The sequence below is a fragment of the Strigops habroptila genome, chromosome 7 (assembly GCF_004027225.2).
Source record: "Strigops habroptila isolate Jane chromosome 7, bStrHab1.2.pri, whole genome shotgun sequence".
NCBI classification, from domain to species: domain Eukaryota; kingdom Metazoa; phylum Chordata; class Aves; order Psittaciformes; family Psittacidae; genus Strigops; species Strigops habroptila.
In genome coordinates, this window is record NC_044283.2 from 63,711,206 (window position 1) to 63,855,384 (window position 144,179).

Genomic DNA, 144,179 nt, shown 5'->3' on the forward strand with positions numbered 1-144,179 from the left:
ACTAAAGACAGAGCAGAATTTGGCTCCTCAGGTTTAGGATGCCATTAGATGCTTTAGGTAGAATTACAGTCTTGCTGTACGCAGCTGAGCGTATATAATGCTTTAAGTAAAATTCATGTCTTACATGTTATAAAATAAATGAAAGGTAGCTGTTAATTCCAAGGCTTATAAATATGTCAGTGGGTTTTCATAATGTCTTAATAAATTACAAGAACAAACTCAGTGACTCATGGTGTCACCAGAGCCACATGCTGCACTGTATTTATTGTCATTATGTACTAGACCTCACAGAACTTTTCCTTTCATGAATATATAGGTCTCCCTAAAAAATCAAAACAATCCTCATCGATGTCTTCATTCTGTTTGCTCTTTTAGCTGTTTTCTTGTTCTGAGCCCTTCTTCAAATGAGCATTTTTAAGAAAATGTATTTAAACGAACATTCCTGCAATTGCTATATTTATTCATTGAAAAACTGAAGTAAAATACAGTTTCCAAATATCCTCAATTTGGGTGAAGTTCAAATTTTGCTTGGATCCTAGTCATCTGGCTGGCCACCAGCCCATATCACTAATGGTATAACTAGCTGAAAAATGGAAAAACAATTTCGTGAAAATTTCAAGATTATTTTGGCTTAGATGTGAAATGTAGAGATAGCATCAATATAGTAGTGTCAGTAATGCTTCATTCTTTAGTCTAAAAAATAAACACAGGACAGGCTAAACACTTAAGTTAAATGCGTAAGACTAATTCAACAGCATTTCAAAACCACTAAGGTAAACTTAGTGTGTGAAGAAGCCCTTGGCTCTTCAGGGCTCCCTGTCCAAACTGGTTTTTTCTCTCACAGATGGAAGCTGCAAGTGTAGTTTGCATTTATGTGTCATGATTAAATGTTCTTTAGTATTAAAACCCACACTGAGTTGATATATTGAGTTGGCCCTGCTCCCATGTATATGGCTAGGTGTTGATTTCCGTGGAACAGAACCTGTTACTTAAGATGGGGAGAAATGGAAAGAATTCCATACTGCATCCTTTTTTATGGCCCTTATTTAAATCACTTCCAATGGTACATCTGAATTTAACAGACGCTGATTTGATGACATGCTTCTCTGAAGATATTAAATGAACTAAACAAAGAAATGACCCCCAATGTTTTTCCCATTGTTACCGAACTGATTCTCCAAGCTATTTATACTTGAAATGCCTGTACATGAAATCCCCTCGTTCAAGCTGTGTTGCACTCCTGTGTTGCTTGCAATGAAACAGTATCTTTTCAATATGGAGGTCTGAATTTTCACTCTCACTTATCCAGAAGCAAACAGGAAACCCCATTCCAAACTTCCCGTTCCAAAAATAATAGCAGTGTTCAGTCACATTTTATGAAAGCATCTTAGAATTTATATAAATAAAACTAGTGTACATTTCAAAGAATATATAAAATGCTGGCATTTTGCTTTGACTGCAAAGATCAAAGAGCCGATAAAAATTAAAATTTCATGATTTTTAAATTATGCATTTAGTCATAACAAAAATATTTTAAAAAATTTAAAGCAGCAGGTGTACCTTATATAGCAAGATAAAGTTTAATATATTTTATTAGCTTAAGGGACACAGAATAGCTATCTATCCAGAACTTCAGGCATGCATTTACATAAATATATTAAATTAAGAAAAGCAATTATACACTTAAACATCCTTTTGTCTAAAAAATCATTAAATCCACAGATTAACAATAAATCCAACTCTATGCATTTATCACTTCCAGATACAACTGTTCCATTTCTCAGATATTACACAAATACATTTGTTAGAATTTATATGCATTATACATATATTATATATTACATAATAGTGTGTATACATACATGGTCTTCAATAATATAATAATAATTTGTAGTTTTTATAGCACTTTTCATTTGAAGAGCTCAAAGCGCTTTACAAGGATTGACTTCACTAATTTTCAGATGGAAAGTGGAGGCACAAAGATGCAATTATTTCAGGTTATATAGAATTTGTGACAGGCCCTAACTGAATTCTCTTGTTTTGAACTTCAGCCATGTCTCCCTAAAAAGAAATACACATATAGCATGTGTAGTCTACGTAGGCAGACTTGCAAAGACTTGTAAGGTCTCAAACCAAGAAAGCATTTATATTAATAACATTAAGCACATGACTTCAGTGAGGCTCATATGCTTAAAGTTACTTGTATGCTCCAGTACTCTGCTAGATTGGTGCCTGTATATGCTTAGTAGTATAATACAGTTTATAGAAGATACTTAAACATAGTTTGAATGATATTTTCTAAGCTATTTCCCCACATTTCAAATGTACATACAGTACCTGACAGCTACTATAAAATAAAACTAATTGAATAGAGGAATATCACAACAGTAATGTTCTCAAGTGACAGAACTCTGTTGTTTCCTTTTCTTTTTCTGCTTGGCTTCCATTACAATCTAATTGTTCTCAAAGGGGAATTCTCAAATTTCTCAAAAGGGAATAAGTTTTAATTCTGCAGTATATTTTGTGGGGGATAGCTAATAGCATTTCTGGGTAATTCACAGGGTAGGGTTACTGCTTCTGGTATTAATGAAGATCATTACAAGATACATCTGGTGACTTAATACCAGATGGTTTCTGATCTCGGTATATCTTGATAGGAATTAAGTTCATTGTGTTCACCAGTTGTGACTCTGCCTAGAACATTTTCCTTTTAGCTGCTCCTCTTAGGAACATTCAGAAAGTAAGACGTGTTTGTTACTGCCTTGTTATGCAAACCACCGTTTTGTCCTACAGCAAAGTACATCCTACATTAAAAAAAACCACAAACAACAAAACCACAAAAACACCTCCTTCCAAAACAGCCAGCTCTCTGCCTTCTTTCCACCCAAGAATATTGCGAACCCAGCCACTGCATATATTCACGTGCTTTAGCTAGTGCCTTCTTTCTGAAATTTCCTGGGAATTTCAGCATCTTTTCACTTTTTGCTTTTGTTTTCATTGCAAAAAGAAAATAAATGGAAAAATCTCACAGACTGTAAAATTAACTTAACTATACAGGATATGTGGGACCCTATTGATTACTTATAACAATGGAAAAGGTTTTTTTTATCAGTAGAAATAAAACTCTTCTCCAAGAATGCAGCTTGCTGTTTGTGAACATTCTTTCTGACATTTTTGATTATGGAAGCCTGATATTTTGGATCGTGTGTGTACAGTAGGCAATAGGTAAAGGCACACATTAAATGTATATAACACAGAATATTGCTTTCTGGTGAATTCCTGTAACGTGAAATGATCACTAGAATGATATATTTTCAGCGCCGAGAGCTCTGGTGGCAAGTGTGTCACTTGGCTTTTAAATCAGTGTAATGTCAAGAATTTTTTTTTCGTGGAAGCCCATGGGTGTTTTATTTGGGGTATGGGACAGCATGGTAGTCATTTGCTGATACACAGACCAAATTAGTAATTATTAACAAGCTCATGAGTGAACTGAAGGAAAAAGGTTGATGTGTCTGTCAGATGAACCGCTTTGTGCAGTGCTATAAAATAGTAATGTTTGTTTTTTCCCAGATAAGGCATTAGTCATACTGTCTGATTAGTCAGTCTGCCCAGCGTAAGTCTATGCAGAATTAATTGCTGTGCTAAGATTGGATGTTGTGCATTTTATAGCACGACAAATTCTGTGTGCAGAGTCATAACTGAAATCAATGAGTGCAAACAGATATCCCTTTGCCTAACGTGTGTCTGTAAAATGCCTGCTCATGTCCCACCCCATAATAACTTAAGCCTGTCATTTTACTACTAAGGAGTCTCATTGCTTTCAGTCTTACTAGTCTTATTAGTAAGGGTGACAACAACATTTTTGGATTAGGATATAGTCTTGATTGAAATATTACACCATCCTTATTAAATAAAGACACATCAACCTTTTTCCTTCAGTTCACTCATGAGTTTGTTAATAATTACTAATTTGGTCTATGTATCAGCAAATGACTACCATGCTGTCCCATACCCTAAATAAAGGTTTTGAAAATGTGCCTAACGGCTGACATCAGCCTTTGTAATACTGGACTCGGAACAGTTGAGGGAACCCTTCTGCGGATGTTTGTGAGCATCTGTAGGGGCAACTTGGGTGCTGTCGTACTATGGCTATTTCAGAATATGGGACAACTGACTTGGTATTTTAATTACTTTCCTGCTTAGTGGCATATGCTTACATGTTTGAAATAAGCATATATAGGTGTGAAAGAGAAAAATGTGAGCTAATTCCTCAGTGTTGAAGAAGTATCAAGAAGTCTGGCTGAGTTAATAGAGCCCTCATACAACTGTTGGCAATACTATAAGGTAACCCAAGAGGACTGGATATGCTCTGTACATCTTTAAGTAGGATATGCTCTATAAGGCTTTATGCAGGGCTGAATCTGCAGTCTTATTCCAGAAACCCTTGGCGTGTCTAATGACTGCAGATGCAGACACAGAGAGGTCATGTGTGCACTGATGTCTGAAGTTAAGATCTTCTGCCAGCTAAGTGGATATCTTTTAAGGACTTAATCCTATAACTAATGAAGTCAAGAGGAGATTTTCAGTTGACATCAATGGACTTGGAGTCAAGCCCTCAAAGATTAAAGTAATCCTGTACTAAGCTTTCAGGTGGCTTCTGCTGTCTCACACCTATAACCTAAAAAGTACGTGTGTCTTATTCCACTGAATAACTCTGCTGTTGAAAACAATGAACGTTTTAGCAAAACAGGCTTAACTTTTTTCAATGTTTCTACAACATTTGCCCTGAAATTGCTTATGAAAATATTTATCAGGTTTTTTTTTGTAGCCAGAATCCAGATTATTTGGTACATGCTTTCTGCAAATTTGGATTAGAATACATTTAAAGTGTTGGTTACCCTTTTGGTGAGATTCTTACTTTTTTTTTTTTCTTTCTTTTTTTTAATTGCAAAAATAAAATGTTGGTCAATTTTAATATTGGAAAATGGGAAAAATTAGTTTTTTATTTACTTAGTGACTTCTTTCGGGTTTTTCTGAGACAAAAATCACCTTTTTAAGTTGGACAGAAGATCAAATGGTATCATTCCTAATTAAAGTGATACACAGTTAAACTTAGTTTATCTGTGTATCAGGATAGTAAATTAAAATGCATTAATGTCTTTTAAAGGATTTACATAATTAAGGAAAAATAAGCAGAGCAGGATGTCCTTGAAGTTGTTTTTTCCTTGTGGATCAAATCTTGTAACTGTCTGTTTCATGGATGCAAGTAGAATGACATGTACGAATATTTATTTTCACCTTAATGGGACTTTACACCTGTGAAAAATCACTTGTTCAGAAGTGTTTTCAGAATTTCCATTTTGCATATTTATACCTGAAATGTCCTCATGTCTAACCCTAAATTAGAGAAAGTGTACACTGAAACATTTTATCATCCTAGGAATATTGTTCTGCTTTTTGCTTGAGACATCTGATTATTGGATTGAAATTGGTAACTTTCTGACAAGCACAGTGACTGTATAGTGACCGAGTGCTTTCTCCCTTCCTCCAGCTTTAGTCTGAGCTTCACATCCTGAGGCAGAGCGGTTTGAGGCTGTAAACTCCTGATCTGTAAATGTCCAGACTAAGATACAATCTTAGAAGTCACTATAAAATAACAAAGCTCTGTGGAATGATCAAGAGATAAAAACCTCAGCCTGCTGGGAAGCCTATTTGATGCACAAGTCTATTAAGCAGTTTCAAAATTAATAAGCATCACCTGCAGCAACCAGGGATTATTGGCATTTGCTGTGGTTCTAGAAAGGAAGGAGCTGCAAAGCCAAAATGTGAGGAAGTGAATGAAAGGAGATAAACAGAAGTGTCATGTTGGTGATACAGTTATTTATACCTAACTTGGACTTTGTTTGCATGAAATATAATAACCTGTGAGGATTTAAAGGTACAAAGGGCTTGCATCTGTGCCCCTGACTGTTAACGAAAGGAATTTATTTCCTCGAGGGGGAGAGTTTGAGTTAATATTTCTTATTGGACTCATTAGAAAAATGACTTTACTGTTTTTCTGAAATGGAGTGAAACAATTTGGAGCTGATTTTACAGAGCATTTTTTGTCTCCCTACTTATTTATGGAGTAAAAACATTTCTTCTTATGTTCTAATAGTATGCCTTCTTTCTGATCCGTGGCATTTAAAAAGAGAAAGATGAAGGTTTTACTTCTCAAAATGATAACATGAGAGTTGAAAACTAGCAGGCATCAGGAATAGAGTTATGTTTCTTGCAACAGGTATGTTTGTTCTCTTTTAACAGTAAAAAGCCTCAAAGAATGCTTGAAATGTACAATGTGTTGGGAACAGAGAGGCAGTATTTCCGAATAAAGGAAGAAATGAATGGAATAAAAGATTAGGGGAGAGAGAGACAGAGACAGAGACAACTTGAACACATACATAAAATCCCTTCTGGAGGCCCTTATCTAATTGCCTCATTTATCTAGTTTCATTTATAAGCTCAGTTTTATTCTGGGACACTCTCGGAGGTTGTGTGAGAATGGCTGCAGAATGACCTAACTGGCAACAGGCTTTCTACAGACCTTTTTTTTTTTTTGTATGCCAATTCTCAGGGCAATTACTGCAGTTGCCCTTTTTATATCAGCATCTTGGGTGGCTGGGCCGGGGGTTTACTCGCTCTTTTTAATAGTATAATTTCTTTTGATAAATAAGCAGCTAGGATTTTTTGTGTCTTTTTTTTTTTTTTTTTTGAGAATACTTCTTTTCCATTGGGACTTCCTACGTACCCATGTGGGCTTACTGCAGATGCTTGCTTTCACATGATATAAAAGATGATTTAAAAATGAAGCAAAACACTTTCCGCAAACTATCTCCCTTCTCCCTCTAATCTTCACTCAGATTACTTCCTATTTTTGAAGTTTTGGTGGAATGACTCAAACATAAATTCTTTTTTTAACAAAGTAAACTGAAGTATTTTGCTTAAAAGGTATTTTCTGAGTGCAGCACAGCCAATATGAGTTTTTTCCCATTGATATAAATGAAGCCTGGATTTAATTCTTAGCTTTTACTGGAGTTCTATTTTCTGATTTCTCTAGTAAACTAAATTGTATTTATTAGTAAGATCAAAGCTCTAAGATCATGGTTATCCCTTCTCTACATGACTATGGCATATATATTCCTGGGGATCTTCAATTTAGGTACCACCCATTTTTAATTTTTAAGTCTCTAGGAACTAAGCAGTGAGAAAAGAACTATCACATCTCCCCAGCTGTTGAAAATAATGCATCACAGTGGAGGTAAAGTTGGGTTTATTTTAAAACGTATTTCATTAAAGAAAGTGTTAAAGATTTTATCTCTGTCAGATATTTAAACGTTGCTAAAATACTTCAGTGACTTTCTTGCTTTGCCGATTATGAAGAGTGTAATAAAACTGCTATGTGACAGATTTAGACAGCTGGCTCATTCATGAGAAGTTCACATTTTTGTCACCCACGTTGAATAAGGAAAGATTAGATGCTAAGGTCAATTTACAAAAATGGTTGTCAGGACATTTTTTAATTGTAAAACTTTTTGTGATGGAATTCAGGGAAAAGACTAAAGGCAGAAAGCAGCGGAGACAAAGAGCTGCTATTAACCTACAGATGCTACTGCGGGGTTCATTTTAAGATTGGTCACACTGCTTAGCCAATGAAGTGTTCGTGTGACTATAAGGGACCACCCTTTTCTGGGGTGAGAGGGCAATTTGGTCTTCATGCTCATTTAATCCCAAGACGTCTTTCAATGGACTGTCAGTTGAATCTACATTGTGCAAAATTATGCATGCACTTTTTAATGCAGGCCATTGTTCACTGAGCACTTAACCAAGATTTCTCAACCAATTTCCATTTGGCATGAGGTCACTCGAAACCCAGGCAAACATATATGGAAGGCAAATGTAATTTTCTGTTTGTCTGAGCTGGAATGCCTAAGACAGGGAAATGCAACTTTCTGTTATGCTGTAATTTCAGATTTAATACATACTAAATGAAGTCTGACAACTTTCTGTAAAGGAAAATGCATTGCATGTCACTGCCCTGGAGAGGTAACTTTGCTCCTGGAGAGTAATATGGCTAAAGCCTTTTAGGTCTTATTGCCTAAAGTGTTATAAATCATTGACGCATGAGCAGCTGCTTATAAGAACCATAGGATGTGCACACTGTGGCTACTCTGCTTTCTTTTCATAGGCAAGATTTTATAACAGCCAGGTAGTGCAAAGAAAATCTGTTAGTCAGTAAGTAGTGAGCAAAGAGACTGCCTGTAACGCCCTAGAGCTGTAGGTAAGAGGGCACCAGTTCTGAAGATACATCTACTTAGGCTGGTAATACTTTAGAAAACCTGACTATACATGTACACCGTATTTATTGATACATTTACGAAGACTCAATTTCACGTTAGCTCTTCAAGGAACATTTACATTTAAAGCTGCATTTGGTGAGACTCATTATACGTTTCGTACAAGTGACATCTTACACAGCCAACGTGTGCTCATGTGAGCTCTCGTCCAGGGATGCTCCATTCAATGTGAAATCGGCTGCAGTCTACTCGTGTATAATCTGGCCTGTCTTGTTACAGTGGAAATCACTTTATGAACACTTTTAACATATGCTGGAATTTTATTATGATTGGTTGGCAGTTGTTTTTTTTTTCATCCATCGTAAATGAGTACAAGTTGACACAAGGATACATTTCTAGATTAGATCCACAACACATTAAAGAGTGTGATTGCTCTCTCTTTCCCCGTCTTTCCAATTAAGTTGGTGAAAAATGTAACTTTAGTATTTTACAGGACATGGTAAAGCTGTCTCATCTAGGTGATGTCTATATTATAAAAATAAAATAAAATAATATAAATATGTAACATGAACCCAGTGCCCATCGTTAAATAAAATATATGATAAAAAGCAGACCTTCTAGGATGACTGGTTTTGAAATATGCGAATATAATTTAATTATTAAACACTTGAAACAATCTTGATATTAAGCTGCGATAACCAGATTTTTGCATCTATGCTAGATAAAGAAATGCGTAACATTCTGTAGTAGAGTTACATTGATGAAGGTGAAGGTTACAGTCTTACAATGAATTGCCTAGATAGGAATGCATCAAGGAGTTCTCAAATATTGTCTCGTGATGGAGTTCAGTTCACCTTAGAAACCGTTACAACTGGATTTTATTAAGCAGCAGTTTATACAGCGGTGTTTGAAAACTGCTCTCTCATCGCCATAATCAGCTAGGTACAGACATTCTGGGATGTCAAAGAATCCATTAAGACATCACGAAAAGTCCTTTGACAAAAATGTGATTTACAGTGGAATTACTTCGTAAACTATTTCTCATGAAGAAATAAATATTAAAAAAAATTCCACTAGCCATAAAACCTCATTTGTGATAGTGCGTGCCTGTGTATGTGTGCACGTATTGGCAGTCGGTACGCCTGGGGAGACGTACAGAAATATTGACACACACACAAAGAATTTACCTGCACATTTGTGGATATTATACTTAAATTAATAAAGTAAATCAAATCACCGGTATTTGTTGCAGGACAACAGTCTTTTAAAAATGACAGGATTCAAAACAAATGCCCGTTGAAAGTGTAGTTTCCAAATAGTCCCAGAAACTATACAATATAGCTGGTTAGATCCAGCAAATAGGATGTCATGTCTAGGATCTGATCAAGAATACCTGCCCTTGTCACTCTTCGGATGTTTCTATCCACTTGTTCGCACTGGGGGCCGAGATAGCCTTTTTTACATAAGCATTTATTAGGCCTTACACAGACACCTCCATGTCGACAGGCTGGGTCGCATTTTGCTGTGGGTAAAAAACAGTGATTTTCCAATTTGTTTAGAACATCACAAACCAAAAATATACAGTACACGTTCATTAAAGCTTTTCTAAACTTAGAATGATAAAGCACATAAATTAAAAACAGAATGGAAAGGATGAAATATTACAAGCTTTGAAAACATATTTTTTTAAGTTTAGAATATTAGAGGGAGGAAGTAATTTTGTATGTCTGAGAGGACGTCACCCAGGAGAGACTGTGATACTCAAATAGATTTTTGAAAAAGTCCAATTCCTATACTCATGCTTGATTTTGGAGTGCATGGAAGATCCATCTCAAAAGTCTTTGGGCTCCAAATGTTTTATCATTAAAAAAGAAAGACATGCAGCACATCTACATCTTTAAACAGTGGTTGTCTACCACATTCCATTTCTTATGCTAGCAACACAAAAAGCCCTGAAGTTGGTGAGACACTTTAGCACCTGACCATCTCCAGCCTAACAAGTACTAAATCTCAGGTCAACTCCTTTGTACACATAGAGCTCTGCACTACACACTGTGCTTTGCAGAGCAGACTACAATTGACCACAAAGATACACTCCTTTGGCTCTTGAATCACTTACGCATGGAACAGAATTGAATTTCCTTTAGGAAGAAAAGAACCAGAGTATTTTTAGAGATTTACATTAGACATTCTTTACTATGAGGGTGGTGAAACAGTGGAACAAGCTGCTCAGGGAAGTTGTGGCTGCCCCATCCCTGTAAGTGTTGCGTGGGATACTGTCTACACATTTTCTGTAGCTTTCTTGTACATTGCATTTATTAAATCATCTATCATAGAGCTGTAATTTTTTAAACAAACCAGATTATTCAAGACCCATTTATGTTCACACTGGAGATCTTTTTTACTTTTAAGTTCCACTTGGACAGGGGCTGTAGAATGGGCCTCATTCTCTAAACGTAGGAAACCTCTGACTGACAAGTGAGGACAACCAAAGTTGCACTATTTAGCCAGATTACCTCATCCATTGCTCCAACCTGCTTTTGTTGCACGGTTGTATGACGGTCAACTCATGAATCTTGCCAGTAAGATATATCATCAGTGATTTAATTAATTTCATTTAATTTCATTACAAACAAAGTCATTCCTGCTCATCACTAGAAACCAGGAGGTTGCTGAAATTTAAACTCCAGGCTATAAGGACCTTATAGCTGATTCTGCTTCAGCAGGGTTCTCCTGAGTGCCCTTCCAACCTGAATTATTCCTGGTCCATCATTTGATCCTTGCTTTATCTTACTCTGTGATTCTTTTACTCTTGAGTTCTACTGCCACTGCGTTAACCTTATCTCTTTGGGTAGGCATCGGCTCAAACTCACTGAGCAAACATGCTCAGTCAGAAGACTGCACTGGTGCACTAATAACACCTTCTGGTACCCAGGCTTGCTCTGGAAGATCTGCATAGTCCAGAATTGTACAGCTCAGACATAATCACAGTCTCTGTGACAAAGTGATAGGACAGCTGTGGCACTGCATGTTCATTCATCTCACCCCTTCGGTGTCATATCCAACACCTAGTTTGATTACAGTCACTTTTTCAAGTAAGTGACTTTTTAAAGTTACACTATGGCAACAAGATAGGACTTAATAAAAGCACTGTGATTAATAATAGATTACAGTAATGTTCTGGTTGTTAGCTGCTTTGTGATGATTTGTACATAGAATTCTCTTTAACAAACCAGAGCGATTTTATTCTGTAGGATCAAAAGTAAGAATGTACCAAAACTGAAGTATTTGCATTAAATTAGCAAAGTGCAAAATATGCAATAGTGACCTGAAGATCTGATTTATCACTTTTTCCTGACAAGGTGCTCCTGTTTGACACTGACGATAAAACTGCAGGTGAAAGCTTAATGTCCAAACAGGGAACATGTACTGATTGTATTTCCTTTTGTTTTATAGTCTTGGTGAAAAAAAAATAATACTTTTGTCTGTCATATTTATGCTATTAATTGCATTCTATAATGGTTCACAATGCATTAGATGTTTTAACTGTTGCACTTATCCAAACTTACTGTTCTCCTACAACTCATGAGATCAATATTTCTTTACCATTGTCTTAGAACTGATGGTCAATGACATACATTGAAAATTTCCCTCAGCAAATAATTAGAAGCAAATTATAACATATCACTGCTTTTAACTACTGCTATGAATCTATATACAAACCAGTTCTGCAGAATTCTCCTTCCCAGCCTTGATTACAGCAGCATTTTCCTGTGGGAGTGCAGTGCCCGTTCCGACAATGCCTTGAGCATTCAGATGTCAGTATCTGTGCAGGCTGAGCTGTTCTTTTGCATTCTTCAGGGACTAAAGGCCTGAATAAAAATATATGAACCAAACAGATAGTTAAAAGTTGGGGTCAACAAGAAAAACTTTGGGGTTGTTATTACAGGCCTGATTCTCTTTTATGGTATTATCAGTGGGAGAAATCTCTTCTAAGGGGATTGCTTTTTTTCTCAAAAACACCAATAAACATAGAGATATGTTACATTAAAGAACAATACAGTGTGATTTTCTCTTCTTTCATGTAACTGCCTTCAGAGGTCTACAAGATGAAATAACAGTCCTTGAGAATTCTTACAGCATAAACCTGGCAAACAAGCTTCCTGAAGAGCTTATCATAGGCAGCATATATCTCTAGATAATGTCATTATCAGACGTGCTAAATTCTACTGATTGCGTGGCGTTTCTTCAGAGAGCACAAATAGTCATATAATTCAGTCCAGAATCTGATAGTGTCTTTTTGCTTTCCTTGCTGATTTATATTTCTGTTTGTATGCTGGGAAGAGTAATCTGAACAGCAAGTTTTATGTCACACATAATGGCATACATAATAATTTTGCAAAAGTGTTGCCTCTGTCTGTGAATTGGATTCGACACGGCAGATAGTTTATTTCTATATTGTCATGAAATCATATTTGGATTATGCATTGTGGATGCTTACTGAAGCATCTGAACATCAGGAAAGACTTTTTCACTGCTGGCACAGGTTGCCCAGAAAGGTTGTGGAGTCTCCATCCTTGGAGATATTCAGAAGCTCTCTGGACATGGTCCTGGGCAACTGGCTTTAGGTAGCCCTGCTTGAGCAGGGGGTTTGGACCAGGTACTCCCCAGAGGTCCCTTCCAGCCTCAACCATTCTGTGGGTGCTTCTGTGAAATGCATGTATGAAGGAAACTGTAGGTCAGTTGACAAAATATTTCTGATACTTTTTTTTTTTCTGGGCTTTTTGGTGTCAAGTCTTACGTAATGCAGTTTTTTTCTGTCGATGTCCACAAAATATTTTGAATGTCCAGTAGCCTTTTTTATTTACAAAAGCACAACATTATCTTCCTTAACAAAGTAGGAACTGTAGTGTTCCTTCTGTAGCATTAAGTGTGTAAAACACCTAAGTGTTTTGACTTAAGCATGCCCTAACTGTTTATAAGACTATCAATGCTTTTTGGATGTTAATTGTTTGGGGTTTTTTTTGTTTGTTTTTAATCTAGCTGTGTATCATCATATTGGCCATTTATTTGCTGTCTGAGTTCAGCAGCTAGAGACTGATAGCATCACCACAAGGCTACAGTAGAGGTGCCATGTTTTGTCTCTGCTGTGGGTTTGATTGCACAGAAGTAAGTTTCGAAAAGAATGTCAGGATCTCCTAAGAGATCTAAACAAGTAATTGAATGGGAGAATCATGGCAAATGAAGTTAATTAGTGACAAATACAAAATTTCTCATTCTCATGCAAATAATCTGAACTACTGCCATACATTCCTAAGCTTGAAATTTGCAGGACAAAGATTCTAATAGTTTTGTGGAGAGCTCAGAGAAAGCATGGCTAAGTGTCCAGCTAGAATCCAAACAAACCAAAGCAAAATTATATGAGATAGAATAGAATAGAAAATAACATTGTTCATTATGCTGACATCAGTATTAAACCCCCAATTATATGCAAATAGCTGATATAGCAACTGATGCACTGATCATCCTGTCAGATAGTAAAATCCTAGATTGATAATCCTATGTGGAGAAAAGGATAGTCTTTGAAGTCTGAAGAAGGGGTATGATGGAGGTGTGGAAAACAGTGACAGAAAAAGACAAGGGAAATCGGGCATTCTTGCTTATCTCCCATTTCAACATCAGAAGAAATATAGAGGGAAAAAATTAAGCTAAAGAAAACAAAATTAACTAGTTGAACTCATGGCTTCTAAGATACCAGTGAAGCCCATGTTCTAGTAGGGTTTTACAAAGATTTTTCTATGCACAATGGGGCCATTCAAAGTAATATTAGATAGAGTAAAAATAATTTTAAAGAAAAAGAAGCACTCGTACCTAATGTCACTGAAGTCCCTAAGTAGCTGACTGGGCTTATATTCTCCCCCACCCACCCATTTTGGCATGCAGCTTGTTAATGGTACATTACAGAGTTTCTTGCATTTGTCTTTGAAAGAGAGTAATAGAGTACAGGCTCACTGGTTTGTTTCACTGTAGCACTTTCTCTGCTCAGTCTTAATTGCTACCATGATTATTTAAACATCCATACAGAATAACTGGTTCCCCAAAGATGTTAAGGACAGAAAGAATGTGTAGATGCACCTTTAGTGTAGCAAAATTTCAAAAGCGCTTCTGAAAATCAGACTTAAGGTCCTATATTATTTAAGGGCTTTGAAATATTTTGACACCTTTCATGCAGCATATTTGAAACCCTTTCAGGTTTTCTGTTTACATATTTCCACAGCTGTCTTTTAAATATAATGCATTAGGTTTTTGACCTTTAAGGAATTCCAGTTCTGTAGTAATGGTTGAGAAAGTTCCTACACTTAAAAACTGTGAGATTCACAGGCAATTCTCTTTTGGAAACAGTTCTACAAAATGATATGATTTTCAGTGGAGACTTGTTCAGATTTAAAAATATCTGTCTTCTCATTCCTACCTCTGGAAAAAAGAAGAATTTAAATTTGACCTGATTTCTTTATAGCCAACTGCATAGGAGATGACCTTCTTTCTTCATCTGTCTCTGTTAAAGCCCATTTCTTTCAAGTTATTTTAAATGGGAGTCTTTTTCTTGCTCAAAACCAAGTACAGTACTGTGTTTAGCAGGAAGCATAACCTCAGGGTGCTGAAGCATCTCTTGGAAGAGAGCTCCAGTGGCATATCTTTAGCAAAGAGTGACCTCATATGTCACATAGATATTTTATTTGTAAAGATAATAATTTATTTTATGAATAGTGGTATAGTATTTATCTATTATGGTGTTGGAATATATGGTTCTTTTTTTAATTTGTATTCAATTAGGGAGGCAGAAATCATACTTTTTTGTATCCAGCCAAGCATGGCCGGTCACTTTCATGATTTAAAGTTTTCTAGTGCTCTTGGTACTTGTGAATATAACCTTGCCCCTTTTATTCTACCATCAATCAATAATTTGCTCTAATCAGCCTCGGATAATATTTATTAATGGTGGGATGGAGTAGATACAAAGATGGAGAAAGTTCTGGTTGGCAGAGCGCCTTAGGAGAAGAGGAATAGAAATGCAGCTGCAGCAAAATCCTTCTTGTGTGTGAGAAGAATTACTGGCTTTCCTTGATTGTACTATGGGAAAAACCACACTTCTTTTTCAGGATTTGAATGCTGTTATGGTACCAACGTGTATCAAGAGAAAGTCTCTGCCCCACAATACTTACTTACACTTTGCATTCTTAAGGCTTTAAAGGGATGGAAATTTTCAGGCTTAGAGTAAGTTGAAGTGAATTTCACAAAGTCTTCAAACTGACTGTTGGGACCTGATCTTTCCAGCAATTAGACAAGCCTATGGTTTTGTTTATATAAGTAGTGCTTCGCTGTGTCTCCTGATGTGGAAAATGGAGGGGAATAGATGGAGCCATGCTGAGGGCTGGAGAGAATTTTTTTCCTTGTCTCCCTCAATCTATAAAACTCAAAAGGGTACTGCTTGATTACTCTTACAGTAAGCACTACTTGGTCCGCAGAAAGTCAGCCAAAAATGTAGCTGATAATGACTATTTATACGGTCTGTACAATTCTAGTTATCTTAAAGAGCTGTTCATATATACAGTACAGTACAGTATATCTTGCTTGTTAAAACATGCTTTCATGAAACTGTATAACAACTCGAAATGTATGGAACATGGAGGAAAAGTTGTACTGGGGGCTGGGGCCCTCGCTGGGTCCCTTTGCTGACAAGTGAGCTGGGAATTCTTGGCTGTGGGATGTGTAAAATATTTTTTGCTGCATTACTGTAGCTAGTGTAAGAAAGTAGCTTCTGCTGCTAGTTTAGAGGCACATAAAAGTCTAACATGCTTTAATAGATTAAAACTCATCCTGGAACTGCTTAGGCTTTCATGCTTGCTTTAGCGCATCTCTTCACAGTTCCACTAAAGGCACAGAGTGATTCAGTTGCTATATGCGCTTGCCTGTAACTCAGACATACATAAATCAATGCAAAGGGAGGGTCAAATTCAGCAGTAATACAATGGTACTGAAAAGAAAACAATTCCTCCTTCATGCCTTTGACACAATATCAAAAATCTCCTTTTCTCCCACTAAAGTGAGAAAAAACACAAAACTCCTGGATGTTCACAATCAAAGAAGGGGTATGGCCATAGAAATCCTGATTATGATAAAAATATAAGGAAAAAATGTTGTGCTCCAATTAACTGCACACAGGATATTAGGTATGAGAATGATGCTTAAGTATATCACCAAAATTTGTGCACTAGTTGTTTGGGTTTTTCCTTTATAAGGGAAAATGTCAAGAAAAAATAATTTTGTTTCACTACTTGTCACAGGCTAAATTTACTACTTGTCATAGAATAAATACAGCATCTCTTCAGGTACAGCTTCTAAAATTAAAAAGTATACCTTTAGTCCTGGGAGAGATGCCAAAAGCTCGTTACTTGTCTCCAGATTTACTACATGGGAATAATGTGGAAAAAACTCATGGCTTTTAAGATTTAAACTCAGCAGCATATCAAATTTATTCTTATATGGTATACTTGTTCATGACCTCTAGTCTTAAGAAATTCTGTCATGTTTGAAAACTAGTCCCTAGTGAAGCCTGTATCAATGTTAATAGCTAAGAGGTCAATGCAACTGCTAAACAGTTTGTATTACTGTCAGGGTGGTCATGAAAACAACACCTGCTGCATGAGCACTTGGCAGCTGGGTCAACAGGCACTGTGGGAATTTATCAATTTAGGGGGCCACTTGCATAACACTTTGACTGATGAATTGGGAAAGACTGGCTTACTGGGCTAAAGCTGCTCTATTATGTGTGACTTTCTTTAGGATGGCAGAGGCTTCCTGCAGGCTCCAGAAAATAAGCAAAAGATAAACTGAGCTGTTTTTTCCTTATAAAGCGATAAAAAGTGAGAACTCCTTAATAGCCAATGCTAGAAAGACTTAAAAAAAAAAAAAGGAAAAAAATCCCAAACCAAAACAAAAACTTTTACAGTCAGTGAGCTGTGATGTGATTGAAAAAAATCCTTAGGTTTTTCCATCGTAGTTACAAAGGAGTTTTTGTGAAGTACTTCTGTAAAGTGAAACTCTCTAGACTGGTATTCGCAAAAAGCTCTAATTTCTCTTTAGTGTCTCTTATGGGAATAGTAACTGCATGTGGGTAGGTAAATGAGATAAGAATTTTGCATGCTCCGGCTAAACTAAACATCATTAGACATTAATTCTGGCTTTCCATTCCCTCAAATGACTTAAGGGATAGTAACTTTCTGAACAGAAAGAAATCATATGGCCCACCTGGGTTGGTGAGAGCATTCACCAACAAAATTGGCTCACTCTACAGAGAGTTTCCAGTAGTAGCTTCAGAGTATATCTATAACCCATCAGACCTGAGTATCTTGATGCAGATTAGTCTAATACCATATGTTTCTGTGTTTCCATTTCCATAGTAATTAAAGCCTTCAAGAGGGCTACGCTTTCATAAATGCTATTATTCTATCATACCACCAAACGCTCTAGACTCATAGTAAAAAATAAAACCAGCAGTGTTTTTGTAGAGAGCCCGAATGATGTCAAAATGAGGTATGACCTAGATATTGTCCTTTAGTGTCTGAAATCAGTCTGTTTGGAAATAGTCTTCCATCGGAAATCCCAGAAGGTGATGATGGAAAGGATGATAAGTGGAATTACATACTCTGGAGAGGCATGAAAGAGGAGTGAGGTGGTTTGAATCAAGTTGAAGTTTCAATCCAATGGAAAGCAGCTATTCTGGCTGATGATATGAAACACATTGAAATCCAGATCTGTAAGGTGTTAGGAGAGGAAGAGGAAATCTGAAGTGTGCAAGGACACTTACTTAAGCTCTGCCCTCTTCCATAAAAATCACCTGCTGGCTTCAGTAAGCCACCTTGAGCAGAAGAATTATTCATCCGCTTTGGAATCACCATATCAACAGTGGCAAACACTTAAAACTTCATAGGGGATACAGCACTATAAGCGTTTCTAAGTTTCAACTGTTAAATGGAAATCTTTTGCATTGTCCATCAGTTTGAATACTCCTCTCTGACTCTTTAATTTTTTCTAGAATTTGGAGATAAAAGTGATAATAATATAAGTATTCTAAAAGAAGACTTACAAAGCCACATTATGACTGTTCTGCCACTTTCCAAAGTTTATTTTCTTACTTCTTGGTCTGCCCCCATCTATGGTTTTCCAAGAACAGGTGGTAATAATGTTTAAAGTACAGCTGATATGAACCTATCAACAGATCTTTCTTATTTAAATACACATTTTTAATACTGTCGACAGCTGATTTTCTCCTCTCGTCATGCTAGAAAATGATGAGGTTTTGTTTTCTAATGGGTTTGCCTTCTATTTTCTCTGTTACTGACTAACTGTAATATTCGGACCTATACACATTTTCTACACCGCTGTTTACCTGGTTATTTTTCCTATGCATTCATCGATGTCTTTTTGATTTATATTATTATGTATTTGTAGAAACAGAAAGCAAGATAGAAAAACTATAAACTAGAAAATAGAATTATAGAAAATAAAAAGGTTTTCTTTTTTGGTCACAAAGACAATTTATAAGTGCTAGTATTTGCACTGATCTTTATGACATCTGAGTAGCCCCACCTTTTAGTTGAGAAGTACATAAGTCTTTCTCCCTGTGTTTTCTCCCGAGTTCCTAACCCTGGAAAGCAGTTTACTTTTAATAACATTTTTTTTTGTAATCATCAAAGAATAGATATATTTTTCAGAGACACAGTTTTTAACTTAAGAAATTCTTCTTTTGTCTGCTGGTTTAACTAATTTACCTAAAGCTGGCCTTAAGTGTTTGTAATTCTTAGGGTTTCTCACATCTTCTCCAATCTCAAGCCAACTATGCCATTACCTATCCTCTTCACTCTACCTGATTTTGGTAAGAGGTAGGAAATGTGCATTTTGCAGCACCTCACATACTTGGTTTTTACATTCAATTTAACTTTCATGTTTCTGATTTATCAATTCATTGCCTAAAAGCTCCAAAATTCTAATGTAACATTTTAAGATCCTTGTTACAATGAGGATTATTTAATTCTGTGCTTTTGATGGGAAGCTATTAAGTTATTGACATGAACTATTCGAAGGAACTGAACAAAAGTTTCCTGTGGTAACTTGAATTCTATGTTTCATTCAAATTACCTTGATAATGGAGGGATTCAGAACCTCTTGTTGATCATGTTTATCAATTTGTTATACATCACCTCAGCTTAACACTTCATTTTTGTTACATGTGAAGGATTGTTTTAGGATAGGACTTTCCCATTGCTGAAGATTGAAGACTAATGCCAAGGGTTCTCTGGACTATTCTCATCCTCTGATCTTTTAATGTTTTAACCTGCCCACTTCTTTTGATTTTTTTACTGCTAGCAATATCCAAGTAGTAGGTTTCTTTCTTTAGCTATATTTGAGACAAGGAAATCAGAGTCATAATTATGTTTGAAAACAACTTTGGTTATGCTATAGTTTTCTACAAAGATCAAAAGAAATCAAATCCTGCATCTTCGTGTAACATTTATTATTTAGGATAAAAGAATAATTTCATAAGCTTGCAGCAGCTTATGAATGACCACTAGCAGAAAAAGACTGGTTGTTGCATGAAGATTTTAATTTCCAGCAAGGGGCTACCACAAGGGATGATTTCGTTGTTTTACAGTGCCCCATGCATGGAAGGCTCTCTCCAAACTGATGAATCTGCCAGGGGCCATCTCTCACAGGTATTTCTTAGTAAGCAATGAATTTCTAAGATGTGACAAATCAATACCTTGATGACTTTATTTATATCTGATGCTCATAGCACACCTGTAGCATCTTGATTTTGTGTTCTAGAAAGCTCACTAGGGTTTATACCTATATTTGATGTATTTGTATGGAGCATACCATGAGGAAGTCATGAAGGAGCAACAATACTAGCATGCAAAAAATATCAGCGCATGAATAACAATATTTTGTTAACAAAGCATTACATGAACATTTGCCAATGACATGGAATTTTAAAATTGTTTACATGTGTAATGTGAAATTAGCATGAAATGGTAAATAGAGCTGCAATGCTCTTCTGTGGAAGTAACTCACTATCTTTCTCTTAAAAGCCTGCATTGGTGTGAGATTGAAAAACAACAAAACTCAAAACTTTGCCTGAATGAAAATTATCCCATGTTTCTAAAAAGTGTTACCAAAACCTGTGTTCCTTTGCCACAGTCTGTTTAATTTCAACTGTGTGCCAATTTACAAAAGTATTTTACAGTTTTCTGGTTACTTTCACCAGTAACCAAACACAGTCTTGACCCTTTTCCGTGCATGAAAACAGCCAACCGTGAGCGCAGCAATGGGAGGTCTGGCCTTTCAGGTATGTCAGCTGAAGACCACCCTACTGGAAGAGGTAACAAGAACAAAAAGCCGAGGTCAAACAAGGCAGCCCCATGTAATTAGATACTAATAGTGGATTTAGGGTGTAAAATTCACTTTAAAACCATACACCAACAGACTAAACAATCCCAGAAAGAATGGCAAGTTTTGTTCTAGAAAAATGTTTTTAATACCAGAAAGCATAAATAAAACATACGTAATAACTTTGACTGACAGACTGCACTAACCTGCAGTAACATCTGCTTCCAAATGACTTGCTATAGGTTTGGGATAGTATAATTATAAAACACTGAAACTCTACTGTAACTTATAATAGAGTGTGCATCCTGTTTCACAAATATATTATTGACTTCACTTGTCCCAATAACAATTTTTAGAATTTAAATTCTGTCAGTAAAATAAATTCCTCTCTGAAACAGTCAATAGCAAAACCAAAAATGTGAGTGTAACTGTATCTGATGCTAATGGGGAAACATCCTGATGTAGATGCTGCACAAACAGGAAATTGCTTTTTCAGGGTATGATGAGGTTAAAGTAACTAATATGACAAACTTCATTCCTGTAGGCCACTTCATTTTGTGTTAATTTCTGATGCTTTTGCAGGATGGATGTGGTACTTTTACATGCTACAGAATTGGTCTGATGGAGCTGCAAGATCCGTCATGAAGAAAATGGTATTCCTCCAGCTAAAGTGAGTATCTACTCGTCATCTGCTCTTACTGTTGCTGGGACCCCTGGGTCATGTTGGAAACTGGCTTTTTGCAGTCTTTCCAGATCCCCTAATATTTTAGTAGCTCTAGCTGCTCTGCAAAGATCATATCTCAAGAAAGTCTGGTTTGATAATTTTCTTTTATCCTCATTTTACAAGTAGTAAATTAGTCTAAATAATTAAACTAATCATATTAATTCCATGTCTCATAAGTCACTTGAATGGGATTTATAAGCCTTTTGGAAACAGTGCTTTAAGAACTGTTAAAGAATTTAATATATTTTTGGCACACAGTCCAAGAGAAGAAGGTTTCCTTCCTTGGTGCTCCAAACCTCTCCAGGGAAAGACAGGTAAATGCAGGGATATGGAAAGACGCTGAAAACTTGTAAGCAGTGACAATTCACACTCACTGAGGACTGAGTCCTCTGTATTATTCTCCATTGGTGGTATCTCCTATACAACAAAAGAGATGTTTGGAAAAGACTGAATTTGTCCCTTAGCAATGTCCCTATGGCAAAACTGAAATTGAGGAAGTGAGAGTAGCACTGGCCGGGGACGGCTTTTCTGCTGTCTAGTACCGTGAAATTATTTTCTGTAGTAGCTTTTCAGTACACAGAGTAGGTACTGTTGGCCAATACTAACCTTTTGAGCCAGCTCCCGTTGTGCACCGTCCTACCACAGTGGCAGGTAAGGAAGCAGTAGCGCTGGGGACAATTCCAGCATCTGCCTTCCACTGATGCTGCTTAACCTCTGTGGTACCTGCTTCATCTGTTTCATCTGTACCTGAAATCATCTGCTTCAGAACTACCAGGAGCATGTTTTACCTGTAGTGGTTCCACAATAAATATGTCTACACTTCTATGAAAGCATGCAAAGAATGTGAATCTAGGTGGGAAACTGGGCAGCATTGAGCATAATGATGAAGTAAAAATTTCCAGAAGTTAGTGTTGGTTACAGCTCTGTTCTGACATTCACTTTCTATGAGACAGGGATTACTTTTATTGAATCTATTCTGCTTGCTGGTGATAGTACATTTGCTTTTAGGAAGCTCCCCGCATTGAGCATTTCCTTTCTTATTGAATGTCAGTATTGCACAGTTCAGCTACGTGAAAACGACGACATTTACCTTTTGTTTTCTAACGTGTTGAAGGAAAGGCTAATCTTAGTGATGCTCACCTTTTTGGGTCAATGATCTTGTAGAGTTTCCCGCTGTGAGGCTGCGTCATACTTTTACTGCTTGATAATATGTAAATCTCACCTGTTAAAGAAACCAATGCAACAAATTAGTTCTTTCCTAAGATGTCAAATACAAGACTTTTGTGATCTAGCTGTATTTGCAAGATGAGATTAAAAAAAACTTCAGAAGAAACAGTCATCACTGAAATATACAACAGAATCTTGCTATTTGGAAATTCAAATAAGCACTTTCCCAAATTGATGCTAAAATGTGAGAGACATTTTATCATGAATGTGTTTTGTTTCATATTTATAGAATTGGTTAAAAAAATAAAATTAGGAAGGGACAAGCGGGGGATCGGTCTGCTCATGCAGTATCTTTGCCTCTTAAATTGGTAATGTTGGGAATAAAAGCCAGTATATGACACATTGTGTCACAGTGAGGGACACAGTTCACAGAATGTGAGAGACACTAAGGACCGTTGCCCCTTCCAACAACCCATTCTCTTCTTGGTTCTTCTTACAAGGCTGCAAAGGGGTAGCCGAAAGCAGCGCAGACATCTTTGGCAAAGGAAAGACGGCCTTTAGATTTCTTCAGTTTAAACATTGACTATACTTTTGAACAGTTCAGCAGGCATTACCAATAAAGCTTATAATTTAGTAACATTTTTTTATTATTTATTTTATTTACCTGATTCATCTTCACCAAATCCCAAGACAGGGCCTGAAAAGAAACCTCTACATGAACCAGTGTTGCCAAGGCAGAGGGGTTTCTCTTGCCACTGTTTGGTTGCCGGACTCTGTTGCAGTGTTAAAAAATTTCTATATTCAAAAATACATAAAGCAAATTGTTATATTACATTTTGAATAGCACATTTTCACGGTCCAGATAAATAAGTAAACAGTTGCTGCAAGTAGCTCTATAGATACATCTGTGCAGTTCATCACCTTATGATTTCCTGCCTGTTGTTTTTCAGATGCTTAAAAAGCATAGCATTTCCCTTCCTGTCATTCAAACATTGCAAAATTGTGTTCAAGCAACACTATATAGCCATTTGTGACTACTGGGCTATTTGGCATGGGAAAACTATGCCCATTCACTTTGCTCCGTCAGTGATGTTTCCATAACACCCAAAAGTTTTCAATGTCTTAACAGTTAGACCTGTTTGGGAAACTGTTCCACAATTAACATTTATTCCCATCACAATGTAAATGATGCATCTAAGTGTTTGTAGAACTAAAATCTGAAAAGTGCTGTGATGTGTCTTTGTCTGTGCTTTTTTCCAAGGATCAGATACATTACCTGTGTCACTGTCGTGGTTTAAACGACATGGGAATACTGTGCTATTTTATTTCCAAATCTAGTCTTTAATCTGCACTGTCACAGCACTAAACTGGCAAAGTGACACAATATACAAGACTGTTGGTGTTCCTTTATACAGGAAGCTCAATGACTAAATATACCTTATGCGCATTTTTGTTGAAGACTAAGTTATAAGAAACCTACCCGTTGCGGTCTCCAAATACGTAACTTCCATAGAGTCTTTCAGACTGGCAACCCCGATAGACAAATCCACCAACCAAGGATCCACTGCTGAATGGTTTGAATTCTAAAAGCGAAGGCTCACTTTCTAAAAAGGAACTACCATAGCATTAGATCATATGCGGAATCACATTTTGATTCACATTTATTAACATGTTATTACTTCAAAAAAAGAGGTTAATTCCATTTAAACATTCCTCAAAATTCAATGTGTGTTGCTGCAAACAAAGCATGAAAAAAATCAGAAAATTACAACAAAGGCTGTTTGTGAAACAGTCAGTTAGGGATATAGATAGGAGAGGCTGTAATTGCTTTCTTCCGTGTGTACAGGCTGGGGGAATAAAACTATGTAAGGATTAGGTCGGACTTTCATTGAAGTTGATGTAATTACTGCTGTTAACCTTTATGTTACAATACAGTCAGCATAATGGATCTCCTGAACTTCAGGAATACAGTTAAACCCCCTTCACTGTAGAGTCCTTCCAGTATTCTAAGAGCAGAAGTTCCAGTGACTTTCAGCAGAATTTGTTTTCAAAGCCTTTCAGTGGTTTGAGAAACTTTTTCAAGATCAGTTTCAAATGTGGTGTGTGTGTTACATCCCCTAAAACACTAGTATTGCTGGCCATAGCTTCTCATGGTAATTTATTTTATGCTGCTCTTGTAGTTGCTAGTTCCTACACATTTTATTTTTCTTTTCTTATTCTTTTTTTTTTTTACAAAACTGCAAAGTTTAGCCATATCAAATAATGTCTCCAAGGAAGTTTCAGTGGAAATGTTCTTATTCACGCAATCAAATACCGCTTAGGGTAAAAGTAGGCTCAACTTGACATGCTAACTGCATCATTTTAAGTTAAAGCCACAGCCAATAGATCTTTTTGTTTTATAGGAACATTTTGTACTTGGAGGGCTATCTGCAAGTCTTTGATAAATGAATTTTCCTGACTACTTTGCAAGAGTAAGAGCTGAAATTTTATGTGGGAGAAAAGGATGCTGAGTTCTTTCTATTGAAGCAATTGACGCAGAGCCTAGTATTAATATTGGCAAGCTGTTCCAGATAGACAGAATATTGCTTAGTTTACTCTGCAAAAAGATGCCGTCAAAATTCCACTGGAGTAGTGGTTTACCAAATATTACTCTTTGGTTTGGCTTTTATAAAATGAATGCAGAAAATACATGCAACAACTAAAGTAGAACAATTGCATTACACTATTGTGTACTACTGTACTAGCCAGCACAGCTGCTTTGCTTTTAAGTAAAGTACAGGTGGGAGGACTAGGGATGTGAATAAACCTAGAAAATGCTACACTTCAGGAGACAGACCAGTTCTTGATGCCTTTACACACCTTTGGCACTTATCACTTTTTACCACCATGAATTTACAAGCTGCTAAACAGTCAACGAAGGTAGATGATAGCTCAGAGTAACTGTCACGTGGATTGCCTCAGCAAGCAATCTTAGTGAGTATCAGAGTTAAACATTAAACTAAAATTGCGGCTGACAATCATATTGAGTCAGAGAGAACATGAAACACTTTAAAATTTTAAGTCCCTAATTGAGTATGTTGATCTTTTTGCCATCCAGTCTAAACAAGTCATTCATTATGAAGTAGCAGCATCATGCATTTTTCTAAGGTTTTCATTTTTAAACAGAGCTCAATCATTTCCCTGTTTGGTTGTGGTCTGTTGTTGTATAGCTCACTTTTTCCATTATAGGAAATGCATTACATGAGGTTTCCATTCTGTATCTTAAAAGGTTATTTGTGAATGGCTGAGAATACATTTTCATCACTTCCTGATATTCCAAAGTCTTTATGAGCCATCATATGACAGACTAGCAACTGTCATATTTCTTAAGGCTTGTTTATGTGATATCCTACACCAACAAGGAAAATTTGAGTCATTTAAATTTTGTTTTGTCTTGCATCTTTATCTGCTTGTACCATGCTTTTCATAAGTTCTCTCTCTTTTACATTACCTATCCTGTCTATGCTGGAAGCTACCTATCCTGGATATACAGTCCTGTATCTATTTTCTTCTGCTTTTTATTTATGATTCCATGGGCATAGAAACTGTCTGTTCCCACTAGCTTTACCCTGGATGGAACTTACCATAGTCTTTACCCTTTATTATTTGTAAGATTCTTGCTGAAGATCTGTTCTTTCCATTTGAATCTGAGCAAAGTATAGTTAAATTGATGTTTACATCTGTTGGGTGGCGGTCCACAGCACATCTGTAAAACAAAAAATATAACAAAATCCATGAGATAGGTGAGTTTATAATGTATAATTATCAATATGATCACATCATATTTTGAAGGATTATTGTTTCTTTGTGGTGCTTTCTCATTTGAGGGACCTAATTCATACTGAGCCAAAGTATCTCAGAACTGCATCAGATTTGTATACAAGAGAGAACATACCTTTCTCATCCCTGCACCATTTTTTATGTAATGTGAAGTAAAACTGTTTTTTCCTAGTGATAAAATGTACTCTGCTAAGTAGCACCTGAAATGAATAGAGCTGTAACCAAGCTAAATGAGTTGACTTACATGGTGTAGGAATTTTGGACTGTTAAAAAGTCCGAGAATCAAACTCCTTATCTGAACAACTTGATGTTCTGAATTTTTTCAAACCATGACTTTAAAAGTCACTTTAGTATTACCACCCACCTAATTTGCTGAATTATGTGTTGTTTAGTTAAAGCATTGTTCTCCTCCTTGTTATTGTTTAGATATCACCAGATGTTCTCATTTGTTTTCCGCGTGCTTTGTTTTCTCAATCAGGATTCCCATCTCAGCTGTACTTTACCAATTCTCTGCTTTAAGTTCTCTTCTTTCATAAAAGTAATAATTGTATTATATGTTTAAAACAAAAATCCTGTACTTTGTTTCTGTCACTTCAGTCTTGACTTGTAACAGCTGTGCACACTCTTCTCCTTCTCCTTTCCCAATGTACATTTGTTTCTAACTGTGATGTATGCATGGAGGTGAAGGAGTGGAAGTTTTAAAAAGTTCATGAGTGCCTTTAGCATTAAAATTTTGTTACCCGACTGTATAAAAGATTCCTGGTTGAAAACAGTATCTGCTCCAGAGTAATTCAGTTTAATTGAGACTTACTTACCGGCCTGGATTGTGGAGTCCATGTGCAAAAATCTCAGGAGGTTGGTTTGTGCTATTAAAATGTGGGTTGCTCCGTGGTATGGAGTAAGGGACATTGCACAGGTCAGTATTTACATCAAGGCGCAATACAGAACCTGTAAAATCACTGAGAAAGTTGGAGGATAAAACAATTGGTTTTTTAAAAGTATTTTACTAATAGATTTAATCCGTATAATGCTACAGTAAACCAGCAAAATAAACCACTCACTTTACTGAATAATCACATATAGCTTGGTTTTATGGTACATGCAAGTCCAAAGAGTAGTAGCAGAGCCTGTCAAAGATTCAGTGTGGCCAATATCTTGCACTGTTAAGTGCATACTAGAATGCCTCTGACCATGCTGTTGGGAAGCGATGTTGATAATAAGAGCAAATTTCCATACATTATTGTTATTTTATGGCTTCAAATATAAGGCTGTTAACTCCTCTACATTGTTTATCCTCTGGAGTGATTATGGGCATAATGACTATAAAGTTACATAATGCTTTTTGCTAACACTTTGAATCCTACTCTTGAATTCAACGATTTGTAGTCACAGTACAATCCAAAGATTAATTATACATGAATTAAAAAAACCAACCAAACAGAAAAAACACAAACAAAAAACACCCAACAAACAACAAGAAAGTAATTGTACTGCTTAAATGGAGATGTTGGTATTTGTTGTTACGCGAAACAGGACAGAGTTAAAATGTTTTGCCTTACAGTCATGATTGTAATGGAGGAAGGGAGAAGGACAAAAACGTAGAAGAGTGTCAAAACTCTGTTTACAAGCATGAAAAGATGTTGTATTTAAATCGATTTTGTTCTGTCTTTCTTCATCATGAGTATGTTTCAGTCTCCCCTTGCTTTACATTAATTAAAAGTCAAGTATTAGAACTGCTCTCTGGTCTTGGTTTTAAGTACATTCTCTCCGCAAAGGGCAGGAGCACCTGCTATTCTGCTGAGCCAAAGAGGCCTTTGAGCATCGCAACTCCTTTTAAGTCTGTAAAGGCCCAGTACTGCACTTTCTCTCAATTAAGGCAAACATTGCAACTCTAACAGAGCACAATGAAAAAGAGGGAGAAAGCAAGTTGAGCAAATTGTATAGGTAGAACCAAAGCAGGATTGCTTCATATGTTTTCTAGCCATTTTCCTGAGTGATATGTTGTTATTGACTCTGGTATGTCTGTAGGCACGTTTTTAGAATGTTTTCTCAATAAAGGTGTCTTGTTCATAGAATAGTAATTTGGAAAAAGGAAGTCTAATCTGTGCTTAAATACAATTGCATCTAAATACTCTAGATGCAATTAGATGGGTTGGTAGCACACAACTACAAGGAAACACATTTAAGCAGTAAGAATGTTCTGAAAATCAGCAGTTTACTAAACTCAGGCACTGAAAATAGTAGGATTATGTAGTAAAGGAAGAGGGAGTAGGATTTGCCCTGACAACTGCTGATCACTTTTGATTCTGACCCCAAATACTGTGCAAAACCTGAAGACAATAATAGAAGTCTGTCCATTGGTAGTTTTTGTACCTTAAACCATCCATCTCTTCCATATCATCTAGAGTGATCATGCCATCTCCAAGAAAAATGTATAGGAAACCATCTGGGCCAAACAGAAGCTGTCCTCCTAGGTGTTTTCGATGTAGTTCTGCTACTTCTAAAAACACTCTTGCTGTTCTCATATCAACTTGGTGTGGATTTTTCCTGCAACAGAAAGATTAACACAGTTACCATAGTTTACTATCACTGTTCTTCCTAAAAATTAGCTCAAGTCATTCGAATTATACTTTCAGATGTGGATGTTGTAACTTGGTGGAGAAATGTCAAACAGTTATTTCTGAGCATTTTAATTTTTCCAGCATTCACAGAAAAATATTTTGCTGCCTATACACAATAAGTAGGAATAAATATAATTTAAAAATGACAGAACAACAACAACGACAAGACCTTAAATAGAATAAACTAGTGTACATACTGGCATTCCAAACCTACTGTTTGAAATAAAATCAGCAATAATTTTTCTGCAAGTGCGCAAGTATACACATTGTAAATCTGATAGTTTGTTTTAGCAATGGGAAATACTAAAATGAAAAGGTTGCTGAGAAATACAGAATTAGTGAATTTTAGACTTCTAGTGATACCTGGATACTGTGTATTCTACGACCCTAAGGATGTGGTCATGAGGTCCAATAGCCCACCGTTCTTGGTTGGTGGTATAAGACACATAGAGCTTTCCATTTTTCTTGTAATTGGGATGGAATGCAAGGCTTAACAGTCCTCTTTCATCTCCTCCCTGCAGTCAAATGAAAAACACAAAGAATTGTGAAGTTAATTATGTTCTTTATTGTGTTTCAGCTGGAACCCAAAAAAAAAGTTTCTTTCTTGTGGATAATCTTTGCCCAAACTCTTTCATTTCTTTCCTGACTACTGCACAAAAACGATTATAAAACATTTCACTTTGGGGAAGTCTTTAAGAGTTAGAACAAGACAATTGTCTTACGTAGTTATCTATGCACAAGCCTCTTACGCCACTTTTGTGGAGTGATTTGTGTATGTAATCTTTGGGAAGCCATGAACACAAGTTTAAGTGCTGCAAAAGATTCTTTGCTGGGTTACTAGGTTGCTTGTAATTCGTAGAAGACAAATAAAAAGGTCTATAATCAGCAGTCACTTCTAATCCAAGTATCCAAAACCTAAAACACAGTGCTGGCTGCCAACTCCCACTGTCTTGGCAATATGTTTAGAAAACAGTTAAATTGCTTGTGTAATATGTAAACCTTTGTTTTACCCTGGAGGCAGCAACATCAGTTGTCACAACTATGGTGGTCTGTTCATCATAGCTAGTATACTGTAGGTAATAAGCAGTCTTGGTCTCTGTGCAGGGAAACCAAAGTTTTACATGTGGTCCTTCAATGGAAAGGTTTTTGTTATTTTTTAAAACAAAAATAGAAAAATCTCTAAACAACTTTATTTTGTTATTATGTTTGCCACAAAGATTAGTACAGTTATATGTTAAGCATCAAATCCATGTAATGTACTGTGACAATACAAATACCCCATGTACTGAAATAGAAGGCAATTTTCTCTTTGGCAACTAAAAATATATGTAATATTACTATGCCTAAAATTGTATAAATGAAGAATAAAACTTTGATTCATTTGATGCTCTTGAGGTAATACAGGGGAGAGAAGCTAAGGCATAGAAATAAAGAGAGTACATAGTTAGCAATTCAAATTAAATTCATATATGTGATTATTCACAAGCTGATAGTTGGAGTTTAACTCAGGGTTTGCCAGCCTTTCAAAACTAGCGACTCTGTTGTAGATTCAAGTACTCCAGCTCTGCACACATAAGGAGACAGCGTTTTGCAACTCTAACCACACCCATGATAACCAATTATGAAATTTTAAATTATAAGAGAGAATGAAGCTTTTAAAATGTATTTGCAATTCCAAGTGATGGATGGGCCCGTCCTCCTGTTGAAAGACATCCCACAAAAGGCCTACTTGGGAAAGTGCACAGTTTAATTTATCTTAATACAACATGATTGCCATACTTCCTTTTTAATCACAACCACCAAACAGAAACCTGAGTCAGAAATGGAGATGTAAATAGGTCAAGAGCTTTCCATACAAAGATATTTGTACAATGAAATCTGGATCCTGCTCATTTAGAGGCAGCCAAAATTTGCTAGTTTGTTTGCTAGAAAAGTTTAGTTTCAGGAGGTTATCAGAGAGGTTAGTTTTGAAAGTCTAGTTAGAGCTGCCAAATCAGTTGCAGTCATCATGGATGAAGGGACTGGTAATCTGGCTCTTTCTCCTTTATGAGCCAAAAATAATTCTGCAGCTGAGTCTGAACTGATTGTAGATATTATTGTGTGAGTTTCTAAGAGTTTTGACCAAGTTGCTCTGATAAAGTCTGAAGCAAAGGGGAGCAGATTAGTTGCTTTGGGAACAGTAAGGCATATTTCAAAGATTCCTGATGAATGATTCTATCTGTTGTGCCCAAAGACAGTCCTATTGCTTCTCCTGAGAGATGAGTTCAACTCATTTAAGGTCCCAGGAATGTCTATGAGTCACACTAGGCCTGCCATTCAAGGTGAGTTATTGGAAGTATTAGTGAGAAAAGATCTTTCTGTTACTGAAGATTTTATTTAGCACTTGATGTCATGGGAGCAGTCTCAGTGTGAAAGTGAAGTTGTTGAAAGAGTAAGCAGGTGAAAATTAAATTAAGAGCTTTTAATGAAGTACACATGAAGCAAGAATTTGACAAATGAATGAAACATGGGACCTGCAAGGTAGTAAGTATGGCAAGTTGTATTCATAGGATCAGGTCAGTATTTCTACTAATTGCTGTGTTGCATGATTCCATTAGACTGCAATATATTACTTTCTTTGTTTGTGGAATGTATCTATTGCTTCCTGAAAAGTCAGGCTTTCTGTTTTTCAAAGCGAGCCAGACACACTGTGTTCTAAAATGTCTATTTACTCACGCATTTAACAAAAACTTTGGAAATATCCCTCTAACATATTGAAATCAGTGCAGCATCGAGCCATTAGCTGGCTTACAGTCAACTGGAAATCCAGCTGAATTTTTCTGTAGTTATTTTTTCTTGTTTTGGAAAATTACTGTTCATGTGTACTTTCAGCTTTATCACTAACTGGCAAACCTGTTGTTTCCAACTAAATCACTGCCATAACTTCCATAGCTTTTGAAATTATCTCTATGGTGCCAGAAAGTATATAGTTTTCTGTACTGTTCTGTCTCATATGTTGTGGGGTAAATTGAGAGCTATCCAACAAAATCCCTTACAAACAGTCAATTTGGTACTGTCAAACTGAATAATTATGTGCCTAATTTCAAAATTTCCCATTTTCCGCATAGAATGACCCTCACTTTCTTTGTTGTTAATCAACAAACTTTTGATGTCTACTGTGAAACCAGCATCCCACGCTTTATAGTATTGTCTTGTAGATACTATGTGTCAAATATCTGTGTCTTTCTCTTGGCAGCTTAATAATTTATTGATGTCCTTTATGTCCTTTTCTTATTAAGTTTCCCTTGAAGATTAGACCAGCACCAACAGCCTATAGATGACAGTATCTTGTATGAGATTCTGCACTATTTAATGGAATAGCCATTAGCGCTTGCCAGTTGTATAAGGATGGGCAAGAAGAATGAGGCAAATCTGTGCACTCCATTGGGATGGTTGGCGGAAGCTATGATTAATTATCTAAACATACTCTGGTCTGGGGCCAATATGAAGTCTCTGTCGTAACTAAACCTGGAAGCTCACACTTCCTATGTCTGCCTATGCGGCTCCTTAGGTGAACGCTCCTATTGTCTACTCATAGTAATTGCATGTTTTACACTTTTTTCAAAACTGGTTTTCCTTGGGCCAGATTATAAGCTTCAACTATGGAGTTCTGTGAAAAGAAAAACATTCCTTTAAAAAACAGTTTGGTCTAGTTTAGGGCCATAATAATCAAATTATTATGAAAATAATTTGATCAGAATTATATTAAGTATAAAGCCAGGTAAAGATTAATTGTATGCATTAAACAAAGTGTTACTTTACCTTTCATTTTTAAATGGTTGGTTAGGTACATTATGTCAGTTCTGAAAGTATATTACACCAGTAAGTGTTTTCAACTGAAGTATATTTTTAACATTTCTTTTTGTATTATAATTTCTGTCATAATATATTTACACCTGTGAAAATGTGAAATAACAACATGATCCCCTTTGTATTTTGACTAACATTAAGAAGAATAATTGTTGCAAGTGAATACTGGATTTTTATAGAAAGGTGCTATTTTCACATAAGCACTCCTTAGAAGTGGGCTTACTTTCTAGCTATATGTTTCCAAACGCACTCTGGTATATCTCTTATATATACACAAGTATTATATTATCAAGGTATGATACTTCTTCTATAATACAGAAACATATGCTGCAGTTATTTTTAAGACATGCTGCCATTTCATTAGTCAGTATTTGTATTACTTCCTATAGTAAATATAGAGAAATACATGGCAATGTGTTAACTGGTATTGTTAACTATTTGATTTAAAATAGATTATATTGTAAGCATGACCCTTAATTATGTAACCTTAATTGCAATTAAATTTAGTTAGCAAAACCAGACATGACCATTTATTTCCATTACTGTGTGGCTTAATAGTAAACCATACAGGTAGCAGATTCTGAGTTTTCCTTTAAAATTGATTCCACAATTCACTCTCTTATATAATATTTATGTTAAGTATAAATGTTAAGTATTTATACTTAACAGCTTTTTCATCTGGACAATCCCACTCTCATGTTGGAAATTAGTAGCAACATTTATTAAAAGAGGTTGTGCTTAAAATATTTATATTCAATGGTAATTTGTGACTTCAAATATTAACTCTATTGTAATGTCTTTGTATAATTTGCTTTCATCTATTATTATAGAGCAAATGCTGGGTAACTTGTTGAGGTAGTTATGATCCCCCTTAATTTAGTTTATTTCCTATGTAATAAATACCATAACTAATAAGCATTACCATGTATTTGATCTTAAGGAGTTTTATTGGTAAAAAGCATGAGGGAAGAGGTCATGGAACATCTAAAGTCTCTTATCAGGCAGTACCATATGAACTCGTCAGAAAGGGATTTCTAATTAGGACATCCCAAAAGAATCTGTGCTTATTTGAACCCTCCTTTATCGGCTCTTACTGTCAGGCTGAAGATCAATGTCAGGTATTTTTCTCAGCAGGAACTGATTGCTTAATGGAAATGTTTTGGAATTTTGGCCCCAGCACAGGATAGAAACTTGACTACAGCAGAAGTAGAAGTGAGCAAAAGGTCTGCTGCAAGGGCACACCTCACCTTTCAAAGCTGCATCAACTGTTTTGAGAAACACAAGAGGGAGGTGCCTCTGACAGGTAAAAGAGGATAACAAATACAGAATGCGAAAACCAGAAATTGATTGGGCTGTAGGCATAGTATAGAAATAGAGCTCCTAGAGACCTCTTGGGTATTGAGAACTCAAGTGCTTTGTTATCTGAACATCTGTGGGGCCTGAGGCCTCTGGAAAGGGAAGAATTTGTAACATAAGACATTTACCTTAGGGAAAAATAATTGCCCTGATGTCATGGCTCAGTATAGTATATATACGAGACCCTATCTCCAAAGCATTTCCTTTTTCCTGTGTGCTGCAAAACTTCATTTTTTTTCTTCATTTATAAAGGGCTTTGCAGTTATCGAAAGTTGTTTTTTTTTTTTTTACATTTTCAATATTTTTTACTGATTTTAACAAATGCACCGTTTTAATACTTGATTTTAAAATAAGTTTAGATGCAGGAATGCTTTACAGTTAAATTTATACAGGAAAAATATTTGAGGGCCATTCTCTTACTTGGAATTTAAGCACAAATCCTACAAAGTTAGAGGTGGGTTTTGTTCAGTTAGGTGCAGGGCAGGGTTTGGTTGAAAACCATTGATGGACAAAGAGCACCCATCACCAGTTGTCTGTTCTGATAATTGCAGTGATATTTAAATGCTCTTTTATTTTTTTTAACAGAACTGAACTCACAATAAGGTAATAACATCCCACTCCTTTAGTGCTCAATGGGTCCAAAAGTCAGACCTATCAAAAGGTAGTAAGACGGTGGTAAAAAAAAAGATAGTAAGAAGTTGTAAGACCAGTTCTGCATGGATTTTGAATGGGGCTTCTCTGCACTTGGGAAAAAGTCAGAGTACCTATTCACAGGAATCATATACACGTATTTCTTATGCAGCATAGTTTTCTAGCAAAAGAACTCTGAAGTGGTCGTAATTTGAATAGAAACAAATAAAAATGCTTTGAGATCTAAGGACAGCACTGGAACTTAAAGCCTAATTCTTTCTTTCTTCTTACTTCTGTTGCAGCAAAGACAAATTTTGACATGGTGTTGATAAGTTTTTTCTTTTCCTTACCTTCATAGTCCTTTGAAGATACCAGTCACTAAATGCAGGACCTTTCACTTCTAGTCCTAGTCCTCTGTACTTATTTTTTTAATTCCTCAACTCCAGATTTTGCTGTTCTGCTGGGCAAGTCTTTAGTTTAATCCAAATGACAATCCTCGTCCCCTGATAATACAATTCTTTCTTCCCGTCCTCCTAAAGAAAGTATATGAAACTTATAAATGCAGATACCAACCCAACATAAACCCACAGCTTGCCTCCATCACACTCTTCTACTAAGACATGAATCCTGCTTTCACAACTCTCCCAATTATTGGCTAAAAGCAGCTAAAAGCCCTGAGTCTGCCAAGAGCCAGCCAATAATTGAGAGGTTTTGGGCAGAGTGACATACGACTGCGAGTGTGCTTGCAAGGAGGTGGCCATGAGCCCATGTGAGGTCTGCATCTGGACCAAGAAACTTTATGTACTGCACTACTTTAGGAGAATTGGAATAACAGAAGACAGTGGAAATCAGTCCCGGAAGAGGGAGATTCAAATAAAGACCAGATGATTATAGCATTCAGTAAAGCTGGCTCAAGAAGGTGTGAATTACACACTTTCCTGCACCACATAGGCCTCTTGAGCTCTAAGCAGCATTTATCCTCTGGGAACACAGGTGGTGATTCCACCTCTGTCCCCAGCTGGATTTATTTTCAAGGAAGCTTTACATTCCACCAGCAATTCAGTGAGTGGTTCGCCAGCGGAGGCCACTAAGGGAAGGTAAAAAATAAGCATGCTCCTTCTTATTTCCCTGGCATGCCTCCACTTTCTGGTATTTATTTATTTATTTATTTATTTAATTTATTTATTTATTTGGCCTGTCTGCTCTCCTATACTTTTCCTCTTCAGCATTCTTCCACTATAGGCTGCCTTCTCCTAACAGGTTTTCAGCTGCTTTGCTTTGAGGTCTATTGTGTTGTAGAATTTCGCCTTCTAGGAAAGCACGAAAGCTTCCTTCAAGTGAACGAGAATGCAGTAAGTGTTAAGAAATTTACTGACCATGAAAATCTTTCATTAATAGGGAGAACAGACCTGATGACCCCTGTATTTTTTCTCCTCCTTTCTGTTGCTTTTAAGCTTTACTCACCTTTCCATGCCACTTCTGTGATAAAGGCAAATTTTACAACTCTCTTTCAGTGGGCAGCCCAATAAAATTGGCTCAGATGATACCCCAAAGAGAACAGACTACACTACATTAACATTCAGAAATACATGACATGATGACAAGAGACTAAAAATACCTTTTTCATACACCAAAACCATGACTTCACCTCTTCCAATAAAGAACGATTTTTTTTTTTTAACTTGGACTCTATTTTAATGCTATCTAGCATTATTTTTCCATAAGAACACAAAACCCACAAATGAATCTTCTTAGTGATTTACTGTTCTACCAATGTTCTAACTTGACCATGGTCCTCTCAGACATCTACTCTGTTTTTCTCATGCTCTCGTTCCTTAACTATGTATATAAAACTTATCTTGATTTCTCAGTAGCAAGTTTCATGATTTTTTTCTTTTTTGGTTAAAACACAGACCTAATGGCAAAGAGCTGTGGAAACAGTTTAAGAATTATAATTCAATATATAAGTTGCTTTTATGTGGCATGACTTTTCAGCCAATCACTGCTGCTTTTGTCATTGCTGAAGACAAAAATATGCTATGGAAAAATAAAAATCATACTATGGTGCAAAGATCTTCCTGGGCTGCTAAATTAAGACTTTTCATAAATGTTCATAAAAAAGTCTACAGCAGTTTAAAATAAGCTGTAAGATGGGGGGTTTTTTTGTGGTGAGAGAGGGGAAAAGAAGAGGATGTATGGCGACACATACCAAATTTGACAGTGCTTATGTAAAATGAACCAACCTACAACAAATTCTGTACTCCAATAATCGAAAACAAATTCATGCTGCTTTACCGTGACCACTTTATATGGAAATTTAGGCATATAATTCAGAACAGAATAACAGTAATTATCATACTCTTTGCATTAAATTAAAACCAGAAATGTTGATCTGTCTAATTGTAGGCATTAAAAAATAACTAGTTTCAAAAAAGAGAGATGGAAATGGAAAGATGCCCTGATGACATTACTCTGTCTTACAAACAATTCTGCCTTTCTCCTTTGGCTCTCACTAGTGAACTGTTGTCTATTAAAGGAGATACTTGCTTTTTCTGGTTGCAAGGGGAATGTTAACATTCACATGACCTATGTACTTAAATACTGTGGGGTGGGGGGAGAAAGCAGCAAACCTTAACCAGCTTGAAGGAAAAAAGCTACAGATTTCCTCTTAGATTGGTCCCCATGTCTTTACTGTTGTCTGTGTGCTAATGGGTAATCAGTCATGTTTGCAACATAACCTACATTAAACCGTGGGCTTTATGAGCCTGCCTCTGTCACTGTTTTAAGAGTGAGTTCAGTGGCTTATCAAAATAATGCTAATCTTCACTGTAAAATATAAAGGCACTCTTCTTCACTGAAGGTTATTTCTTTAGCAGATTTCTAGCTTTGGTCATTAAAAAGTACTCTGAAAGCTCTGAAAGTACTTAGCAAAGGTTCTACAGTGTTTTCTGCAAGATATTTCAAATTGTCTTTTCTTCTTACTTTAAGAAACAGGAAAATCATATTATCTAAATAGTTTTTGCTAGGGGAGTAGGAGACAATTTGAAGGATAGAAGTTCATATGACACAAAAACACAGGACAGAGACAGAAAGTATATGAAAGGTTAACTGTAATTGATGCTTATATTCCACCTATCATCTTCTCTGGGATTCTCTCCTGAAGGCAGAGCCACCATGTAGAGTGTGAGGCTTGCCAACAGGCACAGAAAGATGGGACCACGTCACCATTTTTCAGTTGCCAAAGAATGTGTGTGCAAATTCTAAAGATAAAGCAAATGCTATTCTGTTCCCTAATATCTGAAGAACTTTTGGACTCTGAAATCTGGATGCATGGAGAGGCATATTTCAGCCTATATTTAGCATAAGCATTCAGCATAGTTTTGATAATGATGTGTCATATCTTTAAAGCAAATGCTGGTTGCATATGGTGCTGGATTTCTCAGTAAGATGATTATGCTAAATGTAATAGGCAAAGTCAGAATCTGTATTCTTAGAAGCTCTGTAAGTATTCTTCAGCATTTTACCAGTAGACATACAACAGATTTACTCGATGAAGGCTAGACAACTATGTCATGTCTATTTACTCCAATATTAAAATTGTTTCTACCTATGTTCTTTGTCCATTCAGTTGTTCCAAAAAGTAGAGAGTCTTGTCTTGCTGGCACAAATTAGAAACAGAAAATCAATTTAGAGGTCCAACTACTGAGTTTTAAGCTTCCACACGGCAGCATGAGCATTGGAAGCATATTTGTTATCCAAAATCAAACTTTCTGAAATATTAGGATTGTACTTGTTGAAGCCCTGATACGAAGGTAACTAGAAAAAACAACAGAAAATGATATTTTGGCATTTTTTTTCAACAAAATCTGTGCATGTCCATCATGTTTGTACCTGGGTCAGGAAGATATTTAAGCACTGCACCCTCACATTTCTGAAAAAGCACTGAATGGGAGCTGGGAAAAGTGTTTGAGTTCTCTGATACTGCCCAAGCTTTTTTGTCACTGGTACTCTACCAGTCCCATCAGCCTCGAGGTGCCTCAGGAGCTGTGTAGCCTGAGGGCAGAAAGGCTAGTGTGCAATTTACCTGCACTGCTGCAGGTAAGCAACAGCTTGGATTTCAAATACTGACTCAAGTAATCAAATAATTTGAGTTCTTTCAGTAAGTCTTTAAAAATATATGTAACTTGCCAGCTACCTGAAAACAAAGTGTAAATAAATCCAGAGGAATACATTTTTTTCCACAAGATGCTTTGCAAACACCAGAGGAAGCTAAAATAATCAAGCATTTTTGTGGATTACTCATATAGATCTCGTTTTTACCTCCCAACTTAAATAGTGAAAAAATATTAATAATTCGAAGAGAGACATGAATATTTTTATGAAATGTGCCAAGTGGAAAAACCAGGGTGGTGGAGGATATACGGTTTGCTCTTCATGACTAGAATCTGTATATAAGAGTAGAATGATGGCAATCCACAGCCGTGTTGACAATTCAGACATACAGGAAATACCCTTGTAGGAAACTAATACCATCTGGGTTTGGCCCAAGATGTGTGAATGAGAAATATGTTTCTTGTTGAGAATGCAAAGATAGTTTTGGACATTGCAAAGAAGGAATGTGTTAAGCATGCACAGTTATAAAAATGAAATAGGGTGAGGCATTGCATGCATATGGAATAATTAGAGGAATATGTTTGTGTGCGTCAATAGCTGATGCAGACTTAGAACTCCAGAATTCATTTGTCCTAAGACAACCAGTAAATCACTATGAAAAATTTCTTCAGTATAAATAGCCAGGAGCTTTCTGAATAAAGACAGTACTTGAAAATGATGATTTCTCTAAGCCACCGTGTTCCCTGATAGAAAGGGAGGTTTGGTGGGGACCCACGTTGTATTTTTGGGAAAAAGTAAAATAGTTTTGAAATTGTTGAAATATCCATTTCCAATATTTGTAAAACTTGGAATTTTCATTATTGCACTGAGTTGTTTTCAGTTTAGAAATTAGTTTTAGTTAAAAGAATGTCAACACTGAAATGGAATATTTCATTTGGCCCTTCCTGAGAACCTCTCAGTCCACACTTGGTGAGAGTATGTTTTCAAAATCTCAGAATATTCTCACTCCTCTCTACCCTGTTCTTGCATTAACTGTCTGAGATTTTAGTGTCTGTTCTTGGCATAGGAAGGCTCTCTGGTTTCTAATGAAGCCATTGCCAGCATTCTGAGGTTCCTGAGACTCGCTGCCTGCGGGATGGATTTTTGCCTCTCCCTTGACACCCTCATCTACTTGTGAAAGCCCCAGCAGTACTGATTTTCCTGTTATTTGTGAGGCTAATGAATGCTTTGCATGGTCAGGAAAAAGTTCCAGGTTCTCTTTTTGGTGCACATTTGACTTCTCAAGACGAGCTCTTAGTAGTATCGTCCCTTCTCTAAGTTCAGGCTCTAAATGCTCTTTTTGAAGAAAATTACTGAGAAGATAAAAGGTTTGCTGGTCTTTCATGTCTGTCAAGATCCTGGATTAACCCTGTTCCATGTTCAAAGACACTCATTATACAAATTACCTGTTCCTTAACTGAGCTATGCTCATACGATGACAATAAACTGTCTGTTATTATATCTTGGTCTTTATTTGTTTTTCAGCAGATTTTTGACATACCTGAACAGGATTATTTTTATCACTGCTAAACACTGCTGGAGACATTTATTTAACATGTATTAATTATTTTAGCACTTACCTGGAAAGCACAATGCAAAAAAAAGATGGAAAATTAAAGTGGCCATTTTGATTCTTTTATTTTCCATTCTTTTTTAGTATGCATTGAACCCTAATAGCACTTGAGATTTTTGGACAGGATGGTCAAAGTCTATTGGATTAAATATTATTAATGCACTGATGGCACACGTCTGCATATCTTTGATTGATGGATTACATTCAGGTTGACATGGGCTATCTGAAGAAGCAGACAGGCTAGAGGTATGAACAGCAGCCCATTACAGAGCCCATTGCAACTGGAAGTTTGAGCAGATCGTCAGAGTTGAGTTCTGTGCTTGCTAGCTAACAGACCATGAATATATGATTTGATGGTAAATCCGTTCCTTGTTCTTTTAAAATCAATTATTAGTACCTTTTTCAGCTTCATTATGGAATTGTGTTATATTAGTTCACCCTTTGCTAGGCTGTACACAAAAAGCACTGCTTTCATTTGCATCTACTGTGGAACATACACATCTGCCTTTCAGGTGGGTATTTACCACTGTGAAAGGCTAAAATGTTCCAAGCTGTTTATACACTTACGTGTTATGCATGTACTCACTACACAGACATATAAACATGCACATGCATCCAGCATTTAGGTGAACACAGATTTCCTTGTCCTTGGACTTTAAATTCTCATCAAATTTAATTCTTTTTTGTAGTCCTAAAAGTGGAACATGAGAAGATATAAACAGCGCACACATGCTTGATTTGCATATCTAAAGGTTTAAATAAATGGTGTTTGAACTATCTAGATGAATTTATTTTATAGTATAAAGTAAGTTAATATTGTTATGCCTACAACGTTCAATCGTAATGTCGGGGAAAAAGGGGTTTGAGAAATGTGCATTTCATGTATGTGCCTGTGTTTTTTAAAGAACTCATTAAATTATGGTTGTACTACGTATTTTAAATATTGACATTTCTGAGTGGGGTTTAATTTTTATTCTGCCAAGCGTTGTAAATTCCTGTTTTGGATCCTGAGGATTTCGGTGGAGGTGGAAAACCACTAATAATTTCTTCTTGTTCATGCAACTTATATTCACTTGCATGTTTTAACTTGAAGCAGACTTTTTCTGTTGATGCTGATAACACTGTTCTGAGTATAAACCAAACTCCTTTGGAATAGGAAAGAGTAAAATTTCCTCTAAGTAATGGCAATGATAATTACCTTATTATAAAATTTTGTTTCATAAGGCCCTAATTCAGCAAGTATTTAGGCACGTGCCCAAAATCCACTGATTTTTTTTCTAGTGCAGAACAGGATACTATGAGGCAGCCAGTTCTCTCCGCTTCAGAGTTTACACGACTTTTAGTGTCAGTAAATGAGATCTAATACAATGGTGATGAGGGAATTTATCAATCAAAAATGCTTTGTATTGGGGGCGCAGGGGTGGGGGTGGAAATTATTGGAAAGAATGGAGACTTCTCCCTTAATGAATATGACCCTGAGATTTCATAAAGATTTTTTTACAGTCTGTAGCTAATGTGGTGGTTATGCAGCTAAAGGCATTATCTTCACATCGTTATAATGAAACATAACACTGGTATCCTTGACTTTATTAGCCAGGCTTCATTGGTATCTGACATTATATATTTCCTATTATAAATCTAAATAAGAACTTACATTGACCTGCATTAGACCAAACATTAAACAATTTACTAAGATTACAACTTTGAAAGGGAATTTAAAAAAAAAAAAAGCAAGTCTTTTAGACCACCAAGAAACAACCATAAATTTAAGGAAATATGAGGTTTCCACCATGTGACTTCCCCTGCAGAGTTATGCAACAGACTGCTGTTACTTAAAGGTCATACATAAAAAATTTATGGTACATTTTTTAAGAGATTTATAGTGTTTCTATTTATACAACTTATATGTCAACAATTTAAAGGTATAGTATACTAAAATAACAAATTAAAGTCTAATCCCTTTGAATTCTTGATAAAATAGAATGCTCTAATATAAGTATTATATAAAAGAGGTTTAATAAATCTATCTATTAATCGATGTGGTATGTGTGATGTAATGACTAGCTGTTTATTATCTACTACAGATCATTTGTTCATTTTTATCTTGAAAATCATTTGCAAATGGAGTTGATTAGGGGAGAGCATTCTTTGTTGCATAGGCTCATGACATGGTGGTGTAAGTCTCTCCAGAAGAGCTCTGCAAATCAGTCTCAGAACTAACTTTCTTTCAGTGTTGAGATGAATGATGCCATTGATACTATCTAGACCTCTTGTTTCCGGATATCTTTGAACTCAAATATATGTCATTTACCCAAGATCTTGTTGGATTCTCTGGAAGTAAAAATTTGTAGCATTATATGAAGGTACCACCTCTTAGTTACATGCTGAACTTGTATTTGCTTTGCACTGAAATGAAGTGGGAGCAGTTACACAGTTACTCAGCCTTAGCTGAGGCAAGAGAATGACAAAAGAAGACCGAGAGAGGGTAATTTCTCAAATCACTAGAGCTGCTTTACCAGTAGGGTTTGAACTCAGCCATAGGAGTCACATTTACAATCTTGCCATTGCACGCTTAATACATATACTTATGTATATTTACATAGGAGTTGAGATCGCAAATACGTCATTTTATGCCAGGAGTCAGAGTTGTATACACTGTCTGGCAGTAATTATTGATGCTAAAATTTATCCCTGAACTTTGCATATTAAAATAATGCATGAATACCAAGGCTCCATTAAGGCACAATATTTAAGTACCCTAATGAGAGTAAGCACTTTGACACCATAAATACTCATTTCTCATGAAAACAAGTCTTTATAGATAAACAGAGATCCTAGTACAAGAAACACCTATGAACATGCTCAACCATAAACATTTTGATAACTTTATTGCTTTTAAGCACACTTTATGACTATTTAAAAATGTTTCACAATAGGCATGGACTCATTTTTTATTCCTTCTGCTTTGAGATGTTAAGCATTAAAGGACATTTCTAAAGTTATTCCTTGTTTTTAAGCTTTAACTTAGAACACCTGAAAAGTGCATAGGAATCATGGAAAGAGCACTTAGTATTTCCTCAAAGCACAGTACTGAATCGGACAATAGCATTTAGAGAAAGATACTAACATGGTCATGGGAATTTGTCTCTACCTGGTATTGTGGCCTGATCTTGTTGCCTCAGTAAAGTACGTCAGTAAAGAACCTAAGAATGCAGTCTGGTGGTGGTAAATTCCTAAAAATAGGGAGGGAAATTCTCCACAAGAATTTCACCTTTGGGTTGCTGTGTCACGCACCAGGTTTTGGTTACAGAGTCTCTACTGACTTGAATGGTTATACCTAGACCCTTGATGACTCTCACAGTATTCCTGTATGCATCCCCTTCGTCTGGGCTTGAAAAATGTTTCTTGCCTTGCTGTGGGAGATGCTGTTGGTTTCCTTGGCTACTGATATCTCCAGCTCTGAAGACAACACACAATGCCTGAGTGGCCCTTCAGAGCTGGAGCTGATACAGTATTTCTTAGGAAGAGGTCTTCAGCAAAATTACCCAACAGACCTTTGCAAAAAGTACTTGTGCTTGCCTGGATTACTGCGGGGTTTTTTGCTGTAAAATAGAGTTATGCTGGTTCTGCGGATTTTAGATGTTTCTAAAGGTACCCTGTGATTTGTTTTTGCTGACTGAAGAAACATATCGCTATTCGTAGGCTGGTCATCACCCCTTCATCAGCATAATTTACTTCCATAGTACGAAACTGTTGTAAAGAAATTTGGCTACAACTGTTCCAGCAGAGTTTATAGGTTCATAGGCCAACCCAAGCAGCAATTAATTTAAAAGAAGATGTGATCATTTCCTATCTTTTATGAGCATTAAATAATTTTTTTTTCCTTTCTTTTCTTTTGGACAAAAAAATAATAGACATGTCAAATGACTAGAACAAGAGCTGATAGCATCTATGGTATTTTTAAATATTAATATCTTTTACAAATAAGAAAATCACAACGTGTGAGAAAAGAATAACAGGTACAGCATTTTAAAGGCTGTTTTTCTTAGTAACTCTAAGTCTAGAGTTTCAGAGAGAAAACACTAATAAAAATTAGTCAGTCATCATTATGATGTCATTCTCATAATTTCCCTTGAAGTAAACTAGCAAGTACAAATAATATTTGTAATGTCTGACATCATCTATGTAGCTTTCCATTGCTCAGACTTTGGGTTAAATTTAGTGATGTTTCCCATTTGTTAGAGAGAACACCTTCTGGGTGGAATGGATTCGATTAAGAAAATCTCTCTGAAGTTAAGCCATTTCTGTAACTTGTTTGAAACAAAACAAAACAGAACAGAACAAAACCAAACCACCCCAAACAGGTGAGGAATAATAGCATAGCAGTAGCAGTTGGACAAATGTGATCATCTGTAAGAACCAAAGCTTCAGTCCTGAGTTGGAATGCACACATGAAAAAAAGGAAGCATGAATTTCAGTGATGCTCTCTTTAAAGAAATAAGCATCATAATAATTGTTTTACTCAGGAAACAATACTTCCTTCCATGTCACATATCCCCATTTATCATAGTTTGACCTACAAAGGCTTCTTAGCATCACTTAAACTATAAAAAATGTTTCAGGATAGCCATGGACTCAATTTTTGTTGCTTCTGCTTTGAGATGTTAAACATTAAAGGGCAATTCTAAAAATTATTCCTTGTTTTTAAGGTTTAACTTAGACTAGCTAAGAAGTGTATACAAATCACAGAAAGAGCAATCACTATTTCTTCAAAGCTAGTCTCAGATTGACCACACACACTAACTCACATTTGAAAATCTTTGTCTTATATTTTCGTTAATTAGATTACTGTCTATTAGGTGATAATTTATGCATACAGAATGGCCAGCCACTGCCTGTCATCTTCTTTTCATTCTGAAGTTTTCTACAATTTTCAAATGGTAATTTCATTTCATTCTTGCTGTCTCTTAGTGACAGGATATACGTCAGTACTGCAATGTTATCACAATATTATGCAATAGCATATGCTAGTAACATAAGTAGAAGATAAGAAAGTTTATTTAACATGAAACAAGTCTTGTTCCCCTTGTGGAAAACACAGTCTTGCTTTTTCTGTCTCTTGCCCACTGTGTCCTTTCCAAGATGTAGGCCAATGATGCCTGAGCCATCTCTCCACTCCCAGAAAGGAGTGAAGGAGCAAGAGAGAAGGTGGGGAGACATGATCCCCATTGCCTTCTCCAAACCGTCTGTGCTGTTCTGCTCCACAGCCTGACTGGCCTCTCAGCGTCTTTGTTCTTAACATACTTTTGATCTAAGCAAACATGTACTGACTGAGTTAATTTTTAATGAAATTATCAACTGGAATTATATCTTTTAATTTCTAGGCGTCTTTCAAAGATATGCAGTACACAGATGATTTGGACTAATTTAATCGTAAGACCCTTGATAACTTTTTCGATAATACATTGTATTACTTAATATAAACTTGAAATTTAAGTAATTATTATTCATTATTCCTGATTTTGTTGTTGTTGTTGTAAGACTTAGGCATCTGTTTTAAATGGGGTTGTTATTTACACATGGTGACTTCTGCATTTGATTGGACATAGCTAGATGTGACAGTAACTCAAATTCAAAGTAGAAAAAAATGACTAGAGTTGTCAGAATCTTGTGATACAGTGATTCATTATTCCTTGATAAATGCCAACATTTTCTATTACCTTCCCTCCCCCCGAAAAAGAAATAAGGAATTAATCCATTTACAATCTATACTTAAGTACTGAATTGAACATTTCCTGAAAGAAAAATGGCTAACATAAACATAATTTCTTTAGAAATATGAGGTACGTAATAATTAGCAGAGCCTCGCTGAGCCACGAAAACCATATCCCCTTAGGAGAAGAAGAACAATAACTACTGAAAAAAGTGACAGGCTATACGCAATTTGTTAGATCTGAAGAATACAAGTATAAGTGCTTAGACATATTTAAAAACTGGTAAATTCACTTCCTCTACAAATTCATAAACTCACAAATGTTTCCCTGCAATTCTTCTTGGAACTGATAGAGGAAAATCTCCCAGGGACACATGAAATGAACTAAGTAATACAAAGATTGCCCTTTCTCATACGAATATTAAAACAAAACAGATATTCTCCAGAAAACCAGCAGGTTCCCCTATTCTCTGCTCATATGGGCTCTTCCCACAGTCTCACTGCATGAAGGACTCATAAACTTCGTCAGAGCTGACTGTATGGAAGGAATGTGCACTCAGACATTTGAAGACATGCCACAGAACCTCAGCAACCCAGTCTCTTGTTAATTACAACTAATATTTCATTATGTTGTGGAATTTTCAGCTACATGGCTGTGCGTACACATCTTAGTATGTTGCGTAGCCACTGTTTGCAATTATATTACAAGCCTTGCAAAATAGAAGAGGTGTATTGAAAGCTGAAATTAGTAGAATAAAACATTGCAGTAGGTTTTCAGCTTTTTAATTTGAATTTTTTAGACTTCATGATTGCAGGAAGAAGTCTGAGAACATAAATCAAGGTAAAAAGTAAGGAGGCAGTGAATTTCCAGTCCTCTTTCCAAATGGCTTTTTTAAGCACATGGCTTTTAAGCCAATTTCACAATTTTGAAGTCTGCCTTATAAGTGTCTGAATGGACAGGATTGAAGGTACTTTATATGGCTTATTTAAAAATAACATCCTAACCCAAGCTATATATCACAATAAGTTTTTAATGCCTTATGTATATAATAAATATTCAAGTCTAAGTATCTGGTTACAGCCGTGATTAAGAGTTCTGAAAATCAACCCCTTAAAAGACGCACTTCAGTGGAAATGCTGTTAGTAGTGAGGCATCTTTCACACCCTTCTATACACTTGTCCAGTTCACAGCTATGAAGTCAACAGAGTGACAGCATCTGTTATTTCTGAAGTGCTGTGCACATCTATACACTGGCAAATCTCATCTGTTTTTTGAGAAATTTTAAAAATCCTTATGAGGGAAAGGAGCCAGCCTGATATGAAGCTCTGTAACGTACAGTGATTACAGCAACTGGATGGGTTTTATGGTGGGAAGAGGGACAGAAGACTGAGAAAGCTATGTTGGGGAAGGCACTCTCTAGATTGAAGTTTTAATGAGAAAACTTGATCTTCATTGAGCTGGAGAACAACTTCTGGCTGGATAGCTACAGTCAGAAGGAATGAATCAGAACTACAGACATAGATTACTGTGGACTTTTTCTTTTTAAAATCTTACTACGTTTGCAAAAATATAGGCAGGGGATTGACTGGCTGGGGACAGCTCTGCTGAAAGGGACTTTGGTAGACAGCAAACTGGACATGAGCCAGCAGCATGCCCTGGCAGCAGAGAAGACCAACACCATGGTGGGCTGTATGAGCAAGAGCACAGGCAGCAAAGTAAATGATCATCCTCCCTTTACTCTGCACTCACAAGGCTACATCTAGAATACTGCATCTGGTTTTACAGGCCCCTCAGTCCCAGAATGATAGTGATACACTAGAGTGAGTTCACTGAGGTGTGGCTGGGGGCTGGAGCATTTGCCCTGTGTGGAGAACCCAAGAGAGTAGGGCTTGCTCAGCCAGAAGAGAAAGCTTTGGGAGCTTGTTCAGCAAGTGGCATGGCAACGAATTGAGAATTGCATCAGTAATGCTAGCCTAAGATTTTTGGCAAAACATTTCTGTGGCAGTTATTGTTGGAAAATCTTGATCAGTAAAAAATCAGTTTCACACATCCCATGTAAAGATCTAACCTATCAAGCTACTTGTTTTGTTGTTGTAGACTTTCTTTCATTTTCTGTTTTGTTTTGTTTTTTTTTCTTTTGCTAGAATTTCTAGTCTTGACGTGAGAGGGTTTCCAAATATCAGTTTCCTTAAAATCAGAAGGGGAATTCCGCACTTGATTCATGGCAGGAACTACGTTCTGTAACTTGCATACCCTGAATAACTTGCTTAATCATTTATATAGAGCAATGAGTCTCTTTTACCAAACAATATTTAATTACACACAGTAACACAGCAGGCCTGTTTATGAGCAGGCACCACTGACTTTATATGTGCCTTTGGAGCTGCTTCTCTGATTTTCATCTGTCTTAGTGTATATTCTATCCAATATTTTGCAGTTTTATAACTGTCCCCAGAAGTATATCTTGACAACCCTTAGTCACTGTTGGAAATGCTTACTCTAGCATCCAAGCCCTGATATAAAGAAGACTTTACATGTGAGTCTGAAAGCCTAATGAGCTCCAAGTCACCTAGCTCTGCAGCATATTCAGAGTTTCAGATAAAACACAAATTTGAGATGTCTTGGTTCTGCTTCACACAGAAGATAAAGAAACAAACATTAACATTAGGATATTTCTGGACAAGGAATCTGAAGCAAAGATTAAAGGCGACAGCTGTATAGAATACACCACGAGCAGAACTAGGACCTGCCTGCACCCAGTTTTATTGACATATGACCCAATTCCCCATCAGGAAAGCTACATGGCTGCTGTAATTTTTGTGAACAATTGGATAATAAATTATAGTAGCAGGAATGCCACAGGCAAATCCGTCATTAACTGGTATTGAATCAAAAATATCAAAGCAGCAGCATGTAACATGCAAGTGATTATGTTGCCCAAATGTCATTCCTTTTATGTGTGACAATTCAATTTGTTAAACTTTTTCAGCAAAGAAAAAAGAGAATGAAAAGGCAATATTGCCTTCTCTGAAATTTTGTACTTCACCTATTTCTGCTAGATCTTATTTTTTCCAAATTAAATATATTTTTAGATGCCACCAAACAAAAACCCTTTTCAATGCTGTTTAATCTATTTGTGTCTGGCTGAACTTCTGAGGATGCTGCTGGGTTATACAGCGACAGTGTTTGTTCTCCAAAGTACTTCAAACCCTCTTTTAGATACTGCTTAATACCTGCTTTTTTATAGTTGAATAGCTACTTGGAGTTGTCACTGATGCATCTTAAATATTTTTCAGGACAGAGTAGAATAAGGTGAGAGCTCTTTGTGTGTTTAAAGATTCTTGCTGGGGTCTGTGATTTTGAATTTAGTTGTATTAAATTTGAATTACCTAGATTTAGAAAATTTCTCTAAACTTCTTACCAACTCTGACCTTGTATTGCCAGCAAATTCTGCCATGTAGTTATCATGAACTCTTCAAAGTAACAGCTGATTCTCTGGAAGAGACACTAGATTACAGATTTTAAAATTATTTTCAAGATACCAGTTATTTATTTCATCTATTAAATTTTCACCTCCTATTTTAGCAGCGTACCAGAGGCACTGGTATAGAGCTGTTTTTTCTCCATTATCCTACTAATTCTTTGACAGAATTCTGTTTGTGGCAGCAAATTAACACTTACACAAGATGCTTTTTTGACCTAATTTTACAATTCTCTATTTTTCTCACCTAGGATTTTTCTAAGTGGTCTGTAATTTGCAAGATGAGCTTCAGAGCCCTTTTATAGCCAGACTCATAGATAATAGTTGAATTTTGTGAAAATAAATAGTACAACTTCATTTTCTCAATTACTCCAATTTTCAGTTCCTTTAGAGCACTTATTTTTAGGGTAATTTATGCTGGTGCTTTCCATCATTTTTCTTCTTCCTCTTTTTTTCTCAGCCTACAGGTGGAGAAATGGAAGGTGTTAAACACCAACTACAGGGTGTGTCTTTCCCATTTTCTCTTATGCAAAGAAATCAAGCTGTTATCTTTTGCTTTTATACTCTATTAGTCTAGCTGACTGGCCTCTGCCAAAGGCCATCACCTAGCTTGAGGAAGTACATCTTTTATCACAATGAATTAAAATTTTCTCTGTATTTTTCCCTATTTGTCCTTTAAATTTCCTCTCGAACCTCAGAATGTTGTTCTACCATAAATGTTTATGGGAAACTCCTACTTACTTTGCCAGTGAAACAATGGCAGGATATAACCCTTACTCTGGTGTTCCGAATTTATATTCTGCTCTATTAGTGTCACTTGAGTTGGATTTCCATTTTATTATAGGATTATTAATTTTGGGGGCCTGAACATTCCCTCGTACCTTGCTATATTTCTCACCTTCTTGATTCCTAATTGTTTCAGTTTATATATACTTTCTCTGAGTCTAATAAGGTAATTTTAAAGAACCTCCATGCTGCTTCTACGGATTTTAATTTCCTAACTTTCCCCTTCAGGCTATTTCTAACTTCCTCAATATAAAAATCTTCCTTTTTTGAAAAGTACTGTAATATTATTACCTCATGGTAGGATCCCATGGGAGGATGTTGAACTTAATTATATTATGGTCACTTTTATTTAGTGGCTCAACCACATTAACTTCCTGAATCAACTCATATATTTCACTCAAGACCTGTATCAAGACTAGATTCTCCCTTTCAGTAGTCCAGAAACCTTGTAACATGATTGTCTTTTTGGTGTCTACACACTATTCCAGTGTTCTACTGAGAGGGCTTAAAAATACGTGCCTGTGACATACATGAAAATGTTACCAGGAAATACCTGTTTATTCAATGCACTTTTAAGAGTGCCTAAAGTCTAAAGGGCTTAATTGTCAGTGAAACCACATGGAATTTTCTAAATTCAAATATTCCTTCTCTGTGCATGAATCAAACTGTATGTTCGGAAGGTAAGTTACATATCTAACTCTGAGTGTGTTGAAATTCATGTTTATGTAGCATGAATTCTTGCAGGTTAAATATCCTACAGTTATTTAAAATCAGCAGATGCAAATTACTGGCTCTCCCATGGCTTGAGCACGTAAGCCCATTGAAACAGCAGTTGATTCCTTATGTTATAAAAAAAACCCAAACTGAAACCAAACTGTTAATTAATGATTTTGTGACCTGTAGTAAATAGAAACTGTGACTTCTTACAAATGAAGCACCTTATAATGTACACTCATGTATCTCAAATACACAGTTGTTGTTAGGCTAAGATTCAACTGAAAACAAACTGTAGTAATGAACTATATAGTTTTGAAACGCAGATTAAAATATGGTTTGTCTTTGAACTAGATGCGCTGCTTCTCTGAACTTATAAACATGACTTTGAAAGAATGTACACTGTTTTCCTGATTAGAAGTCCTTTTCTTTTTTTTTTCCATTACTCATTTATTTCAATCCCAATTTTAAAATCTGGCTCATTAGAAAAGCATTCTCAGTAACAGAAGTTGAAACAAATATAGACATGTATCCTCATTCAGCGTAGTACAAGACAGCTATTGCTATTAGTGTTCTAAGAACACTAATATTTGTCTGTACTAGACTAAATTTCTTTATTCTTTTAAATCCCAAAGTGATTACTCTTAAGTCTAACTTTTTCTTAAATTTGTCAAATGGGAAATGTTTGCTTCACTAATATTACAATTTGTGGTTCACATTTTGAAAGAACACTAGAAATAATTTCTGAAATAGTGTCTTGCTGACATAAACACAGTTAACTTATATTTTTGCAGTTTCCAGGATTTTTTCACTTGTGTAAAGCAGTGGAAGTATTCTGCTCTTTCCATTTTTCTCGTACTATAAGAACCAAGAAAGCAGGAATTTGTTTAGCTCATTGGCTCCATTTATCCTGAGCCAAGACCATGATCTTGGAAACCCTGTAACTTGGCTGAATTCAGTACAAAGTTCTTTGCAAAAAGCCAGTGCAATTAGAACAACACAGTGTATGTTCAGTCTCAAAATTAAGACGATAAAGTTTCAAACTGCTAAAACTGAAACACAGAGTTGCATGGACTCAGACCTTTCATCAGTTAAACACTCCTAATTCCACTAGGTTTTGGTCAAATGAAGAATTGTGTGGTTGAGGACAGCATTAAGAAAACACTATTCTACCTTTTTGCAAATGGGCAGAATTAAAACAGAAAATAAGGAAACATAATGGAAGTAGTGTAAGTTTTAGGCAGTTCAGTCTCGGGAGCTTCTCTACACACTCCAGACAGAGTGATACTATAGTATGAGCAGTACCCTTTGCACTTTGTATTCTATCACTGGTTACTGCTAAGTGATAATACACATTTCTAACCAAACTGGCACACTGCAGAGTCTGTTCTGAAATCCAGTGCTTCACTTTTGAAGCTGTTCTTTTTCAAAATCCTCCCCTTCACTGCATATGCAGTACATCAAACACAAGTAAGATATTCTCTTTTCTATGAAAACATCTGTAATTGGTGTTTTGATGAATTACAGCACTTAAGAAAAGCAAAGAAATCAAATTCAGTACTAAGGATTCTAGTTCATTATATTTCATTTCACTTTCTAAATTGTTCACTGGTTGTTGAAGGTACATTTTTCTTTTATTGAACAAAGGTAGGAATTCTCAGACCTTATTAAAAGCTAATTTTAGCAGTGCTCAGATTGAGAGTAGAGTACTAGTTTCTTTCATGCATTTCGTTTCGGGGATTTTTTTTTTGACCATTCACGTAAAGTTATTTCAGAAGTTACTGCTTAATAGGTAGCTAATTAATTTCATTACCCTTAGTCATTTGCCACTGTTTTTTCCTTAGAATATGTACTCCTGGAAGTTGAAATATTTATGCAGATAGTCAAGTATTATAACATTTGTACACACTTGATAAAATGTATATAAATTTTATACAAAATAAAGGATTATAAGAATTGTATTAAACTATGTTCCTTTTGATCTTTTATTTTTGCCACATACATATATAACATACTGTTTCAAAAGTGAAATTATTAAAAGGTTCATATAATTTGTAAGGAGAATGTATCTACAAGGGAAAAATGTTGCAAGTGGCAAAATACTGACTCATTAAACTACAGCAAAAACACAGTTTCAAATGCTTCTGCTTCAAGAACTGAAATTACTTTTAAATTAAGTAATTAATTGCACATTTTTTCACCAAGCATTTGTAAATACAGAGTTTGATCCAATTTATCTGTGGCCTTCCCAGCCCCACAGGCCTTTGGAGAAGCACAGATACTGTCTGTGGAATAGTTTTGATTTGCTTCAAGAGGGGCAACCTAATGGAGGGGGTAAAACCTCACAGAAGTTAGTTTCTGTTATGCAGTTCCCTAATATTCTCTGCTTTTGGATTTATCTGCTGCTTCAGACTTTTGACACAATATCTGGAACTCCACTGTATTTGGCAGGGCTATGGTCTGTAAGTAACTGTAGGGGCAAATTTGAGTAATCTCATAGGTGGCTTGTTAACTTTTATTTGATCTTACTGACCTATTTGCACACGCACACACATGCTTGTTAGATGAGACCACTGACTTGCTCTTTCCCCTCAAAAAGTCACTGTAGCAATAGTGTCCCATCATATCCTGGAGGTGGAAATTAGCAGTAATGGAAGCTGCCAAGGTTTTGCATTGCCTTTCTCCTAATCTGAAATTCTATTTATTTGCCTAGATCTTTAAAATGTTCAATGTTTAGTGCACACATTTACATACCTAAACATTGTCTGATACTTGATAAGGAGAGTCACTGGCGCATAGTCACATCTTCAACTAAGCTCCTATGAGGTAGAATATTATTTTGTGTTCATTTGTCACAATTAAGCATTTGATTTGTAATGGAAAGGCACGTGTTTTCTTTAAGAAAGAGCTTGAAATTATGTCCTGAGAGGAGCTAATTTCTTTCTAATGTGGTTCCTCATGACTTCCAAAAGATTATACAGATACTTTGAGTTTAAGTAAGCGTTTTCTTATGTAGCTTGATATATATATAAATAAAAAATCTCCTTCACACTACAGTGTCACTCAGATCCATTCATCTGCTAGCACTTCTGATATGTTGTCTCTAGGCTGTTACAGTGATTGAGAATCTAGTTGATAGAAATTCACAGAATTTTTAGGGATGTCCAAAATAGAAAAGTTTTTGGTGATTTACTCCCTCTTTTATTTCTTTGCAAGGCATTCAGTTAGCATAAAAATAATGATCATTACATAAATTAAAGTTGTTGCAATTCAGCTGTAGGGATTGCAATTCAATGCCACTGAAGATAGATCAAGGTTTTAAAAAGTATCTGCTGTAAATTAAAAACAAATGGTTGAAAGTATTTTGCAGACCTCTCTCCCACAGATTGTATATTCTATTTTCCAAATTAAATCTAAGAAAGAATATTACTTTATTGAGATTTATGGAATAATTTCTTTAAAAATTCCAGCAGTATGAGAATGCAGGCAGACACTGACACTGAACAAAAGTAAGTGTGAGCTACTAAGTGGTTTCATCTTTTGGAGTTTGGGTTTTTTCTGGTAATGGGAAAAATTAGTTCTGACTTTTTTAAAGCTAGAATTATATATAAACCATTAAATTAGGGACAGATCATTTGTTCAATTTTAACTGCAAGGGGAATAAAATGGGTGGAAAACATGATAGTATAGCTGTGCTCCGCTGGAGGAAGTGTTCCTCCCTCAATCCAACTTGCTGATCCTGTCTAAGGAATAGGACTTAAGAGCTTGTGAGAAAACGTGTGTAAGAGGATATAGGGGAAAATTGTTCTGTGGTATCTGGGGGAAGTATATATAGGCATAGCAGTTGGGCTCTGTTAACTATGGAAGTATGTATATTATTAAATTTTTCATCTCTTTCAAGACAAAGACATGACCTATTTTCTATATGGCATAGTACAAGGGATATAACACCAAAGGAAATCATATAGCTGTGATGGACAGGAAAATACAAAGAAGTGTCAAGGACATGGTACTGTTTTTGAGAGCTCCAGTACTTCATGGCTTCCCTGAAGTATTCTAGGACCTCATTACAGATTTTGGGGTGTCCAAAAGCTTAAAGGGCTGATGAATCCTGGAGCCTTAGTGGACTGCTAAACCTCCTCCCATTAAAGAAAAACATGTGGTTGAAACTGTGTTGGCTAAAAACCATGGAATTTTCTGCGTAACTTTATTCCTTCTTTGCCATTTTGTGTTGGATATCATGATCTGCCTGTTACATTTCAGCAAACGCAATAATTTCCTTTTAATTAGATAATTACCATGTTATTCATTGGTTTTGATCACTTCTAAATTCAGCTTTTGGTTTTAACAAATGCAGTTTCAGAAGATGATGGATTTTTACATTTTTAAAACCGCTAAATGTCCAGAAAGGATTTGTACACATAACAAAATTAAAGTAGGGATTATCTAGCACTGTGTGTGGGATACAGTATAATCTATACAGTGCATGGAAAAGAAACTGGCATTCTCAACTGCACTGCACACATCTAAGTAATAACAGGGTATGAGGCATACAATTTCATGGAACACCCACAATGAAAATTATTCTTTCCAAACAGAGAATTGTTTTGGAATAAGTTAGGTTAATTGGCACCATGGGATTCTTCTCAAGGAAGCACAGAACATTAAAATCTACACATGTGCATGTAAAATGATAAAGTATTATCTTCTTTCCCCTCTCAGCTCCTCAAATCTAAGACATGCTACCCAAAATCAACAGAAACGATTATGTTTTGTTGATTCAAATTTCCTTAGAATAAACTGGCAATTCTTCATCTGGTCAGCTTACAACCTGAGAGTCACTGCGCTGTTCCACAACTGCTAGCTGGGATATGGTTATCTAGTGCAATCTCTCACACAGAAAAAGATGTCTCTAGAGCTTTTGGCACATGCTTTTCCAAACTGTAAGAATCTATTTTTCTGTGCAAGAAACAGAGCTATATGGCGATAAGGTGCAGTCAAAGGACTGTTGTGCCCGTATTAGGATTAGAACCAAAATCTGCAAATGGTTAATGAGAAATCCAGGCACATTTCAATGTCATACAGTCCTCGGTTAAAACATTGATTTTTACAGTTTCTGAATACAGTTGAAGTATTATCGCTCTTTCAAAAATCATAAAGAACTTATCACTAATAAAGAAAAAAACTCTCCTTTTCACAAAGAAGGCTGAATTTCTCATGCAGGCTGTTGTGCTGTGTGCATTTCATTAAATGCTGAGTCTATTTCGTTGAAGTTTAAGGTCATTACAAACAAGGACATTCTACTTGGTTTATCTTTAAAATGCTCTGGACTTTCACATTTGACCATTTACACATCTTAACAATTATTTCTTTCCCAGTTTTCTGCCACAATTATGTCAAGATATTTAAAACCAATTAATAGTGATTCCTAGTAGGCAGGCCACAGGTGAGGTGTGGCGTCAGAAATGACATCTTCCATGCTGCAAATCTGACTGCAGCTCTTCTGGAGTCTTAAATGAGTAAGAAACCCCGTGTCCTCTGGCCCCATGTCTTCACATGTAAGTCCTGTGCTGAAGAATAGTCTTCATCACTTTCCCTCTCTGCAATCTCCAGTGGAAAGCTGAGGTATATACTGTTTGCCTTGTCATTTTTGCAACATAGACAAAACAGCATTTCAGTTTCTCACCAAAGACATTCCTAGAGTCTCCCCTTTCATTCTCTGAAAGAGGAGATCCAGGACACTAAAGAATACCCCAAAACGTATCACTGTTATAGGCCAATAATTTTATTTCCCTTGCCATTCTGCCTGGGCCTACACGCATACCTTAAATGGACTTACCATTGAATTAGTGTTAGTCAGAAGCACAGGAGCAAGACAGCAAATAGAATTTGCACTCAGCATTGGCGGAATTAATTGTAGAATAAAAAATGAAATCTTACACTGTTCATAATAGAATATATGTCATATTTATATTCTGTACTCTAACATGGTTATTTTAGAAGACTATCCCTATTGTTCATAGACAGATGGGAGCCTTGTCTGGTAGAACAAATGGGGTTCACTTTCCAGAGTTTTCACAATGTTTTTGAGTAACTCTGAAGAGTTGCAGGCCCATTGGGTTGAAGAAGGAAGAAATTTAGGTAAGATCTCCCAATTCTCTTTCCAGTCTTAAAGCTTGAGGAGAAGTACATCCTCCCACTGCTTCCCTGTCTCTCCATGCATCAAAATAATCCCCTCTTTGGGAGTAATTGGTCACAAATTTAGTAACCACTATGAATTTGGCTTTCTAGGGAGCAGAGAGCAGAAGATAACCTTTGCCAAGAATATAAACTAGTGCTTAGTGGAGAAGAGCCCAGCTTGCTTTGTGATGTCAAGGCAAAAAAGAAGTTCAAGAAAGATTCATTGATTTCATTCTCATCCATGTAAAAATCCAGAGAAAAATAAATTGAAATTACTGGACTTGGGTGGAAGGATTAGCAGGAACTGTGTGAATTGTGGGTCTTTTGTCAGCAACATAAATCCTGTGGGTATTGATGGACATTGTATGCGTTACTTACGTCTGTACATCAACATGACGCAAAACCAAATCTACTGTCAAGAGGAATATATATGAGAAGTTTTACCAGCGATAGATCCGAGCATACAATTCAGCAAATAACATAATCTGATTCTATTAACACACTAAGGTTTAAATAGATTTTTATTGCTGGTTTCTTATAGTTTTCTGCAGCAGTACTCCTCACTGCAAGGGCTGCCCCTTGAAACATGCTGTGCCAGTGCAAGGCGTAGTGGTATGTTTTCATTTTTTTAATTTGTATTTTATCTTGAATGATCTGAGCAATATGTATCCGTGTGATTAAATGTTCTGTCATGATACAAACATGAAGGCATAGCAGAAGCCTCACTACTAAGCCTGCATTCCTACAAAAAGGGTGCTTGTGATGACAAGGTGCTCATTTGACTCTGAGACACTCTGGAATAACTGCATAGCAGCATAGTTAGCATTTTTAATACCTAACAGTCTGTGTTCATAGTCTTATACTGAATGTACGAATTGCTATGTTCCACAGCACTCTTCATGGCATCACAGAAGATTCCTACCTGAATCACTGGATCACTCATGAATAAGATTTGTGCTCTGATATAAAAACTAACCAACATGCAGTATGGAATATATCTAACTTTTAACTCTTCTTAAGACTATTACTTGGAAATTTGCTGTGCATACACTTAAAATAATTGTTGTCAGATAGTTCTGTTTCTTTTTCACTGCAAAGAGAGTTGGCTGTTAAAATATTTACAAGAAATTATGTAGGAATATAGCATTTTAAATCCTTTGGGAATTAAAAAACCCACAGAAACTAGTCCTACTGATTAACTTGCAAATAAGGTGAAATAAAAAGGTGATTATGGCTTAGGATTTAGGGGAAGTTTCTGTCAGAATTTGTTTCTGGAAAGGAAAACTGTAGTCTTTAGAGTGAAGAAGCAGGTGACAGAGGTCAAGGAGTCTAACTCATATATTCTTAACAGTGATCTCCAGTACTACTTCTTTTGAGATTTTCTGTCCTTTTTCCCTTCCCTCCCCTGCCCTGCCCTTTCCTTCCTCAGAGGCTTTGCCCTTTATCACAATATTCCCATGAGATGTACTAAGAATATTTTACCACTAGCTCAAAAATCTCTACGCAAGTACAACGGTAATTCCATAACAGCAGTTTTAAGGATACTTATTTTGTAGGGAATTATACTCTGGGCACTGTGTGGGGCAAAGTGCAACAGAATGCAACCATTCTTGCTGGCTGCACAATTTATGACCCTGTAGTCAGCAGATACGCACCAGAGCCGCACCAGCGCCATACCAGAGCTTGGTCACAATCAAAAAAAGTAGCAAGAAACTGGAAATACTTTAAGGATCAGAGATGACAAGCAACAGAACATGAAGCCCAACTGCAGTTCCATACCTAATGAGCTAATTCAGTTTGTGGATTTATAAGTAGAAAACTACCATGTGACTACAGGGACTTGATTTTACCATTGGCAGTAGTAAGATGTAAATTTGGCTACTTCGTACAGTTCTGAGGTCCTTCATTTTAAAAGGATGTTGGGAAGTTGAATGATTGTAGGGAAGGACTGCAAAAATGATTTAAGGACTAATAGTTTTAGCCCCAGAGCTACTTAGTTTTTCAGAAAGAATTCTGAAAGCTGATTATAGCATTTAACTCCCAAGAGAAATGGTAGGCTCTTCCTTTTTTGTTGTTGCCAAATCATACCTATATGCCTTCCCTTCCAAACAATATATTTTGGACCAATATAATTTAGACCAATACCTGCTTTTGGACTCTGGAGACAAGAGAGTGAGTGAAAACTGATGTAATAGGTTGTGCTACATTTAATGCTGGCTGGTACTAATCTAAAGGTTTCCAAATCTTAGGAAATAATACAGTTAATAAGATAAAATACAGCCAGAGGAGTAAGGAAGTTTGGAGAACAGCTTGGCCATTCAGCATTTTTCTGTAAGTTAGATACAATCTTGTGTATAAGGTGACTGATGTAATAATAACAGATTCAGCACTGATACATCTACATGGGTACTAATATTTTCATCAAAAAAGTGTCCTTGCTACATAACTTTGAAGGAAAAACTGTAAAATATTGCTCTGTAACTAACAACTCTCTTCACCACAACATAATGGAGCAGTAAATCACCAGAACAGGGCTGCAGACTTTTAGTGGGGTTTTTTTCTAGTAAATGCTTATTCTTTTCTTCTACATACATGCCACATGTAATATTAATGGCACAGGTGATGGAATAAGTATTTTCTCCACTACAGTGGGCTATATACTCCTAAATAGTTGAGCCCAGGTGCATGTCTTACATTTGAGGTGCATGTCTCACTCATGTCTTCATGCAACTTTTGGGCAAGACTGAGGTTCACAGCTTCCTTCTTTTCACCACATTCTTGAGATACGGAAGTAAAGACTAACAGTGGCAGGAGGGACTTGGTCAAGTGCCCAAAACATCCACACATACTACAATACTTCTGTAGCCAGTGTGACACAAAATACATTGAAGAGTGCCACAGATGTTGAATTAGCAACTTCTTCATTAAAATCTATAAATGGCTTCCAACAACTAAGTTAAAACATAGAAGATGAGAAAAGCATTCCTGCTAACTGTGCTGTTGAAGAGGATGAGACATTGGGAAATGTTCAGAGAAAAACTGTTTCTTACGCTCTTCAGAGTTTTGGTTGTTTTTCGGAAATCCTGCATCTAATTTTCTCTTGAGTAGGCCTCCAGGAAGCACAGGCTACCATCATCCATTCATAGCATCTCTCTGTTATGAAATACTTCTACATGCTTGTGCTAATTCCTTCTGAGATACTGTCAACATATAAAATTGTCACTGATCTTTCATTTGAACGCCTTAAAATTAAATCACATAACTTTAAATAGATTTTACTGCAGCAACAATTTTCAAGAAGAGACCTCAGTGACTTTACTTAACATTAAAAGCCAATAGACCAATAAAACATATGCATCAGGTTGTACCACTCTTCTTAATTTCTATTTATATCCACAGACTGACAAGAAGCAACTCCAGATAATCCTGTTTATGTGCTTAGGTGATCAGGACCAGTGATGAAGCCCTATGAACTCACTCACAGCAATGTTAGGGGCTCCAAATGAATTTCATCAACACAGGGACCATTAGTTCCATCAGAGGAACAAAACAGCATCTTTTTAGGAGGATATCGTGGCTGACTGCTATATAATGCAGTCACCCCTCTTCCTCTGTTTTTGTATACTGCTTTCCTCCTTATCTGACTGCCAGTGCTGTGATGAGCAAAACGATATTAGTGAGATCAGAACTACAGCCCAGGACTATATTTTTATGAAGGAAATATGTCACTTCTGTTTCTTGGTTATAACAGCCTCAAGAAAGTTTTAAGTATATTCTTTGGAAAATCATCATGCAACTGATTGGCTGCTTTGTGACAATATAATGATTTTATCACTCCTAAATTTCCCCTTTACATATGAAAAAGAAGAGAAAATCAGCCACCACTATTTTACTCCATCTATCAGCATTAAAAATATCTTATTGGGATAGCTGCCCAAAACACTTTTCAGAGGCATCAATTTAAATTACCTTTCATTCAACCACAGCTGCATAACTATTATTTACTGGATACACCATATGTCTATAAAGTTTGAAAAAGTATTTTTACTATTGTCACTAGAGTTAAGTATTTGGTTTGTATTTCAGATACAGACAAAAAAAATAACAGAAACTGCTGTTTTCAGACACATGGTTATAAGAGAGAGTATTATTTTTAGGGAAAAATAGTTGTTTGCCTTTTCTTGCTACTATTGCTCCAAGGTCAGAAAAGAGGTGAACAGGTTTTGTTTATTTCAATTAAGAAAGCTATGTTAATTCAAGAATACCATTATATGGGTGATGTTCTACAGGAATTGACCAGATATTTGGGTTAACATCTATGAATCTGTGTAAAATGAACAGAGGACTCAAGGCAACATGTTACCTTGGCTAAACGCTTCACTGGAACATATGTTTGATCAGGGACAACTGAGTATTTATTGATTTCATTTTACTTTTTCACTTACACCGCTATATGAGAAGAATCAGGCACATTGAGCAAAAGCTATACATACAAATTCATCCACCTGACGCTACAGCATTTCTTGAGTTAGGACAGAGGACACGTTCAGCAATTCTCACATTCTGCATGTGGATGCAGTGGTTTAGATAGTGATTTGTTATAGGGTTTTTTTTAATTGCTGGCTGTACACTGACTGCACTGCCTGCTGGAAAATTGTCTATCCACACAATATTCTCCATTCTCTCTGATTTCTAATTTCAAAGTGTATACAGGTGAGTAAAACAAATACACTTTAAGTAGTCTATTTTGATGGAATAATTGCTACCATTGTCACAGTGATCTTCCATCCTTGTAGGTAAAGGACCAGGAACAATGATTACAGGAATCAGACTGCAGCAGATAAGCATAAACATGTTTAAGAACCTTTGTTTTAAAACTACCATTTGGATTCTATGGGGTTTGTTTTATTCTATTTATTTATTATTTTATATAATGTACTCATTCCTCAAATTCTTTCCCCTTTCTATTTAAGAGCTGGAGTATTGCTTCTAGGCACATTCCCTTTCTCCTTACCTGTGAAGTATATAAAGCCTCCGTTCTTGCCAGCCTGTATTAAACACTGCAATACAATTATCCAACAGTCACTGGACTGTTATCTCAGGAAATTGAATTAGACTTTCTAGCTTACAGAACATCAAATTATTTACACAAAATGTTATAGTTGAAACAGATCCAGATTAGAGTATTAAATGATGGTTAGGGTAGTAAAGACTAAAAAGATCAAGTGACTGATTTGAAACAGAACTAAAAGTCGAATCTGAATCTGAGGGTAGCTGTTGAGAGTCTTATCAAGTTGGCTATTGCCTATTCAGAAGCATGGAAAATCAGTTTTCTCTTTAGCCTTTCCTCTAAGTTCCAGCTGTAAAAGTTTCCTCAAGGAAGGTTTGTTTGGACCAATAGCAGTTCTGGGGAAAGTTTCAGTGTCGGTTTTTCACAAGTACAAACTATCAGAATTTTCAGTTAAGAAATATGAAACAGCCTTAGACTGATGTTCAAAAATCCCCTAATAAGTCCCTTCTGTTTTGGTATCTTGAACATAATGGTTACCTATGGAGGCAGAAAGGGAAGTGTTCAGCAAATCACAGAATCATATAAATTGGTTCTTTTCCTGAAAAAGGTGTAATACATTTAATTTCTCTCTCTCTTTCAACACAAACTACAAACCTCTGACATTTCCTCTCAGAAAAGACTATCTTAATTGGCTTACTGCCGTTATAGCTGAAACACAAAATAATTAGTTAGCATGTGCTATGTATTTTAAATCAATACAGTTTGTCACAATTATTATCTAAGATTACTCTGTCAAGAGTATGTCAATATATCTTTCATCCATGATGGCTTTATGTTATATAGTCCTGACTGTTCTAGACAAAACCTGATTGCAATTTAGATTTGCTTTATGTATCTGATTTTACTTGGATTACCACTCTAAAATGTGACAAGGAATCAACATGGAACAATGCTTAAGACATTTTCAAAGTAAAATATTCCCCAATAGACTTACAAGTTTTCCATTAGTACTTACCCCATGTCTAGATGTAATTTCTTACCTCCACCCTCCAATGTATTCCCATCAGTGCCCATTCACCATTCACTCCCCTGACCATTAAACTCTCAAATACATGCTGGTTTAAAGCAGCCTCCCGCCAAGGCAGCTTGTGCTACATTTGGGGTTGAGCCAAGAGGGAGAGAGCACCACTGCCCCTCTCCTGGGGGTCCCTGAGCACTTCCAGGCCCCCTCCTGTGTCCAGCTGCCAGGGCATTGATGAGCACCTGCAGATCAGGGGAGGCCCTGAGCCAAACTTGCTCCCACTGGAATCACAGCAAAACTCGGCTGAATTCAGTGGGATGGAAATGAGCTCAAAGAATGAAAATATAAAGATAATGCTGTGGGATGCTGGTGTCGGATAGTTTCTTCTGAATTTAAAATGAGGAAAAAATGAAGTGAAACAGAAAAAGGTGATGACAGGTATAAGATGCTATGTTTTCCCTCCCCAAAAAAAGGAAGTTTTCACTTCTTTGCCAGACAGAACCGTAGTGACTGTTGTCATTATTCTCCTTTCTCATTATTTAAATTTAAATAATTTCTGAAAAATGTTTCTTCCCTTTTTCCCCATATACAGGCTAAATTATAAACAGGTAGAGATAAGTATAAAATCCAACCTTTATTCCACTTTGAACAAGCTTGTGTATATCCAAAAAAGGTTCCTTGAGTATGTCTCCTTCAGGACTGAAAATCTTCACATATCCTTCTTTCTCAAGAATAAAGAGGCGATGGGATCCATCCCCACAATGTACGGCTCCAACAGGCTGCCTCAGTCCACTCACAACCTCCTGGATACAGAAGCAGTTGTGCTTGTGTTTTCTAAAAAAAAAATAAAAAAAAAAGTGAGAAATTTCTTCTTTCTTGTAACTATGACACAACAATGTCCCTTAAAAGATAAAATGATTGTTCTGCAGTGATATTAAAATCACAGTTATATGATCCACAGTAAATTATTTCCCTAAATGTATGCAAGTAGGTAATACTGAAAATCAATCTGAACTTCACTTGAGCAAAATTTGGTTTCTATACAAGAAAGAGAAAATCAATTCATCATATCTGAAACGTAGAGGAATAGGAGAGAAAAAAATTGGTAAAAAAAAGGAGAACAATTTGTAAACACAAAATTTCTACCGTACAATAAACACAGTAAATTCCAGCAATTTCATAAAATTTGGCTTCTAAACCCCATTTAAAAATAATGGCTTATGATGGGACAATCTAATTTAATTATTTTCACGACTAAAATTAATGAATGAAATAAATTGAAAGTTGTGAAATAAATATTTTATTAATAAACTTATCATAGTTGTTTAGTAATATTAAATTCAGGTAGAAATGACTTCCTAGAACTACATACGATCCCGAGGGTGGACCATAACCAAGATCCACAGGGTGGATCAGACCAGGATTCTAACACCTTTTCAGCAACGCAAATATCAAATGGTACTGAAATATTGAAGCTAACGTAACTTTCTCTTTGACGTACGCTAACGGCAGCGAAAGAAAGTAACATCTGGAAAACACAGCTGCTGAGCATAAGCACACACTGAGCTGTTTCACTGTGAAAACCACAGGCTTTGCTAGGGTTTTTTTTTCAGATTAAACAGCATTTATCTTTATGAACCTGCTGATCTCTTCCTCTTTGTCATATTCTTCCATGTGGTCCAGGGAGTTAGAAGCTGGCCCTCGCACTTGTTTTCTTGGAAAATCTGGGAAGCATACACCACCATCCTTTCTTGCATAGTAAAAGCAAAAGTCATCAGCTGTAGTTTGGAGAAAACCTTCAAAATGCAAAAGAGCATACAAATATTTAGTGTGTTGTCATGTCTGCAGTTTTGTGCCATCAAGCTAATCTTTAAATAGATTATATATTGAATGAAAAAAGGAAGTAATTTTAAACAAAGTGCTATCTGCAAAAAAGGCCTGCTCGGAATAAATACAAACTGAGTAGATTACCTTTTATAGTTTATTCATCCGTATTTGTATTAAGCCTTATTTTCAGTGTGCTTAAATAAAAATACCAATTCATTCAAAATGACACTACAGTTCACTTATTAAAATATTAAGAGACAAAGTTCAAAGTTGAGGCTGTGATACACTTTTCCCTGATTTTTAACCCTACTAAGTGTCTTATCAGCTGTAAAATAGATTGAGCAGCTTTCATTTAACCTCCTTTTTTCTAAAGTGGCTTTGAGTAGTAAAAATTTCAGTAAAGACTTCAGTAAATGACGTGCAGTAAACACTTTGTGGAATGCTGGCAGCAAAGGAAATCAGTCGGAGAGGTAAATTATTAGTTGTCTCAGAAAGTGAGAAGTACTGGTGAAAACTGCACTGTGTTGACATGCAGTTGGCCTCTGGTCGAGTCCCAGCACTAGAGTGGGTGAACACAGTGCCCCATGGCAATGTCTGCTTCCTCAGCCCCATCCCCTGAAAAGGGTGCTATGTTTCATGCTGCATTGGAGTTGGCTTTAAGCTGGCTGGATGAAAGGTGGTCTTTAGGTTTTAGGTTAAAATGGGAAGGAGTTTTGAGACCCAGGGCAACAAGAAGTTCATAAAATGAGAGCCTTTATACTGATATTACACTATGTTTAATGACAGCAGAAATACCTATTTCTGTCCACAAACTTATTTCTAGTAATTTCTATCCAGTTTTTAATTATTAGTATTAAATCTGAGAAGACAGAATTTGGCTAGTTATACATTTACTATTCTAATAAAACATTGTTAAGATAGTATGTCTTAAGTTACCTTCATTCCTCTTTGCATTATTGGCATACTGTGTTAGGATGTAGTATGGTCCAGGACATAACTCACAGGATACCCGGAATTAGCACTTAATTGGAATTAGAGGCCTAATTTATGCATGGCTTTACCACTCATGAATAAGGCAGTAATCCATAGATCTTGGCTATAAAACCTCTGGCTTACAACATACAATAAGAGCTGATCAGGGACAGCTGTGTTGCATTGAAAAATGCCAATTTCTTAAACGAAAAGCTTTTTCAGAAACATTATCAGTTTCGACAAAATTTTGGTTAACAGGATGTTTCTGGTCCAAACTCAACCTTCTGGTCTAAATGAAAAAGAGAAACAGACAGCAAACCTCATATCACTATACTCCAATGTCTTGTAATTAGGGTGTTTCATTAGGAAGAGGAATATTCAGGTCAATGTCCCTCATCTGTCAGGCAAGAGCTTGACCCTAAGTCTCCCATTTCCCAAGTAAATGTCCTAACAACGACTTTATTAGCTATCCTGGGGTGGTCTCTCTGTGGCTTTCTTCATGGAAAATTTCGAAAGAGTTCAATTTCTTCCTTATGTGGAATAGGAAAATTTTTTAGATCCCAGAATTTTTGTGGGGTGGAAAGCCTTTCCCACCCAACTATACTCCTTTTCATATGCATCTTCCTTGAAAAATGTTGGAAAAATAACATGACAAAGCCTGCCTTTGGTTTCTATAACATAATATCTGGAAACACATGGTAGTGTGTTATGGTGTAAAAGTTTAATTACCATGATTTGGAGCTTCAGTAAATATCATCTCTGAGGAGCTGGTTTTAATTTATAGTAGTTATTTGGAGAAAATGGGAGATATAATTTCAAGTGGAACAACTGGAGAGGAACTCTGATATAATCATGGAGTAGTATTCCAAGGCTTGTAGGTACAATGCCAAAGTCAAAAGTAATCTAAAATCTTACTGTTGAATTATTTGACTTAAGAACATACAGTTTTGTCCTCGAAAATTTATTTCTCTAAGCACAGTGGGTCATTCAAGAAAATGCAATAGCAAATTAGAGGTGTGCAATTTCTAATGATTTCTAGAATTTTTCAAGTATAACATCTACTATTTACTAAAGATAAACTACTCTTGGCTTGAGTGTTATCTTTAGTCAGAAAAACTGAGAGCACACTATGATTGTATTGTCTACTCAGTACATGTTAATTTCAAATAACAATCAGATGCAAACCTCACTTGACTAACGCCTTATGCAATGCCGTATCTTACATGTAAGACTAAGCCCTTTTCCTCATGAAATATTTTATCATGCACTGAAGTACATGTTGCACAGCAGTTGCCTTTTGCTATTTAGGAAACCCCTCAGCAGGTTCCAACAAAGGAGACGGCTTATGTTCATTTTCCTTAGAAATGCTCATAAAAAGTGGGGTGAAACTGTAAATACTGTAAATACAGTTTCACCTGTGTATTAGGGATGGAATTTTGTCCTATAAAAAACACAGTAATTTACCAAATAAAAATAAAACTGCTTGTGTTATATAGGCTAGATTCGACATACTAACAGCATCACCGAAGACAGAAAAACATTTGCTTCTACTTTCCTATCTGCTTGTAGCCATTTAATGTTCTCTTTATCGTGCTAAAATTCTAGGGTCTTTAGTGTAGAGTTTGCCATTTTGTTCAGGGTTTGTACAGTGTCCAGAAGAATGGTCCCTGACAAGTGCCCCTAAGCACTAGAATTGTTTGGAGAAAAAAGAAAGGCCATTTTGCTCAGTCTGAGTTTATTCAAATACAGCTCTGTCACTGTCTTCTATGAGAACTATGCCTAATAAGGACTGCAACATTTGGTCCTGTGTGAATTTCTGTATTTATTACTTTATTTTAAAAGACTCATACATATCATTACAAATTTCATGCCAGCTGTGTGTTGACAGAGCTGTGCCCGTGTTAACCAAGAAAACTGAAATCACAAAGGAAGATTAAACATGAAGTTTAATTGATTTTGCACAGGCTTGCATTTCTATGCTTTTAAAACTTTCTGTCTTGCAAAAAAGAATCAAACTACAGACTTTCCACTTAGGCAGGCTTACACTGAAGGCTTTCTGCATTCACCTTTATTAAAAACTGTCAGAATAGGTTGCATCATTTCAAGCCTTTTCAAAGGAAAACTGCTCTCAGCTGATCCTGACCTCCTCTCTCCACTCTTATTTGCAGTCAGTTATTCTTCACACTCTATCTTCCTTCCTATCCTACCTTCACCAAATTTCACTTCACTGGATTCCCTGTTTACCCACACACCCCATCCCACCCCCACCTCTTTGATACACAGCTCAAATGTGATAGCATTTGTCCCGGTCTTCACAGCAAGTCAAGTTCGTATTCACTCCCTTCCTTGTTTGCACTGCACACAGGATTGAGTATCATCTACTCATCTGAGTAGACCTACATTGGCTTAGAGAGCATCTGGAGGTCAGGCTCACCTGCCTTATTCCTGCTACAACCTTGAGCATATAGTTCAGTATTGTGTAAAAGCAGCATTTTCCTGGTTTGATTGGGTTGGGGGTTTTTTTTCCAATTTGCACTTTTGACAGCTAGATGTGAATTTTTTCACAAAACCCACATTCTCCTCACTCTTCTCAGCTCTCAGTGACAACTAAATCGAAGAGGTGGTACCAGACTGATAATTTCAAAATGTCATAAGTTCAGTGTAGTAAGCTCACATCATTTCCTACTGGTTTTCAAGTGACTAGTGGCCCTCTTCTCATACTCACCCATTGCATATACCTGCATACACACAGTGCCGGGGTTAATCCCCTCGATGCTCTTGTTAGCAGCAGCATCATTATGAGCCACTACTATATCTCTGCAGGTTGACCATGTTGTCTGTGACTATTAGTTGACTATGTTAGAACTTCTGGAAGTGTTGTGTGACTTGCAGAATTTCTTAGATTTCCAGCATTTTGGGCTGGGGTGCCTCTGGCATTTAGAAATTCTTATCAAGCATCTATTCTGGTAATGCCTGGATTCAGACCTGGGCCTGCACCTGAATTCACCCACAATCGTCTGGAACCCATTTCTTCAAATGAAAGTGATGGAGAGCACATAGTTCAAAATCTGTCCAACGTCCTTGGGTGGCAGAACGCGCTGGGACTGTGGTTAGAATATGTCACTTCCACTGACATGGATCAAGTTTCTGCTCATGCCTAAAGAGAGAATCAGCCATGCCTTTCTTTACTAGCTATATTAATAATAAAAAGTCTTCTCTTATAACCTTGGAAAACTTAAAATTCACATTGATTGAAGATATTTCATTAAGTCGCTTCACTCCAGTGTCTCCATTAGTAATCACTTAAACTGAAGCTTACAATAAAGATCAGATGAGAAGTAATGAGAACAGTCACCTGGGATGAAGCAGGGAAGTTCTAATCTCATAGACATTGTGAAATATTACACCCTTTTGCGTTAACATATCCACAGAATCTTAATTATTGTTATAATTCTGCTTGAATAAAGAATCGGGTCCGCTTTTTCTTTGAATATTCCTAAAGAAGCCAACGGAAGTTCTGATAAAAGCCAGAACTGGTGGGTAAACTGCTGTCTTCAAAAAAGTTAACCAAGGATCTGTCAGAGTTTTCAACTTTGCCAAAAGAGACCGAACAATAAATGAATTTCTGGAGCTAACTCAAGAAAAAACCCTGATGTAGAAGTCCCCAGTCTTCTTGGCTAATAGGTACCGCTGAATTTTCAATTCCAGAAAAGATGCTTGCTATCTTAAATCACTAATAATATTTCTCATCTGTGCAGGACTTTAGGGATAAAATTATTTTTGCAGTCAGTAATTTCCTTGAACTCCTTTGTATTGGCATTCAGAAACAATTAGCACTCCCTAATGGAGGAAGAGTAATTATTTCACTTTTTAACAAATGCACTCTGAATCGCTGCCAGAGACCTTGGGTTTGGGGGCCTGTTAATTTCCAACTCTTTGTTTAGTCCTCCAGGCTAAGCTGAAAACACAGCTTCCACATTTTCTGGTTTTTTCTTTCTTTTGCAGTAAATATTATTATGGCTACATGGGTCTCACAAGTAAAATAGAAAACCCAAATAAGTTGCTATTTTAATTATTTGCATTTTAGAATGTGTAAGACTATTAAACTATATTAAAATTCTACAGGCCATCTTCTCAAAAAGGGTGACCTGAATCTTAATTAATACCTTCAGGAAATCCTAGTATAGGTATCAACAACCATATGTACCAGTCGAATCACCAAATTAACCCTGTTGGTGGGTGTAAGTATACAACAACTTTTTGTTAGTACAACCTACTTTCAGAACAAGTATTTAGAATGATTATTAGCATCTGATTGATGTAGGAATAATCCTATTTTAACTGACGCTAAAGCAATGTAAGCTCTTTTCCTGCAAAGCACTGTGCTCTGCCCAGTTCTAGAGTTATGCTTTCATCTGGTTATCTTTCAAGGCAACCTGGGTGGTCACAAAAAGCACTTGACATCTTGATGCACTTCAGCAGTTTTACATATACACAAACTTTGTAGAAAAATAAATTTGTCATTCGTCACCACATATGTTGATCTGAGGAGTAAGGTTCCTGTGGCTATAGCTCCTGTGCTGCTGAGCCCTTTCTCATTCTCTCTCCCTCCCTCCACCTCCTCTTTCTTTCTCCCTTTTCCCTCTTTCACTTTTTCCAATTAAATTGTTTCTCATAAACACAGAATTTCATAAAACAACTAAGAGGGACTTGCTCTGCAGAATATGCTCATCATTTGTACCAGCTACAAACTCATGTCAAAAAAAATCTTTGTGGTGACTTCTTATATGGGCCAAACATTTAGAATATCTAATCTGTTATCGCTGTTCAGCAGGCAGTCTTGGCAACTATGATCTGTGCTGCTTTGCTTTGGGGAATGTGATAAAGAGCAAGAAACAGCTGGTTTAAGAAAGCCTTAGAAACATCACTTAGTTTATAAAGACAATAATAATATTTTCATATTTGAATGGGTTGAGATACATGTTAAACCACAGTAAAGGAAAAAGTAAGTCAATTCAAAATGTTTTCTCAAGTCAATAAAAGAACACGGCAAAAAATCTCTGCACTCTTGGGATTTCAGAGAAAACAAGTACACAGTGTACACACGCAATTAAAAAACCCTCCTCCGAATCCCATCCACTTAAACTATCCCCTTTACCCAAACATGTTTATATTACATCACAAAGCTGTGTTCATATGTCAAAAATGACTATTCACAAATTCATTTTTCATATTGCTATCAACTCTTTTTTCCAGTCTGTGTTGCTAGTGAAAAAAAAAATCTTAACCAGTTTAATTATTTTCTCCTGTGTGGCATTATTTCTAAGTAGTGTTTGGACAGGGAAAAAAGCATAGTTTAAAAATGACAGACTTAAACATATAAATAATTTACTATTGAGAATACCAAAGATGTTATTTAATAGAATAGTGTATTAAAAACAGTGTTTCTAAAAGAACCATCTTCTGTGGTTATTTTGTTGATATAGTTACAAGTGATAGTACTCGTTTGTTGATGGCCTTAGACAACACGGGTCAAATTCTGGTTTTGGTTAGGTCTAGCTAACTCTGCTGACTACAGTGAGGAAGTATCAGGTTAGTTAAGAATTTGGTTGTTAACAGCATGTTAAAAGTGATTCAAAGATCACAGAAGTCTATCGAATAGCTCCCTTTGATTTCAATGGGCTTTAAACTCTGTAGAAAAAACATCAGTTTCTAGGATAACAAAACCAGAAAAAACACTTCACTTATCAGCTTTTAGTCTACAGCAAACAGCCAGCATCCTTTATTTCTTGCATTTTAAAGCTATCTAACATTTAGTATAGCCTTTTGGATGGCCAAATGCTTGTTTACGTGATTTGAATGAACACAGCAGTAGAACATAATACAGCAGAGGTAATGGTTTCAGGTGCTTCTGACAACAAACAATCCTGTGTTTCATGGAGAGTTTAATAGGAAGGTGGCAAGAAAGTGCTCAAAATATTCATCTCACTACATAAGATCCACTGTGAAGTCCCTGAGATATTCTGTCTTTGGCTGGGCAAAATCCCCCCATGATATCAATGGGGATTTTACCTAGTGAAGAACTGGATCTATAACTGCTCAGGCCATATCAACACTTCAAAACAGACATCCTTTAACCCCATAGTTGGTTATAGGTTTTACCTGGTATGTGACCTCTGCAAGTATAATAGAATTCTTTACAATAGTCTTTGCACAGGTAGGGAAGAGTTAGTTCTCTTTCAGGCGTTTCTCCTTTCTCAGGTGAGTGGAATAAGTTCTGAGCGTGAGGTGAGCAGTGTGCACACTTGATTTCCTCCAGTAGCTTCGCACATTCTGTGTTGTTGGTAACAGAAAGTATCTGCAAGCCACAAACCAGAGACAAATAAGCATATGACCTGTTTCTCCATCTTACACAAAAAAAGATTGCACAATCTAATGTAATAAATAATGCTAGTGGAGCCAATAGAGTTAGTATAAATGCATCATGTTTCATGTCACTGTTCTGGAAGTGCAAAAATTATTACGATGAAATGTGCAATATGCCATTAGTACAGTGAGATTTTAAGTGCTTGCTTCTCTTTCTCAGATAAGAATCATAGTACTCAAGTTATTTTATGGACTCACGCCTGCAATCTCTTAATCACATAGGCAATCTCTGAGCTAGAGGAATCATTTATATAAGGAGGAGGTACATGAGCAGGCCTTTTGCCCACTTCTCTTACGAGAAATACTTAAAAACCTAACTTGTAAGGTGACCTATTCAAATATTTAGAGACTAAAAATCAAAATTCTACCATCAAAACACACCAGGAAAACCATATCTAGGTATTTGTTACATAGGTGCATCTTGCATTTTGGTTACTGAAACAACTGCTGCGGAGTTCAGCAGGTGCCTTGGGTTTTCATCTTTAAATGCTGCTCTGCTTTTTGCTCTCTCTCATGCAAACTACTTGGAGGCGGGAAAAGCTGTATGTTTTCAAATATTTCTTTTTATAAGTGAAAAAGTAGAATTTGAAACTGTAACTTTGCCCTGAAAAAAGAGCATATATTATGCATATATGCACACTTGAAGAAGCACGAAACCACGACTGGTGATGTGTTTAAGTAAACACGGTAGTGTAAGGAGCGCAATGTCATCAAATCATGAAAAATAATGGAAAACAGCATAGTTGTCTTTATTAGTCTTTGAATGCAGTGCACTTTGTTAGTCTATTGTTAACCACGTGGATTGTTTTTTGATCATTCATCCCAAAGGTGGGTAGTGGGAAATGTGTTCACGGTTGAAAGGGACAAAATCTGATCCAATGCAAAAACAAAGCTCAGGTTCTTTCTGTTGTTTGTTTTACGCAGTTATAAACAAAGTCTGTGAGACACTTGTATTAAGAAATATCAACATGGTAAATATTGATATTTTGTGAAGTTTGTAACTATTTGTAAATAGCTCATTTGAAAATATTACCACACTTTCGCTACAGTTCGTCTCTCTCAGCTGATTTGTAGAAGGACTTTCCAATGTCAGTCCCGTGCAACATAACACAGAAAGGAATTATCTAAATTACTTTTGATAAAATGTGCATGAAGACTCTTGATACATTTGAGTATGCTGTCTCATAGGTCAGTTCTCTTTTAGGATGCAGTACTTTGATAAAACAGTTCTGAACTCAGCATTTTATTTATGGATATAATTACATAAACCTCAAACACTTGAGAGAAATGCACTCTCCATCGTTTTAAGCAGATAAGTTTTCAAAATATTACACAATATATGGCCTGTACAGGTACACAAAATCCTATTTAAAGGAACCTTAATTTAAAAGACAAACTCTTACCAGTAAAATTCAGTCTTACCATATATATATTGTCAAAAGGCCGTCTGAGTTTAGTGGCGTGGTTGGACCACTGATTAGGAGAACATCATTTGGCTTCTACCCTTATTCTGGAAGTGCTGCCATCGGCTTCAAAAAGAAATCCTCCAGCTTTGCCAGGATCATTAAATGCATTAAATGTTCTGTTCTTTAGACTATCTGTTCTCAGACTGTCCTAAGCTTCATAGCACCTCCAATTAAGTAATGTCTCTAACATCTGCTGTGCATGGTTATTAGCTGTCTTCAGACCCTTCTTGGGAATGTAACTGTCTTACATCTCTTTGAAAAGGTTCATCATCTTTTTTTTCCCCCCCCCAAACCTTGAAGACAGTCATTAATTGACTGCACATTGCATGTATGGCAAAAGATTTGCATTGGCCCTGAATTCTTTCCATAGCCCCAGTCCCTTCTTTCCTGAAAAAGTTTAGATTCTTTTTGCTAGATTGCTCATTTGGGCCATAGCAGCAGAACTGTTAACCTAAGTCTTCTTTCTTCAGTTTCAGATGTTGTTCTAGATACGGTAGATCTAGGGGAAAATGCCTTGAAGCCAAGAACTAAAAATATAATGATAACTGCAATATACTATAACCAAAATACATAGTAGCTAAAACTTTGAACTTGACTTAATACTGCCTAGGATTGCAATCCAGGTAGCAGAGAACAGGCTTCATATGCTTGCAGTAATCCACACTGCTGGGTCAATCTTCTGCTTTAGCTGGACTTTCTTAAGGCATGACAGCATCCTGACCTTGGTACTTTGCATTGCTGGGGTTCTGATGGGTAGTGGCCTGTATCACCGAGTCAAGTTGTCTGTCAAACAGAACAAAGTCTGAAGCCAACAGGGGATGATCGAAAGCACTATCCATAAATGCTACTTCTTAAGAACGTTACATCACCAAGGAGCTGGGAGCTCCCCTAAAGTAAGGATGAAATGACCTATTTTGGTGTTTCCACCAAAGGAAAGTGTATCATGACTACAGACTTCAGAGTACTTGCCTATATTCAGTAGTGTCACCTGCTTTGCAAAAGCCTCAGATGTTGATCTCAGGCAGTAGGCTGTCTTGTGTATGATGGAATGTTTAGAAGTACAAGTAAATATGAGATATTACTAGGTAAATATTCAGTGTGTTTATTGAATTAACTCCACAGTGATGCAGATAGAAAACAGTTCTACTGGAAGACTCCAGGATGCATTGTGAAGAGGGAAAAAAAAACGTAAAAAAATTACAGGGTAACAAAGCTAATTTACTGTTTCTTGTGGAAAACGTAATTGACATTGCCTGGTGATACAGGAGAAGTAATGCTTGCCAACATTTCAGTCCTCAAAGTTAAGACAAAAGGATCCTAATCCCCCTGAGCAGCTGCTATCCAGGAATTAACCACAGGAATTCACCCCCTCATGTCATTTCTGGAATGAATCTTGGTCATATAATAGCTAATCGGAAGATTAAGGAATGAGAGTCAATCAATTATCTGAAAATCAAGTACAATGTTTTTTAACTTTTAGAATGCTCCAGCAAAATAGGGTGGTAACATTTGCTCTGTGTGAGGTCTGATGTATAACTCTGTCCTGGCTGGGAGATAGGACAACCGTTTTATTCTGAATTTCAGTAAATCAATAATGTATTTATCCTGGAGTTTATTAAACTAGTTCTAAGTGAAAGCTGAAATACTTATTTGAATGAAGTTTTTTTCTGTTGGATCTCTACTTTGAAAATGACCTTAAAGTTGACAATGGCTTTGGTCTTTTGAAGAAATGTAAACTAATTTCCTGCTTCAATTTTTAAAGTCGTATGTGAAACCATCAAACTGCAGTGGTTTAAACTAACTGTGCTCTGGAAAATATGTAAAACTTCCAAACATTTATTGCAACATGCCTAATAATGATTATGCCTGCTGCTGACTAATTTACAACATCTGTAAGATCATCCTTTAATCTCTAGCCACATGAAAGTAAACTGGGTAGACTAAAGGTAAGATAAATCCTGGAATGCGCAGGAAATCATAGCATACTAAATTGGTTTATCAACAAAAAGAATAGTGCAAAGAAGAAGAAACAGAAGACAAAACGATAGAAATTCTGTACATTGAATATTGTCACCAGTTTCGTGTACTCTGTCATACCTAGTTTGAGAAAGGCAGTGTAATTTTGATGTTAAGATTAAAAAAAAACCCCAACAGTGAAATAAGTAATTGCATGAGGCTGTATTTGATATAGAGGCATTTATGGCTAAAAATCATATGCTTACGAGATTGTTCAGCTGTTGGGTTGAACATATGCTTCTTCTGTATTATAGTGCTGGATTATGTCATTAAAGAGTTCGGTTTCAATTTTAGGGTAATATGTAAATAGATCATTGTACTAAGGCAGCTGTTAAAGGGACCCCAAGATGAGTTATTTGTTTAGTTGGATGTGTTCAACAATAGCCTTTGTTCGTGAAAGAGCCAGAGCAAACAAATGATTGTAAAAGGGCACACTTGAAAACAATTACTTTTCACCCATTCCTTGACAGCCTTGGCTGTGAAACCATCCAAGGTAGAGAGGACTTCTTTGCCTGTCAGGCTGTCAGGAAACTTTTAGAAAAACTGATATTACAATGTTTGACTGGGATGTAGTAGCCCTTCGTAAACAAGGCGACATTGCAGAAAACTAGAAGGCAAAGAGTTAAATGTCAACAACAGGATGCAAAAATCTTACTTGAGCCAGCGCAATGCTGTATCTGCTCATCATGGTAGCTCCAGTTTTGTTGCCCAAACCGCAGGCAATGGTAGTGTTTTCATTATAAACACAGATCAATAAGTTGGTGAGAAATTCTCAAAGAATGGTGCCTTAACTAAGAAGCTCTTATGAAAATCTCTGCTGAGCATGATCAATTCTTTTTTTTCTTTTTTTAAAGAAGTTGGCATTCAGATTTATGTCACCGCCACTCCATCCTGTAGATACAGGATGGAGTTTAAAAAACCTGGTATTGGAACTGTAGTAGAATACAGTTTCAGTAATGTGGGTTTAGCAAAGTTACATTCAAATATGTTCCATAATCGTTTGCCATGTCTTTTATGGTGGAATGACCACCTCATTGTGCCAAGTCTAAATTAACATTTTTTCTAAACATATATTGATTTGATAAAGCTGATTGGTGAGTTTCGTAAATGTTCATCTTCGGTGAAAACAGTCTGATTTTAAATCCCTGTAAAATAATGTCTGTTTAAAAGTGTAATCTCTATTTAAAAAACAGGTTCAACAGCTCAGAAGTAGCTGCTGTGACATGTATGGTCAATTCCTCACATCAATATCAGGTTTTCAGTACCCTTAGTAAAAAAACTCAAACCAAAACAAACATCAAAACAACAAAGGCAATTAAAAGATATTTTCAAGGAATAGTAAGAAGAGAATAAACCCTTCAACCGAATGTGTATAGAAAACTAACCAAAATTCAACTTCCAATTTACTGCATTCAGCCAATTACTACAAGGCTCTCCAAGCACTGAATAATCTTGGTAGCATATATGCCACCGAGACATTCAAACAGGGTGAATTAAGGACATATTTTCCAGTCCTTTTTCTTTTTTTCCCCTTTCTTTCTTTCCTTCCTTTTTTTCTTTTCCCAACTAGATCTTTCAGGTTATCTGTGTGTGGTTAGTTTATAGTTTAATTCAATTATCACACAGGAGCTTAATGACACTGTCTCTAGACAACATGAAGAAATATATCTGCCTTGAATCTCAAACTGCTGCTGCATATGGTATGAATAAAGAGAGATCTGCAGCTGAAAACCTGCAGTAAGACAGTTCTCACTCATCTGGGAATAGAGGGGGTAGGACAAATGCTCCCTCAAAAGGCATGAACATTTGGACAGAGCTGGGGACTGAAGGAGAATGATGTTCTCCAGTTTCACCCATTAGTGAACCAACTAACAAACACAATGGTGTTGTTGTTATTCTTTTGCCATAAGCAACAGGACTCTGTGTGTGGGCAGCAGTTTAGTGGGGAGGAGGATAAGTCGACCCCTTTTTGTCCTATTGATTTTTTCCTATTTGCATGACTTGAGCAAATTAAATGATGCAATATGGCTTTTTGTTACAAAACAAAGTGAGAGATACCACCCAGACACATATGTTGATTCGTAGAAGCTGTTTACATGAGAATGGAGTGAAATCTACCGTGAACTGAGCATAAAAATTCGATTCAGGCTGGGTATTTTTTTTTATTATGCTTGGGCCAGCAAGACTGAAACACAAGTTTTCCAAGAGTCTCTCAGACCTTGACAACTACAGAGTTGTAACTGAGGAATTCTTAATTAAACCTAAAACAGGATGAGGGGAAAAAGGAAAAAAGAAAAAAAAAAAGGAAAAAAAAGAGAAAAGAAAAAATAAAAAGACACCTGATTGTTTATTTCACGTGCAGTGATTCTTAATGACATTATTCAGCAACTTCCCTCCCCTGAGGGTACCCCTGGATGCAACAGTGTCCATCATAGCAGAGCTTATCAAACACGGTCCTGCGGGGTTAGGTACCAACGCCTTTGAAAATCCAAGCAACAGGCTGATAAGCAGGATTTAACTTGCTAAAGGATGCAGAGAACTGACAATTGTTAAGAAATCGGTGAGCAAAGAGGAGGTGCTTCCCTTCACATGACCGCAGCTTGAAATTGGGCAGGGAGGCTGCCAGGTGATGTGAAAAGAGACGTATGTCAAGGCACCTTGGGGGAGAGAGAGAGAACCCGCTCATCGGGGAGAGTTGTTAGACCAGGGTCCGGGAAACGAAACTTCAGGGGGCTTCTACAGCTAACGGTATGGGTACCCGCGAGAGGTGCATGGGCCCGGAGGAGGCTGCACACCACAAAGGTCTGGTACACCGGCACCATCTACTGCTACCCAAAACCCTCCCTGACCAAACATGTGGAACAAACTTGACAAGATTTGTCATCCCAGAAAAAACAAACGGAAAGCACCGCCAGTGAGTGTGCAGCCCCGCTGCTGCCGGTGCCCGGACGGCAGCCGAAGCCCCTCCAGCTCCTCCACCTTTCCCGGCACCGGTACCTGCACCCGGCCCGGCCCCCGGGACCACACCGGGACCAGCCCGGGGCCGGGGCCAGAAACTGGCGCAGCGGACAAGTAACTTCCAGGCAGAGCCGTCGGCGGCTGGCAAAGCGCTCCCCCCGCGGAGCGCCCGTCCCCTCCAGGGCAGCAGCTCTGCCGCAACCGGGCTCCCCGCGACTCCCGAGGACATGGATCAGCACCAGTGTCATGTTTCTGCTTCGACCTCACTTCCCAGGCAGAAGCGGGCGGTCGCCCCCCACCGCTGCATCCCCCCCGCCCGGGAACGCAGCAGGTTAGCGGCTGGTGCACGGGCTCCACGCGGAAAAAAATAAAACCAACCCAAACCCCCAAAACACCCAATAAGGTCCCAAATATCCCGGAAAGCCCGAGGCAGCCCCGGGGGTGCCTACCTTCGCCTCGGCGTGCAGCAGCCCCTGCGCGTCGGAGCGGGAGCAGCAGGACAGGCGCGGGTAGAGGCCGCGGCACATCGCCTCCCCGCCAGCCGGGGCCTCCGGGGACAGCACCCGCCGGTCGCGCTTCTTCAGCCGCCGCGGAGGGGTCCCGTTGAGGCACCTTCTCCTGCGGGCGCCGCTCTCCCCAAACTTGGCATCCCCCTCGAAGAAGCACAGAACCACGGCCACCAGCAGCAGCTTGAACGGCAGCATCTTGAGCATCATGCCTGAGGGAGCGTGTGAATGCACCCAAAAAAGGGGGGGTGGGGGCAGAAGGAGGGGAATCCCACGGACTTCTCTTTGCACTTCAGCTCAGGAAACCACCTCCCTCCCCCAGAAGGGGAAAAGTCTGGAGGAGAATAAGAGCGGCGGCAATTAAAAAGCACTTCGGTCACCCCCGCTTCCAAAAAGGCGGGCGCGGAGAAGGCAATGAGCGGGGGAACGAGCCCCCGCGCCCGCAGCGGGGGGATGCTCGGGGCCGGCGAAGTTGTGCAAGCGGCACAGGTTTAGCAGCTGCCGCTGCCGCGCCGAGGCGCCGAGGCTCGGGGCGGGCCGGGCAGCGGGCGGCGGCAGCCCTTCACTTGTCGTCCCATAGGAAGGGTGTCCCCGAGGCGGGACGGCGGCGGCCGTGCCGGGCGATGCCCCCTTCGCTGCGGCTGCGGCTGCTGCTGCTGCTGCTGCCGGCGGCGGCTCGCGAGGGCTCTCATGTTTCGCTCCCTCTTTTCTTCTTCTTTTTAAGCCGCGCGCGGGGAGGTGCTGCCACCGCGCGCCCTGCACGTCACCCGGCGGCACCGGCCGCGCGTGCCGCCCGCGCCGCCGCGGGGGCCCCGCGGGAAGCGGCGGCGCCGCGCGCCCCGGAGGACTCGCGCCGCGCGCGCGCACCCCCTCCCCCCCGCCCCCCCATAGAACTCCCCCCACCCCGACCCGCCCGCCCGCGCGCGCGCGCGCGCGAGCCGCAGGGGCGCGGTGAGGCGCGGGGGCACGCGGCGGCGCCCCGCCCTGTAGCGCTCCCCCGGCACCGGCCGCCCCGGGGGGTCCGGCGGTGTGGTGTCCCGTCCCGTCCCGTCCCTCTTCCCCCGGTGACACGGGAGCCGGGGCTCCCGCAGCGCCGGCGGAGGGGGCGGGAGCCTTCCCGCTCCCGGCCGGCCCTGTCTCGGCGGGAACCGGTGGAGCCGCGTCGGTGCCCTGCGGAAGGCGAGCGCTGTAGGTGGGTCCCGCTCCCCCGGCGGCTGAGGTACCCGGCCCGGGGGCAGCCGCCGTTGGGCCAGCCTGGCAGCGGGGCTGCCTCGGGTCTGCGTGGCCGCGCCCCCCCGAGGCATCCCCAAATGCCAGGGAAGGTTCCAGGCGTCGAGGGCCACAGTGGAGTGCGGCGGGACGTGCCGTCAGCTCCCGGTGGCTTTGGAGCGGAGCTTCGACATCGTTGCTTCTGCTAAAGGTGCAGCAGGTTTCTGTCAGCGCAATGGCGCTCGCTTCGTCACCCCAGCTGTGGTAACCAAGTTCAAAGCAGGACTGGTTGGTCATGGCGGCCATTGCTAATGGCAGGGAGGGAATGAGGTTTGGAGGGTGAGCGGAGCAGGAGACCTGTGTGTGGGAAGAGTGCGATGGACCAACCGAGTGTCTGGTGCTTGGTGGTAAGGAAGCACCTGGAGGACCAGGAGCCGCCAGAAAGTGAAGGGCCAACCCGGTGTGAGGCAAATTTGGGAAGGAGGAAAGTGCAAGCCCAGGGTAAAGACCGAGGTTCCTTGGGGAGGAGGTGCTACAGGGTGCTGAGGTGGGAAGAGGGACTTAGAGCTTAGCCACGAGGTGTTGGCTTCTTCCCATGAGGGAGAGGAGGGGGTGGAAATCCTCAGAGGCAGCTGTAGTGCGGGTGTAGCTACAGCTGCTGACTGGGGGGTAAAGGGCAGCTGGACAAATAGAGCCCCGAGGTGTATTTACCACAGACTTGCTGCTAATCCCTGAAATAGAGGGAAAAAATGGCTTGCTCTCCTGCATAAAGAACCCCCTTAGGAGGGAAAGAGGGAAAGAAGTATTGCATGGAGTTCCTGATGTGCAGCAGTGTTGTTTCTAAAGCAGCTAGGGCCTGTTACTGTTCGCCTCACGTTTATTTTTAACCAAAGAAAATGAGTCTCTTCAGATTTACGTTTGAGCTCTTAAACAGTCTGCACTGAACTAAATAGGAATTTGTCATGGACAAACAGTACATCAGATAAATCATTGCATAGACATAAAGACTGTTTCCTCTCCCTTTAAGTGCATTTCTTGAAGGCGAGTGGTCCCTAAACTCCTGACCACCACTTGCCCTACCACGGACTCTCATTTGGCTGGAAATGATCCCAGCCGAGGCTTGAGCTACATCAACACAGAGGAGGGAGGCCTGTGGTACAGCTTGGGCCCCGGCACTCACACTGGTGAGTGAAATAAGGATGGCAACCTTGGGGTATCAACGACACTTGTGATACAGCATCCTGCTTTGTAGTTTTAGATGAAAAATACTGCTCTGCAATACGTGAACTCGTTCCGTGGTAACCCGACTGTCAGAACTGTAGCAATGAAGTTACTCTACAACAGCTATGCCACTTTTGTTACTGTGGATTATTACATAGGTGATTCTGAAATAAAAGTAATTCTGGTATAAAGCAGAATGGCAGTATCAGAATAAAGTCACTTTTATTCCCAAGCAGACTCCTTTCAGAGGGTTACGCTGGCAGAATTGTAGTGGCACAAGGACACGGCTGGAGGGTTTGTGTCCCTCCTTCCCTGCGTAGGCAGGTGCTCATACTTTTCAAGTAGATTGCAGAGTTCTGCTCTGCACCTCCCTTACCAGAGTAGGGAAACTGAAACCCAGTGGAAAGAAGTGACCGTGGGGCAGATACCCTCTTGAAAAAACAAATGTTCAGTGAAGATTTCTGTTGAGCAATTGTGGCCCAGTCCTCTCAGTTCCTGTCTTGCTGAAGGAGAGAGGAAGTGAAGAATATAAATCTATATGATCAAAGTAGTACAGCTATTAGTAAATAACCTTTCTTCCTCCTTCAAGTGCTGCCTGCATAAATATCCGTTTCTATGTATACCTGTACCAGTTCTCAGAGGAGGTGAGTTTGAGGTGTATTAATTAAATAGAGAATGATTTCCCGAAATGGGATTTAGATCAGGTTGCCAGGCTAAGAAAGAGCTGACAGTTTGTGAAGGTCAGTTTCTACACAGAAATTTTACACAGATCTATGATGGACAACATTTCCCAGAAATTCAGTGGAATGTACTGTTGACCTTGTATAATATGAAGTGCTCAAAACTTAAAGCTGTGTAGCGATAGGGTGATATAAAGATGTATAAGCAAGACTTGAAGAAGGTTGAATGTTCTTTAAAACCTCTGAATAGAAATTGCCGATTCTTGCAGTTTTGTGCAGGAAGACCTGATTTAATCTTACGTTCCTTTCCACACTTTCAAAGTGCATGATGGCTTCTTTAATGAAGTTGGGGTTGTTTTTTTTTCCCAAGCTGGTTGATACAGGGGGAGTTTTTTATCAACCTTTTTAATAATGCAAAGTTAAGGTCAGTATTAGTACATGCTAGTTCAGAGTGTCAGCTTCAGGAGACTTCCAGCCTCTGATAAACAGAGATAAGGGAATACTTCTGAAGTAAAAACATATACATAGGAAATATGGTTAATAAACACATCAGTCTTTTAAGGCAACCTGGATTCTGTCATATAAAGCTCATTACTTAGAAACGATTAAACGTGGTAATGCCGTGAGCTGGATAAATTCTGTGATTTGTTCTCAGTATGGAGGATGTAGATGGAGAGTCTTTGGGCCACAACGCAATTATGTGTGAAAGGGTTAGAAAGTTTTTAAAAGGAAGCTATTGCTGCTACGGTGTTTGAATGTAGCTAGATTTTCTTCTAGTTTTGCCTAGGACACAAGCAGACTGTGCTTACTTATGCCATAACCTTCATTATCTGTATTATTGTCTATAGCTTGATATGTCATGGTACCTTTATTGTGTGAATTAATGTGTGAATTAAATGTGTCAGAATACCACTCCTTCTAAGAGTGTAAGGCTGATTGTAGCATGGATTTCAACTTACCATTTCTTAGATTATTTTATGTGTGTTGTCAGACAGTCATACATATTTTGCAAGGGAATTTAATTTCTTTAAGTTGTAAAGTCAGTGAATTCCTCACTAGTTCGAACAGAAAAGGAAACATGTAATTATGTGTAGCAGCTAGTGTCAGTTTTGGGAAATACAGTTATTATATGAGTTTGCAGATAGGAGCAGAAGCTGGGCAAAATGATCTCCTTGGCACCAGGTTTGATGGAAGCAAACAGTAGCATCGAGTTATTCCTAAACTCCCAACAGATGTTGTCTGACAGCACATGTTTACATGTTCCTGTGATTCACAGAAGAACTTCACGTGTGGTCACCTCACTTTCACAATGAAGCCCATGCAGTATGAGATGTGTTATCTCAGCGGTAATATCAGGGCTAAATTCCATGTGTCAACACTGATAGCAAGTACCTGGCATGGCATGAGGAGGAATGTTGCCGTGTTGAACAGGCTAGGGGACAAACCAACACTCACCTTGGTCTGCATCTGGGAAATTGTGGTATTTAAGACACTAGTGCAGGAAGATCACCCCTCTGTATCAGGGACATTTCTCTAGGTGAAGCAGGTGGGCTTCAGCTCGTGAGAGAGTGGCTTTGCTTTTGTTTTAGCCAGCATTGGAGTTGAACTTCTGAAACATGCTTTTGTCTTGCCATTTATTTTGTTTCGGACTCACTTCCTTGTCAGATGCAGGGAGGGTGGAGCCTCTCCGTATCACTACTACCCTTTTCACTGAATACATTGTACCAACAGACTTGTTATTTTGAGCTCTCTCCCTAAACTGTGGCATGTGTTGTGAAGCCAATGATTCTATTTTATTGCTTAGTTTTAGGTAGCCCTGCAAGGAGCAGGGAGTCGGACTCAGTCATCCTTATTGGTCCCTTCCAACCTGAGATACTCCATGATTCTATGATTCTTTGTATTTGTTGGGGTCATTCTATGTTGTAGACCAGCGAGAAACAGTCATAGATTCTCCACTGTAGATGCTCAAAATGAGAGCATTCTAGATTGAATCCATTTCCAGATTCAATTCTGAAAAAAAGCCTTGAATTTTGAATCTTGTATGTTTCATTTAGCAAGAAAAGAAAAATCTTTCTAAAGTAGTCAGCTCGTTTAAATTACTTTGAAACAAAACTGAGCTTCAGAGTCCAAGCGCTGAGGCTTCTGCCTCAGCTGTGGCTCCTGAAACTTAAAGGTCCCATCTCCCTGTTTTCTGTCAGCTAGATGGACAGAGGTATCTGGAAATTTGGGATGAGGGCTTGGGCAGGATTCTCAGGGTTTGGCAGTCTGGGCTCCTGTGCTTCTGGCTTTTTTTGGGTGAAAGCCCGACTGTCCTGAGAGTCCCATTAGAAGTGAAGTTGAGAGTTTTTTCTGGCGCTCTGCTGGAACACTGGGGCTAGGGTTCCTGTGGCTTCAAGGCAGAGAACTGGAGTATCAGGAAACCCTGACTCTGGGACAGTCTTTATGGCAGGAGTTCCCCACAGCTGTGAACTCTGCAAGTCCATTTGCTGTGGCAACTCCTCTGGTAATGAAGAAGGAAAACTGCTGGAATGGTTTCCTTAAAGCATCTTGTGGTTAGTCAGAAGTTTATAAAACCATTATATTTTTGCTTAGATTTCTGTTTGTGATGTAACAGACTTTTTTCAGTTTGGTCAGGACATTTCAGGTTGGTTCTATCCACCGTATACTATAGCCCACATCACTTCATGGGGTTGAGAATAACATGTTGCTTGTCTTTGCATACCACAAATACGAGGTGTGAAAGCTGGTATAACATGAATGAACAGGACTTGTTAGGATATTTTTTATGGGCAAATAGGTGCCCAGACAGTCACAGACAGGTTTTTAGGGTATGTGTCTACCACAGAGTTCCCCATGGCTCTAAGAAATGCTCTAAACCAGCTGAAGCCACCTGGACCATTTGGGACTGTAAACTAATGCTTCTGCTCTCTGAACATGACTTCAAAAAAACCTGGGTCCCGCCTGGGTACAAAAGCAGTATTGGGCTGATATTAACTCCACTTGATCGGCCCATCAGAGAACATGAACTAGAGATTATTTTAGCACATCACGCCAGCTGCTAACACAAACCTTCAATTACGTGTGTTCAGTTTTGTAACATAGGCTAGGCTGAGAAGGCAGCTAGAGCAAGCCATTTTGTGAGGGAATGAAGACTCAAGAGGCCCTCTTGCCTATGGTCTGCATACTTTCACTACCTGCTGTAATTCACCTCAACAGTGGGTCTCTATTTATGTGTGTCACAAAGAGACAAAGGCAACTGCTATGGGGAAATCTTTCTTTTCTAGCAGGGACTGTAGTAATCCCACTCCCTACTGTAGTTTACCAGCCACGTGTATGCTATCCCTTGCTCCAGTGTTTGAAGTACCCTTAGCTTGCTGTAGGAACAATTTGTATAGGGTGTCATCAAGGGAACTCTGAAACGCTTGCAATATTTCCCAGAGGAATAAAGGTCTTTTTGAATAAGATACTGTGCATGCCAGAACTGAATAATGGGCCTAAATATTTGTGCCTGGTACTCTTTGTTGCCTGCTAAGTGTGGGGGTGGGAACTGTAGCCTGACAGTGTTAAAACTAAACAGCCATGAAGCTCTACTTTTTGCTGCTGGATGATGGGGATGTCCGATAGGATTCCAAAGGTTTTCTCTGCATTGATGCAATGCATGTGCATTTCTCTATGTTACATAAATCAGCATAAGTCAATTCATATTTGATATGGAAGCTTTGGTAAGTTCTTTGTGGTAGCTTTCACATAATACATGTTAAGGTGCCACGTACAGCATGAGTGCAAACAGAGCATATGCGCTATATGAACTGGGCTATTTGAGGCTACTTTCCAGACAGTAAAAAAACTTTTTTAGGTGGAAAATAATGACAGAGTCAGCAACCATTGTCATATATTCTCCTAGAATAGCATGTGTCTAATTCATATGTGTAATGTAGCTTTCAGAAATATGTATGTAATTCAGTAGCATAATTTATCTTTCAGAAACTAAAGAGTTCATCTCAAATATATATGCTCCTCAACACATTGTTCTCAGAACTACTGAGTGCCCTGGCATATGGAGGAAAGTACCAGCGTCCCTAACAGTCATTCTCAGACACATGCTAACAGCGTGCTCAAAATCAGTCATTTTGGCCTCTTAAATGTCTTCATAATGGTGCTGAAAGCTGCCTCACATTTCTGGCATCACACATGCTTCTGCAGGCGTAATTGCACTTGTACATTGTCTTTTTTGTGCCAGTGTAATGTGTACGTAATACCATTTCTTTGAAGTGTCTGTTTAGCCTCCACTGACCTGCAGTTACAAAGTTTACCCTTACTAACTTTTCCTATCTTGCTTCCCTGAAGAGGCTTTGGGAGCATTGTGTTGGCAGCCTAAATTCTGACTGAATGAAATCAGTCTGGAGTGAATTAAAGCTATAGTCTGAGTCCCAGTCATGCGAAGAAAAAGTTGGAAGAAGCAGGTGATTTTGTAAACAGTTAATTCTTACAGAGGCTGTTCTTTGGGAACCCCTCATTGGAGTGACTGAGTTTGGCCTGCTGATCTTCCCTCACACCCCTGTGATGCACAACAAATCTCAACCATGTGGATCTTAGAGTATTTACAATAGTCAACCTTTACCTAAAAAGTGGTGCTCAACTTCACTGTAATTAAAATGGAACGTAGATGCCAGTTTGGCTGGGAGTTTAGGACGTGGCCATAAAGCTACTTTATCCACATGGAGCGCTGTCGAACCATCAGGTTTTGGGGCTCCCTGGTTCTGCAGGCTGACAGCTATTTTGCCAGCAGTGTCTTCAAAGACAGATTGGACCATGTACGTTCTTCTAAACCTTGAGCTGAAGAGTCCATTAACTTTGGTGAGAAATAAATCAAAGTAGGTGGTAGGTTCACACACAGGTGGCAATGTGTGAATAATTTCTTTCATTTGACTGAAGATGCATGAACAAAGAAGATCCTTGGATAAAGATATAAACTGATGTAGATGCCAGATGAACTTTGACTGAATTTAAGGCCGAACCATATTTGAAATAAATAAATAAAGAACCCAGGATAAGGAGACACAATAGCAGATGCTGGAACCATCTGCTCCGGGACAGCTCTAATTGAAAACTTCTTCTGGTCTATTGTATGTTTCCCCATTAGGTAGTGGTATTCTCTGTATGAATGTGGTCTGCCTGTGGTGAGGTATGAACAATAATGGCCCTGGTCTCCAGGTGAGTTGTCCCCAATCCTAGAATTTCAATATGCAGCCTGGCTTCCGCAGCAGTTGAAATTCTGTGTATAATCAGGTGATTGAGTTGAGCACTCCATCCTAACCTTAAGGCATGTATTACAATCACCATCAAATGAACTTTAAGGATGAGCCGTACTGCTCCATGTAATTTGTTACAGATGTGAGGGAATCCCTAATTTCCCAAGGAATGGTCACTGCAGACTAGATGTTGTTTGAATGAGGTAAACAGACTTCACTTAACCCTTACTGCAGAGGTTTGGTTCTGATTCTGGCAAAACCATGATTTAAAGTGGGCATGATTCCAGCATGTTGACTTTCCTTCTCCTCATATAATTTTTTAGAGTAGGACCTAAATGTTTATCTAAAAGAGGAATCATGGTGTTGCAGGGATGGTACAAGTCACAGACTATTTTCTATGTCTGGGAAAGATTAGTAGGTATAGGTCACCACTCAGGTATGATATAGCAATCAATGGATTAAGTGTTGAGTTCCGTAAAGGACAAAAATCAGGATCAATTTTTCAGACCCATCCACTGGGATAATGGTGTTTAATTATTTTTAATGTGGCAATACACTCTTTGGAGGATGACTTGTGTATCATGGACTAGGTGTTGAATTTTGCTAGCAGATCACCAAGTATGGGTGGGAGTCAAGTCAGTTTCTACTGCCATTCAGCACTTTTTGGAAACTCAAGGGTCAGTTGGTTGTTCAGGAGGAATACTTTGTTCCAGGAGTCATTTTTTCCTAATACGAAGTCTGAGATGCTAACACTGTGCTTTCAGTGGAATTGTTTATGATAAACTTCTCTGAATATATGTAATGGAGGAAGGCCCTGAGGACATTCAAACCTTATGCCTGTGGCAGCTTGAAGGAGCAGAGGGACTGTGTGGGCCGTTCTCTCTGGACCTGTGTTTTTTTATATAACCTCACACTGAACATTCAGTTCTTCTGGGAGGCTTGTGTGTCGCTCCACCAAGCATGGCTTTCCAAAGGGTTTGAACTTTTAACATCAAGGGCACGTGTGTGTCTCAGGAGTAGGTAATCTGTACAGACAAAACTTTGGGAAACACTTCTAAATGACAGCTGTATGTTCCCTGAGAGCGCTGTTGTATCAAGAAGTCAGTGAACTAGTCTGGAAGTTTGCAGAATTAAATTGTTTTGACAGAGCTGAGTGGGCAGGTAATAATCCTAAAATTTCCAGTATTTTGGGGTAGGAGACAGAATTTCAAAAAGTTTTAATAATAATTTTTAATATGATGTTAAAAATGTAATTTCAAACAGATAACATAGTAATTGTGAGTTATTTATATTTCTGGTTTCCTAGAGGAAGGGAATCAAATAGGACACTTCCAGAAGAACTTCATGGGGAAGCAGCCTGTGCTTCTCTTCTTTCTTACTGATCCTTAATTTAGAGATTTCTCACATAGGATTCCACATTGTATCTTGAGATCCACCTACTTACAGCCATCAGGATGAGATGGAATTCTGAAAAGATGTAACATTTAAATGGGTTAATTATGATTTTTACATCCTTTTGCAAAGCTGGCAGCAATTCACCCATTGATGGGTAGAGCTAAGTAAAGATCCTTTTAGTTGAAGGAAATAAAAATTTATGAATGAAAGGAAAATGAGGCTATCACTGAAAAATGGGGTGTGGGGGGGGGAATCATAGAATGGTTTAGGTTGGAAGAGACCTTAAAAATCATCTAGTTCTAACCCCGCCTGCCACGGGCAGGGACACCTTCCACTAGACCAGGTTGCTCCAAGCCCCGTCCAGCCTGGCCTTGAACACTGCCAGGGATGGGACAGCCACAGCTTCTCTGGGCACCCTGTGCCAGTTAGTGGTAAAATAGAGCAGGAAAAGTGAATAATGAAATCGAGGTTCTTTCAGATATGCTTTATCCTCTCCACTGGGCTTGATCTAGAGCCCATTGAACAGCCTCTGCTAAATTCTCTCTTGATTGTCTGCTTATGATGTAAATTCTTCTAGCCTAGGCCTGAACTTCAGCTTTGCACCACCTTGATACATTTTATCTCGTGAGCTCAAAGATGTTAGCTAGCTATGTATACAGTGTCTGTTTAGCTATACTGCTGTTTATTTTTATACTTATTAATATTACATTAGAGGTCCATTTCAGTGGCCTTACTTGTACAGTGTGCACAATACTTCCATGCTTGTTTGAGGCATATTATGAAGATGCAAAGCACTTCATAAGTTCTAAGTGCTGTTTATAATAGGATTTTTTTCTTGTATTCCCAAACTACCTAAGATCTTCTCAGTAACTTATTTAACCAGGCTGGAGCTTTCTGTGGTGTTTAAATGAGAATAATGTTTCATTGTATCATTTGTCGTGTAAGATAGAGTCATTGTGTATGGCGATCCACAAACTAGAAAAGAACTGTAGTACTGCAGTTTAGATTATTAAATTATTACATGTGATAAAAATGTATTTTTCATTGGTATCAAATGATCCGAATAACTGTTTTAACATAAAGCAACAAAAAAGGAGAGATCTTATGCTTTTTCATATGGGCTTAATGTTTTGTGAGACTGCATGTTCATAAACATTGTGGAATGTTTATTATTGACTCGATGGAGAAAACGTGAGGTTCTGTTGGATCAATATATGTCACAGGTGTGGGAATACTCAGATGGTCCTGGTCAAGTGAATGATAAAAATTCCTTCTTTTCCATAGTTATAGCTTTACATTTTCAAAATGTGTGAAATGCTCTGCAGTTGCTATTTCTTGAATTCGCTTTGCTTGTGGAAATACAGCTTTGCAAAGAGCTGTATTGGTTGATGCTATGATTTTGTTTACATGTCTTTAGAAAGGAGACAATTGGAAATGATGATATCACTGTTTTACAGGTAGCCAACACCCTTGGCTGTGTGAATTTTGGCTGAGAGGGCGAGGAGTGCTGCAACCCAAGTATGATTCTACCGCCAACTCCATCGATGTTTCATACTGAGAATGGGTAATTAGTTTTCACTAAAAAAAGTTTAGTTGACACTAAGAATTATGGGTATTGCTACAGAACACTATTTGCAGGACCCGTACTGAGTTTCTGGTAAAACGTGCATCAAAATTAATTTTATTTTCACATGGTGGCATGGGTAAAACAGTGTCTGATTCACTGAGCTTTTAGAAATATACTGATTACAGTGATAATACTCGAATGAGACACGTAATGAAACAGAAAGCTGAATACAATTATTCTAAGAACCTATAGTATTTAGATTAGTTTAATATAGCTCTGGTCTTTTAAGCTCCTTGGAAACTATTTTTCCATGTGCATTTTATATGTACTCATATACTGCCCTGCACAGTGGCAACCTACATTTGATTTTGTCGTCTAATTCATATTTCAGTAGTCTGTGGAAGAATCTAAAGAATCTATGGAAGTATAGAGGTTGTAGAAGGAACATTTATTGCAGTAGTGTTGTATATGGAGAAAATGCATGCTTCCTTCTGTTATTAAATTAAGTATCTGTAAGGTAGTAATTGAGACTTGTTGAACTCTGGTGTGAACTCTGAGCTATAGATAATATTAAGGATGGTGATGTCCTGGTCTTGTCCTGTCTATAATTCTTAGTAAATGAGTAAAGACTGTGTGTTATCAAAAAAAACCCCAACAAAACCAAACCCAGATATGTTAAATTAATAGGTTGATTCATTTACTTATTGGTTTTCTTAATGTAGATTTTAAATTTGGGAAAGGAAAACACAGCTCATTACTTCTCTAAGAGATTGAAAATTTCTAAGTTCCAGAAAAATTGAAGAATTCTAAGCTTTTGAAGAGTCCCATGCTCTAACAATTAAGTAAAAAGTAGCTGAGCTTCATTAAAACCAGTAGCACATTTGCCAAAACCTGTAGTGGAGGCAAATTTTTGTCCTTGATGTCTGAGGTATGGAAATTCTGTGATGGCCTTTTCTGGCCACCTTCAAGACTCGCTCACAAAGTAGAAGAGGAGCCTCATCAGCTGTTTGAAACTGTCATGTCTCTGTTGATTTCAGTTATGATAATTTCTACTGGCTAAGAATCTGCCCCAAGGTCTTTCAGTAAAGAACCTTCTGTTTTATTGAATTTGAGAGGCAAAAAAACATGCCCACGAAACAAAACCAAAGTGCTTTGTGCTCTATCTTGTGCATTATAGTTTTAGAATATTAAAGTGTAGTGCCACTTCTGTAGCAAAAGAAAGGAAGGTGGCCTGCTAACTAAAGCAGGATGCAATTTCTACCCACCGTCTTCTATAATCTTATGATGTTCTCTTTTCTAACCAGCCTTTCTTGTATTGAATTACTGTTTTCTCCTCAGTATTCTAAATATAGAAATATTGTCAGTACTTGTAAGGCAGAGTGAACCAGAAAAATGTAGTGTCATTGTCAGATTATACTTGTAGCACTGGGACTTAAAATAAAAACCCAAACAAACACACACACCCCCAACAACAACAAAACCCCCCAAAAAACACCTAGTGGTATTTCACCTGCAAACTTACAAGCTTTGGTACACATGCACAACACTGAGAGATTGTTTCTATAGTGCCACTTCAGAGACAGCCACGTAATAAAGTGCTGACTTGGAGATGCTATGGAAATACCTAAGATCCTGACTGTGTTGTTGGCCTTAACTGTAGGGGGAGTTCACCAAATCCAAAGAACTCTGAAGTGGTACTTCTCCAGTTTGCTGTCCTGGATGCTTTGCATTCCGTATGTTCTGCAGAAAAGGAATATCTCTTCTTTTTGTTGTTGATGTTTCCCTGCCACCCCTCCCCAGGACCAAGTGTCACTCAGTGGGATTCACCTTGCAGAACAGGAAGACTTTTTAAGGCTCCCAGCCTGCTGCACAAACATGTGCTGCATATGTTGTTTTGGTTAGCAGTTCAAGTATCCTAGCAAGTCCTACTTAATAATCTATCTGATAAGGCTTGATTGTGCTTCACTGTGTTTAAATTTTTTGGGGAACTGTTTAGATAATGAAAGTGCTTCAGGGCCCGCATTTATGTAAAACTCCAAAATTAGAAAACACAGCCTTTAGTGTCTCAAGGTCTCAGATAAGTGAAATACTGAAAGGCATTACATATTGCAGTGTTTAACTCAATATCCTAATGTTAGCATACATGATACATGTGTAAATAATGTCTGCTTATACTTTATTTTCTGTATTACATTTTGCTGGTGTGAGTGTTACATAGAATGGTCAGAAAGCAGTTTCATAGCTCTGTGCAGCAACAGAACCTGCAGAAGGAAAAGGTCATGTGTAGATCACCTGGGTTTTGTCTTGGCAATAGAGAATTGTACCCTGGATTTTTTTGAAGATTCTTCTGACTTTTCCAGTGTTAAACAGTACGATCAAATTGTAGGTGGTGCTATTTCTCTTTGCCATTATGTTTCCATTAAATAACACTTATCGAAAATAACATGTCTTCAGACTCGGTCTGAAGTGTCTTACATCCATCTGGAAAAAAAATCTGCATTAATTCCTAAGAACTGATCCTGGATAACTAGTAAGGTTTTCTTGTTGTTTTTATTATTCAGTAACATTGTAAAATTCTCCTATTTAATTACTCATGCTTATGCAGTACAAATGATAGAATGCAAACTTCCATGATGTACTTGGCCTGATTCTTAATATCTCAAAGCTGTTACTTAAAGGAAAAAAATATTCAAGCTACAGACCATAGCAACAAATAAGGAATTCCAAAGGAGGTTACAGGAGCCTTGTTAAAGTTAACATGTTTCAGACCTTCAAAATCCCATACTTCTGCACACATTCCTTTACCTCACATCAAAGGTATGCATGTGTGGTTCCAGTGATAGCGTTGTTGTAGCTGTGGTTGTTTAGGATTTTTTGTTTAAATATAACTCTTCCTTTCCCTTCTGCCCTGGCATTATTTTCACTATTCACAGTGTTTTACTTAAATTCTCATGTAGAGAATTTTGATAATTTTAACTGGAGAATTCTATTTCTTGTACTTATGGCACTTCATGTGAAACAGTTCTGCCTTCATTTCCTGTTTATTTTTAGTTGCTAATTTTCAGACTTTTTCCATCCCCTTGGGTTTTTTAAAATCCTGTTTGGTACAAACCAGGGTGGTCCAACTGGCAGCCCAAGGAACAGTTCCATCTGGCCTGCTGCATTTGCCAAGGAGGAGCTAGGAAATGCCTGTAAGGGCATGCACTGCACTCATAAGCAAATGTTACCTATTGCTCAAATATATAACTATGCTTAAAACCCCACTGTTGTGCCATGTCCACCCAGAAAAAGAGATTGGCACTAGACATCCCTTTTCCCAAGCACAGCCAGGTGTCTGGAGGGGCTAGTTGTCCTTTCAAAACGATCTTCAAAGAGGATGCTACAAGTGGAAGCTAGCACCTGTCCCTAAAAAAGCTAGGCCACTGTTGTTTTTCCTGGTTAGGTTGATAAATAGACAGGAGTGACAGGAAATCTGTGCTTAAGCCCCAGGAGTTTTAGAGCTATTTAGAGTTTTAATAGAGTTTTAAACAAAGCTAATGTTGTTAATTCATGGTATCGTTGCTGGCTTTGCATCCGACTTCCATAAGTGCCCTCTGTCAAGTCACTGTATCTTTTTCCCTTACACAAGATAGCACGATGATAATAACCAAGCATCAAGCATTGAAAGCACCATAAGAACCAAGTATATGTTGTCAAGTTGACAACGTATCAAAGGATTTCATTTTGCTACTTTGCACATTTCTTTTTGTTGGGGAATATTCTACATTCAGATGCACGTGGGTGCCTCACTTGAAGTCAAGGTACCTGCCAACATGCAATTCCTCCTAAGAAATTATCTCAAAAGCTGATTTTATCCCACATACTCCATTATGTTGTACAATAATATCTTTTCTGTAGCAAAATGAACCCAACTAAGCACGAGGACTAAGCAGTGCCTCATAAAACAATAATATCAGATCTCTTGTCGTGTATTCCGTTAGCAAGAATGGGGCACACTACAGCTTGGCAAAAGGCTGAAAGAAGCAGTCAGGAGCAATATACCCAAATGTGCATTTATTTTACCATATAACATTGTGGTGACAGCAGAGCTCTGCTAGTTTTAGTATTGTTATTCAATATACTGTAGCACACAGACTTATCATAAGAGCATATAGTAGAAAAAACCCACCGTAATACATCTTAATTTTATGATAATGCCTTTTAGTGTACTCCTTACCTTTTAAGTTGTAGAGAAACACCAGGTTAATGTTCCTAACATATAACCCCTTTCCTGTTTAGAGTGTGCAGCAGCACAACTGCTCTATTCACTCTGTGCTCATTTATTTTAAAATATTTCTTCTGCTTATTGTCCTATGCCCTCTACTCTGGTCTGTAGTGTTCCCCATTACGCGGTGTATCTCCAATTTTGGTTAAAAACACCCCTTGTATCTGATACAGATCATCTCCCCAGGCATTTGGGGTTTTTTTGGCCTTGATTAATCTCCTTTGTTTTCTGCCTCCTCTTTGTCTGTTTTTTCTTATTGTCTACTCTTTATGCTGTCTATAGCTATGGTGTTTTCCCCAAGTCTTTCTTTCCTTTTCCTTCTTTCCCCTTTTCACGCTCAGCTCTTTATTTCACACTGATTTACCCCTGTCTTCCTTGCATGTTTCTCCCCCCTCCCCAATTTTCTCTCCATATCCTTCAGTCCATCTTTTCCCTTTTCCTTCTGCTCTGTTAATTTTACTGCACTATCCTACACGCCGCTTTGTTTTCCTTTCTCTTCCCTAATGGTGTCTTATACCTGGGAGATGACTGATGATGACAGAAAGAGGAAAGGAAGACAACTGCTGAAGGAATTAAGGTATAGGCTAACTTTCAGAGAAGAATTTTGGTCAGGATTTAATTGAGTGGAAGCATCAAACAGGAACAGCAGCAGAAAAACATGATTATTTGTGGTTAATTATTCATTGGCGAAACTGAATTTTACTTGAAAATTACAGTCAGCAATGTTATAGAAGGACTATGTGACAGCATACTTACAATAGATAAAGCTCAAACAGAGGCTAGATATAGTAGATATAGTTATTAAATATACTTATTAGACATCTGTAGAGTGCGTGTCTCTGGAAATGTTAACGGAGAAAGAAATGGCACAGGAGGGTAAGGAGAGGCTATGGAAAGAAATAAATACAGAAATAAGATGAGGAAACTATGCAGTCATACATGAAGTATGAAAAGATGGTGAATCAGAGGCAATAAAGACCAGCATCATGTATTTGGAGCAGGTTGAAAAACAGAAAAAGCAGCACAGAACTGAGAACTGAGAACAAGCAGTGATTATTCTGTTACACAAGACGGAAAAAACAGGAGCAGTGGAAATGGCAGCAAAACCAGCTTACTGAGGGTACCCGACACACACTATTCATTAGAGTAATTTCAAGCAGGATGCAAAACTTTCTGTATAAGACAATGAAGTGCTAGGAAGCCCATGGGTTTGAAAGTGGATAAGGTTCATCCTATTTAAATTCTCCTTGTTTCGATAGCAGAAAGTGCTCAACTAGAGGAATTTGGGTCATAGTTATGCACTGGATAGTGGTTTGTCAAAGTTTTTACATTTTATTGGTGATAGTATCAAAGTTTATGCTTAGATTTTGGTACTTGTATTCATGTTTTCTAACACAATTTTATTCTCAAAGTTGTTACCCTGATTTAATGAAATCACAGCCACAGGTAGGATCTAGTTAATCACTGGCGTAGCTGGAGTAACAGGCCTATAAAAATGTCACAAGCTTTTCAACTGCAATGTGTACAAAATAAAAGATTATTTTAGTAGCTTTGTCCGAATTTCTAAAATGCTAGTCATCCCTCATTGGCTGTCAAAGATTATTATTAGGTGCTGTGTATTGTAATGGTATACTGCTTGCTGAAAACCTGATAGTAACAACGAATCCGTGGTAGTTTCCCAGCACAGTGAATCATTAGTGTCATGGATAGCGTAACCTTTGTGGGCAGAACATTCTTCTGCTTGAAAGTCACATTTCCTGGAAGTATTATGCTAAGAAATGGTATCACAAACCTGACAGCCATGAATTTTATAACCTAGGGTGAGGAAAGAATATCCTTAACATCTTACAGAAATTAAATTGGAGATGGCCAGCATGGCTTCACCCGGGGCAGATCTTCACAAGGGAAAATTGTGCATGAATGATCTTGTGGCCTTCAATGATGGAGTAACTGAATCAGTGGACAAGGGAAGAACTGTCAGTGTCATCTATCTGGACTTTTGTAAGGCCTTTGACATCGTGTTCTCCCATGTCACGGGGTGTTCCCCCTCCCCCTAGCATTCTTGCCTCTAAATTGGAGAGGTATGGATTTGATGGATGGACTGTTAGATGGATAAGGAATTGGCTGGCTGCATCCAGAGAGTTGCGTGCAATGACTCAATGTCCAAATGGAAACCAGCAACTCCAGTTTCATGAGACCCCACCTGGAGTACTGCGTCTAGTTCTGGGGTCCCCAGTGCAAGAAGGACAGGGATCTGTTAGAGGGCTCCAAAGGAGGACTGAAAAAATTATCAAAGGTCTGGAACATCTCTCCTATGAAGAAAGGCTGCGAGAGTTGGGGTTGTTGAGCTTGTACAAGAGAAGGCTCCAGGGAGACCTTCTTGCGACCTTTGAATTCTTTAAGGGGGCTTATAAGAAAGAGAGAGAGACATTTTGCCTGGGCCTGTAGTGACAGGACAAGGGGTAATGGTTTTAAACTGAGAGAGGGGATATTTAGATTGGACATAAGGAAGAAATTATTTACCATGAGGGTGCTGAGACCCTGGCACGGGTTGCCCAGAGAAGCTGTGGCTGCCCCATCTCTGGCAGTGTTCAAGGCCAGGTTGGACACAGGGGCTTTGAGCACTCAGTCTCCAGTCTTGGCAGTTGCAGTAGGAATAAATTGTCTCAGTAGCTGATTGAACTATGAATGTCCCTTATTACTATAATGTATATACCTAAACAATTTTCATGAAAAGTTAATCTCTTCAAGTCAATAGCCACTTGACAGAAAAAAAAATCCCTTCCTTAGCTTCTAGGCCATAAAGTGACTGGGGCAAGCAGGCCAGAGAGTGGTTACAACAGCCTGTGAATTTCCATACTAATCTGTCCCCTTCCTTGCTGTGCATTAACTGTTCTTTCAGGGTATATAGGGAATGAAAATTACTCCAGCATAGTGTTGTAATCTTTTTTACACATATAAATGAAGACAGAGAAGATGAGCAAAATGTAGGCTCATCCTTTGATTTGTTTTGTTTTGTTTTAAATATCTGTTCTATTACATAGTCATAGTTGTAGGAAAGAAATGAAGGGGATTCTGACCCCCAAGTGAAGCAGATGTTTTCCTGAGCCAAGTCTGATATTTTGTTCTTTGTAAGGAAGCAGAGGGAATGCCTATTTATGGCATTTTGCAGCTGCACTGAAGAAATATTCTCTTCAGATTATGATGAGTGTCTCCATATATACAACGTTTGTGGTCCCTCAGTGGAGCCAAGAGCCATGTAAGCAACTTTAACACAGACTGGACCTTAAGGATCTGATCCTCAGACATGAAGACAGTGCTTCAGAAGTTTAACATTCTGTGAATTCAGGACTCTCTGCAATAAGCAGAATTTACTCCTGTCCAGGTAACTTGGGTTACTAAATCTGTTGTTGATTGTGCTTTTCAAGTGTAACTCCTGTGAGGAAATGATATGTCATTGCACATCTCCAAAACTCTTTGAAAACTGTAATCCATACTGTATCTCCAAAGTTATTCACGGCATAAGTAAAACATGTTGCAGTTTTATGTTCTGGTGCAACAGATTATATTGAAGGGCAAAGAGTTAGGGGTTCATCTGCTTCCCAACAAAATGTTCAGAAAAAGAGGACATTTTCTGACTAGTTTTGAATTGACATGGGAGCTGAGGATGTTTTAGACCTCTTTGTGTTCCTGTAGCTCTACATCCTAGTTCCTAGCATGCACCTGTTATTTACAGGAATATGAATACATTCTGGACAATAAGTTCATTTTAATTAAATCAGGAATGTTTTATCTTCATAGCCCTACTGAACAGTAGGGTGTTTTGTCCCAGAGGGAGCAGTATCTGTCATTCAGAGCAAGCTTGTCTATCCGTATATGGTACTGTGTTGCTCCAGTTAAATATACCTCAATTGAGCTGACAACATAGCATAGCTTCGTGGTTGCATAATCAATGTTTTCCCCCTTTGCTTTGTTTGTGACCTCTAGCCAAACCCTGCTTTGAGTAACTAATTTCCATGTGGGATTTTCTGTGCAATTATTGCTGTATTAAATGAGTTCCCTGCAAGCAAGAAATAATTTATTTTGTGAAATGAGCTGCTTTTTATACCCCCACAGAAATATCTGTGTACTTGAAACACTGAGAGAGCAAATCCTGTTTTGTCAAAAATACCTAATCCTCAGAATGTAGGAGACTTTAGGCCTGATTGCTCATATGATTTGGAGCTGCTTATAGAGCTTGAAGTGTGAAAAATAGAGCTCTTCTTGATTTATGCTGCGGTTGTAAGAATTCAGGACTTCTGGCAGACTTCAGAGGCAGAACACAGTTCCAGTAAAGCAGCCTTCCATTGCATTAGTGAGACCTCGCTTTCTCTTCCCTCACCTTTCTCTTGTCACAGTCTGCACCCTCAAAGGCTATAGTGCTGATCCTTCCATCTGGGTCTCCTCCTATTCAGCTCAACACAGACTTTTAAATTCACATTCAGAAGAGAAGAACAACCTTTCATTTTGCTTGGTCTTTCTAGGGCACTATGCCTTCTGGAGCAAATAAGGCAGAAGTCTAATGACAACATCCTCATTCAAAGCTTAAGCCTTAATCATTCCCTAAACACTGTACTTCCTGACTGTTGAATGAAGTAGGGAACCAGGATAGAATATATTCTTGTAAAAAAAAAAAAAAAGAAATAGGATTATTATGCATGCAGGAAACAATTAAAGATTGCACAGGTGAATGTAACCCTGATATGTTCTAAAGTTTGAATAAGACTTGGCAGCATATACTGGATTTTATCCAGATTTTAGTGTACTATCCTACAAGGCAGGATACAGTAAACAAAATAAGACCTTTCTGAAAAACAGAGTTGTCATTAGGTGGAGCTACACAGACTGCTATATTGATATTAAATAGAGATTTTACAGACTCTTGCACGTTTCCAAATGAGGTATTTGGAAACAGCCATAAGCTGTCATTTCTTTTGTGGGTTGGCCACAGCATGGAGAAGATGCATGCAGATAGGAGTGACTTTCCCAATAGCATACCTAAAGAAGAGGAATCTTAAAAATTGAGGACTGTGTGTCCTATTCCAGGCTCTTGTGGGAAGTAGTTGTACTTAGTAGTACTAAGTTGTCATTAGTAGTACTAATTACATTTTTGCACACTTCCCCCACTAGTTTTTCCCCTTCTGCTCTTACCCATTAGTACATCTAACACAGCCAGCAGTGTTTTCTGGTGGTCCTTTTTCTCCTGTCAAGTCTTCCCATCCACTTTTCACTCACTTTTAGGAGCACTGTGTCTTCCAATCCAAGTAATTCTTTCTCTGAGCTGTGTGCACAACAAGAAGAACATTGAGAACACAGGGAGACTGTTTGCCTCTTTTCTGTTCCAGTGCCCAGTGCCATAATTGTTTCTGGCAGCCACAAGGAGCTATTGCAAGGAAAAGCTCTGTTCAGTTCTGGAAGACAAAATGTGAGAACAGACTGCAAAGAAAGTCGCTTGATACCCTCTAAAAAGCTTTCATTAAGCACGTGCAAACTCTTCTTTTTTGTCAGAAGTTTATAGCTTGTCCAAACAGAGTAAGACTTCATAATGACAGTGAAAAGCATCCTGCCAAATTCTAAGTCCTATCCTCAAAGAAGGAAGGTTGAAGACCCTCTCAGTAAACCAGCTTTAAGAATTTTTAAATACAAGCAGAATTAAGCTGCTTTATTGGTTCTTTTACAGAAATGAGGTTACATCTGTAAATCATAGAATCATAGAATGGTTTGGGTTGGAAGGGACCTGAAACATCATCCAGTTCCAACCCCCTGCCATGGGCCGGGACACCTTCCACTAGACCACGCTGCTCCAAGCCCCTGTGTCCAACCTGGCCTTGAACACTGCCAGGGATGGGGCAGCCACAGCTTCTCTGAGCAACCTGTTCCAGTGCCTCACCACCCTCATAGTAAAGATTTTTTTCCTAATATCTAACCTAAATCTACCCTCGTTTCATCTTAAAGTCATTATCCCTTGTCCTGTCACTATATGCCCTTGTAAAAAGTTCCTCTTCCACATTTCTTGCGCGCCCCCCTTAGGCACTGGAAGCTGCTCTAATGTCTCCCCGGAGCCTTCTCTTGTTAAGGCTGAACAAGCCCAGCTCTCTCAGCCTGTCTTCAGAGGAGAGGTGCTCCAGCCCTCTGACCATCTTTGTGGTGCTCCTGTGACTTCCTCAAGCAGGTCCACGTCCCTCTTGAGTTGAGGACACCAGGACTATATGCAGTACTCCAGGTGGGGTCTCACAAGAGTGGAGCAAATGGGCAGGATCACCTTCTTCGACCTGCTGGTCATGCTCTTTTTGATGCAGCCCAGGGTATGGTTTTGCTTTCTGTGCTGCAAGTGCACACTGCCGGTTCATGTTGAGCTTCTCATCAACCGTCTCATCAAGCTTCTCCTCAGTGCTCTCAATCCATTCTTTGCCCAGCCTGTGGTTGTGCCTGGGATTGCCCCGACCCAGGCGTAGAACGTTGCACTTGGCCTTGTTGAACTTCATGAGGTTCATGGCCCACCTCTCAAGCATGTCAAGGTCCCTCTGGATGGCATCCCTTCCCTCCAGCGTGTCGACCACACCACACAGTTTAGTGTCATCAGCAAATTTGCTGAGGGTGCACTCAATCCCACTGTCCGTGTCACCAACAAAGATTATCTAATCAAAATATGTAATCACACATAGGTTTAGAAGGCTCCTCGAGACAGCAATTTTTTGCCTGATGTTACAGAAAGTTCCAGATTCATCCATTAAACGGGAGTTTTTAGAAAAAAAAAAACCCAAACAAACAAAAACAAAACCCCAAAAAGTTTTCTGAGGAAAATAAGAATCAGTGGGAGTTTTTAACATGTATATCTGCCTCTACATGATACAAAGGTTGTCAGGCCAGCTCTCCATCTGGTGTAAAAGCTAGCATTTAGTTCTGCTAAATACTAGCTGACACTTGGTTTCATTTCCAGAAGGAAATTGAAAAGGAATGTCTTACCCTGCTCTTCAATAAATGCAACTGTAAATTAGTTCTTGTATAGCAGTGGGACCTTGGCGATGCATAGTGTGGTCAGCTTCAGTATCTGCAAAGAATGTATTAGATCTTGAGTATAAAGCCCCTCTTTCCTCAAGAGAGCCATGTAGCACTTAAATGGTTTGTTAATTGCTTCTATGGTTGGCGGCTGTTCTGAAAGCTATCTTTGATAGCTAGGTTTATTGAGGAAAGGTACCAAAAAATTTCAAAGAGAGCAGAAGAGCAAGCCCCTGCCTATCTGATTAATAGCTGGGGAGAATGAAAGGGCAAATTAATGATCTAACATCTGCTGGCCATTCTGAAACCAAACTGTCATTCAAGAAGAGACAACAAACAAGAGCCCTGCCTACCTCATCTTCTGTTTCTTCTGGGAACAGTACAGCATTACAGTAGCCTTAAAATGTATGAAGGGTGGGAAATGAAGATTACTGAACTCTTTGCCACAGTATGACCCTGGTTTTTCCTCACACCCTTGTAAATTGCATCCAAATGTTTATTATTACCTCCTTTTGCTTGGAACTATTTCCTTTTCCCTATAGTGTCATATTATTTGCTCTCTAGACTCCAGGTTCAGTCAGCTCTGTGTGCAAATGGTTCAGGAAGTCATGTGAAAGCTATGTGCTCATTACTACCATGTAAATTAGCTCACAGTTCACTCTCCAGGTAATGTGGATAACCAGGTACCTCCCTCTCTCAGGTGCTAATGGAAAGGTATCATTTTAGATTGTCTGTCCTTAATAAGATTATTTATTCTTTGTTTGATTTTGAGATTTTTTAGCAGATTAAACACCCTTGATTTGAAGAGAAATTTTAACTGGGTGGAATTGAAGCCAGATTCTGATGACTAGCAGAAGCAGCAATCTGTGAATTACTGACGTATACATTTAATATCTCCCTTGGGAGTGGGAAAGTTCTTCAAATGTTGAAACTGGCTTAAATAATTTAAATTCATATGAGTGGTGAAAATTCTTTGGCTAATAATGTTAGCCTGATTTCTTCACTCCCAAGTTAATCTAGAATATTTGGAATAGTTGTTAATAGTATGTTGATTTATTTGAATCTCTTATTCAAGAGCGTGGTTTGCATCCTTATACTCACACCTTAGAACTCATTAGATTAATGTTCTCAAGTTGCTTAAAATAAACATATTTTTATCAAGCAAATGATTATGTTTCTGACATACTGGTTTTGCTCGGTGCAGTAAGAGCATGCAAAATGCCTATTTTTTCTCTTTGTTTCTATGAAAGTTGTTGGGAGTGATAAATGATTTTTGGGGGGGGGGGACTGGAAATGAAATTCATGAACACTTTCACTAGGAATGAAGAGAAAAGAAAAAAATAATGAAAAATATGAAAAATGAAGGAGCACCATGACTGGGTTGCAGAAGGCTAAGTTTCAAATCTGTGCTCTGACTTTAAAATAAAGACACTGACTGCAATGCCTTTTGGCTGTTCTGGAGTCTCTCTTCCTTGCTTTTATGTGGAAAAACTTTGAAACTTCCAGGGTTAATTCTAATGTGGGGAAGAAATATTTTTGAGGCTTCAGAGTTTCACAGGAAAGGAACTATTTACCACCCAGCTACAATGTCAAGAAATAGCATGAAGCAAAGCAAAATGTCGGCAGCAGTCATTCTAAGTAATTTCTTGTCCAGGTTTAAAATTCCAAGTTCTTACCCACTGAATACTCAGGTTATTAATAGAAGGGTTCTTCTGATTGCTTTACAGAAATTGAACTATTTAGTCTCATGATAATGAGTCTTTAGGAATAAGAAATGGAATTTAACATGAAAACTGTTAGGTAGTAGAGACAGTACATTAAGCTTTCATCTTTTTTTACCTTAGACCCATCTAGTTTCTTTCTGCGTAATTTGAAGGCCTAATATTTCTATACTTCAATATACATTGAACACTGCTATCTACCTCCTTGCAGAGAGCAATAAGCAGCACTGTGTCTCACAGCCATTTGATTCTGGCAATTTACATTCATTTCAAGTTGTGCAACACCTTCTTTGAGGACGTCACTTCAACCTCTGCACTAGCAGTAGCAGCCCTCCTTGACTTACTTCATATCCTCCTCCCTTAGGCAAAGAGAGATCAGGTCTTTTCTGCTCTGTGTTGCGGTCAAGGCACATAGCTGCAAGTTTGCTTTCCTGTAAATATTGTAAGGAGGACTTCTATAGAAGTCTTCTTCACCCGCTGTTTTCTTATGCAGGCAAACCCAACTTTTCCTTTCTTTACAAAGCAGTTGTTCAGCTTTCTTATGAACACAATAATGTTTAATGTTTAGCATCATAAAATAATATGAATTATACTGTTAAAGGAATACTACAAAATCAAAGACGTGGCCTTGTATTTTTCTATTCAAAGGAAGAGATGAAAGAAGCCTCCCCCAGTTTGCAGGATGATAAGCCAGTAATACACTGGTGTTAGGTACTGTAGAGGAAAAAACAATGCTTAGTGTGTTTATAAACCTTAATTGTATATGTAATCCAGATATTGGGATTGCATACTGGGTATTTCCAAGGGACAAAGGAATCCACTTTCCAAGTTTATAGGAGCAGTGACATGGCAAGTGCTGCCAAATCAAGAAGTCTTGTTAAATTCAGGCAGGGCCAGAGATGTGTAAATGTAACCTGCATCTTCAGTACAATGTAGAGGTACTGAAATACCTGTATAAGTAAGAAAGTTTAATCACTGGAAGAAATCCTGCTGGGGAAGCATGGAAGTTTTCCAAAGAAAATAAGCTAGTATGTTCCTTCACAGCCATACAGCATGTTGGCTTCTTGTAGCTGGCTTAAAGTGAGCTGGGACAGCTCTGCATTACAGTCTTTTGCACAGACTTTTCTGTGATGTAAATTATTGGTGGCATACTAGTCTTAAATGTTTCTTTATTGCTGTGTAAAAAATAATGCATTAGAAGATGACCTTCAGAAAAGGTATAGTAAATAAGTACTTCTAAAACAAAGCATAGTTTATTGCGTATTTTGATCAGCAGTTGGGAACACTTTAAAAAACAGAGTTAATTAGATGCGGAAACTGTTAGATAAAACAATTCTCATGAGTCCCTCAAAAGGCATAGCTATCAGAAAGCTTCTAGCTTGCAAGATTCTATACCTTTTCAGTTATCAAAGAGAGCCAAAATCAAATTTAACTGCTGGGAAAGATGGGTTTTGACATTCAAAAGTTCTGAAGCTCCTGCCATGTAAATCAGTATTTTCTGCTTATTTTGTGTTGCTAAAAATCTTGTACATTAGGGTCACTGGTTAGTAACTTCTTTGAGAACCATTTTTCGTGTCTTATAATGTCATACATGATTTATGTCATAGTCTTTAGTTAGCTACTTAAGGCAGCTTAGTTCCAGAATGGCTTTTAATAAATGTGACAGAGACTATCACCTTCTTGACAGGCAGCATGTGTCATTGAAATAAAGATAGTCATGCAATGGCTTTAAAAGAGGAGTGCCACAGCTGAACAAGCAGCTTTTATGTTCTGGTTTTTGTTGGACCCCCTCCGGGAGTAAGGGGCAAGTTTAGTTTATTGCCTTAGTTTAGCTTTTGGTTTAGTGCTAAACTGAAATATTCTGGCAGCAAACTTCAATAGGATCTTAGTAGGATAATCTTCCAGAAAACACAATAGAACAAATGTAATCAAACATGGCCATACACAAGCTGTAGTAGATATAAATTGCTTTGTACACTCTTTTTGTTATAATGGCTGAGTATGCAGGTACATTTACATGTAGGACTGCATGTATAAAACCTCATGTGTGTGTGCAGGTATTTATCCATAGGAAAAGAAAGCAATAATTTACTGTCAGATTAATATGCATCAGAAATAACTTTGCTGAAATCAAAGTGGTTTTGCAGTGTAAAGCAGTGTGAGAAGAAAAACAAACCTCTGTATATAAAGGGCATAGAACAAATTCAGTTTTATTGTAAAATAAGTCACATACAAATGCAGGTACATATATAACACAACCTGTATTAAAAGAACACTGTTGGTGTTGTCAAGTTCAGCAATCAAATAAGGGGACTTAATATATTAGCATGACCTATGCAGCTTGATTTGAGCTTTAATGTATACACCGTGTTTAATTACATGACCTCACACGTTTTGTTGGACAGTGCTCAGAACACACACATACTAAGGCCTGGCTTCTGCTGTTGTAGGCAAGCTGATAGTATTGTTGAAGTATTGCTGAAGCTGCTCAGTTTAGCATATTACAAAGTCAAGTTCTCAGTCGTGTTCTTCTTTAGATATAATAACCTTGAACAGAACTCTTGCTTTGTACACGTAAGTTTGTGCACTGTTTTAAACTGGATTGGAGCTAGGTGCAGTCACTGGAACAGATCAAGGAATCTCTTTTGCGTGTGGTGTTTGTTACCCTGATTGAAACATAGAGAAGGAGTCGCCTTTGTGAAATGTGGAGGGGAAATAGGCAAACATATATAAATAGAAGGAATAAATTAGGACAAGATCAAGAGAGGGGTGGACAGTGGGGTAGGAGCTGTGATAATAGATAGGGAGAAGGAAGGAGAAAAAGCCTGAGAGGTTTTGATGGAGTAAACTTGGTCCCTCATATGTTTACATTTAATTATGAGATTACACTATTTTTCCATAAAATTCCTACCTCATGCAGGATGCACTTAATGAGCAGCTATTAAATATATTGCTTTGCCCTTATCATGCATGGCCCCAAGCCCTAGTTATTGCAGACATTTCAAATTCTTGTCCAAAGACAGGATTGTTCTTTTTTTCAGAGATTTTTGTAACGCCTCTGTCACTCCTAACATTAAGTAGGGTTTCATCAACAACACTAATTCTTGTATTTACTGAATTTTCAGTGCTTAAAGGTGTAGTCTTAATACCTGTGGTTTTGTGTATATAATTATATGTATGCAGTCATATATATGCAATATAGTGTGAGCAAAGAAGTGTTACTGAAGGACATAAAACAGCGTAAAATTTTATAAGGACACAAAGTTATGTGAGGGCATGAAGAACTCTAGAGTGACGGGCAATAAAAGGAAGCAAAGATACTCCTTACTATTTTTAACCATTGTGTTACATCATGTAGTTCTGCAGCAGATTAGTCATCACATCAAAAGGTTGGTGGAAATAATAGTGAAAAGGACTTGGCGGACTTTGAACATCTATGAGGTAATTCAATAAGAGTGACAAATGACTTCTGGCATTACAAGGTGAAATGGAAAAACTACAGCCAGAATACCTAACTCTTTTCTGGTTTGTTTTGGGGTTTTTTTTTTCACTTTGCTTGAGTTTAGTTGGTTTTTTTTTTGTTTTAATTCATGATTGCAGTTTGCTGATATCAGTGCAAGTTGTATGGATCTATACAGGAATTTGGTAGTGTAGAAGGATGTCAGTTACAGTAAAGTAGGTTTGTGATTTGAAGTATTTTAGGTAGTGTAGTCTAGAGGGTCCATGAGAGGAATAACCAAGGCAAAATTCTTGCTGGAATAGCTAGGAATGTAATATTTGAGAGAAGTAAGCTAGTGATTTCTCAGTCGCATCAGTATATTGGGACAAACTTCTCCCTAGTAGTATGTAATAGCTGGCAATAGACTTCAGTATTCTTTGAGAAAACTCACTTTAATTTTTCAGCAGAGCTCAGCAATAACATTTTGCAGTGCTGACTTAAAATTACTGACTGGCTAAAATTGATGGTCCAGAGCTGAGCTGAGGGTCATTAACAACAACTAGTAGTGAATCCCAGGAAATGCTTTATGTCCAGCATCGTATAGTTAAATTGAAAGGGATAAAAAAAGAGATTTTGAGCCTATTTTTTTTCTTTTAGAAGCAAAATAGTTTCAACAGATACGAATAGTACATTTCTAGAAAATTACTGCCATGTATCCTAATCAATTACATTATATGTCTTTCTTATTTCACATATGCAACATCCATTTATGTCTACCTGTTAGGATCTTCAATGGGGCTAGAATTGTGTATATTAACAGTAGCAATTATTTTTAAAGGAATGGACTTGTCCAGAGACAAGGCTAAATCTTATTTAACATTTTCATTGTGTGATGAAAGGGCAATGCTGGCATTTTTGTTAGGTGCGTATTAATAAGAAGGTATAAATGCTAGTGTTTGCAGAAAATATAGCTGAGGAGCAAAAAGTTATCTGAAAGGTCCTTTTTTCAATAAGATCCTAAAGTAAGGATTAATATAGAATAGTATGCATTTTAATAAACAAGGCATATAGTGCTTCATAAAGTCATATGTTAGTGTCTAGTTTGTACAGATTTGCCCTGACCCATTAACAAGTATTTAATTGACTGTGTAGCATTCAAAGTGCTCTTTTGCTGGGATCAGTGTGCACTCCCATTTTATTTATTCTCCCCTTTATTGAAGAAGATGGTGATCAGTGTGTTAAGTTACATGTGATTTTAAGGCTGCAGTTTCACAATTGGTGTAAACCAGTTTAAGTCTATTCTGCTACTGTCCCACCACTTTTCTGCTCCAGGCAATGGGTTTTAATGCCTTTCTTCTGCTGGCACCAACATTCATGCAGCTGTGTAATTGGTTGGATCAGAGAGCTGATCTGCCTGAAAACTAATTAATTAATTTTGGTAGTTTTCAGCTGAATGGAGTCAATCCATCTGATCCCAGCAATCCAGTGCTGGCACAAAGGAGGGGACAAGGGCTTAAGGAAATAGGGAGAACTTTCCCTTTTGGTGGCAATGTGGACGTGGATTGTGAAATAACTAGTTGTGAAACTGTGCCTGAATTGTGATGAACAGCATGCTCTAGAGAGGATGGAGAAATAAAAAATGAACTATCAAGTTGTAAATGGGTACTGCATAATCAGTGAAAGTGCTTGTAGGAAACAGAAAATTCAGTTTTGAATCATGTATCGTGGGGTGAAGAGGGAATATTTCTTCTCTGTGGGCCTGATCCAGTTCTCTTAAGAGTCCATAGAAAAGTTACCATGTTTTCAGTGTAAGATGGGTCAATTCCTGTTTGATGCTATCATGATTCAAATTGAATGGCTAAAAGAAAAATAGTAATGAGAAGTTTCCAAGTAAAAAAATCTTCCCTGAATTTCCATAAACCAATGAAATTATCTTAAATATAGTTGTTTGAAACTGAAACTAATAACATTTCATAAATATGGCTTATAATATGGCTTGCTGTTTGAAAAAATATTTTTAAAGTTTATTTTATTTGGCTGCTAGTGGTCAGAATACAGTATTACTACTGTGTCCTGGTCAATACATGCTGTAGTTCTCATAAATTCCAGTTTCTGATGCAAATGCTTAATTTTGCTTTTCACTGATACTGAAGTTTCAAATTGGTTCCTTGGTCATAAATGGAAGTACTTGCTGAGATGAATGCTATATGGGTGTTATCACAAATAGTTAATTTCTACACTGGATGTACCTCCATGGATGTAGGGAGATTGTAGTATTTTTTTATCCCAGGAAACTGCAGCTTGCTTCTAAGCACCAAATTTCCAGAAACCTTGGAAAGTACAGTAAAGAGACAAGGCTATGGAAATGTTTTAAAAGATACAATTCTGTATTTTCAGTAGAGTTGGGCGAGTGATTTGTTTTCTTGGCGAAGATTTTTGAAATTAATATTAAGAATCTCTTTCTCATTTAGCTAGTCAGGTGAAGGTCAGTAGCTAAGTCTTATCCAAGTCATCTGCCTTCTTTTCTCCTCTTTTTCTTAACCCCACCTCCCAAAGATGCACTACTCATCTAAGTCAGATAGCCATCCAGAATTAGATTTATAAAGTTCTCTGGCCTTCTAAGTTGCTTTTCTCACATTTATACGATTCTCTCCTGCCAACTTAGCCTTCTGTCCTCCACCCATCCCTGTTTTGATTCATTTCCCTCATGCCGCGTGCCTAAATATTGCCCAACCCATGTGGAAAGTCCTTAATTCTTGTCAAGACAGGGTCCTGACTAGCCCACCCAGGAAGATCAGAACCAAGGCTCCCAAACTGGGAACAAGGCTTGCCCACCAGTATAAAAGCCATTATTCCCTCATGCTCATCCAGGCCTTTGGCTTAGCAGACAGTTTGAGCAGAGGCACAGAAGGTATGTGTTAGGAGAGATGGCATAGACTGGGAAATAGCAACAGATTTATCAGGAACATGAGGGGAATGATGCAAGGGAAAAGTGGGGTGATGAGACTGACTATGAGACTGGATACAGGAGCAACTAAACTGACATTAGAGGTATGAGGCAGGGAGGGTCAGTGGGTGAACGGTGTAGGAGAAAGCAGACTTGGTAAGTTATCCAGTATGTTTTCTCTTAGTTATGTCTGGACATCTGGAGGAGCCGAGGAAACAAGCTTGGCAGAGGACCAGCAGGCCACCTACTCCAGCTTTCTCAGCCCCATGGGGGAGGCTTGAATTGAAAAGAATTACTGAGCAGACTGAGGCTATGTAGTACTTAGTTGTGGAACAGGCCCACCCTCAGTTCTGTGATGCCTCTGGCCACCTCCATCCAAGTCTTTGATGAGTATTGCCCTTGGTTTGCTGGTTTCTTTAACTTCACAGCCGATCAGTCCATTGACCAATCGATGGCCTGCAGGATACTCAGAGAATTTAAAAAGCTAGTATAAAATAAGAGTAGAAAATCCAGTTCCTTGGGGATTTGGAAAACCGAAACTGAATTTTCAGGAAAGGCAGCGTTTTGAAGATAGTATGGACATGTACCAGGACCTGAATAAATAGTAGAAAACTCCATTAATCCCAGCTGTGCCTTCATCAGATGTTAGTGGACAGATGGTATGAATATAATCACCATCTCTGATACCAACCTGTATTTTACATACCTGGGTCAAGTTTCTGGGATCTGTGTACAGTCTGTTTCTAGCCCAGCCTTGAGATATGCTTGAGCCAAGGACAGTTCTCTACTAGCTGACATCTTTGTTAGTGCTTTCCAAGCAACAAACATTTCCAACTATTCTGCTACACTATGCATAGTGGTATCATTTCTTAGGCACATTTTACTAGATGTTAGCTTTTGTGGCTTATCCTGGACATAGTCTGACCTTACCATCCACCAGAGCTGTTCTTCGCAAAAAGCTGCTAAACACCTACTTTTCTGGAAATGAATGGGAGGAGGCAATGGTCATGCTGGGGAAGCTGTCCTTCTTTTGGCTTACACTGTGTAGCTACCTACACCCATGTTGTTTTGCAGATATTTCTGTTGTTATCTGAGAGAGAAGGCATGTAAAACATGGGAAAACCTCAGATCCATAGCCTCAATCTCTTTCATATGCAGTTTACAACTCTGTGGTATGAATGAAGAGTCACATTTCTGAAGTCTAGCCATCACAGTGGGCTTTACACAGCATTGCAAATTTCAAAGGCAGTTTCATCCTTCCAGTCAGGCAATGCTATTTACTCCTTTGTAGTGTGCTATGTCCTATGGCACCTGGCCAAGTGGGATAAGTTCCTGTAACACTTTTTCAAGTTCTTGACCTTTCTGATGAATGCCATACAGTGTGTAATTACCTAGACTAGCTGGTCCTACATACTTGTCTTTCCTACATGGTTTTTGTGACCTGGAGTGATCAGGAAAGTGTCTTATTTGTCTGTGAAGTGACTAATCTCAGTTTGCTGTCGTCGTTGGACAGACTCCGCTACAGACCTTCATTTTGGTCATCTTATAAATGGTGTTTGTGGAGGTTGTTCTTAGGAGTTTGTGTATTAGGAATTTATTTCAAAAAAACTCTTTGGAGAATGGCTCCATGTACACCAGAGATCTGCTTGTTTCCTCTCAGGACTCACTGCCTAATCCCCCATTTCATATTGAATTGCTATGGGCAGTGAACAGCATAAGCCAGAGCAAGACAAGGATGTATGTAAGAACTGTGCATTGTATGAGTGTAAAGAAGGGCTGGGGAGAAGAAAGAGCATCCATGTCTCTGCTTAGAAGTAGTGGTGGGCTATGACTCTGAGTTGACTGGTGGAGCAGCCTCAGAATCAGACTCTGGTAGTGATTCATCTTGTAAGTGGAAGAGCGGGAAATAAACTGTGGGTGAAGAAAACAGGGCGGTTAAGAAACAGCCTACCGTCTTACCTCAAAAGGCTGTCTAAGTACATAAATCAGTATTCTGTTCAAATCATTGATTCAAATCATCTTGAACCCTCCAATCCTAACTGTACAATTAGAATGCACGATACTTTTCAGACTCTTCATTAGGGACTGTAGTGATAGGACAAGGGGTAATGGGTTAAACAGGGGAAGTTCAGGTTAGATACAAGAAAGAAGTTCTTTACTGTGAGGGTGCTGAGGCATTGGAATGGGTTGCCCAAGGAAGTTCTGAATGCTCCACCCCTGGCAGTGTTCAAGGCCAGGTTGGACGGAGTCTTGGGCAACATGGTTTAGTGTGTGGTGTCCCTGCCCATGGCAGGGGGTTTGGAACTAGATGATCTTAAGGTCCTTTCCAACCCTAACTATTCTACGATTCTGTGATTCTATTTAATCACTTTGTTACAGTAGTTTTGGCACAGTGACCTAAGATGCAGGACAGCCCATTGCCTCTCCTATATAATGAGCAATTTTTAATGGTTTGATGCAGTCTGGGATACTGATGAGGCAGATACTTGGTAAGTTCATAAGGTCATCAGTCTTGCTTTAGGCTACAAATGTAAAGTGTATGAGAGAGGTATATAGAGAGTTGTGCCTGCCTGCTTTTCTTAACACCCAGATCATCAGGAGAGAATCCTAACGTGGTTGCATTCAAAAGTATCATGCAAAGTAACTGTCTTAAAACCTGGACACTTATGTAGAGAAAACATTTTGTAGCACTTTCAACAAAATGAGCTATAAAACATAGAAGTTAATGTTAACAGATGATGCTGTAACGGTGAGCAGAATCTTAAGAATGAACAGTGATGGAACAGAATGTATGAGAGGTGAAAATATCAAGAAGAAAATAAAATGCTTCCTAGGACCCTACAGAATAAATTTCCACAGGAATTAGGAGAAATGCTTTTGCTTCAGTCTACTCATGGCAGAGTATAAGTGAAAGGGAGAGAGAAAACAATTCTGAATGGACAAGGGCTAGATGAGGTGACCTCGTAACTCTGCCAACCATTAATATCCAGCTCATCCCTGTTAAATATTGGACAGAAACACTTGCAGAGTAAAAGCAAATGTGCTTGACCAATGTTTCTGGCACACTCGCTGAAAGTATCAAAAGAATGCTGCTCTCCTTCATTGTAGTTATCTGTAGTATGTTTGGGGGTTTTATTGTATTTATCCTAGAACTGAACATCCTATATGGTTTATTTGGAACTAGGATGTGAAACATATTTTAAGCCATATTTTAGGATGATACTTCTCCCAGTTAGACTAGAAAAATCAACTTCAATTCTATTAGGCTGTGCTCCGAGATGGGAACTAAGAACTGTGAAGGGCTTTTGTTCTGAATTAGTTTCAAGACATGAATGTAATGTCTTCCATTCTTTGGCATGTGCCTAGAGCTTCTCTGTTTATGTCATAGGACACACTGGTACTGGTTTAATTGTTATCTGGAAAACTACTTCTTGTTTCTTCTGGTTGAAATTGAACTGATGGAAACTACTGCTTGTAATGTCTTGCGATTACTAATTTCTGGATTAGATCATGAGACAACATTTCTCCAGTGTTCTGGAGCTTGATGTATAGTCATGTCGAACAGTAAGTAATGTTTGTCTATCCTGACTAGCAATTTGATTATTTTGAGTAAGACACTTCCTGAAGCAATAGTATTACAGTATCCAGGAGTTTTTAATCTTTTACTCTAAATCTTTATGTTATGACTTTTAATTAATTTGGAGTAACAGCAAATGACTTACCATTTCTGTTTCTTTCATTTCACTAAGAATGCTGTTTTAATGTGAACATTAAAATTTTTAATAGTTGCCTTCAGAAAAAGTATTTTATGATAAGCCAAATTATTTAAGATAGGTAGAGACACTACTTCAATTGACAAAAATGAAGATAAATGTTTATTTGGTTGTATTATAAACAAATGGGCCTATTGCTGTACAAACTGTGGCAAGACATAAATTGGTAATGCCATGTCTTTCACATCGGTAAATGCTGCAATTCTATTTCAGTCCTGTCCCTGAAAACTTACCATTATTTTCTAGAACATTGGCATTTAAACACAATGGACATGATTGTTTGAAATACAACATGTACTTTTGTGGATAGCAAGTTGGAAGTAAAATCAGTTGTTTATGTGAATGATGACATTCAGCAGTGTAATTGTCTGATTGTAATCATATGGGTTTAGTCTTTAGTCCAAATATGAGCATTTGTATCCAGGTGTATCCGGTATGCAACATGATGCTAACTTCAACAAATTATATCTTAAAGCATTATAAAAAAAAAGATAAGAAAGATTTTGATCACCTTAACTTGGATCATGTTTGTCAAGCCTCCTACTGAAGCCAATACAATTGTTCAAAGGAAGCAGAATATTAAAGCTATAAAATTAATCATAGAATCATAGAATGTTTTGGGTTGGAAGCGACCTTAAAGATCATCTAGTTCCAAACCCCCTGCCACAGACTGGGACACGTTCTACTAGACCGGGTTGCTCAAAGCCCCATTCAGCTTCCAGGGATGGGGGGCAGCAACAACTTTGGGCAACCTGGTCCCGTGTCTCACCACCCTTACAGTAAATGTCCTTATAGCCAAGCTAAATCTACCCTCTTTCAGTTTAAAGCCATTCCCCCTTGTCCTATCACTACCTGCCCTTGTAAAAAGTCCCTCTGCAGATTTCTTGTTGGCCCCTTTAGGTACTGGAAGCTGCTTTAACATCTCCCCGGAGCCTTCTCTTCTCCAGACTGAACAAGCTCAACTCTCTCAGCTTATCTTCACAAGAGAGGTGCTCCAGACCTCTGATCATCTTTGTGGCACTCCTGTGGACTTGCTCAAGCAGGTCCATGTCCCTCTTGTGCTGAGGGCCCCAGAGCTGGATGCACTACTCCAGGTGAGTCTGCTTGATCACAAAGACTGAAGGGATGTTATCACAGGAACATAAATTGTCACTTTTGTTATGTTCTGCAACCTACATGGGAATCACGTCTGAAAGTCACCTCTAGATGTGTATAGATGTAGTTATGCAGGAGACCGAAATTGCTTTCCCACTCCCCCAGAGTGTACGGTAATTGTGCCAGTAAACGTAGCATTAAGCTATGAATCGTTAGCCAGAGACACAACTGCCAAAAAGCAAATAGATTTTATGTCCAAAATAAGTAAGTACATATACAATATATGCCTGTGTATTTCTTCAAACATACTTCTGCAGCTCTGCTGAGTATTTCCAATAATCTGCTAAAGCTGTGACCCAGCTATATATGGCCATAGGAATAGCTCTTTGTGTAAATTATAATTTTGGATGCTATTGTCTTAGCCTCTTTGTATCTGATTGTGTTTTGGAGCTGTCTATGAGGGAGCTAGGAATAGTGTTCTGAAAGTGCTGAACATCTTTAACTCACATTAGAAAAGTTGGCCCAAAAGAACGTACAACCTCTGAGCTCAAATAGAAGTATACATGCAACTTCAAGCGTTCAAATAAAGTATATATACAGACCAACCAAAGTAGATGAAAGGTAGACTTCAGCAACACGTACTATATGTATGAAAACATGGAAGATATTCAGTGACAAGTTAGTGTTCTTCATTTTGCGGAGGAAGTGACCTGACTATTTCCTGAAGAAGGACAAATCTATATTTTAAGAAGGATTTCCTGAACCAAATGGTTGCAGGTGACAAGTGAGACTCATTTGCAAATTTAATGGCTGAGATCATTAAATATGTTTACTTGATATAAGAAGAGGAATTAGTATGTGTCAACTGTTACCAATACACTTGCAATGCAGTTGTGAATGGAGAGGCCAATCACATGTAATTTTGGTTGTTTTCCAGTGAGAGGAAAACATTCAACAAGCTTGTAACTATTGTACTGGAAGGCAGTTGGGAGGGTAACTTTTGATATCTACCTCGGACAAATAGGAAGTAGTGTAAGGTGTTTAGAAACATCACAACCCTTGTGAAACCCATCACATTTGCTCAAAAACATTTTCATTAAATGTAAAGTTGCATTTTAAGATAAGCTGGAAAAATCTTGTGATTTTCATTTGCATTTAAACACTAAACCATATTTCCTGTATTCTGATGTCTTAAGTTTTCTAGTTTGATTCCTTATGATTGTTCCTTTCCTGGTGATACTTGACTGAAAAAAGTTTTGATGCTTAATTCTCATTGTATTTACATTAATGGTTTGAATGTTTTATAATATTCTCTAATAGCTTTTTTTTTTTAGAAAGTCATATTAGCTTAGAAAAGGTATCATTGAAAGAACTTACGATAGAAATAAAATTAAAAGATATGTCAGCTGTACTATTTCTTAAAGCCACATTCAAATATTTTTTTTATAGGCTGTTGGAAATACAGTACTAAAATACATAAACAATTAATAAAATGTGGAACATACCATGAAGGCACATCAGTGAAACTCTGGAAAATGTTAGAATGAATTCTTTTTGTGCAGCTTGGTGTGGCTTTTGCTTTGCAAATCAAGCATCAATTTTCTAGTTTTGACTGAAATAAGGACCACCCTGAAGCCAAGCTTTATTGAAATAAATCCCTTAGGAGGCTCTATTTATCACTTTGTTATAAATTTGGCAGCTAAAAAGACATAACAAAATATGCAAATTAGAGATAAAATAACTTTTACATTAAAACAAACACTTTTAATTTTGGGTATTGAATTCATCACTGACAACTGATTCTTTGGGGAGATAGAAAATCACTTACATCATCTAAAAATAGTTCTGAAAAATTGTCAGTCTTAACCAGGATACATGGTACTAGGAGATGCAGCACTTTACTACACCAAATTTTAGTCATTTGCTCATAATGAAACACTTCTGGAGAGACATAAGTATAATTAGAAACCCAAATCCAGTAATACTTACCAACATGCAAAACTCTCTTCAGCTGTTTCCTTGTGTTGATAGAGGAGATACCTTGTAGGAAAACTCTATTAATAGTTGTCCTGTAAAAAAAATATTAATGACCTCAAGTGTGTTTAGTATCCACTATTAGGAAGAGTTTTGAAATACTGAGCCAATTACTGTCAGACAGTCTTTATATTAACAACTGATAGGGAGTGTGATGTTGATCTCCATTGGAATGCCTTTATAATAATTGGAGTTTTGAACTGACAGATAATGTTATTAAAAGTATGATATCACTCTGACTAAATATCAAGCTGACGGTAATAAATTCTAACTTCTGTATCAGTTTATCTAATGGATGACCGCAATAGAAAAAGGGTTCTTGCTGTTGCTGATACATAGTTGTTAGAGCAAGTTGAGAAAGCATGGAATGTTAGTAGGAAAGTATTTTTAAAAATGAAAACTTCACATTTTGTTTCCTTGTGTCAGCAGAATTTGGCATATCTGAATACCTTTTACTGATCATATATGCGTTTCGTGTTTGGCTTTTGTCACGTGAAAGATATGAAACAAGATTTTACCCCTCTTTATTACTCGCAGAGCAGTAATATAACACGTAACTTGAAAGAGTACATGCAAATGAGGAAAAGCACACAGCTCAGGTCCTCTAATCTTCTTGTTCTGATCCTTGGAAAGGTCCAGAAGATACAGAAATTCTTGATCTTCATTGCTCAGTAGTGAGAGAAAATGATATATCCATGGTGCTTTCAGCTTGCAATGTGGAGTATTAATTTCTTCTTCCTTTCCTCACTCATCTTTCAAAATTGTTCTGCTGTTCATGACAGCATTCTTTCCTGTTATCTGACAGTTAGAATAATCTTCCTTTGATTCTTCACCAACCCCTTTTCAAAGGCGTATGAAATATTTAAATGGGTGGTCCACCTAAAAGTACTTAAGGTAACTATTTCAGAGTACTTTCAGTGTTTCTTGGCTCTGGCTGGGCACTATGTTTTTCTACCATGTGCTGTGTTGTGTATTGTCATGTTTCACACAAAGCTATTTTTAATAGCAATATGTACCTGCACATTTGTTTGCTTGCAAAGTGCAAATTTTGCTTACAGTTTTGTTCTATTGACTCCATTGTTACCAAGTAAAAAATACTCACATTGTATATGATTACTCCTGTAAACTATTAAAGGGATTTAGTAGCTCAAGAAGAAGTTGGAAGAAACAAAGAAAATAAGTTGTATTGACATAGTTGCCACATACATATATGATGTAAGTGCATTATAAATATCATTTGATGAAATACCTTCTGAAGTGCCAGACACAGGAAGAACAGTCATAGGAACATGCAGCTTCAACAGATACAGTCATGGTCATTATGGTAATAGTCCTAGGTGTGAAGAATGATAACAGATAAGGTTCTAGGCCTATGAAGTGACAAGTTACCGCTTATTTGTCAAAGACAGGTAGATAGACAAAAGTAGCCAGCTTTGCAACATCCCTAAGAAACATACATGGCATGGTTTAGGAGTTTGATTTATAAAACTCCCACAAATTCTGTGATTAATACATTCAGTACATAGAATCATAGCATGTTTCGGGTTGGAAAGGACCTTAAGATCATCTAGTTCCAACCGCCCTGCCATGGGCAGGGACACTTTCCACTAGACTAGTTTGCTCAAAGCCCCGTCTAACCTGGCCTTGAACACTGCCAGGGATAGAGTATTCACAACTTCTTTGGGCAACCTGTTCCAGTGCCTCATCACCCTCACAGTAAAGAACTTCTTCCTGATAGCTAGCCTAAATCTCCCCTGTTTTGATGCAAACACTCTATTTACTCTAGTGGTTTCACATTTAGGTACAGGACTATGTAATTCCGAACCACCTCACAGAAAGAAATAGCAATTGCACTTGATCAGATGTCTCTCTGGAGGAAGATGTGATGTAAGAAGGTTGTACTGCTAGGGACAGGTTATTGTGAGTATAATGCATCTCCTGAGGCATGTGGTAAATAGTATGGTGAAATGGCAGGCATTTTACAGCCTACTCTTATAACAGCTTGCAGTTGTAATTTTTGTGGTACTTCATGGCCTTAATAAAATGGCAGGATTAATCTCTTCTCTGCTTTTCATTTCTTTCCATCTTTTAAAAGCAAAGCGCTACACATAATAGTAAATTCAAATTACTCACCCAAACATCAGCCATGTCAGATAACATTCTATGCAAGGAGTAATAACTATAACTCTTGTCTATTTTTAATGTGTAAGAGCATGAGAACTGGTAATTATTTATTCCTATGCTTGGGGGGAAAAAGTTAGAATTGTACTACAGTGATTTTAAAATTGTTCCAAGGTTTATGCTCACTGAAATTACAGGAGCATTTTCAAGGAAGTCATTAGTTTCTAGAATTTACAGTCAGTTCATCCCTGGAGTACACTGCATATATCACTTTTTATTCAAGTGACAAAACATTATTTGATAGTTTATATCATCAATAAATTAAATATCTATATAATTGCACTGCAACTTGACAGACATTGTTCAGATAAACCAAGCAAGGGAGTGAGGGTGAGCTCTACTCTTTAGCCAAGTTAAAATAGGAAGTCAATTTGTATTTGTAAACTTTTATCATTATTTTCCATTCATATAGTTCCACTAGAACTTTAATTTATTAAACTGCAGACTTAGAAATCAAACTTAAAGCAATCTAATGAATCCCTTTTTTACCAGCTTCTTAAGGATGATTCTGGTTCATTGCCAACAGCAAGACAGTGAGATTAGTCAGATCAAACAAATCCTAAAATATCATCTTGCTACAGTTCAGCTGAGTGAAAACCACCACTGAGGTAGACTAAGATTCTCAGGGAGGAAATGCAAGGCTAAAAATAGTGAGGAAGCCTGAAGTGTTTCTATATATTACACCACGTAGCATATAGTACTCTTAAACTCCAGCTTTGTTATTCAGCTGAGTTCACTGAGTTTGGACTTGCATGATCAGACCAGGAAGATTGCATCTTTATTTTACAGAGGTAGAACATAAAAGTGAGTGGTTTATGTTAACATATCATGAGCATTAGTTGAAAAATGTTCTGTACCTCCATCCTTAGCCATCTGCACTTGTTACTCTGTGCAACAGGAACTGCCACAGTGTTCTGTTCATTTCATACCACTTTAAAACTCCACCTTGATATAGACCATTTTCATATTCTACTGGTTTTTGATAAAGCAAATAGAATCATAGACTAAGAAATATTGATTTAGAAAACTCATAAAATGTTGAACGCATGTCAGTGGGCCTGTGTTAACACTTGTATTTATTGGGAAGCGATTTCATGAACAATCCCATTATTTATTGTTTCTGCATCTTTAAAATGCTGACTAGCCTGCAAGCTGCCTTCTTGCAAATCCTAATTATACAGTAATTCAGTCTGTTTATAACATGTTTTCAATTTGCACTACATACTCTACTGTCAGAAAATCCTCTGACTTTTTTTTTATGGAAATATTTAAATCGTAACAGCAAACTACTGCTCTGGAACTCTGGCTTTGGAGACAAGGATGGGCTGGTGAAATTGTTCTCCTGTAAGTGGCACATTCAGAAGAATTCCCACTTGATTTTCATAACAGATGAGTTAATGTGGAGAGCATCTGAAATTCTATTGGATTTTAGCAGCATTTGTAAAATGGAAGCAAACATATAAAAATGCCAGTGAGCATTGTTCAAATACTGATCTAAATTGAGGTTTTGATTTATTATTCAGAATTGAAATATATACTCAGAATTCATTAAACTATTCCTGATAATCTAACATAGCTGCTTTTCAAATATGTGTTATCAGATCAATCTTTGGTTGCATTTTTTATATTGATATTTAGCAGGCTTATTTTTGCTCACACTAAGCTTCAGTAGAAACACCTAGAGAAATCCTTTTGCTTTATATTTCAAATTGATCTGTGTTTTGTAATTGTGTATGGTTTCTTTCAAACTTCTTGATAGTTAATAAATAAGCATGTGTAGCAGCAGCATGTGATGTTGAAAGTCTCACTAGTCTCCTGAATGACCAGACTCCAGCTCCCAGTATCAGAAATTCATGTAAATAGCTTCCACCTCATCTCTTTCTTAGTGGTTCTTCAGTATCTTCCAAGGAGGAAGTACAGGGTAGCCATTGCATTTCCTGAGTGTCCGTTGGTCCCTATACCATCACAGGACATATATCCAAATATACAGCATAACCATATATATACAATATATCCAAATATACCCAAAATAACAATATGACTTAAGATCTTTCTTGGCCCATTGCCAAAAAGGGATGCCAGGAATTAACTTTGTCCAACACTGTATAGGACATGCAGGCAAAAGGTTGGGCATTCTGCTCTATGGGTAATAACATGAACTTAAAAGTAAAATGTGCTGTGCATTGTATTTTACTTCATACATAGGAAAACACAGTTTTAATCCAAGATGCTGCAGTATCAGAGAGGTGAAATGGCAGCAAGTGGCAAATTAGTTTTACATCATCTTGAGTCTGTAGGTTTTTTTGTGCATTTTTCTGCTTCCTTAGCTCTACTTACATAATTCACATGCTTTTCCTGTGCATAGTGATACTAACTCTATACTCATCAGAAACTTCCAGTGAGATTCCTGTCTTAAATATACTACGGAAGCTAGACAACAAAACCCTCTTTTGAACTTACAACATACTTTTTATCCTACTTTTATTGTTCAGCAATGCAAAATATTGAATTGCTGTGATGTAAGGTATTTGTTTTGCTATAACACAGCCAGGAAAATATGTGGTAGATTGCTGTTATACAGCATTGTGAGACTAGCCATACTTTATGGATCTGACAATAATGATTTTCAATTAGAACATCTACTCATTTTCTCATTAGCCTACGTAAAGAGCTCATAATCTCAACTGGTGGTTAAAGGAGTGATGTAGCAACGTCTCAGAGACATAGCAGGCAATATTTGCTTTTTTATTGTTATCTCTGAGATTTACAGCATTGGAGATCTTAATGTGATAGGGACAATGTAAATTCACTGACAGGGAAGCAGACATCTCTACCTAAAATCCTATGTTCTTACAGTTTATTCCTTTGCATTCTTAATGCACTCAGATTTTTTTCTCTGACCTTTTACTCTTTTCAGTTTATCTCCCAGTGCTGAAGCCACTGCCACCAAAACTGCCCTCTGCCAGGTTTTACTTCCTGACACTGTTTAGATAAAAGATTGATACCTATGGAAAAATCCAAACAAAAATGCTCAAATGGTATATGTATAGCTCATTAGTCCTATTTTCATCTGATTTTCTAAAAGCCATATATTTCCATAACTATGTCTATTCTCTTCAAATCTCTTAAATCTTCAAAAATTTTCTTTAGATCCATGACGTGACAGACCATTGTTCAAACACAAAGTCTGACTGTTACTTCACAGAGTATTTTGGAGTAAGAGTTGAGTTGCTCCAAATAATATATATGATTTGGGCTTAAATCTGTGAACTTTCCATGTCTGAAAAATGTCCTTTCCTTGCAAAAACATCACACACCAGTTTTTTCCCATGTTAAAGATAATATTGTTATGGAAAAAGGTAGGGACAGAGCTGAACTGAAGTTATAAAGAAAACCAAGTGTTCACAACACTACACTATACTAAAGTAAGTTTAGAAGTACTGTCTTCTTTCAAGAGATGTTTTAAGACTTTTCTCTAGTTTCTAACCTTTTCAAGTAATAAATAGGAATTACATCCACTGAAAAGAGACTTTGGCAGTCAGTTTAATGTAATGGGTTACAGAAAATTTCTTGTCATAATTTTTAGGACTATCAGATTAATTTTCAGTAAAAGTTTTTGCTTTGTGGAATATCTAAGAATCTCAGAAATCTGGAAATCAGGAAACTAATTCAGATGGTTCTGTGTGATCTCAGAAGAGTACAAGTTTTCAGTGTTATAATTCTGATATTTAGAATTTTTTCAGTGTAAGGATTTAAACCATTTTTAAAGACTAGTAAAAAAATTTTTTTAGCCATAGTACCTACCTGGTAGAGGAAAGTTTTTGTGGCAGCGGCTTCAGCACTGGGAGATAAACTGAAAGGAGTAAAAGGCCAGAGAAAAAAATCTGAGTGGATTAAGAATGCAAAGGAATGAAAAGTATGAAAAATTTTTTACCCATAGTAAAAAATACTAACAGGGCTAGTATCTAAAAATAATGGTTTGTTTAGAGTTTCAGCTAATAAAAATCTTAGTATTAAACCAAAGCAGTTTGTAAGGTGGTGTAACACAAAACAATACTAGGCCAGGGATGTCAGCTTTAGCTTTCTAAGTTATCTATGTTGATAGAATAATTTTCTATTGTAACAGTAAGTACTATTAAAGTGCGGTCAGTCTGGGGAGGGAGGATAAAGCTATTACTTTCCCTATTACTTTCCCTTATACCAAAATAATTTGAACCCTGTTTGTAGTGCCAGACCTTAATGCAACGTGAATTCAGTTACTAGTAATGCCTCAGTGGGGAAGATGTAGTCAAAGCAGTAGAGGAAGAGCACTTCCCACTAGTCCTGTCCCTGCCTCAAGAGGTAACCAGAACCTGCCCTCAGGATATCTAACAGGAAGTTGTTTGCTGTTAATGCTACTGTCTTCCCAGTGCAATGAAGAAATAGTCCATATTTTTCACATACAAAATCTATGTTTACAGTGGAGATCCCCCCTTACGAGCAGCAGTGCTAATTTCAGGTCTCTTGTCTGAATCAATAGCAAAATAAGTCCCCTGATTCTATCATTCTAATACAGTGCTTTTGGAATTAGGTGGCCATACTCAGTTTTCCCCTGAAAATGGTTTGAATTTTATCCCTTTAGATAACAGCTGATTTGGATTTCGCCAAAAACTGGTGGTGATCATCACATGCCGTTTAAGTAAACTGCATCTACAAAGCAGGGGGATTAATTGTGTTCATGTTCCAGGTTTGATTCGCCTGTCTGCGTCCCCTTTGTAGTTTCAGTAAGATTTGGGTCTCTACTCCAGCTTCTTGTCTGAACTTTAGAAGTGTTTCTGAAGCTAACCACTGTTTAACAATTGCCACATTTCCTCCCACAGGCAGTTACTTAAACTTGTGGTTTAAGTAATCCATAACATATTATTGGTTACTATGAGTTTGTCAAAGCATTAGTATTTCTTTGAGTTACTAATATCATTGAGAGACAAAGAAAATCTCATTCATTTCCAAAACGGAGTACTACTGGCAGAGAAACTCACTAAATGCTAGTAGTTTCTCTATAGCAAGGGACTATTAAGAGAGAAGGATAAAGAAAAAGAAATATTGTTCTGGAACGAGATCCCATACCGCGTCACTGCTCTGGTATACCATGAGAGAGAAACACAGCTAAAATACAAACGGAGACTGAGATATTTTTGAGAACTTTTGACCACAATAAATTTGGGTTTGGAAGTAAAAAAAAGAGGTGGAAATAGAAGAAATGCATGCCTAATACTGAAGGAGAACTTGTTTGTATCTAACATATTGGAGAAATTGTTTGAGAGCAGTTCATTCTAGTGAAAATATTACTTTTGTAACACTGCCAAGATCAGTGTTTTCTCATTCATGAATCAGAGTTCTTTGCTCATTTGTGGTCGCTTTCTTCTCATCCTCTTTCTTTTCCTACTGTCTTTTTATAGCAAAAAACCATCAACAGTTGCCTAGCTGAGCACTTGCTCAAGTGTCAGTTGCGAGGGGTCTTTAGCACAAGTTAGCTGGGCCTTATCCATTTACATAAAAGCACTTATGTGCTCTTCTTATTCATGCAGTCCACACAACTCTGATTTTGTGTGGACACACTGGGATTCTTTTGCAGCTATTTAGCTCTACTGGAGAAGAACTTGTATGTCATCTAGTAAGAAGTCTCAGAAAGGTGTTGAAAGGCCCTTCTTACTGCAGTTGTGGGGGGTCCAGCACAAGCAAAAGCACAGTATGGGCTTTAATTCCTGCCACCAATTAAGTGTGGGTTCAAAGAACAGATGAGTGCAAGCTTCAAGATCTGGAGGAACTGGGCAAAAATATGGAGAGCAAAGTGGTAACACAGGTGTAGGTGTGTCTCTCTCAGAAACAGCTATGTCATGACTAAATGTCAATATAGGTCTGTCACTACAAGTAGCCAGGGCTTCCTTTTCTGCGATGGATTTTCTGGCTCCAGGGCTTCCTTTTCTGAGATGGATTCTGTTCATATGGAACCTGGAGACTCCTGATGATTACATAGCTGTGGATGTTCTGTACAGAAGAATATTGGCCATTTCATTATAACACATCCAACTAAAACAAAATGATAGTTGGGGAAGGAGGGAGGGAGGGAAGGAAGGGAAAGGAAGGCATTATTGCTTACCACAAAATGTTCCTCACTTTCTCTTCAGCCCCTAAGGAAATTAACAGAGTAGGTCCTTTATGCATGTAGGCCTGTACAGGAAAGTTACTGAAGCACTGACACAGAAGGAAATCATACAAGATATTGTACCTGGCTCCAGTAAAATTTGAGTGTGTGGGTGGCAAGGAGCGTAGTTCCATGTGCTTTCTACCCCACAGGCAGCTCCACAACTTCCTGTTGTGGAGGTTTCTCCTCTTTCATATGTGGCTTTGTGCAGTAGGCTTGCCTTTTCCTTGGTTGACATATTTGCAGCCTGTGTACAGTAAGTAGCCTTGTGCAGTCTGCTCATCCAAAAAGGTTGCATATAAATTTGACTTATGAACTCTGTAGGGTGGTATTATGAAGAATTATCTCAACTAAGAATAATTTTTCATTAGTTAAACAGGAGATGACATAGTGCATGATTTTTTTTCCAGACTTCTCAGTATGTCCCGCTCAGGAATCAGGACCAAAGACAATGTTATTTTTAGTTCTTTTTGGAATATATTTACTCACTCACAATGTGTTCTATTCTTCTTAAAGTGACGCATGTTTACTCAGAAAGGAGTATACCAATCACAATAATAGTATATTTTCTGCTTTAATATGAAGTGTTTTCTGACAGCCTGAAAGAAAATTCTGAGCCTAAAATCTGAGCTCACCACCAAAGTAATAGGCCCAGGCTTTAACGATTTACAATCGAATTGTATGCCTACTCTTCTGCTTATGATGAACTAAGGGTCAACATGAGGGCAAGCTATATCTTGCTGAAACATAGGCAAGTGTGGCTGAACCATGAAATTTATTCTTAGATTTATTAAGGGAGAAGACAGCAGAATGTATGAAAGTGTAGATCCAGAGCCAAGATTTTGATCTTCATTGTGGATCAGATCTGGATAGCAAGGTAAATGTTACGTGGTTGAATGACTGTCAAGGAGTAGCTAGAGCAATTAAGTAGCTCGATGTAATGTCCATGTAAGTAATTTTTTTAATGATTGAAGTCTAAGTGTTTTGACCACTAAAATGAAGAGGTACAGAAGCCTGTTTGATGTCATAAGACATGGATAAAGAGGATGGAGGGCTTACAACATTTTACATTGGAAATATTTATCTTTATCTGTCAGTCATCGTCAACAGGCGTTCGGATTCTGTTGACACAGCAGTATTAAAGTTTTTTCAGCTTCAGTAACACGAGTTTGTTTTACATTTCAAGGGATTTAGCTAAAAATTAGTAATGAAAACATAATACATTTGCAGTTACCATTTTGGTTTGACTGGTAGAGGTCAAACAGCTTTGTATTTTATTGCCTTGAATGTGTAAAGTATGCTATGGGTGGCATATTTCATGGTTAAGAAAAACTAAGGTTTTCCAAATTGAAGGCAATCACATAAAATTTTTATGATGTAAGTAGCATCAATAAAGCTTGAACAGGCACAGATGCCAGTTGCTTCATATACCAGATAGTTTATCCAGGGTATTCTAGTTAAAAACAGTTGGGCTAACTTTGAGGAAACTATTTCATAGTCTAAAGAATAAGCATACAGTCTTTCTGGAGAAACTATAGATATGATTTGAACATGTAAACAATGTAGATTATATGCTCTTCTACCATTTGTTTTACTAGCAGAGTTTTCCCTTGTTCTCTATCTGGAACCATATACAATTGAAATACAAAATACAAAAAATATCAACCTGTGGTTTAATAGTGTTACTGTGTGCTACTATATCTATTTCTTCAGCCTATTAAGCTTTTATATAGCTCAAATAGGCTTTTTACTAAACACTTTGGGAAGAATGAGAAAGTTTACAGATTTTGATCCTCCATGCAAATCTGTCAGAACATTTTGTTTAGACACCAAATAGAGTGCATTTGGTGGATCCAAGTATCAGGCACATGAGTCCCAACTGGCTAATTTATGTGGGAGTGTGGGTCTTTCATCTACACACCTCATTCCAGGCCACTATTTTTTCCCTTTATCCAATCCTCAATGAGCCGCTGTATGCACATTAATTACCCTGACACTTGGAGAGCAGACAAGTAGGCTTTTCTGTTTCTACCATAAATGCCACTCAATGAACCAGCCACTAGGTCATGCTCAAGTGCAATGGAATCTTGTTTTTCCCTCCCAAACTTCTAGCATCACCTCCACCGTGACTTCAGCTTCTGTCAGGCCAATGGTTTCACAAATATACTTATTATGGTTGGTATAAAGAAAATTTTTATAGATGTAAATATATTAAACTTACAAACATCACAGGAGCAGGATCTAGAGGTAATTGTGGAATTTATCTTTTTTCCCCTAAAGCTTCTCTCACATTCTTAAAATTGCTTATTTTATCACTGTGGAATTAAACAATACTGTAAAAAAATTCAGCTTTTCTGAAACCACCTAAGGGATTGTATCAGCAATATTTTCTCTCTAATGAGGACAACAGCTATTGAAATGGGAGATTCTTTGTCTGTCTTTGTGCATTTTCATCAACAGACATTATTAGTTATCTTCAAATTTTGTTTAAGTAGATTTTTTTCAGGAGTATACTTCAGAGGAAAATGGAATTATATTTAATGAAGATTGTTGTCTCTGAAAACATTAAAATATTCATTTTCATACTTGGAGTGTAAATAGAATTTTTAATTGAAAAATATAATCAAGAAAATAAGTTATTAAAACGCCATGTTATTAAATAGTAGAAGCCCCTGAGAGATCGCCATGCAGAAGAAATTGTGGGTATTTTGGGAGCAGTTCCTGAGTCACTAGTATGTAGAGAGTCTTTTGTGTGGAGAAGATTAACAGACACATCAAACTGAAACATAAATCCATTTTCTTCATATGTGGTTTTGTAGCTTTTCCTACAGCCTTCCTGGAAATTAGGGAAGACATTTGCATTTAAATAAGATTCTTTCTGATGGAAGACTATTAAATCAGGAAAATGATTCCTTAGCATTTTAAGCTTATTTGAAGTATGCTGCACATCTGAAAAGTCTGAGAACCATTGGCTTAAACAGACATTACCTAACCCTAATAAGTCTGTGTTTGTGGAATTTGATGAATATATGGAGAAATACATTTAGCGCAGCACTCTTTCCACTGGCTTAATCAGTCCTATGGAATGACCTCACCTTGATGATTCTTTCTCTAGCAGCTTCCCTTTGAAAAATTTCCTTGCCTTTGGGCAATAGATCAGTTTAACAGTACCAATCTCTTTCAGTGTCTACTGCCTCATTTTGTAGCTTCTGCCACTCATTTGTGAACTGTTTACACCGTGCCACTTCAGATGCAATCTTGGAAACAGTAGAAAAGTTGACAAGATGGTTAAATTAGTGTTCTCTGTTTAAGGCATGGTACAGGACTTGCTCTACACAAATTGTAGAAGAGGAAGTGAAGAAACAAGGGCCGTCTAGCAAATCAGGTACAGAGCTAGGATTAGAATGTAAATCTGCTGAATCATGATTTTAGTTTCTTTTCACTCTATCATACTTCTTTCCTGCATTGTAGCTAATCTTTATCAGTCCTTGTTACTGACATGCAGCTACTTGGCCAATGCATTGCTGAGCATCTGGCAATTGAACGAATGTACTTTAGAAAGTAAGGTGAGAAAACTATTAGGTAAAGTGGTGAGTTAATCATATTTTTATATATAGGATTGTAGAAAATGAAACTTGTGGTTGCTATTTGTCACCAAAAGCTTCCATAAAGGCTCAGCCGGTTGCTAGGAATCACCACGGAATGAATATTTGCCTGACTGCCAGCATTTAGTTGAGGAATGGCAGAATAGAGGGTTGCTACCCACAGGGAGGTTTTAATGATCTGTATTGGAAGCTGCAGGTGGGGACTTTAAGAACAGGTGAGGCTCATCCATTAAGGGTGCTAGACACAGGACTAGAGGGATGATGATGCTGAGGAGATGATTAAAGAATATAAAACCCGGTAGCTTCTGAGGAGGAACATCAAACTGAGATCTGCAATAAAACTTTTCTCTGCCTGGGAGATTTAAAGGGAGATCTACTATGAAATTAATTTAGTCATTACTTCTTAGGTGGAAATAATAAGTAAAAGTTTATGAAATCACTTTAAAGGGGATCCACAATGGCAAACTGTGACTGGAGACTGTGTCTTGAAATAAGGTACAGAATAACTTTCTTAAAACAAGCAAATATTCTATAGGCTTTCTTTCTATTCTCAATTACGCTGATTTCATTCCTTAAGTTGGGATCATTCTGCTTACTTGGGGTCTGCTAAAGTTTAATCATAGTCTTATCTAAGATCTCAAATTGAGGTAGGATAAATAAATTATAAATTATAAGTAAGATACAATTGCTCGTCTCTCTGAATCTACTAGAAATGGAGTTTAACTTGTAAATGTAGTCTAAATGCAGTTATTAGAGTTGGTGAGATGAATGTATTCATAATGTAATAAAACATTTTTAATGGGTATAAAGGGTTTATTATTACCACTTACTGGGTTACAGTAGACCAGATTGTGTTCTGCTGATCTGAGACCTTAAAAGCAGGAGGTTTTGTATGTTGTTGTACACTCAGTGCTGAATGTATATGTGGTATTTAATAATACTGTCTGAGTCTGATACCTCACATAGCATATTAGCTTAGGTATTTTTCTTAGATTTACACAAATGACCCATGAGTTATAATACTTGTAGTAAATGGCAGAACATTTTGAGAGGTGAAAGTCACGTGAAATTAGCTGAAAATTACTGGTATTGATCTGTGGCACAGGAACTAACTGCGCACACCCATAATTTGATCAATGATAAAAGAAAGTGGACTTGCATACTCTGCCTTCAAAGCTTTTCCATCTCTGCATAACTTTAGCATGCAATGATCCTTCCAGTGAGAAACTGTTCCATTGTTACTGTGTTGAATCTTAAGCCTGCTGATGGCATGTCTTGGGTTGTATTTTCTCCAGGTAAATTTATGGGACTACTGGAGTAAATTGCTGCTGTGTTACTAAGGCCTTCTGATTTTAGACCAAACAGATTTGGTTTGGAAAACTACACATTTTATTTGCTCGTTCTACAGGCCAATTACTGTAATATTTTAAACTCAATATTTAATTACTAATTCTGTTATTTAAATGCCTTGTTTAATGTGCTCTTTTACCTTATAGCAGTATCAAGGTTGATTATGTTAATTTTTGCATTCAGTGCTCTAAAGCAACATGCAATAGGTTCTCTAGAAAAAAAAAGATGTGTAGAGGTAACCCTTTTCACCACCTGCGTTATGTTATGAGTACAACGGGGTACTCTAAATGCTTTGGCAATGAACATGAAAATTAAAAAAAAGCTGATCCTGAAAATACCATTAACATTATTTATTTTGAAATTGACACTGCTCGATTTTCAGGCTAACACCCAGATTTAGCTGTGTATCTCAGATAATCCAGCATACACACAAATCAGCCTAAAATGTCTTTTCCTTTATCTCTGTTCTACACATTTAATTTTTGGGAAAGGTGAAGAAAGCGTAGATCGAGAAAAAGAAACCAACTAAGGAATTTTGTTTATTATGATTGGACAGCTGCAGTTGGTCCACCAAGGATCACTTTATGTTTTATTTTGATTGAGGAGATACCAGTCTGCCAACCATAATTTGTACAATGCTGCTATTGCAGTTGAAAATAGATGACCTTTTGCAGCTGACAGTAGTACTAATTAAGGTGTCATTGCTGGGCAAAATTTTTTATCTGTGACATAATCAATGGTGGGTTTTTTGTTTTTGTTTCTGCATACTGATGTGTTGCCAATTTAATCAGTTAGCTTTTGTCAAGAATCGTAGTGTCCCCCCCCAACTTGCTTGACGTTTAATTCTAATCTTCTTATATAAAGTTAATCACATATTTAGTAAATGTTGCTGCATAGCTTGCATGCATATTCAAAGTTAGCAATTTTGCTGAATCAGGATTGTAATTTAATTTTTCACAACCAGACTTAGTTGGAGAATGACTATTTGTCCAAACAATATTTTTTTTAAAACTTTCTTAGGAGAATAAAGGTACCCTTTTCTCAAATCTCCATCTTCATATTCTTGAATCTGCAGCCTTCGCCTATGTGGCTATGCACCTTTTCTAGCCTTCATACTATCTTTTCATCCTGTAGGAATACATAGTCATCTTATTAGTCTTCAATTTGTGTTTTGTATCATTCCTGTTCTTCCATCTCAGAAGACAGATATGGAACAAAATTATACTGTCTTGTCTAAAAAATAGCTATTGAATCCAGTGATCACCTTTTTCTTGGCCTGTAGCTGTACCACCAGTTTTAAGTATTTAAAAAAAAAAAAAAAGCAGAATGCCATTCTACAGCCATCATGTAGATTATGTCATGTGTCTGGATTATGCAAATTTATTTTGTACTGGGGAATGATTTAACTCAATCTAATGCCCATGCATCTATTCAAGTTAAGAAAAAAGCAACAAATATACCACTGGGTTTCAAAGAAGAAGGTAATATACTGGTTTCAATTTATAAAGGCCATGTTTGCCATTCCAGCAGCTCTTATCCTTTGCTCATTTTCTCCAAATAACAGGAGCAGGTGACATAGAAGTATTTCACTGTCCATTTCTTTTTCATCAAATAAGTATCAGAGTTGAAAAAGGAGTAGGATTTAGCCTTTCATGAAGAAGAAACAGTTAGCAACTCGAAGGATTCTGGTTCTGTAATTTGTCTAGATGGAATTCAGATTAATTAATTTCTTGGTCATGCTCCAAAATGCATATGAAAAGTAGTTTTTTGAGGGAAAAAAAGGACAGTAGGATACAACAAGCATGGTGTAAGATACTCTCTAATGGGCTTTGCTAATTATCAGCTCTAAGGTAATATTCTGTTGCTATAAAACAATTCTTTGAAAAAGGCTATGAAAGATTCACAGAGCAGCAGTATGGCATTGTTACGTTTCTGTATCCAGGCCAGTTGGGAGGTAAAGCAAAAGTACTCTTAAAAATCAGAAGCTTCTGGTTTGCTGCACTATCCTGTAGTGTTTCTCTATGAAAATATATTTTTAAAATACCAATTTTTAAGGTATAGGTAAAGCTTACTCATCTAATTTTTGTTGCACTACTTAATTTAATGGAAGTTTTGTTTGTTTTTATAGGATTTAGACTTAACTGTTTCATCAATAATTATTTCTAAATCTTGAAGTACTTTTCAGTTTGTTTGTTTTTTAAATTCCCGGCTTCAGCAAAATTCACACTAAGAACTGTGAGTTTCGTATCACTGTACGCTTAGCAGAATAGTAAGATTTCGGATTATTATTTTAAAGAATTACAGCATGCACTTCTGCTTCTTTGTGTGGGATGCTAATTATTTTCAAAGTACTAGACATACTCTTTACCTGAAATATTTGCAATCAAAAATAAAATGAGGATGCGTGTTTTGGAGAATGGAACAGAAAAAAACCCCACATGATTTGTTCAGCCTGGAGGAGAAGCTCCAGGGAGACCTTAGGGCAGCTTACAGTGCGTAAAGGGGCCTACAGGAAATCTGGAGAGGAACTTTTTACAAGGGCATGTACCGACAGGAGAAAGGGGAATGGCTTTAAACTGACAGTGGGGAGATTTAGATTAGATGTTTGGAAGAAGTTCTTCACTATGAGGGTGCTGAGGCGCTGGCACAGGGTGCCCAGAGGAGCTGTGGCTGCCCCATCCCTGGCAGTGTTCAAGGCCAGGCTGGACACAGGGGCTTGGAGCAACCTGCTCTAGTGGAAAGTGTCCCTGCCCGTGGCAGGGGGAGTGGAACGAGATGATGTTTCAGGTTGCTTCCAACCCAAACCATTCTATGGTTCTACGACTGACATAAATCCCATAATACTTTTAATTCTAGTATTTCATCCAGTATGTACTGGTCTCTCTGGATTACAACACTGAAAAGTAATAAAAGATTGAAGACCTAGAGGAGTACCTCTTCTTCTTTGCAATATACAGCCTCTGTCTTTCCTGTGACTGACAAATAGTTGTATTTCAACCAAAGGTATCAAAGGTCAGAATTAAAACTACTAGCTTTAATAGTTTCTGGAGAAATACCCAGGTTTCTCTCTTCATCGTTGGCCAAGGCCATTTACTGAGGCATGTACTTAAGAATGGGAGTAGCTCCATTGATGTCACTAAAATCAAGCCTATATTTACTTGCTGAACTGAACAGGCTTCTTAGGTAATGCTGATGTCTTTAGATTTGGAATTTGGACAATTTAGATTTAGTCTGGTTTTGAGGTATTTGTACTGTGATACTGTGAAACAGCCTATTTCATTACAATTATTTAAAGTGGATAGCTTGTACAAGTGGTTCACCTTTACGTCCCTGTTTTAGAGATGAGCGAATTGGAACAGCTGTCTCACTACTTTCTATGCAGAATTGCAATGTATTGTAAATAATTTTACAGTGAAAAATATCAATATGAGGAATTCTATTTTTATTGGCAATGTGCTTATAATTCTTCAAGTGCTAGGAATCATATCTTGCATCTCACTTGCGCTTATTTTGAGAGATTATTTGCTATGATGCAAAAAATAGAGCTGACACAACAATTTAAAATCAGTGACACGCCAGCAGTTTTACAACACACTGGGTCTAGGGTTGCCAGAAAAGCACAGAAAAGAAATGCCATGCAGTGGTGAGATTTTCAAAGAGGAAAAGGCAGCTGTAGCTGGAAGATTGCCAGAATGCTTTCTTCAAAGGACTGTGTATGTTCTTGCATAGACTAATGTCCGTAGTTGCAGCATGTTGCAAGGAATATGACTGACTCAGTGTTCTATTTTCAGCTTACTGTCATGTTTGTGCAATCCATCAGTTTTCAAAAGTGGCTATGATTAACTAGAAGCAAGAACGGTCCCTATGGCTTTCTTTATGTTTGTTCAGTTCATTGCAATTAATTCCAGTAGGTTTTTGATGCAAGACCTGTGACATAACAGGAAAACTATTCAAATGACAGTCTTCCTTGCTTTTTCTTAGGTAGATGCCGATTTCCTCCAATTGTGTACTTTAAGTCAAGTTGTGTAATTGATATAGTCTTTATTAAGTTTCCATGAAAATATTTTGTAGTCTTGACTTCCATATGGAACTACTGGGGAAAAAAAAAGATGTGCCTGGATCCATGTTTCAGCAATCTAAAAGAATTGTTTCACATCGTCACTGAATTCAGTCTTTAGCACTCAAAGGAATCTGCAGTGGCTGGTTTGGACAAGAATTCTACATTTTGTTTGCATAATTTTGAAGGGGGATCTGGTTGAAAATAGTACTTGTAAAAGAAGGCAAGTTAGCTGTGATTGAGAGGGCAATGAAAATGAAATGACATGTCAATAAGATATCGTCTACAGGAAATAATGGGCTATATACTGCACTGTTTCTGTGTTGGAAAAAATACCATGAGATTGACAACAATCATGGCTCATACATTTGGCTGGAAACAAGGGGTTAAATTATCCATTAGCAAGAAACTGACGGGTTGGTTTTGCTCTCAGGCAACACCATGGTGATCTCCTCTTTTTCCTTTCTAATTGTACCAATGTGCCTCTTAAATGTTGATCGTGTGCTGGCTGGCTGCTGTCCCAGGTCATGTAGTAGAAAAGCCATGGTGCATCATGACAACTTATTTCTTCATTGTGGATGGCAGATATTATTGACATACAGGTTATTTCCCTCTGTATGAAGTAATAATGACTGCTACTGAGACGCTGCATAGGAACTGCGAAAAGTAAGTTAGATCCAATGAGACAACTCAAAACGAATAAAAAAAGATGTTAATGATACCTAGAATTGATCAAATTCGTGCTCTGAATTCGACCGTCTTTACTGAAGAGAAACAATCCCCCGTGATGAGCTTCTGCTGTTCTGGGAGTGCCTTTTGTTGTCACCTCTCTGAGTGACCACCCCAACAGCACTGTGCATTTCTCCTTTTGAGACCACATCTCTCAGACAGCAGAACGCTGAGAAGAGCAGTGGTTGGTGGTGGTCAGAAAAAAACAGAAATTTTTAGAAGGACTCCTACAATCCAAAGCAATGTATACACTGAAAATATCTACACTTCTAAAACCTCAAATACAAGGAAAATCTAGGAATGAAGAGAGTGCTCCAGCTAGTTCCCGATTGCCACTAGATCTGTTATCACTCATTAGTGCCCACCCAGTTTTCACTGTGCACTTGACAATTTCTTGTTAGTATTCATAGAACCACATGCAAGAGTCAAAACCACAGATCACTAGGATATTTATTAGGAAATGAGACTCTTGAATAAGAAATGTGATTCAATCTTCTAGCAATATATTATCTTGACCTCTGCATAGGCTTTTGCCAATTTTATGACAGAGCAACATTAAATCGAGTGGGTGGTGTAAGCTAGGAAGGATTACATGGACCAGAGGGAACAGATCCTGTTACTACTGCGTTCCAGATATTTCTAATTTGAGGGTTTTCATAGGACAATAGTTTTGGAATAGTAGACACAGTACTTGTTTACAGGAGTTAGTGAACTTCACTGAAACATATGTGCAACTTTCCCTCTTTTTTAATAAAGATTTTTGTTTCTTCATTCCAGTTTCTGTAAAGAGGCCCCAGATACATGAAGTGAGCTACTCATAGGGTATGTTGGAAGACCCCCATAGAGTGTGTGGGAGTCCTCCATCTGAGGCCTTTCAAAGCAGGTTCTTCCACAGAAGAAGTGTGGTGGGTTGTGGGAACAGAGGATGGTGAAAGGGAGCTGGCAGACGTATATTCACATGGAATATATTAAGCACATTCCAGTCGCTCCTCTGGGTTTCCCCAATAGCTTGAACCTCTGCATCTGACTTGCTCGGTTTTATGACCTCTTACTGCCCCTCCTTTCGTGCTCTTGATGTTCTTTCTCGTTCAGCATGGCTTTGTCTGCCCACACAATTTGTTTCTGTAATGTGCTTCGTCATTCTAGAAGTTGAAAGCAATGCACTTTCCATCCTTACTCTCTACTGTTTCCTCTGCAGAATTTCAGCATATTCATATGTTAATGGATAGCTATGCAGTGCTTTTATATTAAATGCCTTACCACACATGTGCCAGCTGATTCTTGAATTATCTTAGAGTGTGATTGTAAGTATTATAAACTGTAACAGGCTTCTCTTTCACATTCTGAGTTGAACTCAGATGTTCCCAGATTCCTTCCCTGCATTTCTATTGCTAGGCTTTTCTAAGAACACTGAATAAACGAGTAATCCTGCTCCACATCAGAACTGTGAGATGCATTTCAGAATACCATTTGTAATTACATTTGTCATTCCACAACATTTGGCATGCTGCTGCTGGTGGCCTACTTGTTGACAAGTAACAGATTTTGTGACAGGCCACACAATATACCATAAAATACTGAGTATCAACACTGGGCAATCAATCAAACTGGCTTAATAATACAAAGAGATTATTATTTGAGGAATACTAAGTGTTCTTAGGACCCTACCCAGAGATGAAGGTGGTTTGGCTAACTCATGCTGCCATTAGACCAACAAGGCGTACTGTTTTAATAGAGGAGTTAAGAGAACTTCTGTGTTTTTATCTTGTCAAGGTAGATACGAGAAACCTTAAATAAGGGGACGAGGGACAAAAGTGGCTGGTCTAGCAATGAAAAAGCACATCGAGCAGCCAAGCTCAGAAGAGAACTTGCATTTTGATTTATGCTTTGTAGCCACTGCTGTGTGCTTGCAAAAAAAGACAGGGCCCAGGGAGGGAAATGTTTGGACTATATTCACTGTAGCAATGTGGGAACTAAGCACTTCTTTTGTTAAATCATTATTAAAGCAGGATAGAAATTAGTTGCAGTCTCTTAGCTAAGCTTCCATACAACTAATGTAGCCTCAAAAGATATCATTTTTCAGGCAGCTAGCTGACTTGAGAGCCAGCAAGATGTTCATTTTGATCTACACTTTATTTTCAAACATTGTGTATTTTATAATAATTTTCTGCTAAGAACAGCTTCTTACACTACCAAAGTTCACATGGCTCTTCTGAACAGAATGTCTGACAAGCTTGAATATGATGCTGTACTTGCAGTTATGTCTAAATTAATCTGCATTAATTCCTTTGCTGCCATTTTTTGAGTGCTATCTGTTCTCAAACTAACTTGTTATAAGCTAAGCTTTTACTGTCTGCAAGCAGGCAATAGCCTTTTTGTAAGATGGCATACGATTTTTACCTTTTCAAGCAATAATATTCAAGAGAAAATTTTAATCTGAAAGTTGATTTTAAAAAAAAAAAAAAAAAAAAACAGAACCAAACCACATAAAAAAAAAATGGAGAAAATCACAGGAGTTTTATGTTTGTGGATAAGGAGGCTGAATGATTTATTCTGTGGTAGTACCTGTGGAAGGAAGAGAAGTATTAACTATGGAAGATGACCATTAAAAAACAATGTTTGTCATTTAGTCGGAACTGCAAGTGCCAGTGTTTTCATGTTGGATCATACTGTGACTCACTTTAAAATTGAGAGAAATATACACACTGATGGGGAACTAGTCCAAACTCTGCTCTTAGCAGCAGCATGGAAATAACCAACACCTAACTGGCATCACTAGCTGCCTTGCCTTATTTTCCAAAGATTATTAAGCAAGATCAACAGGTCTGAAGAAACAAGTTGGTCTTTGCTCATGCTACCATGAACACCTACTGAATCATAGTAGGTGCAGCCAAGCCTTCCCAGGTGACCCAGAGGCAGCTGCATTCTTTGACTTTGGTGAAAGTAACTGTGTCTTTCAGGGGAAACTAGAGGAAAAAAACCATGGCTTTATGGCAGCTGAAACAGAAAGAAGGAATATCAAAATGACTGAGGGAGAGAAAGAAGGAAATAACTAATGACTGACAAGGAGAAATGCTTCAGGGCATGATGGCCTATGTGTTTTTTACTTAGGTACCTGTAGCAATTATCTGGGTCAATGTAGACAAGTTCAGCCTCATAGTCTGCACTTCCTAGCTAGACCACTGCCTCCAGTGGTATTGGTCAACATGAGGGTAGCCCTAGGAATCTTTACTACTAGTAAAGTAGTAGTAAAGTTCTAGTTTTGCTGAAATGGCCTAGTGTGCTAAAGGAACGTAAAACAAACTGTAAGAATGCGTACAGTTTTTGAGATACCAGTGCCCAGATGCTCAGCTATTGCAGTTTTCCATTTTTCCTCTAACAATCCAAAAGCCATATGACCACTTTGTAGGAACTAGAAACTTAGTTAAAGAGCCTGGGAGAGTTGCTCTTGTTTAGCCAGGGATGTGCGACAGTTTCCAGGAGGAGGATATGTATATTGGGTCCAATGCAAATTGCTAGCCACTAGAGTTGTTGTCTATGGCAGTCTGGCCAAGGATGAAGAGCCCAAATTCTCATTACAAGGCTATCTTTTATATACCACATCATATTGTTCACACAAGGCCCCAGTGGTCTGCTAAAGCCTTTACTATGATGTAGTAGAGTCTCTTTCATTAGTATCATTATAGTCCTTTGGGAAATGGTAGACATACACAGCCACAAAAGTGTTAGAGGCAGGAGGTAAACCCAAATGGAGCCCTGCTCCATGTGGATGTATCTGATAATGTAGATGAATAAAACCTAGTGATATGGAAACTGTTGTTCAAGCCGGTAAATATGAGCCTGAATTCTGACACAGCTACTAAAAGAAATAAAACTGTAGCCAAGAAAACCCCTTAATGGTGTGTCATAAACTTTGGACACAAAACAATTTCCTAGGGTTTTTTAATTCATAGTTCTCTTTAACAGTATTCAAATTGAAGTTTTGGAGAATTGGTACCTTATGTTGGTAGCTGTCTAGCTTAAGATTTACGATTCAAACCAAGCCCAGATAAATAATTGTCACTGGTAGTTTCTGCTTGGCAGCGTTCTAATTTTTGATTAATTTAGAGGTGACCAAGAGAGATGACATTTGTACCAGAGGAAATTTGGATAGTTCAACATCTTTGTTGCAAGTTTGATGGAAAAAATGAAGAACCATGAATACATTTTTGGTTCTGTGATTAACTACAAGGAATTAAGAGTTCTCAGTGAGAAGACCTTTATGAAATGTCATTTTTTATAAAAACACTATGTGTTAAATTACTTCAAAACTCTGTTCCTTAATTTAAAATATCCCTTTCTTATATTAAAATTAAGCAAAATGGCATATCCTCATGGAATTTCTGTTACAGTTTTCAATTAAATTAAAGCAATATCTCCTAAGGGGGAAAACAAGGTCTGACTCATTTATGAGTACTTGCATGGTAGCCAAAATGCTGGGGTGTTACAAAATTTTCAAGGAATATTATTTATTTTATATTTTTTGAAGTAATTTTTATGCTAGTATGAACCTGACTCAATAAATATTTGGCAGTTGGCATGGAAAAAAGTCTGTTCTATTGCAATTACATTCATTCAATATTAGTAATATGTGGTAGCTTTGAATAGAAGACCTCTTTTTTTAAAGAAAGTTTCTAGAAGTATTTATTGGGGTGCTAGTCCTGTGAGGCAGGTGTGTGCTTGTTGTGACTTTAATGACATACACATTTTAGACAGCCTAAAATCTGACTATTAAAATATTGTTACTAGACCATCAGGTTTTTAAAGAGTGTCTTAGATTCTCATCTCATTTACAAATTAACACTGGATTCCCTGTTATGCTGGTGTAACGGTGTTTACCTTTTCCTGATCTGCTGTGAAAAGTGGAACTGTATTTGTCCTTGCCATTTCACTAAGCAGAGAAAACAGAGGTCACCCCTGGGAAGGAACATAATAAAAGCCTGTAACAAGGACAAATTTGGAGGTTGGTGATGCTGAAAGATAATTCTTTTAGCTATACATTTGCATTTACTTTGAAGCTTTGTAAAACAGAGCAGCCAATGTGGATTCTTTCCTATTATTTGATTCAGGCTATAGGATTACTTTGTTTCTTAAAAGGTCAAATTTTGGAACTTTTACTTCATCAGCCGATTAAGGGATTTACTTGTAAATATCCAGAAAATAGGCTCTCGAAGAATAAGTGCTATCATTTTATAAAGCATTTCTTAAGCAGGGAAGAACAGAAATCAAATCAGCACTACTATACTCTCAGTAATTTAGATTTAGCTTTTCTAGCCTAATTCTTGAAGGTTTGCACTTACTTTTGTAGATGGCACAAATGAAACCAGTACATGCCTGGCAACAAAAAATACAACTCTGAATAAGTCACAGTGGGAGATTGAAATTTTTTGGTTGCAAATCATGTAATAAAAAGCCGTCTTTCTAGATTCCTTAAAGTCAGTGTCTCTTGAGGTTAGTAGAGGTACATTAATAATGATTAGCAAGTATGTATCAGCAAAGAGGCTGTCAGAGCTGAAATAGTTTCATAAAGATCTCCCATGAGAGGTCAGTGGGAAATTGGTTGCCATTTTGTGTCAGTATTTCCATACTTTGTTTTTTCTGTTTCCTTCATTGTGAATTAATTGCCAAAATTGTTTTGTTTAGTATAGGCATAGGAGTTACTACTGCTTTTGCTGGTAGACAGGCTCAGCAATCCAATATTAAAATTGTCCAAAACCATTGTTATTCGTAATTTCTGAGATCTGGGAGCTTTGTCATAGTACATAACAGAGACAGGAGCTCTCGGTATGTATTGTGAATGAACACAGGAGAGTGATTCATACCAAACCTAATATAGAGTATGTGTCTGATGGGATGGAAACTCAAGTCTGAGTCATTTTCTTAATAAAAATATGAGCATCAGTTTGGGGTGCTTTCAACCAAAGAGTGCTCCTATGCTACTAGACCATGGAGTTTGTTTCTACGTCCTGCGTCCTAATGAGTATTTGCTTTTTCCCAAAGAAATGAAATAATTTTGTCAGGAAGGAGTGATTTGGTGTCCCAGTAGTTAGGATGTTCTTCTGGGAAATCTAAGTTATGTTTTTGCTTCAAGTTAAATAAAGCAGAAATTTGAGTATGTGTCCCCCACATCCTGCCTTAGTGCCATAACCTCCAGGATAGGTGCAAAATCGAGGTTTCTGACCTTAGATTTGGCTGGAAATTTTGTCTGGCCAGGACACAACTTCCTGGTGAAAACTTCATATGTTTCCATGAGCAACTGTTGTTTTGGTGCATGGATATTCTGAATTAGAAAACCAAACTTTATGGAAGGCAAGGAGAAAGGAGAGGAGGAAAAAAGAAATCTTAACTGATTGTATGCAATATTTATCTCTCAGTATGAATGTTTAGGGCATTTGCCCTAGTGAGGTGTGCTGCGTTCTTCATCATAGCAGCTCACTAGTTGTCATAGGAGATTGCACCCCACCTTGCGTTTTGCTTTCAGACGTGGTGATTCAGAGAACATAACTTGGCTTGGCTACAAGAGGGGAGGAAAGTACTTTTAAACTTGCAAATCTCTAGTTTTGTTTAACAGTCTGAACTTCTCTGGCATGACTAAATGATTCCTGTAAAACACTGGTGGCGATAGTGGGGAAGAAGGTAGCGGTTCAGGCTTTCAGGGCAACCTGGATATTTACCTTGAAATAGCTACCAACACTTGGCAGTAACATTTGACATTTCAGTTAAATTGCTACTGACTTCTCATCTTAGTGCCAAAAATTCTAGAGTGCTTTCCCAAATGGAGATGAGGAAATTTACAGACTGCTGTTCTTGAGACTTTTTTCTCCTTTAAGATTATAGGACAGGCTCTCATCACTTGTGGCCTCTTGATTAAAAGTAATTGGACCTTGGCAATTTTACTTTCCCTCTTTCTTGGACTGCTGGGTGTTTTGAATGCTTACACGGGTTATCCACTGGAGGTTAGCACAGTAGGTTATTTTGTTGCCTGATGCCTGTACACTAGGGGTGGCCAAACTTTTCTGACATGTTGGCTGCACAGTGATTTACAGATTAAAGCTCTGGTCTGCAACGGTGCCAGCAAGGCTGCTGTTCTCTCGCGCTGACACATTGCACTGCTTTAAGCCACAAACTCTTTGCTTACCCTTTCAGTCTTATTATAGTTCTTATCCCACATTTCCTTTTGGCGCAAAGCACTCCATTATTTCTGCTTTGTCCTGGGCTCCACTCTTATCTCTGTCTCAAGTCACTCATGAAAACGACAGAACAAATAGAAGTAGCTGGTTGTGGCCTACCTGTCTTGCAGAGGGGATGCAGAAGGGACCATTTCTGCTGCAATATGGAGTACAAAACTGGGCCAGATGTTAGAGTGTGGCCATCCGTGAGGAGCTGTGTTTACAATAGGTTGTCTTAAAGGAATGCATCTGTGTTTTTCTCTCAAAGGTTGCAGAAGTAGATGGGCTTACATTTAAAACACACAAAAATAATAAAAAAAAAAAAAAAAGATAAAAAAAAAATGCAAAGACCCAAAGCCGTGGAAGCACTGGCATCTCTGTGAGTGTTATCATTGAGTTTCTTGGAGGAAGAGCTGTCATTATAAGAAAACCTGAAATGAGAGGGAAAGTGTCTTACCATTTTCTTTTTTTCGCTAATTTTACTCAGTAAGTCCTGGGAACGGTTTTACCATTTCAGAGCCAAGGCTCCACCTGGTCGAGTATTCTGCTTTCAACACAAGCAATTCTTTCAATAGTATTTTGTTTTTGTCAGGAGGAACATATGTGATCCCTCTAATACTTTTTCAGCTACTTCAGCTACCAGTATCTTTTAACTCGGGATTTCGTAAGCCTAATGTGACTTGTCTGTTTAGTTGCCTGTAAGAGACAGTTCTCTCATGTACTTATCCAGGCTTCCTTTGAGTCCATTTTGCATTCACATCCTTTGGCAAGGATGTGAAATTACTACTCATTAAAAAAATAACCTTTTTGTTTTTTTGTTTGGTTGATTTCTTTGAACCTGGCTCATAGTAACTTCTTTCCTAACAACTTACATATCTGAAATTTGTGATAAAATATAAGCTGTCCTTTTACTTTACTTCGATTGTCTTAAAGGATAAGGAGGACTGTGGGCTATGCTCATTATTACTATCATTTCTCATGGTAGTTTTACTTAAGGTATCCTAACCCTTCAGAATGAATCTAAATTTGGGTATCCATGTAATGAAGGCAGAGATATCACAGGAGTCTGTAGGAACTGATTGGTGGAATTTTTAAAGTTCAGTGATGCATATGGAGAAGAATTCCTTATTAAAACACTTCACCTTTTGCTGAAGGCAAATAGAATGCTGGTTTCAGCTGCCATTTTCTGTTCTTCTGAATAAAAAATGGGCAGAGTGTGTGAGTGTGGGCACAGAAGAGACTGGTCAGGGCCATTAAGGCCTATTAGTGCACTCAGAGCCCTGCCATATCACATGAACAGTATGGCTGATGTACAAAACACTTTTACAGGGGTAACCCTCCAAACACATTTTTGTCTTAAGTGACTTAGGAAAGGGTGAACTGATTTAGAAAAACAAACAAACCCAGTCTGTTGTTTTCAAATGTTTACAGACTAATTCCAAGCCTTTTTCAAATGTTTGCATTGATTCAGAATTGTTTCT

General features: G+C 37.8%; 1 protein-coding gene across 1 annotated transcript; it reads right to left on the minus strand.

Annotated features, from left to right (window-relative positions):
- Positions 1 to 6,733: 6,733 nt before the first annotated feature.
- HHIP (hedgehog interacting protein) lies at positions 6,734 to 80,586 on the minus strand. Its single transcript, XM_030493095.1, has 13 exons — positions 79,693 to 80,586; positions 72,540 to 72,735; positions 65,218 to 65,374; positions 64,211 to 64,412; positions 29,475 to 29,626; positions 28,864 to 29,037; positions 27,306 to 27,449; positions 26,295 to 26,416; positions 24,152 to 24,275; positions 23,336 to 23,466; positions 22,645 to 22,726; positions 12,057 to 12,205; positions 6,734 to 9,855 (listed from the first exon to the last, which is right to left on the minus strand). The coding sequence occupies exons 1-13, from the start codon at positions 79,957 to 79,959 to the stop codon at positions 9,662 to 9,664; spliced, it is 2,094 nt and encodes a 697-aa protein (XP_030348955.1). The 5' UTR covers positions 79,960 to 80,586; the 3' UTR covers positions 6,734 to 9,661.
- Positions 80,587 to 144,179: the final 63,593 nt, after the last annotated feature.

What these genes read in the sequence shown, in the direction of transcription:
- HHIP (XM_030493095.1), bottom strand. Translation starts at nt 79,959, where the DNA reads ATGATGCTCAAGATGCTGCCGTTCAAGCTGCTGCTGGTGGCCGTGGTT. An exon ending in ATTTGGTGAAGATGAATCAG is followed by an intron (nt 22,727 to 23,335) that starts GTAAATAAAATA and finishes TTTCTTTAACAG; the next exon opens with GTGAGATTTACATATTATCA. An exon ending in AGGAGAATTCTGCAGAACTG is followed by an intron (nt 9,856 to 12,056) that starts GTTTGTATATAG and finishes TTTTACCCACAG; the next exon opens with CAAAATGCGACCCAGCCTGT.